At 44.0% G+C, this 144,179-nt stretch overlaps 1 long non-coding RNA gene across 1 annotated transcript; it reads right to left on the bottom strand.

The window, feature by feature from the left end:
• Positions 1-68,294: 68,294 nt before the first annotated feature.
• On the bottom strand, positions 68,295-135,950 carry LOC134935359 (uncharacterized). The gene is made up of 3 exons (XR_010180088.1): positions 135,815-135,950; positions 134,689-134,763; positions 68,295-70,310 (listed from the first exon to the last, which is right to left on the bottom strand). It is a non-coding gene; the product is annotated as an uncharacterized LOC134935359 (long non-coding RNA).
• Between the last annotated feature and the right edge of the window lie 8,229 nt (positions 135,951-144,179).

Genomic DNA, 144,179 nt, shown 5'->3' with positions numbered 1-144,179 from the left:
GAAATGCAGACTTGAAGTCAGCCAGCCATGGAAACTGTGTTTTTCACATGCATCCCTGATTAAAGCAATATAACAACCCTACCAGTGGGGCTCCTGTATATATATATATATATAAGTACAAAGAGTCCACGGCACTCACAATGTCCAAAGGTTGATATAACAATGAATAAGCCGGTGCCCTCCCTGGTAACAGCATGCGCTGTGTCCAATGTAAAAATGCAAAGTCGGGCGGCACTCACGGCGTGAAAAGAAAGACTGACAAGCAGGTCTGATATTCTATCAACGTTTCAATGTCATTACGGCATTTTCGTCAGGATAAAAAGTTACAGTGTTACTCACCAATTTATCTCCGTCTGATGATCCATGGCGCCTCCGGCCAGTCGCGTCCCGCTCCGTCCAAATGATGACGTCATAACGAGGCGCCGGCTGTGGCGTCACGGAGCACCCGGACCGGAGCACACAAAAAAATCCCAAGTGCAGTGTGATCTAACAAAACAAACAATAAACAATGAACAAACTTATCCACAAGATATAGCATAGGTCAAAATATAACACTAATTGGCAGACACTCTAAGTGTGTCAACTTTGAGCTGAAACAATGTAGTTGTCCATGAACAAATGGAAACAGTGTGACCCATGTTAATAACAAAGAATGTTGCATAGACTATACTGAATAATAGACATTTGATGCTGGTATTAAAATGCCAGATATTAAAACTAGTTTGATTCCTTAGAACCTGTTAACAAATAGAGCAGAAAGAGTAACTGGTCAGTTATAGAAATGCTGACAAGCCCGCCTGTTCATTTAGTCCCCTAGGGGACAGCGTATCAAGGGTATATATCCATTTGGCTTCTGCTCTAAGTAACCTTTGTGCTCGATCACCCCCACGTTTAAATGGGGGGATATGATCAATTATACGGTGTCGAAGGGCTGCCACTGAATGTTTAGCCTGCATGAAGTGCCTAGCAACAGGTTGGTCACTTCTACCTGCAGAGATTGCCGCTCTGATGGAGGCTCGATGTCCTGCCATCCGTTCTTTAAACATACAATCTGTTTTCCCCACGTAGTGAAGACCACAGGGGCAACTGAGTAAGTAGACGACAAATCTTGTGGTGCAAGTGACACGATGTTTTATCTTGAATTTTTTACCCGTGAAGGGGTGATGAAAAGAATCACCGGTTAGCATATGGCTGCACGTAGTGCAGCCTAAGCATTTGAAACAACCCGGACAGGAGGATTTAAGAAAAGTGGTGATGTTACTTTTTTTGGGAGTACTCTCAACGTTGGTTTTGACTAGAAAGTCACGAATATTCTTGCCTCTGCGATAAGCTGGCATAATTCGTGTATTGGGTTGAATGCCACTTTTTTTATCTGTTTGTATGATAGGCCAGAATTTCTTAGTTATTTTACTGATTTCGGGACTCTGGGTATTAAATTGATTAACCCATATTAGTCTGTCTGAGCTTGCGGTTTTTTTGATGGAATTTAATGTGCTACTTCTCGGTATCTTGAGTACTTTTTCTTTAATGGTTGTTAGATCTGATTGGCAGTAGCCCCTTTGGATAAATTTGGCTATCATAACATCACATTCTGCCTCTAATTGAGTTTCATCGCTGATGATACGCTTAAGGCGCAGCATCTGCGAATAAGGGAGACCCTTACGTAAGGAAATAGGGTGATGACTAGACGCTAATAAGATGTTGTTTCTGTCCGTGCTCTTAGTGAATAAAGCTGTATCAATTTTATCATCACGTAATGTAATCTGTACATCCAAAAAACTGATAGTTTTATCGTGTATAGTATACGTGAATTTTACAGGGGCATCAGATAAGTTGTGTGTATCAAGTAGAGATTCTAACAGGTAGCGTGGTCCTGTCCAAAATAATAACAAATCATCAATGAAGCGTAAATATAACAATACATAAGGTTTGGCTGCTTCATTGGACAGGAACAGCTCGTCCTCAATCCGCAGCATGAAGCTGTTAGCGAATGAGGGCGAGACGTTGCTTCCCATGGAGCAGCCCGACTGCTGTAAATAAAAATTGTTGTTAAATAAAAAATAATTTCTTTGTAAAGTTAGTTGAAGCAAACTTAAAAATAAGTCGATATTAGGTCCAAATTTTAGAATCTCTACTTGATACACACAACTTATCTGATTCCCCTGTAAAATTCACGTATACTATACACGATAAAACTATCCGTTTTTTGGATGTACAGATTACATTACGTGATGATAAAATTGATACAGCTTTATTCACTAAGAGCACGGACAGAAACAACATCTTATTAGCGTCTAGTCATCACCCTATTTCCTTACGTAAGGGTCTCCCTTATTCGCAGATGCTGCGCCTTAAGCGTATCATCAGCGATGAAACTCAATTAGAGGCAGAATGTGATGTTATGATAGCCAAATTTATCCAAAGGGGCTACTGCCAATCAGATCTAACAACCATTAAAGAAAAAGTACTCAAGATACCGAGAAGTAGCACATTAAATTCCATCAAAAAAACCGCAAGCTCAGACAGACTAATATGGGTTAATCAATTTAATACCCAGAGTCCCGAAATCAGTAAAATAACTAAGAAATTCTGGCCTATCATACAAACAGATAAAAAAAGTGGCATTCAACCCAATACACGAATTATGCCAGCTTATCGCAGAGGCAAGAATATTCGTGACTTTCTAGTCAAAACCAACGTTGAGAGTACTCCCAAAAAAAGTAACATCACCACTTTTCTTAAATCCTCCTGTCCGGGTTGTTTCAAATGCTTAGGCTGCACTACGTGCAGCCATATGCTAACCGGTGATTCTTTTCATCACCCCTTCACGGGTAAAAAATTCAAGATAAAACATCGTGTCACTTGCACCACAAGATTTGTCGTCTACTTACTCAGTTGCCCCTGTGGTCTTCACTACGTGGGGAAAACAGATTGTATGTTTAAAGAACGGATGGCAGGACATCGAGCCTCCATCAGATCGACAATCTCTGCAGGTAGAAGTGACCAACCTGTTGCTAGGCACTTCATGCAGGCTAAACATTCAGTGGCAGCCCTTCGACACCGTATAATTGATCATATCCCCCCATTTAAACGTGGGGGTGATCGAGCACAAAGGTTACTTAGAGCAGAAGCCAAATGGATATATACCCTTGATACGCTGTCCACTAGGGGACTAAATGAACAGGCGGGCTTGTCAGCATTTCTATAACTGACCAGTTACTCTTTCTGCTCTATTTGTTAACAGGTTCTAAGGAATCAAACTAGTTTTAATATCTGGCATTTTAATACCAGCATCAAATGTCTATTATTCAGTATAGTCTATGCAACATTCTTTGTTATTAACATGGGTCACACTGTTTCCATTTGTTCATGGATAACTACATTGTTTCAGCTCAAAGTTGACACACTTAGAGTGTCTGCCAATTAGTGTTATATTTTGACCTATGCTATATCTTGTGGATAAGTTTGTTCATTGTTTATTGTTTGTTTTGTTAGATCACACTGCACTTGGGATTTTTTTGTGTGCTCCGGTCCGGGTGCTCCGTGACGCCACAACCGGCGCCTCGTTATGACGTCATCATTTGGACGGAGCGGGACGCGACTGGCCGGAGGCGCCATGGATCATCAGACGGAGATAAATTGGTGAGTAACACTGTAACTTTTTATCCTGACGAAAATGCCGTAATGACATTGAAACGTTGATAGAATATCAGACCTGCTTGTCTGTCTTTCTTTTCACGCCGTGAGTGCCGCCCGACTTTGCATTTTTATATATATATATATATATAACACAGTCTGGTTAGTTACAAACCCCGACAGCCCCTGGACCAAATACCATCCCCTGAGGCCAGATTTATTCTCCAGCAATCAACTCAGCAACTGTATATCAGCTTATTAAATATGTTTGTCTATTTTCATTTGTGTTGGGGGCCTGTAAATTGTGTTCACTCTTGTATTTTTAATACACAGCACCGCAGCCCGGCCATTCAGCGTCAGGAGTTGTCATGACGACCAGACGCGACCTGATGACGTCATCAGCAGAGAGACGGAGGAGACGCCGGGACACGCGTGGCCGGGCGGGTGCTGGTAACACGGCGGGTTTTCTTTGGTATTTAAGGTATATAAACTGTCTTGCCATTTCACTGTTCACCTTGACAAAGGGGGCGTAAGCACCCCGAAACGTTGGTTCTATTTGTGTGGAATACATCTTTGATTTCAACAGTCTCTGAGTGCTGCTATTTCTTTCCTATATTATATATATATATATATATATATACACGTCCAAACACGGCATGGCACTCGCAGGGACTCATCTCCAACAGGTGTTTTATTTAAGGTGTATAAAGGTTTATACACCTTAAATAAAACACCTGTTGGAGACGAGTCCCTGTGAGTGCCGTGCCATGTTTTGACGTGTGTCTCTGACCAAGGAGTTTACTGCCACACCCGTTGGTAACCCTTTCGGGTTTTGCTGTTGCCCTTAGCAACAGCATTTCGGGTACTCTACGTATTAAAACACAACATCTTGCTTTTTCCATCTGAGCATTTCTAATACTAGGGAGACACCCAGTTTCTTAGCCTCTGGGCTTCTCTGTTCACTCTGTGTTGGTTTTGTTACCCTATCACCTTCTGTGTACGTTATGTCATATTTCCCAGTCTGTCTGTGAGTTCATTTGTTTTGCATCCCTCTCTGTTCAGACACCAGTACACTCCTGCAGGCACTGGTGTGTATAACAGTTCAAACACCAGTACATTCCTGCAGGCACTGGTGTGCATAACATATATACACAATACTCCAACATCCAACATCAGCCGGCACTCCACGCTTATGAACAGCTGGTCCCGGTGCCCAGTGCAATAACATACAGCATTGTGCAATAGCTGTAACTCTTTAATACAAAGCTTGTTTTGAAAGTCCTTGGAGTGCCGCCTGCTTTTCTTCCACCCGGTATTGTATCGGTCTTTGGGAAGGATTTCTTCGTTTGTATGCACCATTAGGAGGGCACCCGGGCACAATTACTTTATTCATCATCCAGAGTGCCGGATAAACACAATCCTATATATATATATATATATATATATATAAAAATAGCCACTCAGACAACAGGGATTTTAGCCATCATTAGGCCCTAGACACTGACCCCCTTTTTCCCTGTAACCATCTTTATTGGCAAAACCTATGTTGATAGTAGTCAGTGCTGTGTGATGAAGGTCAGTACACATGATGGATAACTTAACCAGGGATTGGTTTGTTAAATGGGTAGAACAGTAAGATGTAAGACAACACGGTCAATGCAACACAATGCAGGAAAATGCAAAGATCCAGACAGATCCAGCCAGAAACTGGTTTATGCAGACAGAGGTGTCACTTACCACAGTGACACCAAACATACAGCCAGAGGTGATGATCTTGCCCCCAACAAGCCCTGATCTCAAGATTATTGAGTCTGTCTGGGATTACATGAAGAGACAGAAGGATTTGAGCAAGCCTACATCCACAGAAGATCTGTGGTTAGTTCTCCAAGATGTTTAAAACAACCTCCCTGCCGAGTTCCTTCATTAACTGTGTGCAAGTATACATAGAAAAAGGTATGCTCTTTTAAAGGCAAAGGGTGATTTGATTTAGATATTGAAATATTGATTTCATTACAATATCACTTCTGTTCATTCACTTTGCATTTTGTTAAATGATAAAAAATAAACTATTAACACTGCTATTTTTGAATGCATTCTTTGCAGCATTTTTTCTATACCTGCCTAAAACTTTTGCACAGTACTGTATATATCTATTGTTTGTACTGGTTGGTGCGCTTTACTCTAGTGCACTATGGGGGTCATTCAGATCTGATCGCTGCGGTGCATTTTCGCACAGCGGGTGATCAGGTCATAACAGCGCAATGTGCATGCGTATTGGGCAACAACGGGTATCGCCGGTCAGTGACGGGATGGTGCGAAAAAAATCCATTTGCATGGGCGTTCACAAGGTAATTGACAGGAGGAAGCCATTTGTGGGTGGTAACTGACCGTTTACTGGCAGTGTTTGGAAAAATGCAGGCGTGCCCAAGCGTTTTCAGGGAGGGTGTCTGACGTCAGCTGCGGCCCCGAGCAGCCTGTTTCTATCGCACTGGAAGAGTAAGTCCTGGACTGTGCAGAGACTGCACACACAGAATTTTAGCAGCTCAACATACACATAGCATTGCACACTTGCATGGCGAAAATACACTCCCGCTGTAGGCGGGAACTATCTGATAACAGGACAGCAAAAAACGCAGCCCAGCGATCAGATCTGAATTACCTCCAATGTTCACGTGCATCTATAAGCCCTGTATCTATGCAGTTTGATCTATGCAGGCACTATTCCCACTTGTAGATGTCCATGACACCCATAGAGTGGGAATAGAACCTATGGCGAGCCCCTTGCCACTGGCATCCCTGCATCGGGATGCTGACCACCGGGATCCCGGCCGCCGGTAAAACAGCCACAAACCATATATATATATTTTTTGTACCGGTTGGTGCACTTTGTTCACTTGCATCTACTGTATAAGCCTTGTGATCCATGCAGTTTGAACCGAGTTGCAAGTTTAAAAAATATATATATAATGCTTCCAATGGCCAGCACTCTGTGTCCTTTGTGTTTATTCGCTCCGATGCACTCCCGTTTACCAAACTCAGGGCCTAATTCAGACCTGATTGCAGCAGCAAAATTGTTCTCTAATGGGCAAAACCATGTGCCGTGCAGGTGGGGTAGATATAACATGTGCAGAGAGAGTTAGATTTGGGTGGGGTGTGTTCAAACTGAAATTTCAATTGCAGTGTAAAAATAAAGCAGCCAGTATTTACCCTGCACAGAAACAAAATAACCCACCCATATCTAATTCTCTCTGCACATGTTATATCTGCCCCACCTGCAGTGCACATGGTTTTGCTCATTAGAGGAAAAATTATCTGTGGTGATCAGGTCTGAAATAGGCACTCAATCCAGAGAACGGAACCAATGTAGTGTATATTGGGTGGCACTCAAACGTCTTTTGAAATGAAGCAATAGAACCCAAGTTAGTACTCAATGTTTCAGAATTTTTACTTACACTCTTCATCAGGATTGAAACAGGGGGGCTTTGTTGCACTTGCCCCCCTGCTGGCATTCCACCACTCGGGATGCCGTTGTTGGTATACTGACCATCAGCATCCTGTGCGGTGGGATACCATACCGATTCTGGAGGGGGAATGTACCTTAGCCCAGTGCAGTGGAGAGTTTCTGTTTTGTGCAAGGTGCTCAAACCTTTTGAAGTAGCCACCTGTGAAGTGTGTTCTGACATGGCTAGTTTCAGTAAGGTAATTCTGCTAATTAGGCTAATGGAAAATTAGCTGGAGAAATTGAAGGAGGAGATCAAACAAAGCGAATAAGCAAAGTATCCCAGACTTGTAGATTAAGTCCTTTATTTGCTTTGCCAAGATCCATGGGTTGCTAATACCCTGAAATCTGTTCACTACATTTTAGCAACCATAGTTGATCATATGTTTAGGTCTTACACTGTGTATTTCTTTCTAACTGACTCAGATCTTAAGGGATGCAGAGAGCTACTGGTGAGCAAGTAGGCAGCTCAAATGATACATGGCACTATGATGTCTCTTCAGTTTCTTCAGCAACAACCAGAAAAAAACTCAGCTTTCCCAAAAGACCCAGTGGTGATGCAGATAAGGCAACACAACATTTTGACACCTAGTCAGGTCTAAACGAATTGCCAAACATTGGTGACACCTCTACCATAACTCCATTTGATACGATCACCATTCAAAGAATGGTGGCAAATTATTTTCATTACACCATACAATAGCCATGTCACAGAGTCCCTTCAAGTACTGGAAGGAAAAAAAGGAAATGTTGAGGACCTTGTACAAACTGAGTTTGCATTGATTAAGCTCACCACAATCCAGTGTGTATTTGGGCCCTCATTCCGAGTTGTTCGCTCGGTATTTTTCATCGCATCGCAGTGAAAATCCGCTTAGTACGCATGCGCAATGTTCGCACTGCGACTGCGCCAAGTAACTTTACTATGAAGAAAGTATTTTTACTCACGGCTTTTTCTTCGCTCCGGCGAACGTAATGTGATTGACAGGAAATGGGTGTTACTGGGCGGAAACACGGCGTTTCAGGGGCGTGTGGCTGAAAACGCTACCGTTTCCGGAAAAAACGCAGGAGTGGCCGGGGAAACGGTGGGAGTGCCTGGGCGAACGCTGGGTGTGTTTGTGACGTCAACCAGGAACGACAAGCACTGAACTGATCGCACAGGCAGAGTAAGTCTGGAGCTACTCTGAAACTGCTAAGTAGTTAGTAATCGCAATATTGCGAATACATCGGTCGCAATTTTAAGAAGCTAAGATTCACTCCCAGTAGGCGGCGGCTTAGCGTGTGTAACTCTGCTAAATTCGCCTTGCGACCGATCAACTCGGAATGAGGGCCTTGGAGAGAGTTTCAGCACAGCCGTGAACCTTGTGAGCAAACAGCATAGGAGGTGACTTCCTCAAAATGTGGAAAATATGATGTTCATCAAAATAAACTGAAATTTCCATGCAGAAGACCTTTTCTGGCAATTATGTCAAAGTACAGAGACTTCTGTAATGGTGGATTCCAGTGGGGATGAATTAATATTGTGTGAGGATGATGTACACACTGATGAGGATGGCAATGACAATGACATCTTGTCACTGTAGAGCTGTTACCTTTAGCTGATTGGTAGCTTGTTATGTGGGGGCCCAAACAAAGCAAGCATTTCAATCACAAAAGTGGCAGTCCCTGTCGCTGAACTGCTTGGTTTGTTAAAGTGTGCATGTCCTTTTTAATAACCAACATAAGGGTGAGTGGGAGGACCCAAGTGGGGCCTACCGAGGGTTTCCTCTGTACCACTGTGGGTCGGTCCAACCCTGGTGATCACCATACCCCTTACTGAATTGACAGCCAAAATGTTATGCTCATCAGAAGACCTGTTACCTGGCCTGTGAGCAGCCTTTAGCCAGTTAAAGACTACCTTGTCACTGGCTCCAGTTTTAGCTGGCCCTTACTTCACATGGCAGTTCAAAGTGCAAACTGATGCATTGAGGTTTTTTTTAAGCAGTGTTAAGCCAGATAGGGGAAATGTCAGTACCTCTCTTGTCAAGAGGAGTGGGATGCACTCCACCGTGCATAATCGTCACTGATTTCCCAACATCAGGACAACTGAACTCTGAACAGATTTAAGAAGGGAAAGTTATGTAGCAAGAGCAAAGTGCAGCACATCATAAACATAATGGTTAATCCCATTTGACATTCACTGTCATTGATGTGGTTGCATGTAGAGTACATATTGTGTAAGATATTTATATGGTATGTTTTAATGTTTTTATAATTCTTGAATGTCACCAAGTGGGTTCGCTGCAAGTGTGGCGGTATGGGGTGGTACTGCATACCGGTAAGAATTTCCCAGCCGGTACGCAGTACTGCCGGGTCACCACCTTGCAGACATCATATTGGAGAGAGGAGAGCACAGCATGCACCTCTCCTGCCTGCCCAGTCAGTCCAGACTCCAGTGACCGGCGGTCTCTCCTCCTCCGGAGTCCGGTGTCGACGTGTATTACACGCAAACACTGGTTTGTGAGCCAATCAGAGCTCGCGGACCAGCAGCCAATCAGGAGCTGCTGCCGCTGGATTGCAGGCTCTGATTGGCTCACGGACTAGTGCCAGATCTAAGATACAGGATGCCAATGCTGAAGGAGAGGAGACCAGACTGAGGGCAGGAGAGGGGCAAGAGAGGTGCATGCTGCGCTCTCCTCTCCCCGACAGTCACACTGCACAGCTGGCGCCAGACAGCAGCAGCAACAATTGTCAGTTGCACTGCTGGGGGCATATCTGGCACTGTGGGGGCATCTGTATTTGGCAATATGGGGGCATATCTGGCAACGTGAGGGCATATCTGGCACTGTGGCGGACATGTGTATCTGGTAACGTGGGGGCATATCTGGCACTGTGGGAGGCATGTGTATCTGGTACCATGGCAGCATATCTGGCACCGTGATGGCATATCTGGCAGCATATCTGGCACCATGGTGGTATATCTGACACCATGGGGGCATATGTGGCACTGTGGGGGCATATGTGGCACTGTGGTAGCATGTGTATCTGGCAACATGGGGGCATATATGGCACTGTGGGGGCATATCTGGCACCATAGTCACATATCTGGCACTGTGGGGGCATATGTGTATCTGGCACTGTGATGGCATATGTGTATCTGGCACTGTGGGGGCATATGTGTATCTGGCACTGTGCAGGCATATCTGGCACTATAGGGACATATGTGTATCTGGCACTGTGCAGACATATGGGTATCTGGCACTGTGGGGCATGTGTGTATCTGGCATTGTGCAAGCATATCTGGCACTGTGCAGACATATGTGTATCTAGCACTGTGGGGGCATATTTGTATTTGGCACTATTGAGGCATATTTGTATCTGGCACTATTGGAGGCATATGTGTATCTGACACTGCACTATTGGGGTCATATGTGTATCACGCCCCCATTTTCATTGGCCACGCCCCATGTGGCATGTGGTCACAACCATTTTTGGCATGTACGGCACACAGTAGCACTAAGATTTTTTTCCTACTTGCACCATGGCCATGCACTGATAGGTTGATTAGATTAAAATTCTCCATAAGCAATTACTGTGACTTGTGGCTACCAAGGAACCCAATCAACTGAATCTTTGAGGAACTTTAAGATCACCTACAGTATATTGTGCAGAAACTGCAATTTATCACACATAGTCTTATAAATTCTGACCAATTACAATGAACCATTTGTACAGCTACATAGAATTGTTTGTTGCTCAAAGACCCAGACTATCTTGAATCTGAAGTAATTAATTTAGCATGACTACCAAATAAAGAGACTCTTTATCCAGTTTGGCAACTGTTTTGTATACTGATTATTGAACTTGACAGAGCAAAAAAAATGTTGGGTAGTACTGTATTACCTATAACTGCATATCTGAGTGTTTCTAAATATTATTTCTAGTTTCCAGCATGAATCAATTAACCATTACACTTTTTTTCCTCATTCAGTCCCTATCTATCAAACCACTCATTCAGTATCTCTACCTCTGGAGTGTCCTCGCTCACTGTCTGTTGGTTACCTGCAAGGCTGTTTTCTCACCCCTCTTCTTTTATCATTGTACACCTCTTTTCCTCATGAACTAATATGCTTATTCTGAATTCATTACAACCTCTATGCTTATAACAATGAATAACACCTCTTCTTCTGAGATCTCCATTTATTTACTATATTGTATAACCAAGTCTCAGATATCTACACTTCAATTCCCAATACTATCTGTAGGCTGTGGGAAGCCACTGCCACTTGCTGGTGGCTGCCAGAGTCTGGTACATATACATATATACTGTACATATATTTTTTGTGACACAGTGCACATGATGTCATGACGTCACATTGTGTGCCACACAGATGGCAGATGGAAGCCATCATGTGAAGAGGACCAGAGGCAGCCAGAAGAGACACAAGGTAAGCGTCTGTGTGCTGAGGATGGATGGATGGATGTGGGGGATGGAGCTGGAGAGACACTTCAGGGCTGGAGACTGAAGGGGGTTGGCTTGGGAGACACTGTGGGGCCAGAGTCAGAAATGGGATAGCTGAAGAGACACTGGGGGGGGATGCTAGAAAGACAGAAGTTGGCTAGCTGTAGATACAGGAGAGGGCTGGCTGCAGAAACAGAAGAGAGCTGTCTGTTAAGCCAGAAGGTTGCTGGCTGAAGAGACAGAAGGGGCTGGAGAAACAGAAGTTGGCTGGCAGGAAAGACAGAAGAGGGTTGGCTGGAGCGACACTGGGGGGGCTGGAGCTGCAGAAGCACAGGGGAATAAGGCTTGCTTTGCTTCTGCACATGTGCTGTAGGGCACCTACATCTGTTTCACCTCCAGGCACCTGGTATGAACTTAAGCACCTGATAATGTGCATAAACCCCTGCTCATTCTAAGAATATCTTACTATCTCTTCAACTTCGAACAGAAGGGGTACAAGCAGATTTTCTAGAACTCTGGAAGATCCTTATGATCCATGTCATCTACTGTATAAAAGAAGTGTTGAAAATAAAAAGGTATCATTCTACTATTAATGTGCTAAAGGGATACAAATTCTTGAAAGCTGACATTTAAATAAAAAGGTAACCCCACAAGTTTCTGACTGGAGTTAAGTTTTTTCTTATTTTATATTTTGAAAGCTGTAAAATGTAGAAAATTGACATTTTTTCTTTTAATTTATGAAAATGGGTATTAAAGTTATTGAAAGTTACTTTATTATTTTTTAAATTATATGAATGGTGTATTTCATAGACTTTGTTTTTTTTAATTTGGAACACATGCATATTTTTTCGAGACACTTTATAAATGAAGCATATAAATTGTTATATTTATTTCATCATGAGAATGTTGTAATGAAAACATTTAGCCTAACACCAGTTTTGTGTGTTTACTATATATTATAGTAACAGCAAGAATTTTTATTTCTCTTGTAAACAGTATAATAATTTCTATACCTTCAGTGGGTTGACAAGCAAATATGCCCAATTTCAAATAATGACCCACTTACGAATAGCTTGTATGCATGGAGTACAATAAAGGTTACAAATCACAGTGATGATGTTATTTTCCTGGAATAACTGCAATTACCAGTATTCATAAGAGTTTCTTGAAAAGAGAAAAAGATTAAAGGCAGACATCTGGTGGACATAACATGGGCAATGAAGCCTGGCTTAAAAAAAAGCAAAAAACACTATATACAGATGACAGACTTAATCTACAGGCAGAATTTCAATACAGTTTGTACATTTGAATGATGAGGATGTACAGATGATGAACTTTGTGAATTAGATATTATTTTACACAACACACAGTTCAGCATTTAAAAGCAATAACAATAAAATGTAGTCCATCCTGACCAGCTACTTGTCATTTTTGTTTCGTTATCAACATGGATGTGGGACTGGAGGTATTGGAGGTTGAATAAGCTACCCAAACAGATTGTGGAAGGAGAGCATGTTTCAAAAAATAGAAAGGCCGGTAGTGAAGGAGGAAATAGGCCAACAGAGCGGAGGGTATGAGGGAGAAAAAATAATCAGTGGTGTCAAAACCAGCAGAGTGGTCCAGTAGGATTACTATAGAGAAGAACCCTTAGACTTTGCTGTAGGAAGACCTCTAGCTCTTTGCATGGACAGTTTCAGTGGAATGTTATACGTAGAAATCCACCTGAAGAGAATCAAGAAAGCAGTGAGAGAGGAAAAAATCAAACTAAGTGGCACTAATTTAACTTGGAAATTGTAAAAATAGAGATAGTTTAAGAAAGATGCAATAATGTATATAAATTCTTACAGTGCTGTTATAATTCACAGACTCATGGTTTCTTCATCTAAGTGTATCGTAATTGAACAATAAAAAACGAACATTGGGCAATAATATTCAAAAATAAAATGTAAATACCCTTAGTGTAAAAATAGAATGTGTATGATGAACTAGGGAGATGGATCTTGCCCTACACCCACTCTTATTATCAGGTTTCCGTTGTAGCACCTTTTCAATAAGGCTTTTGACAAAAACAAAACATAATTTTATCATACTCCTTAAAATAAAAAATGTCATAAAACACTTGAATTGCCCCAGTGGAAATGATATTATACATTTCACTTTGTTATAGTATATAATCACTAGTTTTCACTAATGTCTTGCATAATGGAATAGTAGCCTAGTAATTTCACCACTAATGACCCTGGGACCACAACTGTCATTGTTACACATGGATTGCTATTGTTTAAAGCAGCATCATTGCTACTATGAACTAATTATGGACGGGGTGGTGACAGCTGGGCTGGGCCCAGGTACTCGGAGGGGGGACGTGGCCAATGATGGAAGGATTTTTTTTTTAAGTCTCTGCGCTACACGGGGGAGGCACCAGGTGAGGAGCAGAGGGCAACAGGGTGGGTGCTGGGGAGGGGGGAGGTTGCAGGTGCTATCACCCACCCAACCTCCCATCATGTGGGGAGAGGGATGCCACTGCCTCTGCAGCTGCCTGTATCCCCAGCACAGCACACAGCAGTGTGTGTGCAGCAGTGTCCTGTCTTCCCCCCATTGCCTCTGTCTGCAATAGGGAAGGGTGGGGCAGCAGGGACCTGGGGGCTGGGAGCATCTCCCCAGGCACGTCCAACAGGCCCAGGCCCGGATAAAGAGTACCCACTCCCCCCCCCCCCCCCCCCCTGGTTCCACTGATTATGGAAAACAGATAATGATGACTTGACAACAATTGGTAACTCACCTTCGCTGCAGAGGGCAAGTAGGACTAGTCCCCTGCATATACATCTTGACTGCAGTGGAAGACTCCAACTTGTTCACAGCAAACTACTTACCCTCCCTACCAATAATGATTTTCAGTGTGGAGTCAAGGCCATCACAGGACACCATCCTGGGTGTAATCTTTTCAGAATGTCAGTATTGGGTTCATACATACTGTCCTTGATAATATAGTGTAATTGAATAAATTACGCAGCACAACATTGTCATAATGTAATATAAGAGAACAGCAGTTTATTGAAAAGCAATAATTTTTTTTAACAATGTATTACAGAATATATATATTCAGATAAAGATCATGAGGATATACTTTACTAATGTTTAGACTTCAGTGATCCCTAGCGGCCTCCTTCTCTCTGAAATAAACAACCCAGACTGAAGAAGTTGAACACTGGACACATTCATATCTATATCAGCTCCAGAGGCCAAGATGTGTCACACATCACTATTTATCCCCCAGGAGATTAGGGTTGGTGTTTCCCCAGGAATGTACACAAACTACAGTATATAACATCCATTCATTGATGCTTTATTTTATTAGAAGTAAGGGGCAGTATTGCTGTATTTATTATTATAAGTAACTAATAACACAAAAAACATATATTTACCTGTTCTCAAGGCCACATATTTGTTATGAGAACCACCTTTGTATGCAGTCAGCAATACTTAAACCCAATAACAACCCATCTGCACGTCAGTCTGAACAGAACCCATGGGAACAGGCAAAATGATCTCTTCACATCATACAACACACAAACATGCGGCTTTATAGTGACTATCAATGTGGGACAAGGGCCACATGAAAATTAACATTAAGCCAATTGGTTATACTGGGAGTGTGACATCTTTCCACATGCATCAGCAAATTAAAACAAATGTAATGTATGAAATGGGAGAGTAGGGGTCAGCATGAAATGTACTTATCTTACAACTGTGGCAGCTAGATATATGAGGGAACACTTGTTTGAAAGATGTGAATAGCCTCTTTCAAAATATGTGCCACAATAGAAAGTATTGTTTCGTGGTCGTGCTGATAACTAGGTCATAACTCCTATATTCGAGACAGGGGAGTCCCATCTTTCAACTGAAACAGCCCCTTAGTAGGTACAGTATTGTATTGTTTTTTTTTTAGAGATGTGTGTGCGTGGGGGTGGGTGGGGGGCGGGGGGAAACTATATATGCCCTATCATTTCCATTATGGCACCTACACACATGGGAGTACCTACACTGGAAAGAGGGAAGTATCCTATTTCAAATGATCATGTCCCCTAGCAGTTATTTTCTGGTGATCATCTGTGGTCATCAGAGAAAATCTCCCTGTGCTATGGAAATGAGTGTGGGGGGAGCAATGAATATTGGCCCTCATTCCGAGTTGTTCGCTCGGTAAAAATCTTCGCATCGCAGCGATTTTCCGCTTAATGCGCATGCGCAATGTCCGCACTGCGACTGCGCCAAGTAAATTTGCTATGCACTTAGTAATTTTACTCACGGCTTTTTCATCGGTCTGGCGATCGTAATGTGATTGACAGGAAATGGGTGTTACTGGGCGGAAACAGGCCGTTTTATGGGCGTGTGGGAAAAACCGCTACCGTTTCCGGAAAAAACGCAGGAGTGGCCGGAGAAACGGAGGAGTGTCTGGGCGAACGCTGGGTGTGTTTGTGACGTCAAACCAGGAACGACAAGCACTGAACTGATCGCAGATGCCGAGTAAGTCTGAAGCTACTCAGAAACTGCTACGAGGTGTGTAATATTCGCAATATTGCGATTACTTCGTTCGCAATTTTAAGATGCTAAGATTCACTCCCAGTAGGCGGCGGCTTAGCGTGAGCAACTCTGCTAAAATCGCCTTGCGAGCGAACAACTCGGAATGACCTCCATTATACACTGCTCAAAAAAATAAAGGGAACACTAAAATAACACATCCTAGATCTGAATGAATGAAATATTCTTATTAAATACTTTGTTCTTTACATAGTTGAATGTGCTGACAACAATATCACACAAAAATTATCAATGGAAATCAAATTTATTAACCCATGGAGGGTCTGGATTTGGAGTCACCCTCAAAATTAAAGTGGAAAAACACACTACAGGCTGATCTAACTTTGATGTAATGTCCTTAAAACAATTCAAAATGAGGCTCAGTAGTGTGTGTGGCCTCCACGTGCCTGTATGACCTCCCTACAACCCACACAAGTGGCTCAGGTAGTGCAGCTCATCCAGGATGGCACATCAATGCGAGCTGTGGCAAGAAAGTTTGCTGTGTCTGGACTAAAGCATCTGCAAAGTTTTTATAAACTACTGCACTATTCTGTCTCTTCTTTCATGCCTCTCCAACCCTTTCACACTGTTGAGTGAACAGGGAAAGAGAGGTTTATATCCTCACAGGTCTGCTCATGGTTCTACAGAGAATATTAGACGAAGTATGGATTTGAAGCTGTTTGCCTAATTGGATGATCAGCCATGCTTATCATTTTCTTACTATTGTAAGTTCAACTTTGCATTAAAATTGTCTAATTTTCAAGGACTACTGCACTATTTGTCTCTTGAATTTTGTGTCTCTCTGACCCTTAATTAATGTTGAGTTTGTGTGGCAAGAGAAACACTTGTCTTTTTCAGAAATAGCATACTGGATGCTGAAGAGGCATTTGGATCACCAGCTGTAAAGCTGCATGTAAAATTACCCAAGATCACCATTCGCCAGAGTGATTCTTTTAGGTTTTACCTGTTTGTGATCAAGTGGTATTATTGTTGCATGTGAACTTTGAGTGCGCTGAATCAATTTGTGCTATTCTTCTATTACTTATGCTATTTTCAGTGGTTGTGGATATTCACTCATACAGAGAGTGTAGCTGCGCACTATTTAAAGTATTTTTATCATTGAATGACTAAAACATTACATGAACTATCACATTTTCTACACATGGGTGTGATCAAATGTTCATGTCTCCTGCATCTTATGTAAAAAAAAAAGAGAGGCTCACGCCATTTAACATGGCAGGTTGTCACCGTCGGTAAGCGGCGGCTGCAGCGCTTACCTCTCCGCCGGGTTCAGTCTTTCTGGCGCAGTCCCCTCGGCAGGCTCCGGCGGCCGGCGTCTCTCCGTGGCATGGGCGCCGCCATTGTGCCTGATGTCCACATGAGTGGGACGAGCCAATGGCGATCCAGACTCCCCCCACCAATCGGTTGCAGGGCGGACAGTTCAAAAGGAGGCGCTGGGCAAAGCTCCAGCGCCTGAGTATTGTCTCTATACAGCTAACCCAGGATTATGCTGCTGCTTCAGTAAGGAGTGTTCTCAATCCCTCTGTGTTCCTAATCTCCAGCATTACAAGTGTGTTCCCAGTCTCTAGCATTGCAAGTGTGTTCCCAGTCTCCAGCATTGCAAGTGTGCTCCTAAACTCCAGTGTTACAAGTGTGTTCCCAGTCTCCAGGGTTACAAGTGTGTTCCCAGTCTCCAGCATTCAGAGTTCTTCAGCATCGCTCTCAAATCATCATTTCCTTTCTTCATTCAGAGGTCTTCAACATCGCTCTCAAATCATCATTTAATTTCTTCATTCACAGTTCTTCAACATCGCTCTCAAATCATTTCCTTTCTTCATTCAGAGTTCTTTAACATCGTTCACAAATCATCATTAGTTTCTTCATTCAGAGTTCTTCAGCATCGTTCACAAATCGTCATTTAGAGTATACTTGGCTGATTAAGCCTGGCTGATTGATCCAGGGTGTAGGACTCTAAGGGAGGAGGCTCAAAGGGAACAGATATATAATTTTAATTTCAAAGCCTGGACTTAGCCTGGACTTAATACAGTAGGCAAAGGACTGTGATCTCCTCCTAACATCTTATTCTCTCACCTACAGGTAATCAAAATAATTACTACAACTCTCAGCAGTTGCACAGTGATCTAGGATACTATACTCTACAGTGTCTGTTTGCTTAGGTAATCAAAATAATTACTACAACTCTCAGAAGTTGCACAGTGATCTAGGATACTATACTCTACAGTGTCTGTTTGCTTAGGTAATCAAAATAATTACTACACTTTCAGCAGTTGCACAGTGATCTAGGATACTATACTCTACAGTGTCTGTTTGCTTAGGTAATCAAAATAATTACTACAACTCTCAGCAGTTGTACAGTGATCTAGGATACTATACTCTACAGTGTCTGTTTGCTTAGGTAATCAAAATAATTACTACAACTCTCAGCAGTTGCACAGTGATCTAGGATACTATACTCTACAGTGTCTGTTTGCTTAGGTAATCTGGAGTTATTGTTTTGTGCAGAATTTAGCCTGTTTAATTGTTAGATATTTGGGGAATTTGGGATGTCCTCCTCCCATATCATTATTTGTTTGTTTTAGCTTTATTGCCCACCAGTGGTTGTTGGGCAATGGGTGGGGTTTTAATCAGTGAACCTATACCTTACGCATGTTAATGTTAGTTCATATTAGAGTATACTTGGCTGATTAAGCCTGGCTGATTGATCCAGGGTGTAGGACTCTAAGGGAGGAGGCTCAAAGGGAGCAGATATATAATTTTAATATCAAAGCCTGGACTTAGCCTGGACTTAAACTGGACGAAAAACTGAAAGAAAACATCAAACAACAACCGATGAACTACTTATCAATATCAGCTGCATATGCAAATTTATCACCCTCCAACTTTCACTCTGTGAACACTATGCAACCCATTTACAGAAAAGAACATATGTAAGATCTGGTTTCCATCCATAATCAGGATCACAAAGATCTTCTTTGGGACAATTGTGAGTTCATCTTCTCATCTACAAACACTTTAAAAATCTAACAGAATTACCATTGCTTCTTAACCCTCTCACAATCCTTTCATTTCTTACAGCCCAAATACATTTCTGCACCCACTTTATCTACGCTTTTGACTCATTTCATACTAAACCTACACCCATTGAGCCTACACTGATTTTCTCACCTGCATTTCTGCAATTCTTCTGCTCTGATTCCCTTACAGTCTCCTCTCCTACTTCCACTTTACCTCAACCTATTTACCTACTTAACACTATGTCAAGGCTTTCTTATACTCCCCACATCACTCAGTGTCTACCTAATAATGTATATTTATCCTTCCACCCTAGTCTCCTACACCTCCTCCTCTGTCTCCCCTCCATCCCTCTGTTTCCTTCCCCCTCCTTTCCTGTTACCCCACTTTCATTTACCTCTGCCCCATGGTCCTGCTACCCAACAATGCAGCCCTGCTCCCTTTCTCCATTCCCTGTCACCTCCCCATACCCCCATCCACATCACAACGACCTCCCTCCCTGCCCACCTCCTGCAGTTTCCCCTCCCAGCTCAGGCACCCGCACCATCACTACTCTCTCATCATCCCTGCCCTCAAAGTTAATCTCACCTCATCGCTACAGCAACCCTGATAATCTCATTCACATCTCTCCCACAAACTCATACCCCCTATCCTGTGCCCTCTGGAATGCCAGATCTGTTTGTAACAAACTGGTCCCCACTCATGACCTTTTCATTTCCAACTCCCTACACCTACTAGCCATTACTGAAACTTGGATTACGCCCTCTGACACTACTTCTCCTGCTGCTCTCTCTGCTGGGGGCCTCACATTCACACACACCCCCCGACCTGGGGGTCGCCATGGGGGTGGTGTTGGAGTCCTTTTACCTTCTAGTTACTCCTACCAACTCATACCACCAGAACCATCCCTTACATTCTCTACATTTGAGGCCCATGCCATACGCCTCTTCCAACCAGTCCATCTTAGAGTAGCTGTCATTTACCGCCCCCCTGGCACTGCTTCCAAATTCATCGACAACTTTGCTTCCTGGCTTCCTCACTTCCTCTCTTCTGACATTCCCTCCATTATCCTAGGTTGATTTCAACATCCCTATTGACATCCCCACACAATCCCCTGCCTCTAAACTCCTTAACCTCACCTCTTCACTTGGTCTCTCCCAGTGGACCTCCTCACCCTCCCATGTGAATGGGAACTCACTGGATCTGGTCTTCACTCACCGCTGTGATATTTCTGATTTTTCCAACTCCCCATTTCCCCTCTCTGACCACCACCTGCTCTCCTTTAACCTATCTCTCTCGACTTCCCCATCTCTACCTCCTAAGGCTACCATCACTAAGCGTAACATTGAAGCTATTGACACCACATTCCTTTCCTCCCTATTTGATTCACTTCTCTCTCCTATTCTCTCTCTCTCATGCCCTGAACAAGCCACTTCCACATACAATGCATCCCTTACTTCTGCTCTTGACTCTGTTGCTCCACCAACCACTATTCACCCTCGCAAATTAACACCTCAACCCTGGCACACCAAATGCACCAGATATCTGCAAAAATGCTCACGTACTGCTGAGCGACACTGGAGGAAATCACGCTCTAAGGCAGACTTCCTCCATTTCAAACTTATGCTCTCATCCTTCAGTGCTGCCCTTTCTCTTGCTAAACAGTCATACTTCAAGAACCTCATCTCCTCCCAGTCTTCCAACCCCCGGCACCTCTTTGCCACTCTCAATTCACTCCTCTGCCCACCTCCACCTCGTCTCCCTTCCTCACTCTCTGCTCTTGACTTTGCCACTTACTTCACATCCAAAATTGACTCCATACGTCAGGACATCACATCACACCAGAACATCAGTAACCAGCTTTCTCCCATCCCTTACCAACCCTCCCCATCCCTCGCACCTACTCTGACATCTTTCTCCCATGCATCTGGAGAGGAAGTCATGGCCCTCATTCGTTCCTGTCCCCTCACTACCTCCCCACTTGACCCTATCCCCTCCCGCCTCCTCCGCTACCTCTCTCCTTCTGCTTGTTCCTATCTTTCCCACCGTCTCAATCTCTCCCTCTCATCAGGCACTGTCCCCTCTGCCTTCCAGAATGCACTCATCTCTCCTATTCTTAAAAAACCTACACTTGATCCAAACACTCTCTCCAACTACCGACCCATCTCTCTCCTCCCTTTTGCCTCCAAACTCCTTGAGCGTATTGTCTACAACCGCCTTACTTCCTTTCTTTTCTCACACTCACTGCTTGACCCATTCCAGTCTGGCTTCCGTCCTCTCCACTCCACTGAAACTGCCCTTACAAAAGTATGCAATGACCTCCATGCTGCTAAATCTAAGGGACACTACTCTATACTTATTCTACTTGATCTCTCTGCTGCTTTTGACACTGTGGACCATCCTCTCCTACTGCAAATTCTTCACCCCATTGGTCTGCGTGACACTGCCCTCTCTTGGCTGTCCTCCTACCTTTCTGACCATTCTTTCTCTGTCTCCTCTCATGACTCCACCTTCCCCTCACTTCCACTAACTGTAGGGGTACCCCAAGGTTCTGTCCTTGGTCCTCTTCTCTTCTCTCTCTATACGTCCTCACTAGGTAAGCTCATTAGTTCTTTTGGTTTCCAATATCATCTCTATGCTGATGACACCCAAATCTATCTTTCCTCTCCAGACCTCTCCCCTGCTCTCCTCACTCGTATCTCCAACTGTCTCTCTGCTACCTCTTCCTGGATGTCCCAGCGCTTTCTTAAACTTAACATGTCTAAGACAGAGCTGATCATCTTTCCTCCCTCCCGCATAACCTCACCTCCTACAATCTCATTATCTATTGATGGCACTACTATCTCCTCTAGCCCCCAAGAGCGCTGTCTTGGAGTAATCCTTGACTCCTCCCTCTCCTTCAAACCACATATTCAGCACCTCTCACATACCTGCCATTTTCATCTAAAAAATATTTCCAGGATCAGACCCTTTCTGACCCACGATGCTACTAAGACTCTTATCCACTCACTGGTCATCTCCAGACTGGACTACTGTAATCTGCTCCTGACTGGCATTCCTGACAAATACCTCTCTCCACTCCAATCTATCCTCAATGCTGCTGCCCGGCTAATCTTCCTCACCAAACGCACTACGTCCACCTCTCCTCTCTTACTAGACCTTCACTGGCTCCCCTTCCCTTTCAGAATCCATTTCAAGGTTCTCACACTCGCTTACAAAGCCCTCACCCACTCCTCTCCCATTTACATCTCTGACCTTATCTCCCTTTACACTCCCACCCGTCCTCTTCGCTCTGCTAATGCATGCCGACTCTCCTGCCTACGGATAACTTCCTCCCACTCCTACCTCCAAGATTTTTCACGTGCTGCACCACTTCTTTGGAATTCCCTACCTCTCCCCCTCAGACTCTCCACCTCTCTACAAAACTTTAAACGATCTCTCAAGACCCACTTCTTCACCAAACCCAGCCAAATCTCATCCTAACCCTCTGTTCTACGCTCTCTATGTACCCCATCTGTGTCACCCCTGTCTGTCTACCCCTCCCCTTTAGAATGTAAGCTCTCACGAGCAGGGCCCTCTTCCCTCATGTGCTTATCCTTTCTTACTTTAATAATCTTCAACTGCACCACATCCAGCAGTCTTCTGCCACCTGATACTTATTCCAGTGTCATCTGCTGATGTAACTATGTTTATTTACCCTGTACTTGTCCTATACTGTCATCAACTGTAAGTTGCTGTTTTCCTGTTTGATTATTTGTTTATGTATTCTGTAATTGGGCACTGTGGAACCCTTGTGGCGCCATATAAATAAAGGATAATAATAATAATAATAATTTATTTCTTCATCTAGTGACCTTCAACATTGTCATTCATTATCACCCACTTCTTCCCGTGTCTTCTGGCATTGATCTCAAGCATCTATTAATAATAAAGCTGCATGAGGAGGACCTACATCCAGCTGTCTTTATTACGACCCAGCTCCGGTTCTTCTTACCGACAATCGGAAGAAACCCCGAAACCTCAACTCCCTCTTTCCAGGTGCGTGACACAGGTTTTCTAGCTTAAAAAAATGATAAAATGATAGACCTTGTTGGGCCGCCATATTATTCCTGCACATGGTCACCATTAAGGGGGTGCTAGGGGTACACTTGTCCTGGGCCCGGCCACTCTGCCAGAGAATGGAGGGCCCGGGCCACTCACACTGGCTGCTGCTGCTGCTATTCCCGGCGCAGCGGTACTGCCCGCGGCCGCCGCTGCTTCTAATTCTGGGCCGGCACCGGCGGTAGTGCCCGCCACCGCTGCTATTCCCATCCACAGTACCATCGGTAATGCCCTGTTAATATTCCCAGTACCACTGCCCTTCTCCTCTCACCGATGGGCCACGGGGCGCGGGCCGCTCAGCAGTTCGAATTTCCAAGAAATCTTCCAGCTAGCTGTACAATAAAGATTTTTGTACAGCGCGGCATGACGTCATAACGTCACGCCGTGCCAGTGAACAGTATAGGAGCCGCAGCGCCGGAGTCAGGACTGAGGAGCAGACATGACTGGGCATGTGGTATGAGGAGACGTACCGAAGCTGAGAAGGTATTTTCACAGCATGAAAAAAAGGATATATAGAAATATCACACGGGAGCGCTTAATGAATAAAACATTTGTCAAAGACAATTTAATATTATTGATAAAAAATGGCGACACAAATGTATAAAAACAAATATAATGCACTGATTATAAGCACCACACTATAACACACAATAATCAGCTGAAGGAGTCAATACGTATAGTCCACAATGAGTGCTTTTATAGTTCATATGAGACTGCACTTGGTAAAGCAGCATAAAAACGAGGATCCCAAGAATATTTTCCAAGCGTCTATAGATATTTAGACGGTTGTGGGTTTGGATGCTGTTGTGCTCGGCATAACCCGCAGAGCGTGCGCTATGCTTCCACCTCCCCAGCCGTCAAGAATGATATGCTCACCACTGGTTCCTAAAAGTGATGGAGAGACCGCAGGACCTTGGGGAAGCACCATTGCTGCCCCGGAGCACATGCATGTGACTTGTAGGGGGCCTGGACTGGTGGATGCTCTGGGGAGGCACCCTGTGACCTATGTAGCTGCCCACAGAGCCAGCAGCCCCACTCCCTAGGCATGGCATTATGACATCACAGGTTTAGGGTTGTAGTCAGCACAGGGTGTATTGCTGCCCTGTAACTAGGGTTACCACCTCATCCCTTTAATTATGGACACATATTAATTACACAGATTCTGTGGCTGATTAAAACCAGGTAAAATGGAGTCTTGAAGTTAGCCAGCCACAGAACCTGTGTAATTAATATGTGTCCAGAATTAAAGGGATGAGGTGGTAACCCTACCTGTTACAGTGCTGTAGATGTATTAATGTGATGAGCTCAAACATTGAAAAATGGGCTTAACACAGAGCAGAAATAACCTTCAACACCAAAGTGTTTAATCTTTCTAATTACTGAAAGAGTGGATGAAAGAATAGATAACATCATTTCCAACCTCTTCCCAGCTTTTCCCCATAGCCCTTGCAATGTCTACTCTAATGTTGTCTTTTTATCCTAATAGCATATTGCTTGCTTCCAACCATACTGTTATCTGTCAATGTTAGAGGCAGAACAATAATTAACCGCCAGTATTTTCCATGGAAATGGATAATGGTTGTGGGGGAAGGAGATTATTAATAGCATTCTGAATGGTTTCTTTAAGAAAAACAACAGAACACTTTCAGACTCAGTTGGATATTGATAATGTACCTTGAACTAATCAAAATGAATCCCAGAACTAAACTGTTTCCCCCCTTCTCTAGCTCATGGCTCAGTTTAGTGATTCTCCATATGGGATTGCTTTCTGTATAAAGTACTGATCGGCTACTCATAAAAACCCAAATATAATAGACATTCTTAAAGCTACATTAGATAGTTAGTGAATAGAAACATCAACTTTTGAAAGTTACTAATTAATAATAGGACACCCATCACTGCAATGGCTACTAGTGGAGAACAGTTATTTATACAATTTAACTTAATGGCGCTCACCTACTGTACAACTGTAATAGACAATACACCTGGACTAAGGTCTACATTATTAGACATAAAGTTCACGCTATATTAACAACAAAGAAATTCAGGAAATATTGCTGCTAATATTTGTTTTCTCACTTAGTTTTACTGTAAGAGTAGATATTATGACAGTACTTGTTTTGACCAACCATATGTCCCAAACTGTTTTTTGTTTCTGCTGTGCAGTTGCCAAAGTAAACACATTTGCACCAATGACCAATTCTATTTGCAGCTTACTGTGTTTGATCAGTCCTGTTAATAATTGCTATAAAACAGTGCAGCACAAATATTTCCATTATTTACAGTTATAGATTCAATAAAAGTGTACTACTGGTTGATATTTTTAAGCAACTTTCCATGATAATGCTAAAACTTGACAGGACTGTTCTATTTTTATTTTGCTGGTTAAAGAACAACTAAGTAAATCAAATAGGTTTGTAGATAAACAAGGCTATAAGTTGAAAATACAAAGTTGTAAACACATTGGTTCCAGATTACATAAAACATGTTTTTTTTAATGTTAATGTATATTTTAAAAAAAATGCATCACCTTTATTTGAATGTAGATCATTACACAATATCTATGTAATAATAATAATAATAATAATAAAAAATTCTTAAACAGAAATACATTTTTTAAGGATACAACTTTTGATAATTGTGCTCATGAAAATACATAGGGTCCATGAAAAGCAGCGGACCTATTTCATTTTGTGGCACTTATCACGGGAACAAAATAGTCATTTATTGGGGATATGGCTTTGTCTTCCTGAGGCAGGCGAAACCAATCCCCGATAAGTGCTGGCTATCTGGGCTAATAAGGGTAGCCCCCGGCGAACCAATTAGCAGCAGTAAATTACCATAACTACAGTAATTGGATACAACCCTTTTGTCTATCATGTAACTATCTATATATCTTAACTTCATATTTGTAGCTTTAATTGAAACTATCCATGAACAAGAGAGATAAGGCAAATCTAGGGTATTATTCAGTGTCAGTATGAAACTTGATCGTAATTTCAGATTTTTTTTTTTAAATTGCATCTCTGCGACCTATTAAAAGTCAGTTGTATCTGCATATCTCAAGCTACAAATACTTAAGGCCAGTACTCATTAGTGATGAGCGGGTTCGATTCCACTGAATCCGAACCCCCCCGAACTTCACCCTTTTTTGCACGGGTCCGAGCAGACTCAGATCCTCCCGCCTTGCTCGGTTAACCCGAGCGCGCCCGAACGTCATCATCCCGCGGTCGGATTCTCGCGAGATTCGTATTCTATATAAGGAGCCGCGTGTCGCCGCCATTTTTCACTCGTGCATTGGAGATGATCGTGAGAGGACGTGGCTGGCGTCCTCTCAGTTTCTATGTTCAGTGTGCTGCAAATATCTGTGCTCAGTGTGCTGCAAATATCTGTGCTCAGTGTGCTGCAAATATCTACGTTCTCTGCCTGAAAAACGCTCCATATCTGTGCTCAGTGTGCTGCAAATATCTGTGCTCAGTGTGCTAATTGCTTTATTGTGGGGACTGGGGACCAGCAGTATTATATAGTAGGAGGACAGTGCAGAGTTTTGCTGACCAGTGACCACCAGTATATGTTCTCTGTCTGAAAAACGCTCCATATCTGTGCTGCATTGTAGTATATAGTAGGAGGTCAGTGCAGAATTTTGCTGACCACCAGTATATATATAGTAGTACGGTACAGTAGTCCACTGCTCTACCTCTGTGTCGTCAAGTATACTATCCCATCCATACCTGTGGTGCATTTAAGTTTTGCATAGTATATATATAGTAGGAGGACAGTGCATAATTTTTCTGACCACCAGTATATAATATATAGCAGTACGGTACAGTAGGCCACTGCTCTACCTACCTCTGTGTCGTCAATTATACTATCCATCCATACCTGTGGTGCATTTCAGTTGTGCGCAGTATATATATAGTAGGAGGACAGTGCATAATTTTGCTGACCACCAGTATATAATATATAGCAGTACGGTACAGTAGGCCACTGCTCTACCTACCTCTGTGTCGTCAAGTTTACTATCCATCCATACCTGTGGTGCATTTCAGTTGTGCGCAGTATATATAGTAGTAGGCCATTGCTATTGATATATTAATGGAATATAATTCCACACATTAAAAAATGGAGAACAAAAATGTGGAGGGTAAAATAGGGAAAGATCAAGATCCACTTCCACCTCGTGCTGAAGCTGCTGCCACTAGTCATGGCCGAGATGATGAAATGCCATCAACGTCATCTGCAAAGGCCGATGCCCAATGTCATAGTAGAGAGCATGTAAAATCCAAAAAAATAAAGCTCAGTAAAATGACCCAAAAATCTAAATCAAAATTGTCTGAGGAGAAGCGTAAACTTGTCAATGTGCCATTTACGACACGGAGTGGCAAGGAACGGCTGAGGGCCTGGCCTATGTTCATGGCTAGTGGTTCAGCTTCACATGAGGATGGAAGCACTCATCCTCGTGCTAGAAAACTTAAAAGAGTTAAGATGGCAAAAGCACAGCAAAGAACTGTGTGTTCTTCTAAATCACAAATCCCCAAGGAGAGTCCAATTGTGTCGGTTGCGATGCCTGACCTTTCCAACACTGGACGGGTAGAGGTGGCGCCTTCCACCATTTGCACGCCCCCTGCAAGTGCTGGAAGGAGCACTCGCAGTCCAGTTCCTGATAGTCAAATTGAAAATGTCACCGTTGAAGTACACCAGGATGAGGATATGGGTGTTGCTGGCGCTGGGGAGGAAATTGACAAGGAGGATTCTGATGGTGAGGTGGTTTGTTTAAGTCAGGCACCCGGGGAGACACCTGTTGTCCGTGGGACGAATATGGCCATTGACATGCCTGGTCAAAATATAAAAAAAATCACCTCTTCGGTGTAGAATTATTTCAACAGAAATGCGGACAACTGGTGTCAAGCCGTGTGTTGCCTTTGTCAAGCTGTAATAAGTAGGGGTAAGGACGTTAACCACCTAGGAACATCCTCCCTTATACATCACCTGGAGCACATTCATCAGAAGTCATTGACAAGTTCAAAAACTTTGGGTGACAGCAGAAGCAGTCCACTGCCAACTAAATCCCTTCCTCTTGTAACCAAGCTCCTGCAAACCACACCACCAACTCCCTCAGTGTCAATTTCCTCCTTAGACAGGAAAGCCAATAGTCCTGCAGGCCATGTCACTGTCAAGTCTGACGAGTCCTCTCCTTCCTGGGATTCCTCCGATGCATCCTTGAGTGTAACGCCTACTGCTGCTGGCGCTGCTGTTGTTGCTGCTGGGAGTCGATCATCATCCCAGAGGGGAAGTCGGAAGACCACTTGTACTACTTCCAGTAAGCAATTGACTGTCCAACAGTCCTTTGCGAGGAAGATGAAAAATCACAGCAGTCATCCTGCTGCAAAGCGGATATCTCAGGCCTTGGCAGCCTGGGTGGTGAGAAACGTGTTTCCGGTATCCACCATTAATTCACAGGGAACTAGAGAATGAATTGAGGTACTGTGTCCCCGGTACCAAATACCATCTAGGTTCCATTTCTCTAGGCAGGCGATACCGAAAATGCACACAGACATCAGAAAAAGAGTCACCAGTGTCCTAAAAAATGCAGTTGTACCCAATGTCCACTTATCCACGGACATGTGGACAAGTGGACCAGGGCAGACTCAGGACTATATGACTGTGACAGCCCACTGGGTAGATGTATTGCCTCCCGCAGCAAGAACAGCAGCGGCGGCACCAGTAGCAGCATCTCGCAAACGCCAACTTGTTCCTAGGCAGGCTACGCTTTGTATCACCGCTTTCCATAAGAGGCACACAGCTGACTCTTACGGAAACTGAGGAACATCATCGCAGAATGGCTTACCCCAATTGGACTCGCCTGGGGATTTGTGACATCGGACAACGCCACCAATATTGTGCGTGCATTACATCTGGGCAAATTCCAGCACGTCCCATATTTTGCACATACCTTGAATTTGGTGGTGCAGAATTATTTAAAAAACGACAGGGGCATGCAAGAGATGCTGTCGGTGGCCCGAAGAATTGCGGGCCACTTTCGGCATTCAGCCACCGCGTGCCGAAGACTGGAGCACCAGCAAACACTCCTGAACCTGCCCTGCCATCATCTGAAGCAAGAGGTGGTAACGAGGTGGAATTCAACCCTCTATATGCTTCAGAGGATTGAGGAGCAGCAAAAGGCCATTCAAGCCTATACAGCTACCTACGATATAGGCAAAGGAGGGGGAATGCACCTGACTCAAGCGCAGTGGAGAATGATTTCAACGTTGTGCAAGGTTCTGCAACCCTTTGAACTTGCCACACGTGAAGTCAGTTCAGACATTGCCAGCCTGAGTCAGGTCATTCCCCTCATCAGGCTTTTGCAGAAGAAGCAGGAGAGATTGAAGGAGGAGCTAAAACAGGGCGATTCCGCTAGGCATGTGGGACTTGTGGATGGAGCCCTTAATTCGCTTAACCAGGATTCACGGGTGGTCAATCTGTTGAAATCAGAGCACTACATTTTGGCCACCGTGCTCGATCCTAGATTTAAAACCTACGTTGTATCTCTCTTTCCGTCAGACACAAGTCTGCAGAAGTTCAAAGACCTGCTGGTGAGAAAATTGTCAAGTCAAGTGGAACGTGACCCGTCAACAGCTCCTCCTTCACATTCTCCCGCAACTGGAGCTGCGAGGAAAAGGCTAAGAATTCCGAGCCCACCCGCTGGCGGTGATGCAGGGCAGTCTGGAGCGAGTGCTGACATCTGGTCCAGACTGAAGGACCTGCCAACGATTACTGACATGTCATCTACTGTCACTGCATATGATTCTGTCACCATTGAAAGAATGGTGGAGGATTATATGAGTGACCGCATCCAAGTAGGCACGTCAGACAGTCCTTATGTATACTGTCAGGAAAAATAGGCAATTTGGAGGCCCTTGCACAAACTGGCTTTATTTTACCTAAGTTTCCCCCCCCTCCAGTGTGTACTCCGAAAGAGTGTTTAGTGCAGCCGCTCACCTTGTCAGCAATCGGCGTACAAGGTTACTTCCACAAAATGTGGAGAAGATGATGTTCATCAAAATTAATTATAATCAATTCCTCCGTGGAGACATTCACCAGCAATTACCTCCAGAAAGTACACAGGGACCTGAGATGGTGGATTCTAGTGGGGACGAATTAATAATCTGTGAGGAGGGGGATGTACACAGTGAAAGGGGTGAGGAATCGGACGATGAGGAGGAGGTGGACATCTTTCTTCTGTAGAGCCAGTTTGTGCAAGAAGAGATTGATTGCTTCTTTTTTGGTGGGGGCCCAAACCAACCAGTCATTTCAGTCACAGTTGTGTGGCAGACCCTGTTGCTGAAATGATGGGTTTGTTAAAGTGTGCATGTCCTGTTTATACAACATAAGGGTGGGTGGGAGGGCCCAAGGACAATTACATCTTGCATCTCTTTTTTCTTTCATTTTTCTTTGCATCATGTGCTGTCTGGGGACAATTTTTTGAAGTGCCATCCTGCCTGACACTGCAGTGCCACTCCTAGATGGGCCAGGTGTTTGTGTCGGCCACTTGGGTCGCTTAGCTTAGTCACACAGCTACCTCATTGCGCCTCTTTTTTTCTTTGCATCATGTGCTGTTTGGGGACTATTTTTTTTAAGTGCCATCCTGTCTGACACTGCAGTGCCACTCCTAGATGGGCCAGGTGTTTGTGTCGGCCACTTGGGTCGCTTAGCTTAGTCACACAGCTACCTCATTGCGCCTCTTTTTTTCTTTGCATCATGTGCTGTTTAGGGACTATTTTTTTTAAGTGCCATCCTGTCTGACACTGCAGTGCCACTCCTAGATGGGCCAGGTGTTTGTGTCGGCCACTTGGGTCGCTTAGCTTAGTCACACAGCTACCTCATTGCGCCTCTTTTTTTCTTTGCATCATGTGCTGTTAGGGGACTATTTTTTTGAAGTGCCATCCTGTCTGACACTGCAGTGCCACTCCTAGATGGGCCAGGTGTTTGTGTCGGCCACTTGGGTCGCTTAGCTTAGTCACACAGCTACCTCATTGTGCCTCTTTTTTTCTTTGCATCATGTGCTGTTTGGGGACTATTTTTTTGAAGTGTCATCCTGTCTGACACTGCAGTGCCACTCCTAGATGGGACAGGTGTTTGTGTCGGCCACTTGGGTCACTTAGCTTAGTCACACAGCTACCTCATTGCGCCTCTTTTTTTCTTTGCATCATGTGCTGTTGGGGACTATTTTTTTGAAGTGCCATCCTGTCTGACACTGCAGTGCCACTCCTAGATGGGCCAGGTGTTTGTGTCGGCCACTTGGGTCGCTTAGCTTAGTCATCCAGCGACCTCGGTGCAAATTTTAGGCCTAAAAATAATATTGTGAGGTGTTCAGAATAGACTGGAAATGAGTGTAAATTATGGTTAATGAGGTTAATAATACTATGGAATCAAAATGACCCCCAAATTCTATGATTTAAGCTGTTTTTGAGGGTTTTTTGTAAAAAAAAAAAAACACCTGAATCCGACAAAAAAATTTCAGGGAGGTTTTTTCCAAAACGTGTCCGAATCCAAAACACGGCCGCGGAACCGAATCCAAAACCAAAACCCGAAAAATTTCCAATGCATATCACTAGTACTCACTGGCGCGCTGTGTGCTGAGCGTGCGGGGAAAGCGGGGGGGGGGCACTCATTTCACCCCCTCATTTCATTTCATGCAGGCCAATCTAACACCGGTGATAGCGATGCACGGAGAGATCACTGCTTAAAATCTAAGCAATCTAGTCAGATTGCTTAGATTTTAAGCAGCGATCGCTCCGTGAGTACCCCCCTTTACTCCCTATTGCAACACCCTATCCTTGTCATACCTGTCTGAGATGAGGCTGGATTGCAACTGAAAGCATGACTTCAGCAACAGTACAGAATATGGTAATCACAGCATTTATGGAAATACATTGAAGTTAATTGGCAGAATGTGCAGCTAATAAGTACCCAAGTGTCTTGGACCATCCGAATTGCTCTGCAAAACAGTTGCAAATATTTAAAAAATAATAATAACTAACATCACTCATAAACACACGTGCAGACTTTCCTTCCCCCAATTGTGTATGAAGCATTCTTTAGTTCTTTAAAACACCAACATACAGTCACATTTCAGCGTTTAAAGTGTGTGCATTCACAATATCGACAGCAGAAGGTCAACATGCTTAAAATGTTGACATCATTAATGCGGACACCTGCAGATTGCCAACATTGACAGAATGTTGACATCACAAATTATATTGTCATAGGGTTTGCATTAGGGTTGATGTTAGGGTTAGGGACACAATGAGAATAAAACCATTTTCTGAATTATTATACTACACCATTTTGGGGACATCATTAGTAATAAATATAATTAAAATATTTATTTTCCACTGTATAAACATGGCAAATGTTTGCTTGTACAAAATTGAACATAAAACATATTGCTACATTATTACTACATCCTACTTCACTGTACAATAACATTACACATTACAATGATACATCAATAGGTTTAGAAATCAGACCACTCAGCTGTCCCTTGGTAGCTGAATTGAATGTTAAATTGTAATCCTACTAATCCATCAAGATCAGAAGCTAAAATAGAAATCAAATGAGGAGCATGCAGAACACACTCCCCCCCGCCCACTTCTCACTCACATGTTTTATGTTAAGATGTTTCATGTTACATTTAACAGAAATCCCCAAGCTTTCCCATCGGGGAATTCATAGTACTATACTGTCATATTTATCCCTGCAAATATATTATTCAAAGAATGTTCCAGTATAGCATAGCCATACAATATAAGAAAATACATAATACTAATATTAAGATTTTACTACCTTGTAAATAATAATATATGTCATACTTGCCTACCTGACCCTCTCCATGAGGGAGAAAATGCTCTGTTCCTGGACTTTCCTGGTAATGTATGATTGCCATCACCTGTGGTGAGCTAGTTATTTGATAAGAAAGGTGTTTCACCACAGGCGATGGCAATCATACATTACCAGGAAAGTCCAGGAACAGAGCATTTTCTCCCTCATGGAGAGGGTCAGGTAGGCAAGTATGACATATGTATATGTTTCATAAAAGAGCATGTGACACACAAAATGGTTCATTTGCTGTACACTTAATTGTAAAAATGAGCAGCATAAATTGTATTTGTTTATGTTACAAATGATAATCTATATATGTACAAATGCATGTAAATGGGAGGAGCTGTTCGATTGAGGGCATATTTAATATACATGAGGTTTGTGTTGTAGTAGTAATATTTGATGCATTCTGGGACAAATGCTTGAGAACCACAGTGTTCACGAACTCTATTGCAATTAAGATCTACAATGAGTCTGTCACTGGCACCCTGCCTTACCACTAGCACATGTTGCTGCCTCTCTTCTACAGTCACCAACAGGTTGCAGCCCCAGGCTAATAACTCTAGACCAGTGGTTCTCAACATCTGTCCTCAGGTACCCCCAACAGTTCATGTTTTCCGGGTCACCTAGCTGGTGCACGGGTGTATTCATTACTCACTGACACATTTTAAAAGACCCACAGGTGGAGCAAAGTGCAACATCCAGTAGGCCAGTGGTTCTCAAACTCGATCCTCAGGACCCCACACAGTGCATGTTTTGCAGGTAACCAAGCAGGTGCACAGGTGTATTAATTAATCACTGACACATTTTAAAAGGTCCACAGGTGGAGTTAATTATGTCACTTGTGATTCTGTGAGGAGACCTGCAAAACATGCACCGTGTGGGGTCCTGAGGACCGAGTTTGAGAATCTGTGCAGTAGGCAATAATACAAGATACAGAGAGCCTGATTCATAGGTAGATGCAAGAGCAATGTTCTCACAATTTTCTGGTGTTTGGAAAACTGCAGGTGCAAGATACTGTGCATGTGCTGTTCGTGTTCTGCATCCTTGCAGACATCAAGGGGTATATTTACTAAAAGTCATTTTTGGTTGATGTTGATCTATTTTTGGTCAATGTTGAATTGATTTTTGATCGATTTTGTGTTTCAGTGTCTAAAAAAATGTCAAAAATAATCTGTTAGTAAATGTGTGATTTAGGGGTATATATACTAAAAAAAAATCGACCTGGGTCGAGTTTCGATCGATGTTTGGTTGAATTTGTATTTCAGGGTCTAAATTCTATATTTACTAACAAATTATTTTTGAAAAATTTTTCTAAACAATGTCAAAAATTATCCATTGGTAAATGTGTGATTCAGACCCTTAAACACAAAATTTATCAAAAATCAGCCAAAATTCAAGCAAAATCGACTTTTAGTAAATATACCCTCAAGTAAGTAATAGCCATTTGGGGGTGGGGAGGGGGTGGTGATGGGCTCTGTTATGGGAGTGCAGAGACCAGAGAGGCAGACTTCCTGGTCCTAGCAGAGGAGTTGCATAGGTCAGTCCAAGTAATCTGAAGGTTACTCAGATGACCGATGTTCACGCAGAGTTATTCAATGCTGTTGCGGATCATAGAACTGCTGCATTAGCATAATTTAGCACTAGTTGGGTATAATTTGTTGCGGCATCCTGATTGCTAGACTCTGGAGATCCGATTCGAATGCTATTCAGCATTCCAAATAGTGTCATGATTCCGGCGTCAGTATTCTGATTGCCGGGATCCTGACTGGATCCGTTTAGCACGGGTGGCACTTGATATGCCGGCTGTCGGAATCCCGGCGCTCAGCATACCGGCACCGGAATCCCGACAGCTGGCATACCGACAACTATTTTTACCTCTTGGGGTGTCCACGACACATCTGGCGGGAGAATAAATAGCATGGGGAGCAAAGCGAGCCCACAAGGGGCTCTTTTGCACTCGCCCCACTGCCGGGATCCCGGGGCCGGTATGGTGGGCGCCAAGGTCCCAAGTGTCGGCATATCATAGTAGACCCGTTTAGCACAGTAGCTGCATATAGACGCAGCTACTGTGTCCATCCATGAAGTCAGTCCCATAGACAAGCCAACAGTCAATACAGGCAGCACAGTTTTGCCTATGGAATACAGGCAAAAGATTGAGGTATTAGTTAGAGCACGTTGGTAGCAGGAAACAGCCAGGAAAGGATAGCCAGTCAGTAATCTGTCATAGGACATGGAAAAGACACATCATTAAAGGCTGTTCAGATGTGCTTTAATAAAGTATTAGAGAAATTGCAAAGATACCTTATGTTTACATACTTTGAAATCCAGTTCTTGCTGATGTACCTGGTGTGAACGCAATGCGCAGGCTTATATCACAGCTGCAAACTATCATAATCAGGAAGCAGAGATTGTGTGTCACATAGATTGTAAAAAGAAGTTGTATGACATTATCATATAGATTTTATCTATATATTATTCACCCTTAACAGTATCACATCAATTTTCCTATTAAATACTGTAGTACGTAAATACATAAATTGGCCAGACACTTTTTTTTTTACAGTGTGAGTATCAGCAACAAGTTAACATGGGGATGGGGCCTAATTCATGTTTATACACTATAGCCAATAATCACGCAATGGAGCGATTATCGCCAGACTATGTATATTCAGTGATCGCAATGCGTATGCGCCAAGGTTATGCTGCGATCACGCTTGCAATGAGGATTTCATGGATTGGTTTTCAGTCTCCATACAGATTTATGGGGACTGCATAAACCAACACTAAATAAGTTAAGGTAGGCGAAATCTCCACTTTGTCCTGCATTAATTCTTTAATAAATTGTTTGTTGACCTGTCTCTTGAGAAAACATTTCTCAGATTATGTTATGGCTGATTACACTGTCATTAAAAAGCCCCAAAATCATAAAATAATCTGAAAACATACCCCATCTTCTGGCTGTACTTGACACATTTACTAACAGATGTTTTTAGACATACTTTAAAAAAAAAATTCAAAAATAATCTGTACAGTATTTAGGGGTATATTTACTAAAAATCGATTTGGTCCAATTTTTTTTGTCAGTTTAATCGATGTTTGGTCGATTTTGTATTTCAGGGTCTAAATTACACATTTGCTAATAGATGATTTTTTATTTTTTTTTAATGATGTCAAAAATCATCTGTTACTAAATATGTGATCTAGACCCTTAAACACAAAATCGACCAAACATTGACCAAATTCGACTTTTAATAAATATACTGTACCCCTAGATTTTATTTTCAGTTAGATAATCTCTTCTTACATTTCTTTGTTTTTTTTCTGTTTTAATCCCAAGGGAATTCAGTTGTTTTGGGAGCACCAAAACATAATGGGTGCCCATCAGAGCAATGCAATTGTTGCCCCCATACAGTGCAAATGCTGCATGTGTGTGTCCAGCAGAACCAGTATTAGCTGCGTAAAGTGGCTAATCCCATTTTAAGTACTGCTTTGGGCAACCAAACGAAGCAACAGTTGTATTGCTTTGTCATGTGCCCAATAGAAATACTGTAGCCATGGGCGCAAACTAGGGAGGCCAATCCTGGTATCGGGATCGGCAGGATCCCGGGATTCTGGACCAAAAATGTTGGGATTTGAATCCCGGAATTGGAGCCTCAAATCCCAGGATTCACAAGATTAGATTTGTGCATTAGATTGCGAGGTAGGGTGGGTGTAAGTAATACTTACTATTACTATTAGGCAGGCGTCAGCCATGGACACACACTGAATGTGGCGGTGGCATCTGAAATGTAGCGCCGGCCACCAGACAATTAGAGCTGGTGGACCGGCAAGCTAATCAGGGAAGCGGTGGCTGCCGGACTGCCCGTTCTGACTGGCTGGCGGAGAGCGCTACAATTTGAAAGGCAGCCAGCACATTCAGTGTGTGTCCATGGCTGCCGCCCGCCTAATGATAAGTTGTATTACTAACACCCACCTTACCTCACTGCAGTGCTCCCTACAGCCTCCCTCGCACGCCGCTACCTACACCCACCCTCCAGCACTGCTCCCTACAGCTTCTCTCCTGCACCGCTTCCTACTCTACACCCACCCTCCCAGAGCCGGCCCTAACCAATATGATGCCCTAGGCAAGATTTTGGCTGGTGCCCCCTAGCACCACCGCTGGTTCCGCCTCTGACCTTGCACTTCTTTCCCAGCACCATCACCCCTCATCCATAGCAGTCCTTATTTTGGTGTTTGTACCCCCTATATTTTAAAAAGGAACAGTTCGCACATTTGGCGCCCAGCCCAAAAAGGGGTGTATTTTTGCTGGCAAGGGGCATGGCCACACAATAGTAACCCCAATTCCAATTACGCCACACAGTACTGCACTTTATTCACATTTGATCATGCGATAGTTTTGATAAAGCTAAATATTTATCTTATATAATACCCTTTATGAAGTCTAAGAACACTGTACGCTATCTACGTATGAAGTACCGTAAGGGTACGCTCGTTGCGTAACAATCGCTTAGCCGTAGTCGAGACGCTCAAGCGTCACGTTCGCTCACGGCCAAGAGATCACAGGCAGGCACGCTATTGGCTGCTGACTAACGTAATGATTCGCTATAGCGTAGCGGACGCTCGGGACCACGAGGGGATCACCAGCGGCGCTGACGCTAACAATGTTAAACCTTTAAATCTAAACCATAAACAATGCAGTATGCTGTAAAACCTCAGTGTAGAGATAGAGTGTAAATGCAACACAGTGTAACCTTATTAACTCAAAAGCTGTATGAGCGTCACCGACGCTCTGAGAATACTTAACACTATAAGAAATACACAGATACCTGGGCTTAGGGTCCAACGCCTAATATATATATATTATGAATGATATACTTGCAAAAGAATTAATACAAATACAAATCATACACTACAATATAACATAGACTACCTAACCAGATAACTACACAGGAAATATAATACAATTACTATTTAAGAGAAAATAAGAGAGAAAGAGGAGAAGAGAGAGAGAGAGAGAGAGAGATTGGCCCACAATAACAAGAAGATCAATATAGTTGCGGAGAAACACTTACGCACAAGGGGAAACGATCGCCTGCGCCTCGATATCCAGCTCCCGATTATCAGCAATGAGAACCGTTGAAGAGAGTGAACTGGATATGGTCGGCCTGCCTATTTATGCCCCACACACAATACAATCCAATGGTCCCTACAATCTCATTGTTCATTGGACACAGGAATTCGGCTTCGCATTATAACAAAAGGTCATAGGTTGATTCATACAGGTGGGCTGTGACTGCTTCCAACTGTTCAGGTGGGTGGGATACTGGGTTTCCCGCCGCATGACTAAATAAGAACAAATAATAGTAAATGGACATAAACTTCTTATGTCCATAACTATTCGCACGAGCGATTAATCCGCTCCAAACCAACACCGGAATATTGCTATTTAAATACTCTTCCGATGGGTACCAAACACCACTGTATGACCCCTGTTAGACCCTTCGTACAATACAAAGAGGGATCTCTCTGTTCAGGAACATGCTATGTTAACTAAACTTTCAGAATCTATCAAAGGGACCATGATCTACAAAATACATTATATAGTGAAAATATGTAACGATTGAGTCGCACGCTACGATCACATAAACTCTACCGTAAATACGCATACCGTGCGCCTGCGGGTGCCCGCGACTGTGAGTATGCGCACGTACGGGAGAGCGTACGCATGCGCAGCACGGACCTGTGTGAGGTGCAAATATGGTAGTGTGCATAGAGATATTTTTCTGACTTTGACAGTCCACCCTTTGGCAGTCAACAATAACTGCCACCTTCTAAAACATTTCAAAAGGAGAAAAAATATATGTCAGGGGTTAATACATTTACATGGTTGGGTAGGGGAGGAGAGGAGAAGGTAGGAAAAGGGTATGACCTAGTGAGATAGCAGAAGCATGTGTGTATGAATCCGTGCTTGGGGGTCATGTATCATCGTGCCGTACGTGTTTTAAATCAAGCTTCGAGGTATTGCGAAGTATACATTTGAATTCCTTCTTATCCCGTGGTACGGGTCTGTGGATGGGCTGTCAAACTTTACCGAGCTCTTTTCGGCTTTGGTTGTAACAAAATGGGGGAGCACATTTTAGTTGATGATACATGAATGGGGGAGATATGCGATTGCTGATATCTGTGCCTATATTCCCTATCGACTATGTGTGTCATTACCTGAGGGTTGTAGAAATGAAGAAAAGACATAATTATGGTAAATGCGGTGGTATTCTATGTCAGGTAAATGTACATTCGTTGATTGAGGTCTTGTTTGGTGTCTGTTGAATGCAGTCTTCTTTGTGCTTTTGCCCATAAGGTGCGAGCAAAAGCTGTCAATGTCCATAGATTTACAAAAGTGTTGGGCTAGCGTAATTTTAAAATTTCTAGGGAAACTGGGGATCCATGGCATAGTTCATCAAAAATCTGTGTATCAGGTTGTCAAAACTTCTTCTTTAATCCCTCTGTTGTCTGTATATCGGCTCATCAAATTCCTCGTCCAAGTGGGTCTTTTTACCTTGGAGGAAACGGAAAAACAGGTGAAAGAAACGGACCGTAGAAATCGCATTTTCATCACATCATTGTTTCTACATTTGGGTCATAAATCAAGTCCATTGGAATTACAGTTTCCTCACTCCTTAAACTCATTACCCTAGTACGACGATTGCACCTCATTAAAGCCTGACCGCATCTAAATATCAAACCAATCGTTATGATAACACCTAAGATACATAGGAGAAACTTCCCAACATCCATTATGACTCCTTGAGCCCAGTCTCCTAAACCAGAGAACCAATTTCGCGGGTTCAACCATGACACCCAACCAGTCAGCTCATTACCTACAGCAGCAAGACTGAGATTGTGTCTCCTGCGAAATTCCCACTTCAGTTGGAGAATATCGTCCATCTTTTGGTCTATGACCTCGACCGGATCCTCGGTGCTATTCGTAATATATGTGCAACATTTCACGCCATATTGTGTTGCCAGTGTGACACAATATCCGCCTGTCACTGCTGTGAGGTAATTAAGAACCATTCTATGCTGTACCAGTTCTGTTTTATAAGCCTGAAGTTCTCTTCCAGTATACCTAAACGTGTCATCATACATTTCAGTGATATTATCTAACAAATTGGCGAGCGCAGATATGTATTTATAATTCAACACTCCTCTGGCGGTGCGAGTGATGTCTAACGCGATTAGAAACTGAATCCCGGTGGATTCATGGATCATGTCAGAGGCCGGATGCTCTGTTCTTTCTATCAGGTGCCGTTTAACTACGTGCTCGTAATGGGTGTGAGTATAAGGAGTTTGGGCAACACGGTGTATGTCTTTCATTTTGTCATGTGATACAGTCATTACTTCAGGCAGTACTTTTCCAATATAACACAATCCTTCAGAGTTTGGGGCAAGCCACTTATACGCCTTTCTCCCGCATATGAAATATGCATCATCGGGGAGAACATATGGGACGGAGTAGGACATAACCATATTACACACCTTCCATGTGAAATCTCCTAACCCTAATTCTTCCATCTGCTTAGTACACGTATCAGGTTGTACGATATGTGCACAGTATCCTGGTGATACCTCTCCAACTCTCGTAATCCTATTTCCTAAGGTATACCTATACCGGAAAGATTTTCCTCTACTGGCTATGTGGCGTATAAGCTCTGTATCTGTAGGCATTCTATCTGCTCTATGCGAAAAGGTCATGGTTTGATTACTCCATGACACTTCCCAATTTCCCGGCTTTCGGGGATTGGAGATGTTAAAACATAATAGGGACCTATCCACATGGTATTGGTGGAGCTTCACACTAGGAGGGCTGGAGATATTAAACCTCCTGTCCACCGGTCTCCCACCACTTAACTCAAGTACCTCCCCTAACGTTAAAGGAAATGGTACTAGCCCTGATTTGCTATGACCTTGAGGTACTTGAGAGCATACCCAACAATCTGTTTTATTTAACACACTACCCACTAAGGAGTGATAGTCACTCAATGGATGCCGGTCCATATGGATATTAAAACTGGATTGGCATTTCTTTATGCACCCATCCTCAATGACATTGCTACAGAGCCGACAGATACAGTTTTCTTCAGCTAACAATCCTTCACAATTCCTTCTATGGTCAATGCTATCGGATCGTTTTCTGATACTCGCCTTTGCTTGTTGATTATGTTGTTCTTGGAAAACTACGCCTCCATCTCTGTCATCAGAACCCATTCCAGAACCTCTCTCGACCTCCATGGTACTCTCGCCGGAACAGACTGCTCTGGTCAACATCATGGTCAACAGGAAAATCCGGATCACAGTCTCTTGGGGCAAGTCCATCTTGTAGGAGGAAACGGAGAAGAATGAGAAGGGGGAAAAAAAATAATTTGGGGGAGAGGGGATGGGAAGTTGGAGAAAAACAATAAAAGGGAACAGGGGATCGACAACTGCTTTTGGTCTTGTGATTTTCAATGCTCAGGCGCCGCCTCAATCCACCTGGAACAGACACTCCAGTGATACAACCTCTACTGTCTGTTCCTTATCACGGGGCCTCTCTGGATCAGCAACCTTTTTACAGTGGGACGAATGAACCCAAGTCTCTCTCTCAGCAACCTTCAATGCTGTAGTGCTAGTTAATAAGACCTGGTATGGTCCTTCCCATCTGTCAATAAGGCAACCTGAGCGTAGAAAATTCCGTATCATTACATAATCCCCAGGTTCAATGTCATGACAATTACTATCTGGTAAATCAGGAATCACTAACTTCAGATTATCATTTTGATTCCTCAACTGTTTACTCATGTTAATCAAGTATTTTACAGTCACTTCATTGTTACACTTCAAATCATCCTGAGGGTTAATCATAACATGCGGTTGTCGACCAAACAAGATTTCAAAGGGAGACAGATTAAGAGGGGACCTGGGAGTGGTTCTGATGCTGTACAGTACAATGGGTAAAGCTTCTGGCCATGTCAATCCTGTCTCTGCCATCACTTTACTCAGTTTATTTTTAATAGTGCTGTTCACTCTTTCCACTTTCGCACTCGCCTGTGGACGGTATGGAGTGTGCAGCTTGCTATCAATTCCCATCAATTTACACATTCCTTGAAAGATATCACCTGTAAAATGGGTACCCCTATCACTTTCGATAATTCTAGGGATACCATATCTACATACAAATTCCTGCACAATTTTCTTAGCAGTAAATATAGCGGTATTTGTGGCCGCTGGAAATGCTTCGACCCAATTTGAGAAAACATCTATACAAACAAGTACATATTTCAAATTTCGACAAGGGGGTAATTGAATGAAGTCAATCTGTATTACCTGGAAAGGGCCGCCGGCAGGTGGGATATGAGATGGTTCTGTAGGTATTGCCTTTCCGATGTTCTTTCTCAGACAGGTAAGGCATGACATTGCCCTTTTACTCGCATGAGATGAAAATCCTGGGGCACACCAATATGCTCTCACCAACTTGCACATCCCTTCCTTGCCCAGATGAGTCAGCCCGTGAGCTGCCTCAGCTAAACATGGAAGGTATGCTCTGGGGGCCACTGGTTTACCGTGTCCATCCGTCCAGAGTCCTGAGGACTCCTGGCCATATCCTTTTGCCTTCCAGACTGCCTTTTCCTGTGTGGAACACAAATTTTGCATCTCACACAACTTCTGTGTGTTGATGGTATTAAATACCATCAGTTGTGTGGTGTCTGTCTGTCTGGGGGTAGCAGCTGCTAATTTAGCAGCTTCGTCTGCTCGGCTGTTACCAAGTGATACTGGGTCTTGGCTATATGTGTGTGCTTTACATTTGATAACAGCCACTCTGTCGGGTTCCTGTATCGCTGTTAGAAGCCTTTTTATGTGAGCTGCATGCGCTACCGGTGTACCAGCTGCCGTCATGAAATTTCTGAGGCGCCATAGGGCTCCGAAATCATGGACTACCCCGAATGCGTATCTAGAATCGGTGTAGATATTGGCTGATTTGCCCTTAGCCAATTCACATGCTCTGGTTAGGGCGACCAGTTCAGCAACCTGGGCTGAGTGAGGTGGGCCTAGCGGTTCCGCTTCTATGGTGCCTTGGTCATCTACGACTGCGTATCCAGTACACAAGTCTCCCGAGTCTGACTGTCTATGACAACTACCGTCCGTGTAGAACGTAAGTTCTACATCTTCCAGTGGGTTGTCACGGATGTCAGGCCTTGCGGTAAAATTTTGGGTCAAATATTCCATACAATCATGTGTGTCTTCCTTTGTATTAAATTCTCCTTCCCCACCACTCTCATCCTCCACCCTTTGTGCCTGTCCAGGCACACCTGGGAGATATGTTGCAGGATTTAATGCACTGCATCTCCTTATGGTGATGTTTACGGGGCCATTAGTGCCAATTCCCATCTTGTAAACCGCGCTGATGAGACGTGTCTGGTTTGGGCAGAATTTAACAAGGCTGACACTGCATGTGGTGTATGAATTGTGAGGTTGTGACCTAGCACGACGTCTTCGCTTTTCGTTACTAGCAATGCTATCGCGGCAACGCTTCGCAAGCATGTGGGGAGGGATCGCGCTACCGTATCTAGCTGAGCGCTGTAATATGCTACCGGCCTGCTGGCATCACCGTGCTTTTGGGTTAGTACGCCTGCCGCGCAACCAGCACTTTCTGTTCCGTATAGTTCAAAGGGTTTCCCATAGTCTGGCATACCTAATGCTGGTGCCTGCGTTAGGCACTGTTTAAGTCTCTCGAATGCTGTCTCAGACTCGTCTGTATGCGAAATCCGATCAGGTTTGTTTGAGGAGACCATCTCCTGCAAGGGTAACGCTAGAATGGAAAACCCTGGGATCCAGTTACGGCAATACCCACACATTCCTAAAAATGTTCTGATCTGTTGCTGGGTTTGTGGCAGAGTCATGTCTCTAATTGCTTGAATTCTATCAGCGGTCAGGTGTCTCAGTCCTTGTGTTAGACAGTGTCCCAAATATTTTACCTTAGTTTGGCATAATTGCAACTTGTCTTTGGAAACCTTGTGTCCTGTGTCTGAAAGATGAAACAGGAGCTGTTTCGTATCCTTCAGGGATGCTTCCAATGAATCAGAACACAGTAGTAGATCATCCACGTACTGTATTAATACTGATCCACTCACTGGTTGGAAAGACTGTAAACAATCATGCAAAGCCTGAGAAAATATACTTGGGCTATCTATGAATCCTTGTGGTAATCGAGTCCATGTGTATTGGACTCCTCTGTATGTAAATGCAAACAAATATTGACTGTCAGGGTGCAGAGGTACCGAAAAGAAAGCGGAGCAGAGGTCAATAACAGTGAAAAATTTCGCAGTGGGAGGGATTTGCATTAGGATGACAGCTGGATTTGGCACTACGGGGAACTGACTCTCAACTATTTTGTTAATCCCCCTTAGATCCTGCACTAGCCGGTAACCCCTCCCCCCACTCTTTTTAACAGGGAAGATGGGACTATTGGCAGTGCTGGACGTTCTTACCAGAATGCCCTGTTGTAGCAAGCGCTCTATTACGGGATACACTCCTAACTCCACCTCTGGCTTCAGAGGGTACTGTGGGATTTTTGGAGCTATCCTACCATCTTTTACTTGTACAACTACCGGAGCTACGTTTGCCATTAATCCAGTGTCCTGTCCATCTTTAGTCCAAAGTGACTCTGGTATCTGAGATGTCATTTCTTCTACTTGGGAGGGAGTCCTATTTGTCATAATGGTATGTGACATTAATTTTGACGGGGAGTCTAACATGTCTCGCACTTCCTGAGCGTGATTCTCAGGTATGTCCAAGAATACACCTTCAGGAGTACAATAAATGACGCACCCCATTTTACACAGTAAGTCTCTTCCCAGGAGATTAGTCGGTGCCGATGCAGCCAGCAAAAAGGAATGCTTGGTATGTAAAGGCCCTACTGTAATCTCGGCTGGTTTGCTAACAGGGTAGTGCTGGACTACTCCCGTTACCCCTATGGCTGGAATTGTCTTACCAGTGGTTCTCATGCCCACTGTCGAATTTATCACTGATTTGGCCGCCCCTGTGTCTACAAGAAAGTTTAATGATTTACCAGCTACATTGATTGCAATTTCTGGTTCACTTCCAAGGCTTGCAATCAATTTTACTGGCTGCAGATTACAGGTATGGCCACACCCCTATTGGGTATGGTGACCTCCCTGAATCCCGCTGGCAGCAACTACTTGTGATGGAGTTAATTGGGAGCTACCAGAGGCTTGCCAGTCTCTGTTCGGGGGATATCTTTTTGTTTCCCCTGCATGTGGCTCATAACTCCGTTTCTGCGGACCCTGATCCCAATGTCGTGTGTCGTGTCGTTGTCTAGGGGGTTGGTATGAGTTTCGTGAATTCTTCACTCTACAATCTCGTGCCATGTGTCCCTGTTTATGACAAGAATAACAAGTAACCACATTTGACTTACCCACAGGGTTTGGTGATATAAACAAAGGCTGCCTTGTGGTCAGGGCCTGTATACTTACTGCCATTAACTTATCACCTTGTTGTTCCCTGTGTCTGGTGATGTTCCTATCGTGATCAATAGCAGCCTCTCTCAAAGTAGCCACAGACAGACCTCGCCAACATGGTTGTGTGGTCTGTACCCTAGTCTTTAATGACTCTTTTAAACCATCCATCAGTACCGATACTGCTACTTCTCGATGGTTTATGTTTGTTTTAATGTCCTCTATGCCTGTGTATTTTGCCATTTCTGATAATGCTCTGTGAAAATACTCTGCAGCTGTTTCTGACTCCTTCTGTTTAATGGAGAATATTTTGTTCCATTTAACTACGGCTGGGAAATACTCCTTTAACTGTAAACTTATTCTTTTTACATTGTCTTTGTTGTATACTTCTGTAAGAGGTACATCCTGATCTAATCCACAGTCAGCTAAAAATTGAGCTGCGTCGACATTGGAGGGTAAACATGCTCTCAGCAATATCTGCCAGTCTTTATTGTTGGGCTCTACAGTGTTACCTAGGTCTCTGATGTATTTTTGGCTGGCAACTAAGTCTTTTCTAGGGTCAGGGAATTCCGACACTATGGTCCTTAATTCCATTCGGGAAAATGGGCTGTACATGGCAATGTTCCTAACAGGAGTGACTCCTGAAGTGTCTGTTTTCCCATTTGGAACTACTATTACCTTAACAGGATTAACTCTAACAACCTCATTCTGTGTAGATTCTACAGGCTGTGGTGAAATAGTTTCAGCATAGTGTATGGTGCCGTACTTACCCGTTGATACGACCTCACCTATCCCTCCGCTAGGGGCCTTTGTTACTAATCTCGGGGGTGGAGCTGTGCCTACTGTGGTCTCTGCTATGGTGGCTGCTAGAGAGAGCGCTGAAATTGTTGCCGATTCGTCCTCTTGATCACACTCCTGAGGAAAGTTCAAAACAGGGTACAACTTGCACGGGTTAATACTTGCATTGGTTAATTGGTTAACATTATCTTTAACATTTACACAGTTGCTAAGTGTTTGTTTGTTACACCTTAATGCGTCATTCTCCGCAACCAATTTTTCTCCCGATATATATGGTGGCGGTGGGGCCGTGGCTATCAGTTTTCTGATCGAGCCAGATCCCGCCGCCTGAGCCAATCCTCTCTGTATGTCACCCTCCTGTTGCCACAACTGTAAATAATCATAATGCTTGATTCGTCTCTTGGCTGATTTAATGAGACATATCCTTCTCCTTAAATTCGTTAACACTTCTGTGCTGAAGCTACCTACTCTTGGGAATTTCTCCCCGTCATGTACCGTCATTCTCTCCCATTCATCACATAAAGCTTCTGTGTGACTTCCGTATTTCTCACACATTACGTACCTTGCCGACCCAACTGGTCGGTTCACTGAATCAACCCGAACCGAGGTTGATCGCCCCCTACCTGAACAAGTGGCCCCCATAGTTCGAAGGTGTTGCTTTATTCAGCCAACCCTTACGCAAACCAAAAATGTTCAAAATAGGCTGACGGTGGCGGTTTACCGAGTACCCCACTCACTCGCCCACGCCGACCAATACGACCTGATCACACCGATATGGTGCTGGCGTACTCGACCCAGGGCCCCTGCGACCTGAACCTCTATTTACTGGAACCTGCGAGGGTGATCCGAAGAACACTTACTCTTTCCAGTAACTATTGGTTGTTGGATAGTTCCTGAGTGAGCAGCGAACCTCCCTTAAAATAAAAAAATTACACAAATCACGTTAGAATGAACAAATAGCGTTTATGACCTTCGTACACAAATAGTACCGGTCAGGTTTACTAATGCACACAATTACGTGCGGTACAATCGTTCAGCACATAAGCAACTAATCTTATGTACGGAGCGACCAGTGGAATCGAAAATTACGGCTGCGAATTCCTTCAGCCAGAGCTTGTATGGCCTATATGGGTGTTGCACCAACCCTTTCTTGGTGTTGTGCCTGTGGACTGTATAGCAGACTTCCTTGTCTGCTGTACCTAAACCTGCTGGTCTGCTATGACCTCCTGGTCTGTTACAGTATGACCTCCTGGTCTGCTACACTCTAATGCTCAAATTGTATGTTTTAACCAGGGATGCCTCCCTAGCCACCATGAACGTCACTTACACGCATGTACCTCACGAGAACTCGACTTTTCTTGTGGTTCAACCTCAAAAATTGTAAAAACAAACACTCACTCACCACATATACACTTTTGTTTCTATTTCTATTTCTGCGCAGAAATTTTCTCTTTAGACCAGATGTGTTACAAATTAGGAGAAGGATCTGTTAATTTAAATTTCGAATGTTAAAATAGATTTGCGCGATTTATCGCCTTGCGTTATTTACCGCGTTGCGCTATTTATCGCGATGAAAAAAAAAATTAACACTTGTGATTTGAGTTACGTGGGCGTACCCGTACGCTCCGTTGCGTAATATACGCTGCGTGCGTCAGCCCTTGGGTTGCGTACGCAAGTCTCAGTCCTTTGTTAGAGACACGTGTACGCAAAGCAAAGATCCACCGTAACACAATTTATACGTTTATCAATGTAGATGATCCTTTATCATCTACCGCGCACCACACTGACTTCGCCTTGTCTCTCAGGCACAGCTGTGTGTTTGTCTATACTTTAACTATATTACCTTTTTACTCTTAAACTATAAAATAGTAGCAAATCTCTCTTAGCACGTTTATCAACTATAAAACTGGCAAACAGGAGAGTGATATACGAAAATACACAAATGAAAAAAAAAGAAATGCAGATATATATGTGTGCGTGCGTGTGTACGCAAGACAGAAAAATAAACAGTTTTAAAAGAGACTAGCGTGTTGTTCTTACCTCCGGTTCCCGGATTCCTTCAGCACCCTTTACTAAGAGAAGCAGACGCTTATCCAAACAGCACTACGAGGAATATGATCTCCCGCCCTTTGCTGCTGGATAATGTCTGCTGAAATTACCTAGTGCAGATATGTGAAGGACAGGACGAGCCCGCAATTGATAAAGCTAAATATTTATCTTATATAATACCCTTTATGAAGTCTAAGAACACTGTACGCTATCTACGTATGAAGTACCGTAAGGGTACGCTCGTTGCGTAACAATCGCTTAGCCGTAGTCGAGACGCTCAAGCGTCACGTTCGCTCACGGCCAAGAGATCACAGGCAGGCACGCTATTGGCTGCTGACTAACGTAATGATTCGCTATAGCGTAGCGGACGCTCGGGACCACGAGGGGATCACCAGCGGCGCTGACGCTAACAATGTTAAACCTTTAAATCTAAACCATAAACAATGCAGTATGCTGTAAAACCTCAGTGTAGAGATAGAGTGTAAATGCAACACAGTGTAACCTTATTAACTCAAAAGCTGTATGAGCGTCACCGACGCTCTGAGAATACTTAACACTATAAGAAATACACAGATACCTGGGCTTAGGGTCCAACGCCTAATATATATATATTATGAATGATATACTTGCAAAAGAATTAATACAAATACAAATCATACACTACAATATAACATAGACTACCTAACCAGATAACTACACAGGAAATATAATACAATTACTATTTAAGAGAAAATAAGAGAGAAAGAGGAGAAGAGAGAGAGAGAGAGAGATTGGCCCACAATAACAAGAAGATCAATATAGTTGCGGAGAAACACTTACGCACAAGGGGAAACGATCGCCTGCGCCTCGATATCCAGCTCCCGATTATCAGCAATGAGAACCGTTGAAGAGAGTGAACTGGATATGGTCGGCCTGCCTATTTATGCCCCACACACAATACAATCCAATGGTCCCTACAATCTCATTGTTCATTGGACACAGGAATTCGGCTTCGCATTATAACAAAAGGTCATAGGTTGATTCATACAGGTGGGCTGTGACTGCTTCCAACTGTTCAGGTGGGTGGGATACTGGGTTTCCCGCCGCATGACTAAATAAGAACAAATAATAGTAAATGGACATAAACTTCTTATGTCCATAACTATTCGCACGAGCGATTAATCCGCTCCAAACCAACACCGGAATATTGCTATTTAAATACTCTTCCGATGGGTACCAAACACCACTGTATGACCCCTGTTAGACCCTTCGTACAATACAAAGAGGGATCTCTCTGTTCAGGAACATGCTATGTTAACTAAACTTTCAGAATCTATCAAAGGGACCATGATCTACAAAATACATTATATAGTGAAAATATGTAACGATTGAGTCGCACGCTACGATCACATAAACTCTACCGTAAATACGCATACCGTGCGCCTGCGGGTGCCCGCGACTGTGAGTATGCGCACGTACGGGAGAGCGTACGCATGCGCAGCACGGACCTGTGTGAGGTGCAAATATGGTAGTGTGCATAGAGATATTTTTCTGACTTTGACAGTTTCCATAATTCATATTACATCTCACAGTAGTATCACTTTACCTTATTAACGTTACTTCTCACAGTAGAGCCCCTTATTCACATTACATCACACTGAATTGCTCCTTATTCACATTACACCACACCCTATTGCTCTTTATTCACATTAGACGACACAGTAGTGCCCTTTCTATACGCAACGCCACATAGTAGAGCACCTTAAACACATAATGCCACACAGTAATGCCCCTAACACTTATGAGACACATTATTAATGTCCTTATAAACATAATGCGCCTTACACATTATGCCAACATTTATTAATGCCCTTTTACACGTAATGTCCCTTACACATATGCCACACATTATTAATGTCCTTATAAACATAATGACACACATAGTGCCCCCTACACATTTGCTGCACATTATTAGTGCCCCTATACACATAATGACACATACAGTAGTACCCTGTTACACATATGCCGCACATTATTAATGCCCTTATACACATAATGACACACATAGTGCCCCCTACACATTTGCTGCACGTTATTAGTGCCCCTATACACATAATGACACACATACAATAGTACCCTGTTACACATATGCCGCACATTATTAATGCCCTTATACACATAATGACACACATAGTGCCCCTTGCACATATGTTACACATTATTAATTAATTTTTACATGACACACATAATGCTCCTTACACATATTCTGAACACTACTACACAACCAACCCACTCACATCCACACAGTACTAACACTTCCACTAACACTGTGACCTCTGCCTCTGCTTGGATACAGATGTGTCCTCATAAATCTTGCCTCAATTTGAACGTCAGGCACATTTTTTTTATGAAAATGCATCTTATTTGCATTGCTATGTGGCTAGGATGCACAAGCAGCTTCTGCTGATTAAACTGATATGCAGCATGCCTATATACTGTGTGAGAGTGTGTCTGTATCTGCATATGAAATGCTACACACAGAATATAGGCATGCCGCATATCATTTTAATCAGCAGAAGCTGCTGATGCCCCTAGGCATATCAAATGCCCTACGCAATTGCCTAGTTTGCCTATACCTATGGCCGGCTCTGCACCCTCCATCGCTGCTCCCTACAGCCTCTCTGCTCCCTACACCCTTCTCCACTGCCCTCCACTGATCCTTACTGCAATCCCAGGATCCCGGGCATCCCGGGATTGAGCATTTTTCAATCCCGAATCCCGGGATTGAAAAAATGGCCCCAGATTGGCCACCCTAGCGCAAACAATTGAATCACCCCATTGTGCTTTATTTTTTATTTTATATACATTTACTTTTAGTAATTTAGTAATTTAGTAATTTAATAATTTCAGTATGAATATAGACACTATATTATCTCAGGCTGAATATAAAATGTAATCAATTTTGTCTTTCAGTTCTGACCAGTAACATGGATCTGCAATTAAAATGAAAGTCTTGTCCATTCTGAAATGACTATAGTGTCATCCAAGGGTATAAGGACCATGGATTGGTAACACCAGCTGTTGTTTGATCATCCCTAACTTGGAGGTCTTTATACTGTTCAGTAGTCCTCTCATGATCAGTAAAAGGCCATTCCGCCTACAGAGTAGTCATACTCTCAAATGACTTGTGGAGACCTATGGAGGTCACCTCAGATATTTCATCGTAGCTTTCTAACTTCCTGTATATATGGATCCTTCCTCTGTTCATCTTCTAGCTTGCGGTGGCTTATTTTTTTGAGATTTCCCATCTCTAATCTTGATAACACCTATAGGCTAATGGAAGTGCCTTGTCTGTGGCTCCTAGCATTTCTATAAAGTTATTTGTAAATTGTTAAACTGAAGTTTGCTGGCACAACCCTCTTATATCAGATGCTGGCACATCTACCATTCTTCTTCTTGAGACACACCAGGTTCCCCTTTCAGCCTAGACAAGGCAGTCACGTCGATATTGCTAGTACTTGGTCTATATTTTAAGTAGAAATTATATAAGGACAGGGATGCAAACCACCTTTGCCCAGTAGCATCTAACTTAGCCATGGTCTAAACATAAGTGAGAGGATTATTGTCAGTGTGGACCTTGAAGACCACCCCATACAGAAAATTGTGCAGTTTACCTACCACTGCCCATTTTAAAGTCAAGAATTCCAATTTACGAGTGGTGGTAATTCCATTCACTAGGTGATAATCCTTGACTGATATAAGAAACTGGATGCCGAAGGGTATCATGTTCCTGTTACAGAACTCCCCCAAGTCCTTCAAGGGATGCAGCTACAGTATATGCAGTATGTAAAGTTGGGATGGATCTGCGAAGGCTAGAAAAGTAAGACTTTCCTTGAAAAAATTCTTGGAAGGCTTGTTTGCACTGTTGTGTCCATCATTTGCCAAACTCTTTGTTAAACTGGTAGAAGGGACATAGCTCGCTTCTATTATTTCCGGATGAGAATTTTTTCAGAGGGGGATATCCCTTACTGAGGTTGGTCAGAGGCCTTGCTATTTTAGAAAATTGTAGCACAAATCATCTATAGTATCTGCAAAATCCTAGAGAGGGTTGTAACTCTTTTGGTTTGGTTGGTCTAGGCCATTCTATCACTGCTTCCACTTTAGAAAGATGGGTAGCTATTCCCTCTCTGCTAACAGTATGACGTATGTACCTCACAGTTTTCTGACAAAATTATATATTTTTTAATGATAGCTTAAATCCATGTGCGATGAGATGGTCTAACATTTTCAAAAGCCATACACCACCACCTCTCGGAGATTCATATCTTCAACTGTCCTTTCTATACCCCTCTGAAAAGTAGTGATGAGAGCTCCGTTTGTCCCTTGGGGCATTCGCAAAAAAAAAAAAAAACAGTGGGTAAATGAACATCATTTTCTCTGCATCCTTGGGCTCCATCAAGATTTTATAAAATCCACTTTTTAGGTCTAACACAGAAACCCACTGGCTACTTTGCAGGCAATTCAGGGCCTCATCAACCCATGGTACTGTATACTGGTCTCGAACTGTTCATTAGTTAAGTGTGCGATTGTCAATGCACAAGTGTATCTTCCTGTTCTTCTTCCTGGCAAATACTATAGGTGAGGCAAAGGGGCTCTCGGATTCTTGAAGAAATTGGCTATCCAATCATTTTTTTAAGTAATGCCTTACATCTCCTAGGTCAGCTTATGCTAATCTATGGGATCTTTTCCTGAATGTGGTTCCATCAGTTAGGGATATATTGGTGTCGAGTCATAGATCCAACTCATAGCATAAAAATGCATCATCTCACTGTATTAGGTGCATTGCCAACATTGTCTTGTCATCACTGGGGATATCTCTACCTGAAAAACAATCATTAAGGCCATTTGAAAACCTATCACCTTTGTTGTTCTTCTGCACTTCTCCCACAATTTTCTAACACAACATCGGGCAGGATGGATGTATATGTAGAGAGTTTACATAGGTCGTTCCTCCCACCTCATGACACCATTGCGCTAAAGTTCTGAACAAATTTATACTGGTTCCAATAATGATGGGAGACTCTTTCCTCTTCATCTGATTCTGGGCAAATTAAAACAATGGTGTTTATTTCCCCATTCACTCACGCTAAATAAGCCACTGAACCCACTGTGTGTTGAGCACAGCAAGCCCACAAGGGGCTTTGTTGCACTCACCACCCCCCAGCCATCTAAAAGCCGGAATACCACCATCGGTATTGGGACCAGTGGTCTCCCAGCCGCCGGTCACACTAATCCAATCCGAAGTGTTAACTACTTGCAACTCTTCTACTTTTATCATATTTTCAATAGAAGATTGAGCTGCTTTCTCATCAAATTTAGGCACTACTACTTTGACCTCCTTCACAGTTCTTTCTTTTGTATCAACCAATTCTTCTTCTGGTTTAGCTTCACAAATTAGTTGCATAAAGGATTGGGATGTATATCTCAACCATTAAGGTATTGGATAAGGATAGATGCCTGGCTGAACAACAGCCAGCTGAACAGGGCTTTATTATAAGGGCTTATTTAAAAGGGTTATGAAAATATTACAATATAGACTTACCCAGGACTTCTACATAGTGACTGTATGTTTGCCATATACTGAAGGGCTGTGCCGGACTAATATGACAATTGCTCTCCTTTCTCTGCAGGTAATCTACACTCCTTGCATTTTGGATCTGCTCAGAATATATATGCATCAGGGATAGTGTTATTATAACTAGGTAATCTACACTCATTTGCATTTTGGATCTGCTCAGAATATATATGCATCAGGGATAGTGTTATTATAACTAGGTAATCTACACTCATTTGCATTTTGGATCTGCTCAGAATATATATGCATCAGGGATAGTGTTATTATAACTAGGTAATCTACACTCATTTGCATTTTGGATCTGCTCAGAATATATATGCATCAGTGATAGTGTTATTATAACTAGGTAATCTACACTGTCAATGTGTATATTATAAGCTATATTGTATTCTAGGATGAAACTTTATTGCAGCTTTGAAATAGTTGGTAACTGCTATCTTAGTGTTTGTTTTTAGTTGAGTTTTATGGCATGCTCTGTAAACGGGGGTGGGATGTTAGGCCTTGATTGCAATTACTAGAGACACATGGATACTTACCATTCATAAGGATAGATGCCTGGCTGAACAACAGCCAGCTGAACAGGGCTTTATTAGAAGGGCTTATTTAAAAGGGTTATGAAAATATTACAATATAGACTTACCCAGGACTGACCAGGACGAAAACAGACGAAAACAACCCACCAACAAAACAGAAAACATTGTCCATTCTTTTCATTCCCAATCATCTGTGTATTTCAGCGTATGTAAATATTTTACCAACTAAAATCCTCATAACCTCTAAGAACAAAATGCAACCAATTTGGTAGACAACTATATACATTGTGATTTACATGCGATTGTACATACCTGTTTGTCACTTTGCTCTATAATGCACAGTTAACATACAGCAGAACAACACCAGTAAATAGGCACCTGAACTTTTAACTTGAACAGGTAAAACCTTACACTCTCAGCCTAGAAAACACTGGTTTCAGCTCAAACTAACTATGTTCCACAAATTGATTTTCTGCATTGCTCTTCATGGAGTATTCATAAAGGCCATTGCATCATTCAGTCTCCCAGCAACTCACCCCTCTGTACATATTGCCCCCTCAATTCTACACTCCCCTCTTATTAGCACTCATTAGCTTTTTACTTCCCTATACTCATTGACAATAACATCTACAACCTCTTACCATAAAAAACTTTCACAAACCTCTGACACCCACATTTATCTCTCTCTTCTGCTTCAGATAGCTGCTGACATTTCACCAAATCCAGGACCCAGCCACTTGCATCACTCACATTCACCTGATTCACAGCAACATAGAAATCCAGCTAACCTCATAAACATCACATGTCTTCCATCACCCTCCAGATCACTAAAATGTGCCTTATGGAATGCACGCTCTGTTTGTAACAAATTAACATCTATCCATGACCTCTTCATATCTAACAACATCAATCTGCTGGCTATAACAGAAACCTGGCTCACACAATCTGACACAGCCTCCCCTGCAGCACTGGCACATGGTGGTCTCCACTTTACACACACCTCCAGACCCGATAACCATAAAGGAGGAGGAGTTGGACTTTTACTTTCCCAATCTTTTGCATATACTGTTCTACCACAGGTTCCATCACTCACATTTACATCATTTGAAGTACATTCCATTAGGGTTTACTCTCCTTTCTCTCTGCGTGTTGCAGCTATCTACCGCCCACCTGGGCATCCAAAACAATTTTTGGAAGATTTTTCTGCCTGGCTCCCTCACTTTCTATCCTCTGACATCTCCACCATTATCATGGGTGATTTCAATATTGCTATTGATTGTCCAAAATCTGCTGCGCATGCCTCCATACTACTCTCTCTAACCTCCTCTCTTGGCCTCTCCCAATGGACTGACTCCTCTACTCATCAGGCGGGCCACTTCCTTGATCTAGTATTCACCAAACTATGCTCCATCTCTGAACTCACTAACACTCCTTTCCCCCTATCAGATCACAACCTTATCACCTGCATGCTTTCCTCTGTTAATTCAAACCCTGTGTTGCGGAAGTTCTCCAATCTTCCTCAAACTCGCAGAAATATTAACACAATTAATCTTCAAGAACTTTCCACTTCACTCCAACAACTGCTTTCACCTATTTCTGCATTCACCTCTCCTGAGATGGCTGTATCACACCTTAATAAGACTCTAGAACTAGCCCTTGATGACGTGGCTCCAGCTACCCATCACACTCCACGTAGGCCTAGATGTCAACCATGGCACTCCAAATCAACAAGACAACTACAAAAACTCACACGAAAACTTGAACGTCAGTGGCGTAAATCTCGTATTTCAAGTGACTTCCTCACATATAAGACAGTCTACCATTCTTATAAAAATGCCCTGGACACTGCCAAACAAACATATTTCCAAACTCTTATCTCTGCTCAAGCCTCTAACCCCAAACGACTCTTTAATACATTTAAATCACTTCTGAATCCTCCCGCACCTACCCCACCAGCCACTATCAAGGCACAGGATCTTGCTTCCTACTTCAAGGAGAAGATTGATAAGATCCGAGATGAAATGGTATGCTCTTCGGCAGCCAGTGACCTGCTCCGTTCTGTACCTGAACCCTCTGGCACTCTTTCTTCATTTGATCCCACAAATGAAGATGAAGTATCATCACTCTTCTCATCCTGCTTCACTACTACCTCTCCTCTTGATCCTTTACCCTCACAAATAAGTAAAGCTCTGTCTCTGGTGCTCATCCCTACCTTAACTAACATCTGTAATCTCTCTCTCTCTACTGGTATTTTTCCTTCACTTTTCAAGCATGCAGTGATTACTCCCATTTTAAAAAAACAAAATTCTGACCCTAATGCTCTCTCAAACTACCGCCCTATCTCTCAGCTCCCTTGTCTCTCTAAGCTACTTGAGAGACTTGCCTACACTCGACTCACACACTTTCTTAACTCATACACTTTGTTGGACCCACTTCAGTCAGGCTTCCGTTCCCAACATTCCACAGAGACGGCACTGACTAAAGTGGTTAATGATTTGGTCACTACGAAGTCTAAAGGCCACTACTCACTACTTATTCTTCTAGATCTATCTGCTGCATTTGACACTGTAGACCACTCTCTTCTCATACAGACACTACAATCCCTAGGTCTTAAAGACACAGCCCTTTCTTGGTTCCTATCGTACCTATCTAATCGCTCCTTCAGTGTTCGCTTCTCTGAATCTACCTCCTCTTCGCTACCTCTTTCAGTTGGAGTACCGCAAGGCTCAGTCTTGGGTCCTCTGCTTTTCTCTATCTATACCTCATCTCTTGGTAAACTAATCAGCTCTTTTGGTTTTCAGTATCATCTGTACGCAGATGATACTCAAATCTACCTATCCTCCCCTGACTTGTCCCTATCTGTACTGGACCGTGTCACTGAATGCCTTTCTGCCATCTCATCCTGGATGACATCTCGCCACCTCAAACTTAATATTTCAAAGACAGAGTTAATTATATTTCCACCGGTTAATAGTAGGTACCAACCTGATATCTCTATCACTGTTGAAAACTCGACTATCTACCCTACCCCACAAGCTCGCTGCCTAGGTGTCATCCTTGACTCTGATCTGTCCTTTGTTCCCCACATTCAATCTGTCTCAAGATCATGTTACATGCATCTAAAAAACATATCCAAAATACGACCATACCTTACACAAGACACTGCTAAAACTCTAATCCACGCTCTCATTATCTCCCGCATTGATTATTGCAATAGTCTCCTAACTGGTCTTCCCAAAACAAGACTCTCACCACTACAATCCATTCTGAATACATCGTCTGCAGATCCACTCTGTCAGTCCCTCCATTGGTTACCTGTACTCTACCGCATTCAATATAAAATACTTTTACTCACACACAAGGCCATTAACCAAACTACACCAACGTACATCACTTCGCTTATTACAAAATATCTCCCAACCCGACCTCTTCGCTCTTCACAAGATCTGTGTCTCTCATCCACACTCATTATTCGCTCCCACTCACGACTGCAGGACTTTCATCGGGCTGCACCCACCCTGTGGAATGTCCTACCACGCACAATAAGACTCCCCTCTAGTCTCCAAACCTTCAAGCGTTCCCTCAAAACTCACCTCTTTAGGCAAGCGTATCAAATTCCTGAACCGCCCACATAACTTTCATAAACCTTCCTATCAAATTACATCCACTCTTTACAGTCCACACATATACTCACATGTCTTCTCATTCTATGCAATAGATAGCACCTTTCCTTGTGTACATATGCCTATTTCCCTATAGATTGTAAGCTTGCGAGCAGGGCCTTCCTACCTCTATGACTGTTATCACCCAGTTTGTTATTGTTATTTCAAATTGTAAAGCGCAACGGAATTTGCTGCGCTATATAAGAAACTGTTAATAAATAATAATAATAATCTGTGCTAAGAGCTCCTTTTATTAGTTGTTGCATTATTTTCTCGTTCACTTCTTCTGTTGTCATTCCACCTTTTTTTACTATTTGATGAATTAATTTATCAATGCAGTATAGGTGCACTTTCAACTTCTCCCCCACATCTTGTCAAGTATTTCACAACCGATACTTAAGACCATCCACATTCTACATCATCCCAAATTCTAAAGCTGCAAGATAGTCTCAGAAGCTTACAGTATGGTCATCTCTGTGAGTGGCATTTATTACTTCCATTGCTCTTAGACTTTCCACTATCCATAATTTCTTTACTGTATTGGACATAGCCATTCTTTCGACAACTGATATGCTGTGTCTTTCCAGACCTCATAGCTACTGTATATTCCCCCACTGGTATAGGCCAAAATCTAGATGAACTCCTCAAACTCCTATACCCCCTTTCATAGTGAATACTACAAATGTATCTACTATACTATTTCACAATAGTTACCATAACATCATTCTGACTTGGACCTGCATTAGATCCTTGATCAATGCTAATGATAATATTCTCCATATTTTGAGAGTTTTCTCCATCAAGTTGTGTGAAACATTTATGGACTGGCTCTCCTGCAGCTTCCACATCACTCCTTGACTTCTCTACTGGCCAAATAACATTCCCTTCCTGCTTCTTACCATTCTAACCATCAGGAGTGGGAATCATAGATGGAATCATATCCTTCTCTAATGGTTCTTTGGTAAATGCTAACACTGCACACACTACTCCTAACTCCTTTTCCCAACTGTCTACTGCTTGTGGTTCTTTGACTCCATATAATTTATCAATAGCCTATACTATCTGAGTACTCTGAATGTAACTCAAATGTCCATGTAGTGCTAAATAGTTTAGTAAATAGTCACCTTTCTTTTCACACCACCCTAAGACATCTTCCCCTCTTAGCTGTTTTCCCTTTGTTAAACAGGAGATAACCTGAAATGTTTTCTGAATCCCAGCGGTGCCTCCACTTGTAACTTTTGTTTTACCTAGACCATGGGTTAATAGTTAATAGTTCTATAGTTCTTCCACTCAAGCTATTTGCTATAACTATTTTTTTTATCAGACTAGGCTAGCTTGGGAAAGCCTAACAATATGTTATTACTAGCGTGTTATGATGACATTTACAGCAACATACAATAAATGCTTGGTGCATACACAGTTTACACAGCACCTGTCTTTTTCTTTTCCAGTGCCTCACTTCTTTGTGCGAAATATTACAGATCACCTGGTAGGTTGTACAAGTTGAGTATACTTACTGAATTTTAATATCACATAAAGTATCCCATCTGTAGTACTAGTATTAGGTTTTCAATTTGTCATAACAATATCAACATCACACTGATGTACTATTTAATTTATCTACTGCACTAAGACCAAAAAAAAATTGGTTTACAGAGATAAATGCATGCAATACAAAAACAGCTTGCATTACAAATATGTGTTAACCACAGTAACAATGGCTTAGTTAAGGTTACTGCAGTACCTTTTTGTTTGTGCACAGTGGGGCCCTTTAAGAATTTTGTTTATTGATCCTGCAATTCGCAGATCTTACAAATCCAATAAGTCTAACAAGCAGTTCCTGCAGCTAATATAATGTGACAATGTAAATTAATAAACATTTATCTGCATTTACATCTCCTGGCTCTCAGCAGTTTTAAATGTGGTTTTCTTTCTGATGTAGCAGGCTTACTTTCAGCAGTGTCTCACTATACTCCTGTGTTGGCTTCTTAAGTTGTATTTTTTTGTTATCAGATTACGATTTAGGCAGATATAGTGCTGACTCTCTGCACTTTATTTTTCTCAGTAGTTAATACATGCCTTTCTTGCATTAAGTAATGCTATATAATTCATACAGTTACTTATATGAATAACTAGGTGACTGTATGTTAAAGGATCAAAACTCTAGTTTCTAAATAAAGCTGGTAGTAGCAGAATGTCCTGGTAGGTGACAGTTAACTGCATATGAGGGTGAAATTAACTTTCCTGTCACAGTGGCAACACTGCAGAGTGTAGGTGCATATCACACTCACAACACTATGAGCAGACCCAGACTCTCAGTTTATTGGTATGGTGCACCCCCCACTCCTCCTCCTGTCAGTGACTGCCTAGACCTTCTGCTCACCACCACTGCAGACAGTGACTGTGTCTCCGCTATACAGGAAGGAGCTCTGTATTGGCTTCCCTTTTCACTGGAGAGCTGTTTCTTAGAGACATATCATCACTTGGAGCTGTCTTGTCCACTGCACTACAGGATGGCACTCTACATGTACCAGTACCAACAGTCTCTCTCGCTGAGCTTTCGCTGTCTTGATCTGGCCTCCCCTGGCTAACTGCTCATAACTGCTACTCTCCTGCTAATTACTCCCCCAGCTTGTCCCTCTGTACAAAAGTCCCAGTACGAAAATTCATCAACCTCTAAACACTTAACAGTCTGAATAGATATTATTTATAATCTCTTTATATTAAATATAAATTGATATATATATTTATATTGAACATATTTACCATAGTTAACCATGAGTAACCATAGTCTCAAGGTGGGGTTACACACTACCAACCTGATGGTTCTCACAACCTGCACTAGAGACCCCAGTCAAAGACCCCACTACTTACTCTCCGGGAGCTGCTGTGTCTTCTATGAAGGGAGCCGGGTATTCATTGTACACTTCTGCTGCTTCAATTGCAAGGTGGGGATGCAGGTGGCTCCAGCAACTCCTATGCTGTAATTCCCTCTGGCTCCAATCTATGGGTGCCCATATTTGCCCAGGTCAGCTGACTGCTGCACCACCAGTGTGGGTCCAGTCTATGATCCCCTCATGCCTTGAGTCAATCCACAACCAGCCTATAAAGGGACTTCCTGAAGCACTGGCTGGTAGCCAGTGCAATGTTGCTCACAGCCTCCAGCATGAGCTAATACTAAATGCTGCTCAGTGTCTTACCACTGAATCTACTGCAGGTTCCAGTTCCAGGTTGTTGTTCAGTGCTACTAGTACCAGCCCGGTATACAGTTTATCCAATTCCAGAGCCACTGGTTCCAGTCTTGTGTTCTTTACCACTGGTATCAGCCCAGTGTTCACTGTTCCAGTGTCTTGTGTCACCAGTCCCAGTCTACTGTTCAGTGCCACTGGTACCAGCACGGTGTTCAGTATTCCAATGTTCTGTGACATCAGTCCCAGTCTGGTGATCAGAGTCACCAGTACCAGCCGGTGTTCAGTGTTCCAGTGTCCAGTGCCACCAGTCCCAGTCTGGTGTTCAGTACTACTAATACCAGCTTGGATCCATTTTGATCTTAGTCCAGTTCCCAGTATCACTGACTCCAGTTTAGCTTCTAAGTAAAAATCTATCACAATATCAGGGTCACAAATTCTACTAGTACCAAGTCAAGGATATATCCAAGTGTTTCATTCTACCGGACTCCAACCATCTCCAGAGTCAAGTCTTGCCAGTCCTTACCTGCTTCTACATTGAACTTCACCAGTTGTAGCCCAGATCAGTCATTCTAAGTTACACAGCTCTCCCGAGTCTACAGTCACTTGCTCCTTCTGCTCTTCCCAGAACTTCCACAGTATCTGTTGAGTTCCATTCCATGCACGGGTAACATTAGCAAACCATATAACTCCTTGCATATAACTTCTCCTCTTACGCTAGACTCCAGTCTGGGAACACAAACTAACCTAGAACTGACACTGGCATCTTAAGCTCAGCTGCTGCTTCATAAAAGCACAGTGCATCCGTAAAGTATTCACAGTGCTTCACTATTTCCACATTTTGTTATGTTACAGCCTTATTCCAAAATGGAATAAATTCATTTTTTCCCCTCAAAATTCTACACACAATGGGGGTCATTCCGAGTTGATTGCTAGCTGAAAATGTTCGCTGCGCAGCGATGAAGCAAAAAAATGTCACTTCTGCGCATGCGTACGTGGTGAAATGCGCACAATGACGTACTTTCACAATGGCCGATGTAGTTTCACACAAGGTCTAGCGAAGCTTTTCTGTCGCACTGCTGGCCACAGAGTGATTGACAGGAAGAGGGCATTTCTGTGTGTCAACTGACCGTTTTCAGGGAGTGTTCGAAAAAACGCAGGCATGCCAGGAAAAATGCAGGCGTGGCTGGGTGAACGCAGGGCGTGTTCATGACGTCAAAACAGGAATTGAACAGTCTGAAGTGATCACAAGCGCTGAGTAGATCTGGAGCTGCTCTAAACCTGCACAATTTTTTTTTGTAGCAGCTCTGCGATCCTTTCGTTCGCACTTCTGCTAAGCTAAAATACACTCCCAGAGGGCGGCGGCTTAGCATTTGCACGGCTGCTAAAAACTGCTAGCGAGCGATCAACTCGGAATGACCCCCAATACCCCATAATGACAACATGAAAAAAGTTATTTTGAGATTTTGGTATATACAGTGGGTAAAATAAATATTGAACACATCAACATTTTTCTTAGTAAATATAGTTGTAATGGGGGGGTGCAGTATGGTTTGCCGGCGGTCGGGGTCCCGATGACGGCGCCGGGATCCCGACCGCCAGCATACCGACAGCAGGGCAAGCGCAAATAAGCCCCTTGTGGGCTCCCTGCACTCGCCATGCTGCAAGAACGGTGGCGCGCTACGGGCGCCATGCTATTTATTCTCCCTCCAGGGGGGTCACGGACCCCCAAGAGGGAGAAAAGATGTCAGTATGCCGGCGGTTGGGATTCCGGTGCTGGTATGGTGGTCACCGGGAGCCCGCCCGCCGGCAACCTGAAGACCACCCGTAATGGGGCTATTGTAATGACATTTTCACCAAATGTCAGCAACATCCCATGCTATCCACACATGCAAATAACTCAAACCATAGATGTCCATAAATGAAGTTATGTGTAATAATATGAAATGACACAGGGAAAAAGTATTGAACACATGAAGAAAGGGAGGAGCAAAAAGGCATTTGAAAGCCAAGACACAATCTGAAATCTATCAGTAATTGAAAAGCAATCCTGCCTCTTGTCAGTGCAAATTATTATAAGCTGGCTATAAAAAGGTGTCTCATTACCAAGATGTCACACAAACATTTGATGATGGGTAAATGCATTTCATGATGGGTAAAAGCAAAGAGCTCTCTCAAGACCTTCACAACTTTATTGTTGCAAAACCTAATGATATCATTGGTTACAGAAGGATTTCTAAACTTCTGAATGTTCCAGTGAGCACCATTGGGGCCATAATCCGTAAGTGGAAGAATTTCTGACAGGGGAGTGAAAAGAATTTTCAGGAGAGTTGTCTAAGAGCCAAGGACCACTTGTGGAAAGCTTCAGAGAGCCCTGGAATTATCAGGTACAATTGTTTCAAAGAAAACAATAAGTAATGCATTCAACCGCCATGGCCTGTATGCATGCTCACCATGCAAGACTCAATTGCTGAAGAAAAAGCATGCTGAAGTTTGTTTAAAGTTTGCTACACAACATTTTAACAAGCCTGTGAAATACTGGGAGAATGTCTGGTCAGATGAGACCAAAACTGAACTCTTTGGATGCCGTGAAACACACCATGTTTGGAGGAAAATGGCACAGCACATCACCCCAAAAACACCATACCAACAGTGAAGTTTGGAGGTGGGAACATCATGGTGTGGGGCTTTTTTCAGCATTCAGTACTTGCATACCTCATGTGGTTGAAGAAAGGATGAATGCAAAAATGTACCAAGACATTCCTGGTAAAAATCTGCTGCCATCTACCAGGATGTTGAAGATGAAACGAAGGTGGACATTTTATTAAGACTATGATCCCAAACACACAGCCAAGGACACTCTCAATTGGTTTCAGAGAAAGAAAATAAAGCTGCTAGAATGGTCCAGCCAATCACCTGACTGCAATCCAATTGAAAATCTATGGAAAGAACTAAAGACCAGAGTTCATAAAAGAGACCCACGGAACCTTAACGATTTGATGACTGTGTGGAAGAATGGGCCAAAATCACACCTGAGCAATGCATGCAGATTGCATGGGTTGTTGCTGACATTTGGTGAAAATTTAATTACAATAGCCCCATTACAAATAGATTTACTGAGAAAAATGTTGATGTGTTCAATACTTATTTTACGCGCTGTATATTATTCACTTCCTGAGCAACTAATAAATGCTCTAGGCTCTTAAACGAGCTCCATCAATAATCAATAGCAAATAGAGTATGTTCTATGAAGAAATAGACCCTTTTCCCCTAAGGATTCCTGACATTACATTATAAGCACCCCCATTTTATCAATAAATATCTCACAAACTTTATAACAATCAGTAATGGCTGTCACATTACAACACTATCCCCCTCCAGCTCCTTACATTACAGTATTACCTCTCAACCTCTCCAAATTAAACTAATGCCATAATCATCCCTTAGCACCTCTGCAGTATACCAATACTAACATCACCCCTCAGTCTTTCTGTTGACATTACTCAAATAACACTCCCAACTGTCAGCCTATCCACATTACAACAATGCCACCTGTAAATGTATGCTGTAAGTGGATGGGCAGAAGTTACAGCATTGCCATCCACTTTGTCATACAGGAAGTACATGAAATGCATTTGCTGCCATTGTTCAGCATGAATGCAGATAGTAAAGACACACCTCGGCAGCTTTAGAGTCCTGTGGTGATTTGCACAAATATCACTTTGGGATGCGGTCAACATCCCGCTGGACGGGATCCCGGCAGTCGAAATACCGACGCCGGAATCCCGACCGCCACAATCCCGACGTATTCTCCCTCCGTGGGTGTCCACGACACCCATAGAGGGAGAATATAATAGTGTGCCGAGCGTGGCGAGCGAAGCGAGCCCGCAAGGGGCTGCGTTCCGCTCGCCACCCCTGTGGGATTGTGTGGTCGGGATTCCGGCATCGGTATTTCGACCGCCGGGATCCCGTCCAGCGGGATTACGTTCCGATCCCATCACTTTAGTCACCCCCAAACCTCCACTCCAGACATTACACGTACTGTATGTCACCCTCACCATACAATACACACTTACCACATGACTTAATCTATACTTCCCAGCTTTCATGATGTGAAGATAGGAACCTTTGCGTGCATCGTAAAGGGGGCATAACCTTCCAAAAAGGGGCATGGCCTCACAGGAAATGGCCTACCCATGAGCCATACCACAGGTGACCAGGGTTTTTCCAACAGTCCACCCCCATGGCAGGAAAAATGACAAAATCAGGATGGTTGGGAGGTATGCTTAGCCATCCTGCAGTGTGCCTACCAGAGGAGGATTTACCACAAGGCAACCAAGGCGGCTGCTTAGGGCCCTGTGGGTCCCAGGAGGGCCCGCTAATATGGTTGTATGGAGGGCATTTTCGGTTGACCAAGACCTCCGCTGACTGATGATATATCAATATGGCATTATAGTCTATTTTCAGTATTACTGTGTATTGATGATGTGGGCCTGCCTGCTACAATCAGTGGGGCACTGATATATAATTAATACAGTCACACTGACTGAAGAGGGTAATAATGGGTATTATAAAATGCAGTCATTGAGTGGACGTGGTGCACTCAGTGAAGGGGGAAAGTAATATGGGATGCAGTCAATTTACCTACAATCAAGATCCCAACGGTTAAAATCACAACCATTGACCGATGGTCAAAATCCTGACATGGTCAAAATACCGACATTTAAAATATCAACAAGGTCAAAATACCGATATTTAAAATGTCGACTGGTCAAAAAATCGACATGAGTTATTCATGATTTCTTTCATTGAAACTGACTTGTTCATACTTTACCATCCCAGTGGATCTGGAGGGGGAATATAATAGTGTGCTGAGCGCAGCGAGGCACCGTGCCCAAAGCATGGCGATGCAGCGAGTAATGCGAGGGGACGCGGTACACTTTTACAGTGTCCATATCAACCTATGTCGACATACAAACAAAAAAAATGAAATACTTGTTTGATTTTTTGACCTGTTGACATTTTAAATGTCAGTATTTTGACCTTGTCTGTATTTTAAATGTCGGTATTTTGACCTTGTTGGGATTTTGACCTTGTTGGGATTTTGACTGTCGGTCAATTGTTGTCAGAATTTGGGCCGTCGGGATTTTGATTGTAGGTATTTCATACTGATCCCTACAGAGTTGTGTACAAATAATTGGTAGGCACCAGATGTACTCTGTACTTCCTGTCAGGGCAGTAGAGAGCCTGGCCGGGCCGAGGTACCTTTCAGGGGGCCTGGCCTAATCAAAGGAGGCGTGGTCATGCACCCTTAGAAAAAAATACAGAAAAAGATGGTATTTTAAGTGCCTCCATGGCAGCCTGTGCTGGGCTGAGGATAAGTGCTGCTGCTGCTGCCATGTAAGGTGGAGGGGGCCCCGGGCCCTTACTGGGCCCCTCCTTCAGACCTGGACCCAGGTAATTTGTATCCTCTCCCCCCTCTCTCGACACTACTGTTTCCTGTTGTGAGAAGTAGGGAACATCAGCATTTCCTTACCCTCTGTAAAAGGTTCCATGCACTGTTTATATAGTCACACAGCAGGAAGTGAATGCCTACTGACATATAGCAAAAGAAGGACTGAGCCTGTCCTCTCAAGAGCAGGGTACAAATGATACCCCTTTTCCACTAGCTCTTTTAAACACGGGTAAATGCGCGGGGGCGCGCATTTACCCGTGTTTTTCCCTAGTGGAAACGGGTCCCCCGGCAAATTCCCGGATCAAGTGATCCGGGAATCCTACCCTGGTAGCTAGCCGGGTTGAACACGTGTTCAACCCGGCTAGCTATCTAGTGTGAACGAGAGCCGTGTCGAGGCGACACGGCTCCCATTCACAGTGCATAGGGAGGGCGGCGCTGGGAGATCATGTGATCTCCCAGCGCCGCCCCTGCCGCGTCACTAGCGCGTCACCAACACGGCAATTGCCGGGTTGGTGAGCGCTGTCTGCAGGGGGCTGTAGCACGGGTCGCAGCCGTGTCAGACGACACGGCTGCAACCCGTGCTACGCTAGTGGAAAAGGGGTATGTGCAGGGACAGTTTCCTTGCAAAGTGGATGTAAACATAATGAGAGTGGCTGAGCAGGAACCTCTGCCAGCTTATTGGGCAACAGGGCACAACTCTATAGTTTGGCTGCAGGCAGCTAGCCAGATGACTTCCAAACAGTAAAGTTTAACCAGCCTTGAGGACAGATGCCACACTGCCCCACCACTCTGCCTGCTCCTGATAGAAGTGGTGAATACCCTTATGGGCCACATCTGGAACTGTCTCTGTCCACAGCACAACTAGAAGTTCACACTTATCAAGTTAATAACTTGTCTTTATATCCTGTTTTCCACAAATGCATATTTTATATCTACTGTAAGTTGTATTAAAATAATTGCTTGACATTGATCAAAAACCATGCAAAAGCAAAGAAAATTATACTTTCAGAGTGTAATGCATTTTACGTTTTACCACTTTGTCTGTAAATAAACTGATTACATGTTCTCACAGCTCCACCATGTGACAAATATTGGAATTACAAAAATTCATCTGATTATCTTTAAAAATTTGGAAAATATATGTGTGGTTAGTTTAAAAAAGGCTCCTAATCTATTATTTTTGAATGATTGTGTCAATACTGCACGTCCATTAATTATTTATTAGAACATATAGAGCAAAGAAGGTGGAAGTGCAAAAGCATTTACAAACTGTCTTTTGTAAGTACTAATTACAAGAACAATTCCATGCAGTAACCTTTTAAAATTCAAAATTATTTTTTTTTTCCTTTTAAATGATTGGCGCTTTAAAACAAAAGTGTAAATAAATGTGTTATATTTTAATGTAGATTATCTTTTGTGAATCTCTTTGATTCATAGTACAGGCCTAGTCATTACATCCTGCATTTTTATTGTGGGATGAATCTCATAAAATTAATATTTTCACTGGTATGTAGCAGTGTTCTCTTGCTAGGACATGGAGGGTCATTCCGACCCGATGGCACGCTGCAGTTTTTTGCAGCGGTGCGATCAGGTCTGAACTACGCCTTCCCCTGCGACCGCAATGCGCAGGTGCGTCGCTGCCTGGTAACGGGAAATGCCGGGTAGCATGGGACCTTACAAAGAAAGCGATCGCAGCGGCGATTGCAAGGTGATTGACAGCAAGAAGGCGTTTCTGGGTGGCAACTGACCGTTTTCTGGGAGTGCCGTGGTAAATGCAGGCGTGTCTAGGCGTTTGCAGGGTGGGTGTCTGACGTCAATTCCGGGACCTGACAGGCTGAAGTGATCGCAGTGGCTGAGTAAGTTCAGAGCTACCCAGAGACTGCACAAAAACTTTTTGCACAGCTCCCCTGCACAAGCGATAACACACTTGCTATGCTTAAATACAGTCCCCCATAGGCGGCGACTATCTGATCGCAAGGGTACAAAAAACTGCTACCGTGCGATCAACTCGGAATGACCCCCATGGGCTCCCATAAAAGCCTGTCCCGACGAGGAGCTTGAAGCAGTGGGATCACTTAGGTTATCACTCTGCTTCTGAGTTTGGAGGCGGCCAGTCTAATGTACATGTGCGGCAGATGGGTAAAAATTGCTTAACACTAGCCCATAGGTTAATAGCTACTGGGACCACGCTTGGTATGTCTTGCAATATAATTGCCTGCATTAACACCTAAAGGGGCTGTATTTCACCTGAAAATGAGTGTTTTCAGGGGATATTAGACTCATTTCTTGTGATAAATAGGCCTCTTCATAACAAAAAATGAAGCTAGGTTAGATACCACATTTAAGTGTATACCATGCACATTTAACTGTGTATGTATAGTGTATATAAAATATTTTATCGTTTTTGCCTAAAAAATTTGCTAAAATAGCAAAAAACTGCTAGAGATATTGGTGGTCATTCCGAGTTGTTTGCTAGCTGCATTCGTTTGCTGTGCAGCGATGAAGCAAAAAAACAGCACTTCTGCGCATGCGGCGCAATGCGCACGCGCGACGTACTATTACAACGAACGATGTAGTTTCACACAGGATCTAGCGATGCTTTTCAGTCGCACTGATTGCCTCATAGTGATTGACATGAAATGGGCATTTTTGGGTGTCAACTGACCGTTTTCAGGGAGTGTTCGGAAAAACGCAGGCGTGCCAGGAAAAATGCAGGCGTGGCTGGGCGAACGCAGGGCGTGTTTGTGACGTCAAATCCGGAACTGAATGGTCTGAAGTGATCGCAAGCGCTGAGTAGGTCTGAAGCTACTCTGAAACTGCACAAAATTATTTTGTAGCCGCTCTGCGTTACATTCGTTCGCACTTCCGCTAAGCTACACTCCCACTGGGCGGCGGCATAGTGTTTGCACGGCTGCTAAAAACTGCTAGCGAGCGATCAACTTGGAATGACCACCATAATCGCATTCTGGGGACCGCCCAGCACAGCACACGACCGTACAGCATGTGTAGCGCCACAAAGCAATGCAATTGCAATTCCATTGCAATCACATTACAGAAACCTCAAAATAGTGGTAGACATGCAGCCAGGCTGAGGTGTCGATGTACATCCTCCATATTAATTTCCACTGTTGTCTGCAGCAGAACCAAAGTCATTCATTTCTTCATCATCGGAACATGATGGCAGGGTGGTAAACACTGGCACAGGAACATCTTCCCCATGCAGTATAGCATTTCTGGTTGATTCCAAATTTTTCAAGAATATAGGTACCACATAAGTAGCAGAATATGTCTGGGACGTTCAAACAGCGTCTACGGGAAAAATTAATTTTTTTCTGAAAAAACAAAACAAAGTTATATTGACATTAGTTATGTTTGACCAAAGTGTAGTAAGCTGCAAAACATGTTATATTAAAAGAAACATTAATTGAAAAAGGCAACCCAAAAATTATCAATATCCACCTATGGATATCAGCAGCAATGCAAATGTTGCGGAAAAAGAGCTTAGCTTCTAGAATAGTACCTCACATATCTTGAGAACCGTATTGCGAAAAACGGAATACATTTCTGAAATCAGCACTACTAATATACCCCAAATTCATTTAAAGTTCCTGGGCAGCAGAAAAAAAGTTACATTTTGTTGAGCAGTGTAATCAATAAAATGCTGTTATAAAATGCAGTAAGTGAGTGAGGGGGTATAATAATGATTATTATACGGGCAATGGGGCTTGCTACAATCAGTAAGCCTGGGTCAATCAAATTAAATGCAGTCAGTGAATGAGGGGGTAATAATGTGGTATGGGGACCTGCTACTTTCAGTGAGGGGAGCATTGATCTAAAATGCAGTTACTGAGTGGTGTAATAATGGAAGTTAGAGGTAGGGATGGCCATCGACCATCAATTATTCCAAATAATCGATGGTCTGTAACCGATGTTGAAACCTTTTACCATCGATGACAGAGAACCAGATGGTTTTCTGCCATCGATGGTGGGTGTGGAGCCGAAGGTGATTTTTTTTATTGTATCGGGAGTTGGGAGTGGATGGATGGCCGGGCGGACCTCACCAGTCACAACACTCACCAGTGTTGCCGACACTGCTGGGGTGCTGACAGTCTCCTTAAGATGAGTGCACATGGCAGGAGGCGGAGAAGAGCCAGTGGCAATGAGCAGAGCAAACATGCTCAGCTGTCAGTCAACAGTAAGCAGTCCCTCCTCCTCGCCCACCGTATCTATCTTCATAGCAAAGAAACACCAGTCACCAATTTCCGCTGCAGTAGGTGGGCCCACTGAGCCAATGTCCTTCCCATGACTGTCAGGGGAGCTAAACCGTGCATGCGCAGAGGAAATTTTTTGCTTGCTGACAATTGCGCATGCATGGCTATTCGATAGCAAGAATCATCGATGGTAAATGGTAGCATAGTTTGCAACCATCGATGGTTCTGGCTGAAACACCCATTGATGGTAACCATCGATGGGGTAGGCACTGATGGCCATCCCTGAGGGGACATGGTGCAATCAGTGAAGGGGGAAAGTAATATAACGTAATAGAATATAAGGGGGAAAAACAACAAATAATGTAAGAGGCATAAATCAGCATAGGCGTGCGCAGGGGGGGTGCCTGGTGCGCACAGGCACCCCCTAATGTCTGGCACCCGATTTCATATGCCTGATGCAGCGATCGCCGAGCAGGCTGATTACTGTCCCCTCTATGCTGCATCCTGTCAGGACTGCATTACTGACTGGACGCCTGGGTTAATCAAGGGTGCCACTGCCACCGGCTTTCAAACTCCCGGCTCCACCTCCATGTACAAAAACAGCGTGATGTGACGTGATTACGTCATGCTGCTCGCATGCCCACCTCTTTCCTTCTATGCTATGCCAACGCCAGCCACTGATGAGGAGCAGCATGCAGCCAGCGTTCCTCTTAGGAAGACAAATTCAATACTGGCAGACGGCCGGCAGCAGAATTGACACGTCACTCGTTTTTCCTACAGCAGCAGTACTAGTCTGTGACTGTCAGTGTCAGTGAGTGACTGACTTGTAAGTAAGCTGCTGCAGCTTGCAGGGGAAAGAGGGGGAGCCAGACCAGGCTGAGGAGGAGCAGTGTAATTGCAGTGAGTGTCATCAGGGGTGTTTGTTTGGTGCACACCACAACATCTGATAATGCATCTGCATTATTAGGATTGGTACAAGGGTGGATATTATATATTGCGTTGACAGTCAATAGATGGTGCTAGACACGCCCAAAAGGCGGTGCTAGACACACCCCTCCGATGGTGCACCCCCTAATAAAATGTGCTGCGCACGCCAGTGCAAATCAGGAATATAAATATAGTGCTAAGGACCGTTTGAGTGATGGGGGCCCTAAAGTGGTAACTTGTTTAGGGCCCCATGAGGTCTAAATTGGGTGTACATGGTAATACTTGCTGATGATCAGATGCTGAGTGCAGCAGAGCAATTGAAGGAAATCAGACACTTGCAGTGATACCTCTGTAAGACGGGCACTGTTACAGTGTACTTACAGGTGGTCAGGCACTTAGTGTAACAGAGTGGTGCAGACAGGCCCAGTGAATCCCCCATTATATGTATAAAGGGTACTCCGGTGCCGGGCCCCGATGTTCAGAGGGGCCCAGAGTCAGAGGGGCCCTGATGCCAGCCACCTGAATTTGAACTGTAGATTGCGCCTACTGGCGCAATACCAAGCACAAGCAATCGCTGCCTCAGTGCATTACTTGTGATGCTGCACCACTCCAGCCAGCCTTTCTTGTCCCAGTGCCAACACAGAGGTTGGCCTGCAGCTTAACAGAAAGCACAATCATCTACTGCAGTGCAAATGCCCTTCCCACCACAGAGACAGCAGCAACATGCACAACAGCTCTGCGGACATGGACTACAAGAAGTACACACTAACTGTTGCTAGCATTCATCTTTATCAGTGAATATAATTAGTGTGGTAAGTGTATTTTTTAGCGTAATTGCCATTCTAAACCAGGGCAATCTCTCCACCCCCTTCCTCTCACTCTCTCTCTGTCTCTCTGTCTCTGCCACCCCTCTCTCCCATCCCTTTCCTCTCTCTCCACCCCTCTCTCCCCCTTACTTCATCTCTCTCTACCCCCTCCCTTTCATCTCTGTCACTCCGTCTCTCCCCCATCTCCCCTCCCTTTCCTCTCTTACTACCCCTCTCCCTCTCTCTCTCTCCTCTGTCTCCCCCTCTCTCCACTCCCTGTACACTCTCTCTCTCCCTCCCCTCTCTCTCCCTCTCACCTACTCTCTCCTGCTTTCCTCTCTCTCACTCCCACTGTATCTCTCCACCCTCTCCCCCCGCACCTTCTCTCAATTTCCCTCCCTTTCTTTTCCCTCTCACTCCCTCTCTCCCTCCCCCTCTCTGTTTTCTCCCCTCACTTTCCTCTCTCTCACTTTCTCTCTATCTCTCCCTCCCCACTCTCCCCTCTCTCTTCTCTCTCTACCCCCCTCTTTCTCTACCCTCCCTCTCCCCTCTCTCTCTCTCTCTCTCTCTCTACTCTCCCCCCTCTTTCTTCCCTATCTCAATCACTTATTCCCTCTCTCCCCCCTCTTTTTCTACCCTCTGTTTCTCTACTTTCCCCCTCTCTTCCCTCTCTCTAACAGTCCCTCTCTCCCCCCTCGCCATTCTCCCTTTATTTATCCATAAGGCAGAGAAGGCTGCTGCTTTGTATTCAGTGATACAGCCTAAGGGATATGTTAAATAGAGGGTCAGACTCTTTTAGCAATGGGACTTAATGCGGCAGTTCTGCTGTGAGCTATTCAGTTACTGGAGCGACCCTGTGCAGCAAGTCACAGGGTAATTCCATAGCTCTGGGGACTTAAACCAGGAGCTATGAGTCAACATGCATTAGCTGTGGGCTTACAGCACGTGGAAATTGGCAAGTAATTCAACAGCTTCAAGTATTATACCCGGGAGCTGCAGCCATGCTACACCCATGGCGTATTGAATCTGCCCCAAAGTGTAAGTGAATGCCTCATGTCTCGTGAATTTGCCCGTTATTTGTCCTACTCCTACTCAGTTTGTTGTATAATATTAAAATTTTCTCCTTAGGTGTTACATCTATTGGTACACACAGGGAAAGGATGTGTGGGTGTGGGGGTTAAGGGTAGTGGGCTTGAGGGTGCTGTAGGAGAGGGGACGCAAAAGAAATCAGTGTACCACCTCAAAGATTTCCAGCTTTAGGTGCAGGACATACATATATAGATTAGGAGCAACTGGAACCTGGAGCCTGAGTGTGAGTGCAACTCTAGATCTGATTAGGCTGGAGTGCTCATCTGACTGGAATCCAATATGGCCACACCCATGCAGCCAGACAGTTTGTGAACAATAGATAGGCAGCACTTCAGAAATGCCGTGGATGGTCTGGAGAAGTGTGAGCAACCACAATGTGATAGGCGCTGGACAGGATTAGTGGGGCTAAGGCCCTGATGTGTGACACTTAGCAGCTGTGAATATACTGAATGTTAAGGGAGAAATAGCCTATACACTGTTTAATTGTTTTGCATGGATGTACTTTCCTGCTGTATTTATTTTATGTTAGCAATTTTCTATTGAATTTTATAATTTCTTTTTTAGAACTACTGTGGTGCAAAATGTATTTTTTTAACCACTTCCCTGGCATGGTCGCATCAGATGCGACCATGCCTGCAAGTGCTTTATCTGATCTGGTCGCACAGGATACGACCAGTGAGGTAAACAGTGTCAGCAGCGGCAGGGAAGGGAAACTTCCCTTCACTGCTGCTATCAGAGGGACCGGAAGGTCCCTCTACCTCCCTGCACCCTCCCCTACTGATTGCCGTGCTCAGAGCCGGCCCTAGGCATAGGCAAACTAGGCAAATGCCTAGGGGCACAAGCAGGTTCTGCTGATTAAAATGATATGTGGCATGGGTATATTTTGTTGACTGTTGCTGTATCTGCATATGAAATACTACGTTACAGTGTATTTCTGGAAATCACTGTAACATAGCATTTCATATGCAGATACAGTCACAGTCGCACATAAAATATAGGCATGCCGCATATCATTTTAATAAACAGAAGCTGCTTGTGCATCCTAGACACGTAGTAGTGCAAATAAGATGCATTTCCATCAAAACAAGGTGCCAGATGTTAGCAGAGCTGGCCTAGAGCTACCAGCTGACTCATACCAAGCATCTTCTACTGCATGGCATATTGCTGCAAGATGTATGAGGACACATCTGTATCCAAGCAGAGGCAGAGGTCACAGTGTTAGCAGCTATGTGAGTGCTGTGTGCAGGTGGGTTGGTTGTGCGATAGTGTTCGGCATATGTGTAAGGGGCATTATGTGTGTCATGTGTATAAATACATTAAGAATGTGGGGCATATGTAAAAGGGACATTATGTGTGTCATTATGTGTATAAGGGTATTAATAATGTGCGGCATATGTGTAAGGGACATTATGTGTATATGGGCATTAATAAAGTTTGGCATAATGTGTAAGGCGCATTATGTTTATAAGGACATTAATAATGTGTGTCATATGTGTAAGGGGCATTACTGTATGGTATTATGTGTATAAATGCATTACTAATGTGTCACGTGTATAAGGTGCTCTACTGTGTGGTGTAACGTATAGAAAGGGAACAACTGTGTGGTCTAATCTGAAAAAAGAGTAATATGGTGTGGTGCAATGTGCATAAGGAGCAATTCAATGTGATGTAATGTGAATACGGGGCACTACTGTAAGGAATAATGTATGTAAGGTAAAGTGGTACTACTGTGTGATGTAATGTGAATAAGGGACACTATCACATGATAAAATGTGACTAAAGTTGCACTACTGTGTGGTGTAATTTGAATTGTGGGTACTGTTGTGTGGCGATGCCCCTTCCCAGCAAGAACACACCCCTTTTTGGACTGTGCGCCAAATGTGCGCACTGTTCCTAATTAAAATGTAAGTGGTAGGAACACCAAAATGAAGACTGCTATGGGTGCAGGATGATGGTGCTGGGAAAGGGGTGCAGGGTCAGAGGCTGAACTAGTGGCAGTGCCAGGGGGCACCAGCCAAAATCTTGCCTAGGGCATCATATTGGTTAGGGCCCGCTCGGGCCGTGATGCCGATCACTGCTGATCGGTCAGCATGGCAGGACCCCCCTCTCCAGCGACTGCAGACAATAGCAGCCGCTGGGGAGTGTAAATTAACCCTCCCAAGACCCCCTATGTACCTGGAGGCTGTGCTGGCTTTCAAAATGAAAGCCGCGATGGTTGCTATGTTTCCGATGGTCACAATGTTCCCTATTGATGTTTCAATGTTTTGGTGTTATTTTTTTAAGAAAAAGTTAAAAATATATATATATATTTTTTTTACTTAAATAATTTTGGATAGGGTTAAATTCATGTTCTTCACCTAATTCACTCATTTAAAAAAAAAAACAATTTCGGAGTGGTTTTTGGGGAAAAAAAATCATCAGTTAAGTGGTTAAAGGACTTAATTTTCATTGTGAAGACATTTTGGATGGGTAATAAGATTACCTGCACAAGAGGGGTCTGGAAGCCCGTGGCAAAAAAGAGAGCTGTCACAGTGTTCAAAGGTAGCAGAGGGGTGGCTACTCGGAAAGAGACAGTAGAATATAGGTGGTCATTCTGAGTTGTTCGCTCGCTGCCGTTTTTAGCAGAATAGCGATCAGGCTAAAAATGGGCAATTCTGCGCATGCGTATTTTCACACAAAACTATGCAATTTTACACAGGTCCGAGCGACGCTTTTCAGTCGCTCTGCTGATCGGTGAGTGATTGACAGGAAGTTTGTGTTTCTGGGCGGAAACTGACCGTTTTCCGGGAGTGTGCTAAAAAACGCAGGCGTGTCAGGCTAAAACGCAGGAGTGGCTGGAGAAACGGGGGAGTGGCTGGCCGAACGCAGGGCGTGTTTGTGACGTCAAACCAGGAACTTAACGGACTGAGGTGATCGCAATCTAGGAGTAGGTCTGGAGCTACTCAGAAACTGCAGGTAAATATTTAATAGCAGTTCTGCTAATCTTTCGTTTGCAAGTCTGCTAAGCTAAGATACACTCCCAGAGGGCGGCATCCTAGCGTGTGCAGCTAGTGAGCGATCAACTCGGAATGAGGGCCATAAGTTACTAAACATACATTTTCATTGATTTTGTGATCTTTATTACTGACTTTGACTGATTTTTGCACGATTTTGCAAATCCAACAAAAAAATTATATTTATTATTGCTTTTGTGATTTTGCCTGATTTTTGGATGATTTTGCAAATCCAACAAAACAAAAAGAGGCTAAACCAGCCAAAAATAAAATCTACTAATCATCAGCAAAAAATTTTTTTTAAAGAAATAGACACCCAGCCAAAACAGATCATTGGAAAAGCTTTTTCTACTTCTAAAACATAGGCCCTCATTCCGAGTTGTTCGCTCGCAAGCTGCTTTTAGCAGCTTTGCACACGCTAAGTCGCCGCCTACTGGGAGTGAATCTTAGCTTATCAAAATTGTGAACGAAAGATTCGCAATATTGCGAAAACACTTCTCTGTGCAGTTTCTGAGTAGCTTGAGACTTACTCTTCCAGTGCGATCAGTTCAGTGCTTGTCGTTCCTGGTTTGACGTCACAAACACACCCAGCGTTCGCCCAGACACTCCTCCGTTTCTCCAGCCACTCCCGCGTTTTTCCCAGAAACTGTAGCGTTTTTTCACACACTCCCATAAAACGGCCAGTTTCCGCCCAGAAAAACCCACTTCCTGTCAATCACATTACGATCACCAGAACGAAGAAAAAACCTTGTAATGCCGTGAGTAAAATTCCTAACTGCATAGCAAATTTACTAACCCCTATGCACGCGCCGAAGGTGTGCGCGCTCCAGGAAAAGTGGGTGTGGCCTCTGGAAAACTGGGTGTGGCCTCGTAACTTCATATTATCAGACTATAAATATATTTTAACATCCCCTCTACGCACACAATTAGCAGCCTTACACATAACAGCCACAGTAATGTTCCTTACACACAATGTCTCCAGTATAGTGTCAGATTCACATAATGTCTCCAGTATAGTGCCAGATACACATAATGTGCAGTGTCAGATAGATATGATATGTCCCCCAGCAGTGCCAGCTACACATGACATGCCCCACAGCAGTGCCAGCTACACATGACATGCCCCGCAGCCGTGCCAGCTACACATGACATGCCCCCCAGCAGTGCCAGCTACACACAATTATGCCCCCCAGCAGGTGATAGTGTTCACTTTTTAGGGCAGATGGCTGATCACAGGGAGGGCACATTTTTAAGTTAGGAGGGCAAAATGATGTACATACTGTAATGCTTGGTGCTCACCTACCCACATGCTAAAGCATGGACAGTGCGCGCCGAAGGCGCGCAGCAAAAATGTAGGGGCGTTGTTTCGTGGGGAAGGTGCGTGGCCACATAATAGTGCCAATTCGCATTAACACCACACATACCCCCCAGCAGTACCAGCAACACGTGACATGCCCCCCTGCAGTGCCAGCAACACATGACATGCCCCCCCAGCAATGCCAGATACATAAATGGCCACACAGTGCCAGATATGTCCCCACAGTTCCAGATACATATATGCCCCTACAGTGCCAGATACATAAATGCCCCCACAGTGCCAGATATGCCCCCACAGTGCCAGATACATAAATGCCCCCACAGTGCCAGATAAAAATGCCCCAGTGCCAGATACATAAATGCCCCCACAGTGCCAGATACATAAATGCCCCCACAGTGCAGATATGCCCCCACAGTGCCAGATACATAAATGCCCCCACAGTGCAGATGACCCCACAGTGCCAGAATGACCCCACAGTGCAAATATGACCCCACAGTGACAGATCCATAAATGCCTCCCACAATACCTGCTGCGGCGCTGGGAGGGGGAGTGCTGCTAACTGAAGGCGCGGTACTGGAGGACTCTTCCAAAACAGTTGTGTGCTCTATGCGCACTGTGCGGCGCCAGCCTCTGATGCCGGCACTGCACACACAGTTGCACAGGGCCAGCTCCAGGTCCGAATATGGTGGCACCAGCGCGCAGCGCCCATTAAGGGTGGTGCCCCGCGCGGCCGCTCTATTCGAACATGTCTGGAGCCGGCCCTGTTCAGGTTACTCATATTGGTCCTCGCAAGTCTGTAGCAGAGTTGCAGAGGACGTCACTCCAAGAAAATGGAGTTGATGCCCTCATTTTTAGAAATGCTAGCTAGTTCCACCCACTCTCCAAAATCAAATGTCCGCAGCCTGTCAATCAAGCATGCAGTAATGCTCACATCAGTGAGGGTGAGCAGCAGAGGGAGGGAGGGACGGGGATCGGTGGCCCGTCGGTGTGGGTACGGCGTACCCACGGTTAATTCTTAAGGGTACACACACTTGCACTGCTATTAGGGGTGCTGTCCCAGCTGTCACTGGTGTTACTGCCAGGTGCTGCAGCTGTACATGTGTGTTGCTGTCCTGGCTGTCACTGTGTTGTACAGGGGCAGGGGCACTGTGAAATATAGGGGTGCTGATGTCTTAATAACATTACACTGGTCCTGTCTGCTATAAAAGTTTGGGTGCAGTTAAAAATTAAAAGCACACTGCTCCTGTATGCTGTGAAATATAGGGGTGCTGATGTCTTAATAACATTACACTGGTCCTGTCTGCTATAAGAGTTTGGGTGCAGTTAAAAATTAAAAGCACACTGCTCCTGTATGCTGTGAAATATAGGGGTGCTGATGTCTTAATAACATTAAACTGGTCCTGTCTGCTATAAAAGTTTGGGTGCAGTTAAAAATTAAAAGCACACTGCTCCTGTATGCTGTGAAATACAGGGGTGCTGATGTCTTAATAACATTACACTGGTCCTGTCTGCTATAAAAGTTTGGGTGCAGTTAAAAATTAAAAGCACACTGCTCCTGTATGCTGTGAAATATAGGGGTGCTGATGTCTTAATAACATTAGACTGACCCTGTATGTTGTATATATTCAGGGGTGCTGTTGCTGTTCAAATAATATTACACTGGTCATGTATGCTGTAAGAATAAAGGGGCACTGTGAAAATAAAGGGGCACTGTTCTGTACGCTGTAATGATAAAGGGGTGCTGTCCTGTGAAATGGAGAACAATAATTTGGAGGAAAAAATTGTGGAAGATCAGGAACCACTTCCAGTTCCTAGTACTAGTGCTGAAGCTGCTATGTGCCACCAGTTGACGATGCAATTCCATCAACGTCATCTGCTAAGGCCGATGCCCAATGTCATAGAGGGTGTGTAAAATCCAAGAAGCAAAAATTAATAATCAGAAAAAAAAAGAAATTATCTGCCATTCACTGCACGAAGTGGCAAGGAAAGGCTAAGGCCTTGGTCTATGTTCATGACTGGTGGCTCAGCTTCTCATGCTTAGCTTAGCCATTCAGCAACCTTGTTGCACCTCTTTTTCTCTTTGCAGCGTGTGCTGATTTGGGCCTAGTTTTTAAATCTGCCATCCTGTCTGCCACTGCAGTGCCTCTCCTAGATGGGCCAGGTGTTTGTGCCGCACACCTCTGTCGCTTAGCAAAGTCATCCAGCTACCTCATTGCACCTCTTTTTCTTCTTTGCATGATGTGCTGTTTGGGGCCTATTTTTAAATCTGCCAGCCATCCTATCTGACACTGCAGTGCCACTCCTAGATGGGCCAGGTGTTTGTGCCGCACACTTGTGTCGCTTAGCTTAGCCATCCAGCTACCTCATTGCACCTCTTTTTCTTCTTGGCATGATGTGCTGTTTGGGGCCTATTTTTTAAATCTGCCATCCTGTCTGCCACTGCAGTGCCAGTCCTAGACAGGCCAGGTTTTTGTGCTGCACACTTATGTCACTTAGCAAAGTCATTCAGCTATCTCATTGCCAGAGGCAGAACTCTGGGAGGCAATGGAGTCACCTGCCGCCGGGCTCCTGCTCTTAAGGGGGGCACCTATCCTCCCATTCTGTGACACCATTGAATTAAGTTAATTGATAGCTGTCGCTGTCTTTTCAGTGGCCGACTTTCTCACTGGTCCCTGCACCTTACAAATCACACCCTCTTTATTATACTGAATATACACATTTTACAAGTATCACACCTAGGATTAGAAACCACAACCTATTACACTGGAAGCAGACACCTTACTGATGAAGCTGTTTGCTCCTGTATAGGAAATATGTGAATTTTAACTTTATGAAGTTACTTCTCTGACAATTACATGTAACTTCATATAGTTAGAATTCTTATGCTTCCTCTACAGGAGCAAATAACTCCATCAGTAAAGTGTCTGCTGTTAGTCTAACATGTTATGGGTTCTAATCCTGGGTATGACTGCTAAGAAATGTGTGATTTAAAATAAAAGACAATTAAATGTATAAATACAGTATATAATTTTTTTCCACAACACTCCATACACACACACACACACACACACACACACACACACACGCACACATACAAACATATATTTATCTTAATATAGGAAATAGGGGGGAACCAATATTTATCTTGCCTCCGGGCAACTGTGACAAACTTACGCCACTGCTCATTGCACCTCTTTTTCTTCTTGGCATGATGTGCTGTTTGGGGCCTAGTTTTTAAAAGTGGCATCCTGATTGACACTGCAGTGCCACTCCGAGATGGGCCAGGTGTTTGTGCTGCACACTAGTGTTGTTTAGCAAAGTCATCTAACTATCTCGGTGCAACCTTTTTGCCTAAAAACAATATTGTGAGGTGTGAGGTGTTCAGAATAGACTGGAAATTAGTGGAAATGAATGTTATTGAGGTTAATAATACCATAGGATCAAAATTACCCCTAAATTCTGTGATTTTAGCTGTTTTTATATTTTTTCAAAAATCATCCAGATCCAAAACCAAAACCCGAAAGGGTGGTTTTGGGAAAACCAATCCAGATCCAAAACACGAGCGAGGATCCAGATCCAAAACCAAAACACAAAACATGAAAATTGCCCGCCGCACATCTATTGAAAACCATTTCTGAATTAAGGGCTATGACAATTCAAGGCTATGCTGGCCATTTTCCTGTGGTATGGAAATCATCCCCTGACTGAGGTGACCCAGGAGGCAGAATTAGAGGAATTATAGCAGCTTCTAGTATGTGGTATATTTTGCCCAATAGAAAACCAGTAGGAAGTGGTAGTTGATTTGTGGTCGATATTTTATTATCTATCTTTCTTTCTTTTTTTTTTTTTTTTCAGTATACAGTAGTTTGAATGGAAATGATAAAAACTACAGATTATACTAAAAATCAGCCATCATCAACAGAGATTTTAAAATCAACAGTTAGCAAATATGCAATTTATACTCACACAACATCAATTTAGATCAATTTAAAGTCAATTTAAATATCGATCATTACTAAATATACCCCAGTGACTTTAAATTAGGGGTGTGCACCTGGCCATTTTTGGGGGTTTTGGGTTTTGGCTTTGGACCTGTATTTCCTTCATGTTTTGGATCTGTATTGGTTTTGCCAAAAACTGCCCTTGCTGTTTCTGGTTTTGGTTTTGGATCTGTATTTTTTTAAAGAATTCAGAAAATCAACTAAAATAACAGAATTTGGGGGTGTTATTCTTCCTGCAGTATTATTAACCTCAATAACATTCATTTCCACTAATTTCCAGTACATTTTGAACACCTCACAGCTCACAATATTGTTTTCATCCAGTTTAGGCCAAAAGGTTGCACTGAGGTAGCTAGATGACTAAGCTAAGTTACAGAAATGGGTGGCCCATCTAGGAGTGGCACTGCAGTGGCAGACAGGATATCAGTTTTATAAACTATGACAAAAAAAATTGCCAAAGAGCACATAATGCAAAGAAAAGAGGTGTAAGATGGAATTATCCTTGGTACCTCCCACCCACCTTTATGTTGTATATTAAACAGGACATGCAAAGTTTAACAAACCAATCATTTCAGTGACAGGGACTGTCACTTGTGGCTGAAATGATTGGTTTGTTTGGACCCCCACAAAACAAGCTGGCAATGATTGAGGAGGAAATTGATGATGAGGGTGTTGGTGGTGGGGATTGCAGGGGCTTGGATCCAACAGAGAAAATGGAGCTAGGTGTTGCTGGACTGGTTACGTTCTTAGCTGAAGTTTCTGAATGTGTCAGCAACTTGTGATGTATGCGCTGCAAGTGGGGTAACAGGGAAAAGGTTCCTAGGTGGTTATGGTCCCAGCTTTACAAAGACTACAGATGGCTAGACAGTAATTGTCAGTGGTGCAAGTAGAAAAAATGTCTTACAGGTACTGTGTGCGCGCTGAAGGCGCGCGCACCCAAAAAATGGGTGTGACCAAATGCCATATGGGGCGTGGCCAATGAAAATGTGGGCGTGATACACATATGGGGGAGGGGCAGATACACATATGACCCCCACAGTGCCAGATACACGTTGCCCCACAGTGCCAGATACACGTTACCCAACAGTGCCAGATACACGAATGCCCCACAGTGCCAGATACACGAATGCCCCACAGTGCCAGAGACATGAATGCCCCCCACAGTGCCAGATACACGAATGCCCCACACAGTTCCAGATACACGAATGCCCCCCACAGTGCTAGATATACATTGCCCCCCACAGTGCCAGATATACATTGCCCCTCACAGTGCCAGATATACATTGCCCCTCACAGTGCCAGGTATACATTGCCCACAACAGTGCCAGATATACATTGCCCACAACAGTGCCAGATATACATTGCCCGCCACAGTGCCAGATATACATTGCCCGCCACAGTGCCAGGTATACATTGCCCCCCACAGTGCCAGGTATACATTGCCCCCCACAGTGCCAGGTATACATTGCCCCCCACAGTGCCAGGTATACATTGCCCCCCACAGTGCCAGGTATACATTGCCCCCCACAGTGCCAGATATACATTGCCCCCCCCAGTGCTGCCTCCGCGAGCTCTGATTGGCTCACGGGCGGCGCTGATTTGAACAATGACACTGAGGGAAGGAGAGGCGCAGGCTGCGCTCTCCTCCCCTCACATCAGCGGTAGCAAGCGGCGGCCCATCGGTGTGGGTACGGCGTACCCACGGCGAAATTCTTAAGGGTACGCCGTACCCACCCGTACCCGCATACTTGCACCGCTGGTAATTGTCCAGGTGTAGGGAGAAATAATTCCACACAGAAGAGGTGGATTTTTTGTCTTTTGCCCAGGCATGAAAATGGGCTTTTTTATACCATGGGCAACAACTGTCTCCACTGGAGCCTGTCACCGAGCGTAAGTTGGGGTTCCGACAACCGAGTTTTGGCTGAAGGGACAGCTACCTGTGAGGAGAGTAAATGAGGTGGCTGAATGTAATTCCTCCTCATGGGGTGGAAGCCTAACTAAGTGTTAACGTTGGCCGGAGGGCATAAAGAAAAGGATGACTTCGTAGGAAGATAACTGTAGTTTTAATGAATAATCAGGCTGTACACGAATATTGGAGCAATTGAAGAAACTGGAAGAATTAGAGTCTATGGTTAAATGACTTGAAGAGTGCAGCTGAAGAACTCCGGCAAAAAAGAACTGAAGACTGTGTTTAATGATTAAAAGACGAACCTGAAGAGTTTGGACTTTGAAGAAGTGAAGACTGTGGTTTGTAATTGAAAGACGAGGCTGAAGAACTTGGACTTTGAAGAAATGACGACTGTGGTTTGTGATTGAAAGATGAGGCTGAAGAACTTGGAATTTGAAGAAATGAAGACGTCTGCGGAAACCGGCGTTAGCACCTGTAGCTCCTCTACGACCTGGGACCACGTGAGCGCTTCCAGGACTTAGACAGCAGGACTGCAGCAGCGTTTCGATAACAGATGGATGAGAGCAACCAGGACCAGGGAACCAGAAGTAACCTGGGAGCACAGAGCTGGAGAACCTTTCAGAAGGAGGCAACATGAAGCACTGGCACTCTCCCTCTGAGCCAGACCCCTTTTGTAAGGGGAGAACATGCAGGATTGGCTGGACACAGATTGGGAACTTAATTGGTAATACTCTGGTCTCCAACATGGCTGCCCCCAGCATAGGAGACATACTTAGCTGTTGCACACAGCTTTAGCCAGCTTCTGTCTCTGACACACTATACTGTTTCACCACTAGAGGACCTTACCACAGCGATCCCCGCCGCAGCACCCAGCTCTCCAGACCCTCGGCCCCCGGCCCTTGGCAGCCACACATCCATCCAGAAGGACCCTCCACCAGTTTTTTCCTGAGTTCTTGTGCAACTAAGGTTTTTCCCGGTGGCGGAAACGGAGTAGTATGAGTTGCAGCAAAGGAGGCAGGATCTAGGATGAATTGTCTGTCTGGAAGATCTGTGGACTCATCTGAATTCAATGAACGAGAGAGCGCATCTGCTTTCCGATTAAGAGACCCTGGACGATAACTGAGCTTGAAAAAAAAACGTGAGAAGAACAGTGCCCACCTGGCTTGCCGTGGGTTTAAACATCGGGTGGTCTGAAGATATAAAAGATTTTTGTGATCTATGTTTACTGAGATTGGGTGCTGAGCTCCTTCCAGTAAGTACCTCCACTCTTCAAAAGCAAGTTTTATGGCAAGCAATTCTTGTTCTCCAATGATGTAGTTTTGTTCTGCCGGAGAAAATCTTTGGGAAAAATAAGCACAAGGATGAGCTTTCTGATCCTCGAAGTACTGGGATAAGACGGCCCCCATTCCTACTGAAGAAGCATCCACCTCCACCTGAAAAGGACAACTGAGATCAGGTTGCCGAAGGATGGGAGCAGACATGAAGGCCTCTTTTAGAAACGAAAAGGCTTTTAGTGCCTCAGGTGGCCAAGCTGCCGAATTAGACCCTTTTCTTGTCAGTGCTGTAATCGGGGCAATGATAGAGGAATAATCTTTAATAACTTCCTATAGAAATTGGCGAAGCCTAAAAAACACTGGATTCCCTTCAGAGTGGTAGGAAGGGTCCAATCTCTGATTGCTTGGACTTTGGCAGGATCCATCTGTAATTCCCTCCCAGAAACGATGTAACCTAAAAAAGGGATGGAAAGAACCTCAAACGTGCACTTCTCTAGTTTACAAAAGAGTTGATTTTCCCTTAGACGTCTCAAGATTTCTCTGACTTGTTCCCGATGGACTTTCAGATCTTTGGAAAATATTAGCATATCGTCCAGATACACAACCAGGCACTTATAGAGGAGATCTCGGAATAACTTGTTGACATAATTCTGGGAGACTGCTGGAGCATTGCATAAGCCAAAAGGCATCACCAGGTATTCGTAATGCCCGTCGCGAGTATTGAACGCAGTCTTCCACTCGTCTCCTGCGCGAATGCGTATAAGGTTATAAGCTCCCCGCAGGTCCAATTTGGTGAAAATGGTAGCCCCCTTTACACGGTCAAATAGTTTGGGAATCAAGGGCAAGGGGTATCTGTTCTTAACTGTCATTTAGTTGAGGCCCCAGTAGTCGATGCAAGGCCGTAGGCCCCCGTCCTTCTTCTTAAAAAAAAACCCTGCCCCGGCTGGAGAAGAGGAAGGGCGAAGGAACCCTTTGGCCAAATTCTCCTATATGTACTCAGACATCACTTGGGTTTCTGGGAGAGATAAAGGGTACGTTCAGCCTCTGGGAGGTGTTTTACCAGGCAGTAAATCGACAGGGCAGTCCCAACTTCGGTGGGGAGGTAAGGTATCTGCCCCTTGCTTACTGAACACGTCCAGAAAGGGCTGATAGGCATCTGGGAGATCAGTGGAGTTTAGAGTAAAGAGTGGCTTGACAGTGGATAAACAGCTTTGAGAACACGACTCCCCCCACGCGAGTACATCCATAGTTTGCCAGTCCAAGCGGGGGTTGTGCTCCTGCAACCGCGGGAATCCTAGGATTATTTTTTGAGAGGCTTTGGGAATTACCAGGAAAGAGAGAACTTCAGAATGGAGAATACCAACTTTCAGGGTGATGATCCCTTCAGGGATATAACTTCCGTCAACCGCGGTGATAGAGATAGCTGGCTTCAAATGAGTGGTTGGTATTTCAGACTGTCGGACTGAGGTGGAAGTAATGAACTCTCTGCAGCTTCAGAATCCAAAAGTGCTGTAACAAGAAAGGAGGTAGAGGGAAGTTCCAGACATACAGTCAACAGTGATTCCTTCCTGGTAAATTGGTTGGGGAATGCTACTAGCTTAACCTCTCCTGCGTAAGCTAGGAGCGGGAGTTTCCCGGTCGTTGAATATAAGACTTAACAAAGTGGTCGGCCGCCCCACAATACATGCAGAGGTTTCCCTGTCTGCGTCTTTGACGTTCCTCTTCAGTAGACAGTGAGGATGGTCTAAGAGTGGGACAAGCCCGAGATTTGGGTCACTCAAACCTGGTTTTCTCAAGACAGCGCTCTTTGTTTCTTAGATCCATCTTGTTACATAAAGAAATAAGATGATCGAGCTTAACTGGCACAGCCTGAGTGACCAGGTCATCTTTAATTTTGTCAGAGAGACCGTTCCAAAAGGCGGCAGTGAGAGCCTCTTCATTCCAGCCCACTTCGGAAGACAGAGGACAGAATTGCATCACGTACTGGGCGAAGGAACGGGTTCCCTGACACAGACGCAGAATCTCCAAAGAGGCAGAGGTGGTCCGGCCTGGCTCGTCAAAGATTTTATGAAAAGTTGCCACGAATTCCAGGTAATTCGAGAGTATGGGATCAGTTCTCTCCCATAAGGGTGAAGCCTAATCCAGAGCTGGTCCGGTCAGAAGTGAAATGATGTATGCTAGTTTGGTCCGATCAGACGGAAAGTTAGCTGACTGAAGCTCAAACTGGATCTCGCATTGATTGAGGAACCCTCGGCATTGCTTTGGACTACCGTCAAATTTACTGGGTGGTTGTAGTTGTAAACGAGGAACTGGAATCGACACTAGAGGATTAGGTGCTGGTGGATTGGAAGCTGGAACTGGAGTCCGAGAAATGGCTGTGTGAAGAGAATCCAAATGAGTGGACATATTCTGCATGAACTGTACAATCTGTGCCTGCATGGCCTCCTTTTTAATTTAGACGAGACAGAATATCCACAGAGGCATCGCCCCCGGTAGCCTGCTCACTTGCCAGATCCATTGGGCCAGTGCTTACTGTCACGCTCGGTGTAAGTTGGTGTTCCGACAACCGAGTTTTGGCTAAAGGGACAGCTACCTGTGAGGAGAGTAAACGAGGTGGCTGAATGTAATTCCTCCTCATGGAGTGGAAGCCTAACTAAGTGTTAACGTTGGCCAGAGGGCATAAAGAAAAGGAGGACTTCGTAGGAAGATAACTGTAGTTTTAATGAATAACCAGGCTGTACACGAATATTGGAGCAATTGAAGAAACTGGAGGAATTAGAGTCTATGGTTAAATGACTTGAAGAGTGAAGCTAAAGAACTCCGGTAAAAAAGAACTGAAGACTGTGTTTAATGATTAAAAGACGAGGCTGAAGAGCTTGGACTTTGAAGAAATGAAGACTGTGGATGGTAATTGAAAGACGAGGCTGAAGAACTTGGACTTTGAAGAAATGAGGACTGTGGTTTGTGATTGAAAGACGAGGTTGAAGAACTTGGACTTTGAAGAAATGAAGACGTCTGCAGAAACCGGCATTAGCACCTAGAGCTCCTCTACGACCTGGGACCCCGTGAGCGCTTCCAGGAGTGGCAATGGACTTAGACAGCAGGACTGCAGCAACGTTTAGGTAACAGATGGATGAGAGCAACCAGGACCAGGGAACCAGAAGTAACCTGGGAGCACAGAGCTGGAGAACCTTTCACAAGGAGGTAACATGAAGCACTGGCACTCTCCCTCTGAGCCAGACCCCTTTTGAAAGGGGAGAACACGCAGGATTGGCTGGACACAGATTGAGAACTTAATTGGTAATACTCTGGTCTCCAACATGGCTGCCCCCAGCACAGGAGACATACTTAGCTGTTAGCACACAGCTTTAGCCAGCTTCAGTCTCTGACACACTATACTGTGTCACCACTAGAGGACCTTACCACAGCGATCCCCGCCGCAGCGCCCGGTTCTCCAGACCCTCGGCCACCGGCCCTTGGCAGCTGCACATCCGTCCAGAAGGATCCTCCACCAGCAGCTCCCTGCTGCCGCAGCCACGCCAACCAGCGGGATGGTAACCCGCAGGAGCACCCGACGGAGGTAAGGCTCCGGAGCCTGACAGAGCCTTATTTAAACAAACCACATCCCCATCATCAAAATCCTCATTGTCAACATTCTCATTAGCGCCAGCTACACCAATATCCTCCTCATCCTGGTGTACTTCTGCAGTGACATCCTCAATCTCAATGTCAGCACGTTGACTGTCATTGCTCCTCCCAACACTTGCAGAGGGCATGCAAATTGTGGAAGGAGCTTCCTTTTTCTGTACAATATTGAATAGGTCAGGCTTATACATTGCAACCGCGGACACACTTGGACTTTTTATTTTTTATTTGTCACCATAAAAAATATTGCTTGTTTGATATATATATATTGTGACAAGAACACTGGAATAGTGTTTGAGGGCAGGTATGTTTGTCCCAGGTTCTTGTCTTACCTATATTAGGAAAAATGTTTTGTTTTGTCAGAACCTTTTGAGTTTATTGGAAAAGCTGGATAAGGGCCCTGAAAGAGAGATAGGGCAAGTTCCAGACATTGGGCCCAGTTCGGGCCTTTGGTCTCACAGAGGGCTAATCAGGGTTTCAGCTGTATAAGTGGGTTATAGGGCTGCTAGCCTGATTAGTGTGTGTAGACTGCCTGGGAAGACTGCAGGATCTCTGTGAGAGAAATACGCTTCCTTATACATGTGAGCCATACAGTGTTGACTGGAAAACTCTGTGTTTTTTTGTTTAGAGACAGTTAGGAACGTCTTGTGTTTAGTTAGTGCCGGACAGGCAAGGTATTTTCTTTTGATGTTTGTTTTGTATTCTGCTTAATAAAACTGGTTGTGGCCAGTTGCACCACACACTGGACTTGTGTGATTCCTTAGCTGCTGCTTGCTAACATTTACCCCACGAAACGGCACCTTGTTCCCGTACAGTGTTACAACTTGGTGGAGAATGCGAGCATTCCGTTCTGCGCATAAGTGAAAGCAGCAGCTTTATGAGGCCTGCAGAAAACGGTGGTCTATGCAGATACAGCCCAGTGTGAAGTTGCTGAGACTCACCCCGGAGGGTTTGATATATGTCCTGGGTGAAAGCAGCTACAAAGCCGCCTGAAAAATCTGTCAACATGGAGGAACTGCTTAAAGCCTTGCTGCAAGCTACAGTGGCTCAGCAGGAGGCCAACAGACAGCAGCAGGTGGCAATGGAGGAAAATAGGAGACAGCAGCAGGTGGCAATGGAGGAAAATAGGAGACAGCAGCAGGTGGCAATGGAGGAAAATTAAAGACTACAGCAGGAGGCCAACAGACAGACAGCAGCAGGTGGTAATGGAGGAAAATAGGAGACAGCAGCTGGTGGCTATTGACGAATTTTACAGGCAACAGCGTCAGGATAGAGAGGCCTTAACAGAAGTGGTGCAGAGCCTTGTAGCCCGGATTGGAGATGTGGCCGTCAGTGCTCCGACCAGCTCTAGTTCTATATGGGCCAGTCACTTCCTGCAGAAAATAACAGAGGCTGATGATGTGGAGGCCTACCTGACCACGTTTGAAAGGACTGCCGACCGTGAGAACTGGCCGAAAGCACAGTGGGCCAGTCTGCTGGCACCTTTTCTGTCAGGTGAGCCCCAAAAAGCGTACTTTGATTTAAGCCCTGCTGAGGTTAGGGACTATGATAAACTAAAGACTGAGATCCTGACCCGCCTGGGAGTCACGCTGTCAGTACGAGCACAACGGGTGCACCGTTGGGTGTACGCCATGGAGAAGCCTCCTCGCTCCCAGATGCATGACCTTATTCAACATACATACACTAACAAAAAAGTGGTTACAGCCAGAGGCAGGTGGTTGAAAGAGTCGTCATGGACCGCTTTCTGAGATCTTTGCCAATGGTCCTGCGCAAGTGGGTGAGCCATGGAAACCCGGGTACTGCTGACCAATTAGTGGACATGGTAGAGAGGTATTTGGCAGCAGAGTAACTACTGATGACCACCCAGCAACCCATAGATCCTCGACAACGCCCTTCAGTAAAGACTGGTAAGACTGTTCCGTGGGAAAACGTTGCTGGGCGGTTAAGAGAACGCAAGGCTGGAGAGACTGTAAACACTGGCCCTGGAGACAGGCCAATGGGGCTAGAACGGTCTATGCAGCCCAAACGGGTTGATAATCGTGTGGTTAAATGTTTTAGGTGTGGTATGCCAGGTCATGTTATTGCTAATTGCCCAGTCACGCAAGAACCCATGATGCTGCCTTTGAATGTCGCAGAATGTCTTTCTTTGCTAGGTTAGCCTGTACTGTGGTACCTTCACCTGAGCTGGAAAAACAAATGTGTGATGTGTTCTTAGAGGGTAACTGGGTAGAGGCCTTGCTAGATTCAGGAAGTTTAGTTACCCTCGTGAAAGCTGGGTTAGTGAACCTCTTAAAGGTCCAGCAAATACCTATTGGGGTAACTTGCATACATGGGGATACCCAACATTATGTCACTGCTGAAGTGAATATAGAAACTTGTTGTGGGTCAGCAATAGTTAAAGTAGGACTGGTCCCCACCTTGGTGCATGAGGCCATAATAGGGAGGGATTTTCCTCGTTTTTGGAAACTGTGGGAATCACGTTTATCAACAGATGTGAGAAGTAAAGAGCCAGTTGATTATACCAGTGATTTCATGGATGTACGTGTGTCTTCGGAACTTTCTGACCCTTTGCCTTTTGCTAGTTTGGCTGGGGAAGTGACAGATGGGGAGTCCAGTGAGGACCCTCTTGCTGGGAACAGAGACATAGTAGTTAGAACTGAAAGTGTGCCTGACCTGGAGGTAAAGAAGGATCTGTTTGCGTCTGAACAGTTAAAGGATCCTACCTTGATAAAGGCTAGAGAGAATGTTAAGATTGTTAATGGGGAACCTGTGGTACCAGGTGACAGGGTTACGCATCCCCACATGGCCATCTGTAATGAGCTCTTGTACCACATTGTCAAAAAGGGTGAGGATGTGGTGGAACAGCTGGTAGTTCCCCAGCCTTATCGGAGAACGATACTAGATTTAGCTCATAGTCACGTTACAGCAGGACATTTAGGGGAAGAAAAAAACACTGGATGTACTGGGGTTCAGCACAAACTATAAATGTCTTTTTTTTTAACACTTGGGCAGCACCCCTGGATGGACGGACAGAGCACCCCACAATAGCTGGATCAGCCCCTTGATGTACCAACAGCAGCAGACTCTGGATGTACTGGGGTTCAGCACAAAATATAAATGTCCTTTTTTTAACACTTGAGCCCCTGGATGGACGTACGCAGAAGCCCCTTGATGGACAGATGCAGCAGCAGCCTTTGCATGTATACTAGGGGATAGGCACAAAATACAATTTTTCTTATTTTTTTTTAACACTGGGACGGAGCCCCTGGATGGATGGACAGGGCACCCCTTAATGGACGGAGCAGCCCCTTGATGGACGGACACAGCAGCAGCCTCTGGATGTATACTGGGGTACAGCACAAAATGTAAATATAAGTATATATATATATATATATATTTATTTTTTTTTAATTATTAATTTCAACATTGGGACAGAGCCCTTAGATGGACGGAGCAGCCCCATGATGGATCAACAGCAGCAGCCTCTGGATGTATACTGGGGTATAGCACAACATACAAATGTATATATATTTTTAACACTGGGGCAGAGCCCTTTGATGGACGGACACAGCAGCAGCCTCTGTATGTAAACTGCAGTACAGCACAAAATAGAATTAAATAAATAAATATATATATATATATATATATATATATATATATACTGGGGCAGAGACCCTTGATGGATGGAGAGAGCACCCCTTAATGGATGGAGCGACCCCTTGATGGACGGACACAGCAGCAGCCTCTGGATGTATACTGGGGTACAGCACAAAATAGAATTACATTTTTTTTATTTTACTTTTTAACATTGGGGCAAAGCCCCTGGATGGACGGACAGAGAGCACCCCCTTCACAGACGGTGCAGCCCCTGGAGGACACAGCAGCCCCTAAATGTGAGCCCACAGCAGCCTCTTAGCTGTCACAGCAGCCCCTTAGATAGCTGTCACAGCAGCCCCTTAGATAGATGTCACAGCAGCCCCTGTACAACATCCAAAGCCGGAGTGAAGATGGCACCGATCACCAGGACTTATAAAGAATAGAAACCCTGCAAGAATCCGACAGCAGGATGATGAAATTTTGCTTCGATTTGGATCCAGAAAATGGCGCGAAGGGTGGATCCAGGATGTAAACTCCTCAGATCGGGTAAATATGAGTGGTTCGGTTTCCAAGAAACTGAACCCGCTCATCTCTACTTAAAAGCTAACCACTAACCCTTACCCTGATATGTTTATGTCACCTGATACTACTGGAAAAGATTCCTTAAACATATACCTTGGGATGTATTACCAGATCAAAAGCATCAACAGATACTCTTAGAATTAATTTGTCAAAGTAACCTGTATAAGCATATGAAAGTGTGTGTTTTGTAAGGTACATTTAAATATGTTGATTTAACTATTTAACATTACTACTTTTTTTTTTTTTAAATAAAAAACTTGTTGAATTGCTTTATCTCGACTCCATTATAAATATTTGCTTGGTAAATGTAATAGAGATGTATGTGTACAGTAATATTGCCCCCTTCAAGCGCCCACCAACCCTCTCCTGCATAAATAATATGCAGAAACACTCAACTGCATAGTAGAGGGAGAAGTAAGAGGTAACATTCTGCTGTGATAAGCTGAGCAAACGTCTCAGTGAGAATTTTATATGCTCACTTTGCGCTACTTGTATAGGCAAGTTTCTATTAATGAATTGAGGTGAAATATTTTTACACATACATTTTTGAATGTGCTCAAACCTGTTCTTGCTCAAATCTACTGAAATCTTTTAGTCTAATTAAGTACTGTATAAATATCTAGGATTTTCAAATCTTAAGGCTGATTCAACAAACCAGTTCTAGAATACTTAAAAAAAAAAAAAACATCTCTAGTGTCCTCCGAAATTAACTGTTACCATCATCTTCCCTTAATACCCTTCTGAGCTCCCTGTCTGATCTTGATAATCAAAATGCACATTACGGAATATATGTAATAGTGTCCGTGCAGTAGGAGGAGGCCCATGTGCAGGTTCTGTCAGGGCCCCCTCCTCTCTAGACGGTGGCAGCACTGTGGTTCTGGGCACTAGAGTCCCTAGTGCTGTCCCAGATACTAGAGCGCATGTGCAGATCTCAAAATTCTCCCAGTGCTTTTACTACTGTGCATGTGCAAAACTCCCAGGAAAATGGCAACGCTACATTTTCTCAGTGATTTCTGCAGCACGGCTGCTTCGCCTTGGGACTCCGAGGGTAAGTTAAGTATTACAAATAATGGGTGCAGGGTGTGCGGTGTGGGCCCCCCTGGACCCCGGGGGGCCCGTGTGCTCCTCACACACTGCACTCATTATAAATTCGCCAGTGGGTCCGTGGATACAAATCTGGCATGTTTCCAGCATAGAGCAGGTGAGTTTTACGTTGCCATATGTCTTAGAATGAGAATATGGCAAACTTACTAGAGACGACTGACTGGAATTCTCAGCATGACCAGACTTAACGTTCTGATTTTTGCTATGCTAATCATAGACTCAATGGAGGTAATAGGTAGTAACTTTTAAACTTGCCAAAAACTCCCTAATGATCTTTAAAATAATTTAAAAGGAAAAATGCAGTGGGTCCCCCCACTAAGCATAACCAGCACTAGTGATTTTGCCTTGTCTGGTACAGGAAAAATTGGGGGAACAAAGAGCATGAGGACCTCCATGTTTTCCATTGCTAGACCTAGGTTTGAAAGCCAGAGCTAGTTCAACCATAGACGGGAGGCTCGCAGTGTCAGGGACGTAACCCACCATGATTCCACGTGCCAAAGACCAGCTAGTACCATGGCTAATTTTCCCATGGAAAAAAATGAGTGGGCCCCCCACCTTAGTACAACCAACCTAAGTGCCAATAGCACTAGGGTTCTGTTCTGTACCCCAGGGCAGGGCCGGATTAACAATGGGGCAGATGGAGCTGCAGCTCCAGGCCTCCCTATGAAAATAGGCCCAAGGAGACTGACAGTGGTGACAGGAAAAAAAACTTTTCCTGTCACAAGCTGCCAGCGACTGCCGGCGACTGACTCAGGGTAAGGGGGCACCCAGGTACGTGTCGTGGCCCCTGCCATTTATGAGTTTTTTTCTTTTGCAGGCAGATGCACAGCACGCACCAGCATGAGGCTCCTCCCCCATGCATCAAGGGTAAGTGTAGCCAAGTCCCACCTCCAGCTTTCTGCTCAGGCTAGGCATCGCAGTGGCTGAATGGACTGGGGGGAGGGGAGAGGTTAGGTTCCAAATATGTCACAGATCCATGGCCATCCGCAGCCACATTGTGCATGGCTGGCTGCGGACGGGAGGCACTCGTACCCTTTGTGGCACCCTGTCCCCTACCAAATTATCCCCTACCAGACCTGTGCCCGCACCCTCTCCCTGTCCCCGACCAGACCTACCACCTACCAGACCTGTCCGCACCCTCTCCCTGGCCCTGACCAGACCTGTCCAAGCACCCTCACCCTATCCCCTACCAGACCTGTCCCAGCACCCTCATCCTATCCCCTACCAGACCTGTCCAAGCACCCTCACCCTATCCCCTACCAGACCTGTCTTAACCTGTCCCCTCCCAGACCTATCCCCTACCAGACCTGTGCATACACCCTCTCCCTGTCCCCGACCAGACCTGTCCCAGCAACCTCACTCTGTCCCCTACCAGACCTGTCCCAGCACACTCATCCTGTCCCCTACCAGACCTGTACCCTCACACTGTCCCCTACCAGACCTATCATTTTCCAGACCTGTCCCCGCACCCTCTATCTGTTCCCGACCAGACCTGTCCCAGCACTCTCACTCTATCCCCTACCAGACCTGTCCCGCACCCTCACCCTATCCCCCACCAGACCTGTACTCTCACACTGTTGATAATGTCGATATTATCTTAGACCGTAAAGCTATACCTTTAGATACACTATTACCGTGGAGCCGCTATGGCCGCTAGACTGAATACACGTGCTACGCACTTTGTACGCTATTTGCGTACAGAGTCCCGCACGTGGTACTTACTTGGCGTACACACGCCGCGCTGAGTGTACAGAGTACACACAGCGCACGCACACACAATTGATAACCTTTAAACCGTGTTAATGATACAATGCAATGATATGATTACACTTTAAAACCTTTAGCAGCAAAGTACTGCAACGATGTTATACCTTAAACCTTAAGTAGCGCTGACGGTATAAAGTACCCGCAGTGCGTACACCTTATCAATACTTATACACCTTATACAGATAAATACACTTTAAAACCCTTGCAGGAAAGTGAAGACACAACACCGATTTGTAGTTGAAACCATAGGGTTCTAAGGCCACCATGGATTATTCCAAAAGGTAAAACAGTTCAAATCATACACTACAGGCTAACAAGATAAATCTAAACAAAATAATGGCTACAGAGACTGTACATACGTGAGAATGTTCGCAAGCGCAACCCGGCCGGTCCTCCGCTAGTCAGATAGAAAGCGTTCAGAGTCTTCTGACCGGCCAGGCAACAATGGGCTTTTTATACACAACATACATACACAATACAATGGACACTGTAATCTCATTGTCCATTGGACACAGAGATGTGTCTTTTCATTACAGAAGAGGTCATAGGTTGATTTGAATAGATGGGCGATGTCTTTCCCCAACTGCTCTTGTGGGTGGTATCCTCTGGATTCCCGCCGCATACATAATATACAGTAAATACAGTTAATATCTATATTCTACTTCTGCACATAACTATACGCTGGAACATGCGATCTTTCTCTAACCAACACCGGAATGTTACCCTCAAAATACCCTACAGCTGGATACTAGACATCACCTTCCAATCTTTATCTGACCCTTCCTATCATGCAAAGGCGAATCTCTTAGTCCTGGAACTGTTTAAACTATTGATACTCGCTGATGTGGTGCAGGGGAACTATGGGTACAAAATGCACTATTTGGGTTAAATATGTAATGTTCTAATAACCCTCTACGCGCTCACAAACTCCGCCGTAAATACCCATATCACGCGCATGATCGCCGGAGCGATCCTACGCAAATTGCGGATATGTGCACGCACGGCGGACTGAGTGCACGAGCAGCGGGCATGTGCATGGGGTTAGTACAAGGCATATGCATTACAATATTTTTCGACTTTGACAGTCCACCATTTGGCAGTCAACAATAACTGCCACTATCTAAACATTAAACAGAAAAATATACAATACAATATCTACAGATGGTTGGATAAAAATATACAATACATTATCCATAAAATAATTGGATGGTAGGAGGAGAGGTGTAGGCGGGAAATGTATGACCTAGTGGGATAGTAAAAGCATGTATGTATTAAATCCATGTCTGAGGGGCATGTATCATCGTGCCGTATATGTTCTAGATAAGCTTCGAGGTATTGCGAAGTATACATTAAATCCTTCTCATCCCGTATTAAGGGTCTGTAAGTGGGCCAACAAACACTACCGAGCTCTTTTCGGCTTCTTGTTCCAACAAATGGGGTGCACATTTAGTTGATGATACATGGAGGGGGAACACATGTGAATGCTAATATATGGATATCACCTGTCGACTATGTGTGTCACTACCTGAAGGTTGTAGAGATGAGGATAAGACACATATGTACAATACATTCACATAACATTTTCGTAATCATTCTTGGGTGTTGATTGAAGTCTTCTCCGGATGGGTGTATTTTTGCTGAGGGAAAACAAAGGAGAAATGGGTGAAAGAAACGGACCGTGGAATCACGTCTTATCACAACATTGTCTCTATTGATGGGTCATAAATTAAATCAGTTGCTGTACCAATGCACCCGCTACTCAAACTCATCACTTTGGTACCGCGCTTGCGCCTCGTTAAAATTCGAACACATCTAAATATCAAACCAATCATTATAACAACTCCCAGGATACAAAAGAGAAACTTTCCTACATTCACGATAACATTTTGAGCCCATTCTCCTAAACCTGAGAACCAATTGCGTGGGTTCAACCATGAGACTCAGCCGGTCAGTTCATTACTCACAGCAGTAAGGGTAAGGTTGTGTCTCCTCCGGAACTCCCACTTCAATTGCAAGATATCGTCCATCTTTTGATCTATGACCTCGGTTGGGTCATCAGTGCTGTTTGTAATGTACGTGCAGCACTTCATACCATACTGAGTTGCCAAGGTGACACAGTACCTGCCTGTCACCGCTGTGATATAATTGAGGACCATACTGTGCTGGATCAGTTCCGTTTTGTAAGCTTGCAACTCCCTGTATACCTGAAGGTGTCATCATACATCTCGGTGATATTATCTATCAGATTCGCTAGCGCATGAATATACCTATAATTTATAATTCCTCTGGCGGTACGGGTGATATCTAACGCGAGTAGGAATTGAATCCCGGTGGATTCGTGGATCAAATCAGAGGCTGCGTGCTCTGTCCTATCTATAAGGTGTCTCTTAATGATGTGTTCATAGTGAGTGTGAGTGTAAGGAGCTTGAGCATTGCGGTGAACGTCTTTCATCTTATTATGGGTTATGGTCATTACTTCTGGCAACACTCTTCCAATGTAACACAATCCCTCTGAGTTTGGGGCAAGCCACTTATACGCCTTCCTCCCGCATATGAAATATGCATCATCGGGGAGAACATATGGGACAGAATATGACATTACCATATTGCAAACCTTCCAAGTGAAAAATCCTATCCCTAACTCTCTCATTTGTTCAGTACATGTATCAGGCTGTATGATATGCGCACAGTACCCTGGTGATACTTCTCCAACCCGCATGGTCCCACTTCCTAGAGTATACCTGTACCGAAAATACCTTCCACCGTCGGCTATTTGGCGTATAAGTTCTGAGTCTACGGGCATTCTGTCGGCTCTGTGTGAAAATGCCATGGTTTGGTTATTCCATGTCACTTCCCAATTTCCCGGCTTTCGGGAATTGGAAATGTTGAAACATACTAAGGATCTATCCACGTGGTATTGGTGGAGCTTCAAACTAGGGGGCCTAGAAATATTAAATTTCTTGTCCACCAGTCTCCCACCCCGTAATTCAAGTACCTCATCTATTGTTAAAGGATACGGTACTAGTCCTGACTTGCTCTGACCTTGAGGTACTTGTGAGCACACCCAGCATTCTGTTTGGTTTAAAACCTTACCCACTAATGAGTGATAATCACTCAATGGATGACGGTCCATGTTGATATTAAGGCTGGACTGACATCTCTGGATGCACCCGTCCTTAACTATGTTTTCACAGTTTCTACAAATACAATTTTCTTCAGCCAATAACCCTTCACAGTGCCTCCTAGTTTCTTGACTACCAGATCGTTTTCTGATACTCGCCTTTGCTCGGTAGATGTGTTGCTCTTGGAATTCTACAAATCCGTCCTTGCCATCAGAACCCATTCCAGATCCTTTCTCGACCTCTCTGGTACTCTCACCGAAATAGACTGCTCTGGTCAACAACAGGGTCTACAGGAAAACCCGGAATGCAGTCTCTTGGGGTAAGTCCATCTTGTTAAGGGGAGAGAAAAAGGAGCAAGGAAGGGGGAAAAGGGGGTAAGGGGAGATGGAGAAAATAATAAAAAGGAAAAAGAAATTTGGTGCGACAACCGCCTCTGGTCTTGTAGTTCTCCGTGCTCAGGTGCCGTGACAACAGTCCTGCCTCTCAACCTTCCTGGAACAGACACTCCAGTGATACGATTTCCTCTACACTCTGCTCTTTGTCACGGGCTCTCTCTGGATCAGCGACCTTCTTACAGTGGGACGAGTGGACCCAAGTCTCTCTCTCGGCAACCTTTAATGCTGTCGTGCTGGTCAGTAAGACTTGGTACGGTCCTTCCCACCTGTCAATGAGGCAACCTGAGCGTAGAAAATTTCGAATCATTAAATAATCCCCAGGTTCAATGTCATGACAATTACTGTTTGGTAGGTCAGGAATCACCAGCTTTAGATTTCTGTTTTGATTCCTCAACTGCTGGCTCATCTTAACCATATTTTTTACAGTCACCTCATTATTGCATTTCAAATCATCCTGGGGGTCAATCATTACATGGGGATGTCGACCAAAAAGAATCTCAAAGGGTGATAGGTTAAGGGGGGACCTGGGAGTGGTTCTGATGCTGTACAATACAAGTGGCAAAGCTTCTGGCCATAACAATCCAGTTTCAGCCATCACTTTGCTCAGCTTGTTTTTAATTGTGCTGTTTACTCTTTCCACTTTCGCACTCGCCTGTGGGCAGTACGGAGTATGCAGCTTACTATTAATTCCCATCAGTTTGCACATAACCTGAAAGACATCACCTGTAAAATGGGTACCCCTATTACTTTCAATTATCCTAGGGATACCATATCTGCACACAAATTCCTGCACAATTTTCATTGCAGTGAACGTAGCAGTATTTGTGGCAGCGGGGAACGCTTCTACCCAATTTGAAAACACGTCAATACAAACTAACACATATTTTAAATTTCTGCAGGGTGGTAACTGTATGAAATCAATTTGTATTACCTGAAAAGGGCCGTCTGTCGGCGGGATATGGGATGGTTCTGTTGGTATTGACTTTCCAATATTCTTCCTCAAGCAGATAAGACATGTCATTGCTCTCTTACCCGCATGAGAAGAGAATCCTGGCGCACACCAGTAGGCTCTCACCAGCTTACACATACCCTCTTTGCCCAGATGAGTCAGACCGTGTGCCGCCTCAGCTAAGCTTGGAAGATATGCTCTGGGGGCTACTGGCTTACCCTGTCCATCTGTCCAGAGTCCTGAGGACTCCTGGCCATATCCTTTTGACCTCCAGACTGCCTTTTCCTGTGGAGAACACAAATTTTGCATTTCACTTAATTTTTGTGTGTTGACGGTATTGAATACCATCAGTTGTGTGATATCTGTCTGTATGGGGGTGCTGGCTGCTGATTTAGCAGCTTCGTCTGCCCGGCTGTTACCAAGTGACACTGGGTCTTGACTGTAAGTGTGGGCTTTACACTTGATAACAGCCACTCTGTCAGGTTCCTGTATCGCTGTTAGAAGCCTTTTTATATGGGATGCATGCGCTACAGGTGTACCAGCTGCCGTCATGAAATTTCTGAGGCGCCATAGGGCCCCGAAATCACGCACTACTCCAAAGGCATACCTAGAATCTGTATATATATTGGCTGACTTACCCTTAGCCAATTCACACGCTCTGGTTAGGGCGACCAGCTCAGCAAGTTGTGCTGAGTGCGGTGGGCCCAGGGGTTCAGCTTCTATGATACCTCTGTCATCTACGACTGCGTATCCAGTACACACGTCTCCCGAGTCCGTCTGTCTGTGGCAACTACCGTCAGTGTAAAAAGTAAAATCTACGCCTTTCAGTGGGTTGTCACTAATGTCGGGTCTTGCAGTGAAAGTTTGGTTCAGATATTCCATACAATCATGTGTGCCAGTGTCTGTACTAAATCCTTCTTCACCATCATTCTCATCCTCCACCCTTTGTGCCTGTCCAGGCACACCTGGGAGATAAGTTGCAGGATTTAGTGCGCTGCATCTCTTTATGGTGATGTTTACAGGGGCCATTAGTGCTAATTCCCACCTTGTAAACCGTGCTGATGAGACATGTCTGGTTTGGGCAGAGTTCAGTAAGGCTGATACTGCATGAGGTGTATGGATGGTCAGGTTGTGTCCTAACACTACATCTTCACTTTTACTCACTAGCAAGGCTATCGCTGCAAAACTTCGCAAGCATGTGGGGAGAGACCGTGCTACGGTGTCCAACTGTGCACTGTAGTAAGCTACCGGCCTGCTGGCATCACCATGTCTCTGGGTTAGGACACCTGCCGCACACCCAGCACTTTCCGTACCGTACAATTCAAAAGGTTTCCCATAATCTGGCATGCCTAATGCAGGTGCCTGTGATAGGCATTGTTTAAGTCTCTCAAATGCAAGTTCGGACTCATCTGTGTGAGAGATCCGATCTGGTTTGTTCGAGGAGACCATTTCCTGCAAAGGTAAAGCCAGTATGGAGAACCCTGGGATCCAGTTTCGACAGTACCCACACATTCCAAGGAAAGTGCGGATCTGTTGCTGGGTTTGTGGCAGAGTCATGTCGCGAATCGCCTGTATTCTATCAGCGGTGAGGTGTCTCAGTCCTTGTGTCAAACAATGTCCCAAATATTTTACCTTGGTCTGGCACAACTTTAACTTATCCTTTGAAACCTTGTGTCCCGTATTAGAAAGGTGAAACAAAAGCTGTTTTGTGTCTTTCAAGGATGACTCGAGTGAATCTGAACACAGCAGTAAGTCATCTACATACTGTATTAATACTGATCCGCTCTCAGGTTGAAAGGATTGTAAACAGTCATGCAAAGCCTGGGAGAAAATACTTGGGCTGTCAATGAAACCTTGGGGTAGGCAAGTCCAGGTGTACTGTACTCCCCTGTATATAAATGCAAACAAATATTGGCTGTCAGGGTGCAGAGGGACCGAAAAGAAAGCAGAACAGAGGTCAATGACAGTGAAAAATTTCGCAGTAGGGGGAATTTGCATGAGGATTACAGCTGGATTTGGCACTACGGGGAATTGGCTCTCAACTATCTTGTTTATCCCCCTTAGATCCTGCACTAGCCTGTAACCCCTCCCCCCACTCTTTTTCACAGGGAAGATGGGACTATTGGCAGTGCTGGACGTCCTAACTAGGATGCCTTGTTGTAGCAAGCGCTCTATGACTGGGTACACTCCTAATTCCACCTCTGGCTTCAGAGGATACTGTGGGATTTTTGGAGCTATCCTACCATCTTTTACTTGCACAACTACAGGAGCTACATTTGCCATCAATCCAGTGTCTTGTCCATCTTTGGTCCAGAGGGATTCCGGTATCTGGGAGATCATTTCCTCTACCTTGGATGGACACCTGTCTATAACAGCAGAGTGTGACATTAACCTTTGTGGGGTGTCTAACATATCCTGCACTTCCTGAACGTGATTCTCTGGTATATCTAAGAAGACACCCTCAGGAGTACAATATATGACACACCTCATCTTACAAATAAATCTCTCCCAAGTAGATTAGTCGGAGCCGATGCAGCTAGCAAAAAGGAATGCTTGGTTTGCAAAGGCCCTATCATAATCTCCGCTGGTCTACTCAAAGGGTAGTGTTGCACTACTCCTGTTACCCCCATTGCTGAAATTGTTTTACCCGTGGTTTTCATACCTACCATTGAATTTAACACTGACCTGGCCGCCCCTGTATCTACAAGGAAAGGTAGTGATCTACCAGCTACATCAACTGTAACCTCGGGTTCATTTCCAAGGCTAGCAATCAACTTCACTGGCTGCAAACTACAGGTGTGGCCTAACCCCTATTGTATGTTGTGACCCTCCCGCAGCGCGCTGGCAGCTACAATATGTGAGGGGGGTAGCTGAGAATTTCCAGAGGTCTGCCAGTCCCTCCTAGGTGGGTACCTCCGTGTTTCCCCTGCATGTAGCTCATAATTCCTCCTATGCGATCCCTGATCCCAATTACGTGTGTTATGCTGTGAGTCATGTTCTGGTCTAGGGGGTCGATATACGTTGCTTTTATAATTACAGTTCCGTGCGTATTGTCCTTCCCTCTGGCAATTATAACATTTTACTACATACGAATTACCATCAGGGGTCTGGGGTTTAGGCTGATGTGGCTTCGTTGTCAGGGCTTTGATACTTACGGTCATCAGCTTATCCCCCTGTGACTCCCTGTGCTTAATGATGTTCCGATCGTGCTCGATAGCGGACTCTCTTAATGCAGCCACCGAAATACCTCTCCAGTTAGGTTGAGAGGTTTTTACCCTTGTTCTCAACGTTTCTTTCAAGCCGTCCATTAATACGGACACAGCTACCTCTCTATGATGTACATTTTCCTTAATGTCCTCGACCCCAGTGTATCTAGCCATTTCCTGCAGTGCTTGATGGAAATATTCAGAAGCAGTTTCACCTTCTTTTTGCCTTATGGAAAAGATTTTATTCCACTTGACAACAGTAGGGAAATATACTTTTAACTGCAGATTGATCTGTCGTACATTCTCCTGAGTGTATTCATCAGTGAGAGGTACTTCTGCGTCTAATTTACAATCAGCAATGAATTTCACAGGGTCAATATTGGAGGGCAAACATGCCCGTTGCACTGTCCACCAATCTTTGTTTGTGGGTTCGGAGGCGTTACCTAGTTCTCTAATAAACCTCTGACATGCGGCTAGATCCTTTCTGGGATCGGGAAATTCAGACATAATTGTCCTCAATTCTGTCCGGGACCAAGGACAATGCATAGCAATGTTCCTGACGGGAGTGATTCCCTGAGCGTCAGTCTTCCCATTGGGGACTGCGATCACCCTGACAGGATTTAGTTCAATTACATCATTCTGGGTTGCTTCTACAATGTGAGGTGCAATTGTCTCTGCATAATGTACTGTACCGTACTTACCTGTGGACACGACCTCACCTGTCCCTCCGCTAGGGGCCTTTGCTACTGTTCTTACTGGTTGGGCCGTGCCCACTTGTGTGTCTTGCATGGTGGCTGCTAGAGAGAGTGCCGATACCGTGCTGGGTTCATCTTCTTGGTCGCAGTCCTGAGGGAAGTTTAAGATGGGATACAACTTGCACGGGTTAGCATTAATACATTTATCAAGTTCACTCTTATCATATATTAGTATGCCATTGTCTGTAGCCACTTTCTCCCCTGTAATATACGGTGGTGGTGGTGCAGTTGCAATCAGTTTCCTGCTAGGGTTGGAACCGGCTGCGTGAGCTAGTTCCCTTTGCATATCACTCTCTCGTTGCCATAAATGTAAACAGTTTGAGTGTCTGATCCTTTCTTTTCGGGATTTTAACAGACATATCCTAATCCTTAAATTCTGCAACACCTCTGGATTAAAGCTGCCTTCCTTAGGGAATGGTTCCCTATCTTCCGCAGTCATACGTTCCCATTCATTGCATAAAACCTCTGCGTGTGATCCATATTTCTCACACATTATGTACCTCGCCGACCCCTTGGGCCACGGAATATCAACCTGAACCCTGGTTGATCGTCCCTTACTTGAGCAACTGGCCCCCATCTTTTGCAGGTATTGCCTTCTCAGCTAATTCCTACAAAAAAACAAAATACTCAATTATAAGGCAACGGTGAAAGTTCAACGAGTGCTCTCACCCACTCACGCCCACGTTGGCCAATACACCTAAACACTGTCGTCAGCGCCGGTACGTACCCAACCTAGGGCCCCTGTGTAACCTCTATTTACTGGAAATGTGTGGGAGTGACTTACCCTTCCCAGTAAATATTGGTCGTTGGAGATTTCCTGAGTGACCAGAGAATCTCCCTTAAAACAAAAAAATTGTTACACAAATCACGTTGCGTGTGCTACACCTAGCGCTTATGATCCCGCGATTTTACGCAAAAGTCATAAAAGGGTATCACGTTGAGCTAAGTTTTGCACCCACTAACGCGCGGTCCAATCGCCCAGCGTATAGGTAACTGTTACTTATCCGCCGTGCGACCAATGGAATCGTTTTTTCAGGCTGCGAAAACTCAGCCGGAGCGTATCTGAATGGGCCTATATGGGTTCTACGCCAACCACCTGGGCTGCGCTCTCTACACAAAAACCTCGCTGACCTTTTAGGCCGCGGTATTCAGAGCTTCGCTTGACTTTGTCAGCGGTTTTCTGACTTCGCTGACCTCTTGGTCTGCTGTTCTCTACTACTTTGCTCCTTTGTACCTTAATCAATGTTAACGTGAGCAAGCCACTCTCACGCCACCAAGTGTCCACTTACCTGGTGTGGTCTCCTACGGGATCCCGAATTCCCTGGGTCCACAAAACCTTTATTGTTTGCACACTCACGCTCGTTCACTCATATACACTTTGGTTTTTCTGTACAGAAAATTAACTTTCATTCAGATAAAACAGCTTTAGTTCCAGAGGTAATAGAGTAAAAAAGGTTTTTAAACTAAATATTGGAAACTGATCAATTTGTGCTATTATCGCGTGGTTACCGTCTCGCGCCTAAACTAAAACAATGCTATTGTGTGGTTTGTATTTAGCGGGCGTACTTTTACGCACATTGCGTGAACACGCCACGTGTGTATGCCTTACGTTGCGTACGCAGTCCCGTACTCTGTCCGAGACACGTATACAAAGGCCGTACGTCCGCAGTACTACAAATCCCACACTTCTATAAATGTAAGCGATATTTAACTATAATCACTTACTTAACACAACACACAGTTTCTACTGTATAAACTTTTACAACTAGGCCAGGCTGCGTGTGCGTCTTACACTTACTTCCTTAACTATTAACTATATTTTAACTAAATAGCAACAAATTTTCTCAGTACAGGTCAAAATTAATCTAGTAATCAATGCTTACGGCAATAATGCGAGCAGATATGCAAAGTACAAAATACAGGTGTATGCGTGTGTTGTGTGCGCATTTGGCGCCAAACAGAAATTTGCAGATTTTAAAAATAGCTTTTGCGTTCTTACCTTACGGATCCCTCCAGCATCCCTTCAAACCATGCAGGGCAGACGCTTATCTAATCAGCACTAGTATATCCACCAACCAAGAGAAGGTTTACGGAGGATACCTTTCCGCCCTTTGCTGATAGATAAAGTCTGCGAAAACCTGCTAGGCTGCGGGTATGAGGAAGAACCGGATGAGCTCCCAATTGATAATGTCGATATTATCTTAGACCGTAAAGCTATACCTCTAGATACACTATTACCGTGGAGCTGCTATGGCCGCTAGACTGAATACACGTGCTACGCACTTTGTACGCTATTTGCGTACAGAGTCCCGCACGTGGTACGTACTTGGCGTACACATGCCGCGCTGAGTGTACAGAGTACACACAGCGCACACGCACACACAATTGCTAACTTTTAAACCTTGTTAATGATACAATGCAATGATATGATTACACTTTAAAACCTTTAGCAGCAAAGTACTGCAATGATGTTATACCTTAAACCTTAAGTAGCGCTGACGGTATAATGTACCCGCAGTGCGTACACCTTATCAATACTTATACACCTTATACAGATAAAAACACTTTAAAACCCTTGCAGGAAAGTGAAGACAAAACACCGATTTGTAGTTGAAACCATAGGGTTCTAAGGCCATCGTGGATTATTCCAAAAGGTAAAACAGTACAAATCATACACTACAGGCTAACAAGATAAATCTAAACAGAATAATGGCTACAGAGAATGTACATACGTGAGAATGTTCGCAAGCGCAACCCGGCCGGTCCTCCGCTAGTCAGATAGAAAGCGTTCAGAGTCTTCTGACCGGCCAGGCAACAATGGGCTTTTTATACACAACATACATACACAATACAATGGTCACTGTAATCTCATTGTCCATTGGACACAGAGATGTGTCTTTTCATTACAGAAGAGGTCATAGGTTGATTTGAATAGATGGGTGATGTCTTTCCCCAACTGCTCTTGTGGGTGGTATCCTCTGGATTCCCGCCGCATACATAATATACAGTAAATACAGTTAATATCTATATTCTACTTCTGCACATAACTATACGCTGGAACATGCAATCTTTCTCTAACCAACACCGGAATGTTACCCTCAAAATACCCTACAGCTGGATACTAGACATCACCTTCCAACCTTTATCTGACCCTTCCTATCATGCAAAGGCGAATCTCTTGGTCCTGGAACTGTTTAAACTATTGATACTCGCTGATGTGGTGCAGGGGAACTATGGGTACAAAATGCACTATTTGGGTAAAATATGTAATGTTCTAATAACCCTCTACGCGCTCACAAACTCCGCCGTAAATACCCATATCACGCGCATGATCTCCAGAGCGATCCTACGCAAATTGCGGATATGTGCATGCATGGCGGACTGAGTGCACGAGCAGCGGGCATGTGCATGGGGTTAGTACAAGGCATATGCATTACAATATTTTTCGACTTTGACACTGTCCTCTCACCCTGTCCCCTACCAGACCTGTGCCCGCACCCTCTCCCTGTCTCTGACCAGACCTGTCCCAGCACCCCCACCCTATCTCCCACCAGAGCTGTCCCCGCACCCTCACCCTGTCCCCTACCAGACCTGTCCTCTCACCCTGTCCCCTACCAGACCTGTCCACTAACTCTGACCCCCTACCAGACCTGTCCCCTACCAGAGCTGTCCCTGCACCCTCACCCTGTCACCTACCAGACCTGTCTCTCACCCTGTCCCCTCACTCTGTCACCCACTCGACCTGTCCCCGCATACTCACCCTGTCATCCACCAGACCTGTCCCCACACTCAACCTTTCTCCACGACACCTGTCCACAAACTCTCAACCTGTCTCTACCAGACCTGCCCTCTAAAACTTACCCTGTCCCCAACCAGACGTGTCCCCGCACACTCATTCTGTCACCCACCAGACCTGTCTCCAAAGACTCTCTCACCCTGCCAAACATTAGACCTATGCCATCCATGGCTTCTGCTGCTGTCATGTCAGTGTCTGATGGGGTGGGGGTATTTTTTCTCTGTGTGGTCCAATGTGTGTGTAGGGCCAATTTTTTTTCCTGTGTTAGCAAATGTGTTTTAATTTCTTCTTGCTGGGAACAATGTATTTGTTTATTCCCTGTGGGAGACATTTTTTTTTACCCTGTAGGGCTAATGTGTTTTATTTTAACCTCTGGTGGCGAATGTGTTTGTGTTTCCTATCAAGCCCAGTGTGTTTGTTTTTCCTGTGGGGTGCAATGTGTTTGTTTCTGTTTCCTATTAGGGACAATTTGTTTGTTTTTCCTGTGAGGGGCAATGTGTTTATTTTTCTTTCCAATGAAAGACATTGTGTGTGTTTATTTTTATACTATAAATATGCTGTGGGAATGGCATAACGACATTCCCAGTGAGGCCACACCCCTCCCCTCACACTATCCTTTAAGTCCAGGCTCCTCTCTTAGATCTGTCCCATCTCCCTAGCGCTATATAAAATCATCTCAGGGTAATATTATGAGATGATCCCACCATAGACCATCACCAGTCCGCGGCCACATTGTGGCCCACAAACCATTGAAGATGCCCACTCAAAAAAAATCACACACACGCCCGCAGCATTGGCCACACCACCTGCAGCGGCATACATTAGGCCCTTCATGAATTTCAGCTCCAGGCCCATGTGTACCATGTGTAAGCTGGCACTGCCCCAGGTGCTTTGTGTAAGGAGGTATCAATAAATGTTAGTATAAATAATATTGTTCCTAACACTTGTCCAAGTAAAGCTGCAGTGCATAATGGCACTTGGATAACCATACGTACCAATATGGCTGGCCATCTCAAGGGAAGTTTTTTAAAGGGGCAGTCACTTCCGAGGCATGGTTTAGCCCCTTTAAAAAAAAGTCTGAGTACGGCCGGAATCCCGCACGTTGGTCGGACTTGGGCAGGATTATATTTGCGTCCGTGGTGTCAAATATACATTTATATGAAACAAAACTCATACCTCAAATGTATTTCAAATAGCATAGTCTTTGTGACTTCTAGCTGATCATATAATAATGCTTTTATTCTACACTTTGCTTTTATGATAGTAATCTGGACAAAAATGTGATACATCAAAGTCATTGCATAATTATTCTTCAAAGGACTCAAAAAATATAAGAGATTATACTTCTTATAGTCTTAGTTGTATATAAACCATGCCAACGTAAGTGATGATTTGTAATAAATATTATGTGTTCTTGATTCTATATTTGTAACATGGTTTAACATTCTTTCCAGGATAATTAACTATTAAGTCTTTTTCTCCCAGCAGGCATCTTTTATTAACATGTTCTATCTTGCTTGGAAGAGAAACTGAAGGTACTGTGACATTTGATAATATAACATATGTACTGTACTATTACAGTAATGAGAAGGGAAAAACTATATGAATGCAAAAGTTATATTTTTATGTAACATGAAATTTTTAAGCTTTAAGTATGTATAAATGCAGCACATTCCTCGTTACCATACTTATGTATACACTAAGTCATACCAATGTGCAGAAGATGTGTAAAGGTTTCAGTGGACCATGAAAATAGATGGTATATTGGGGGTCATTCTGAGTTGATCGCATGCTGCAACTTTTTGCAGCCCGTGCGATCAACTAGACGCCGCCTATGGGGGAGTGTATTTTTGCATAGCAAGGCTGCGATCGCTTATGCAGCCCTGCTATGCAACAATAGTTTTGTGTATAACAAGACCTGGGTAAGAGTTACTTACCCTGTGTGAACAATCCAGCGTTGCAGATCCCGGAATTGATGTCAGACATCCGCCCTCCAAATGCCTGGATATGCCTGCGTTCCCCGCACCACTCCCAGAAAACGGTCAGTTAACGCCCCGGAACGCCTTCCTCCTGTCAATCTTCTTGCGATTGCGGCAGCGATCGCTTTCTTCATTCTTCTTGTCTTTGCCCAGCGATGGCCATCGCTAGGCAATGATGCGCCTGCGCATTGCAGCCACCGCGCATGCGCAGAACTGACCCGTTCAGACCGCTGCGAAAAACAGCAGCGTGCGAACGGGTCGGAATTACCCCCATAGACTTCATCAGATCCATGTATGGCAAACAGGCACTAAGTATAGTCTGTTTTTCTTGCACCACTCCATGCCAATCCATGTTCCTATTTATATGTAAAGTAGAGGTGAGGATTAAGGGCCACATGGGCCTGGAACTGAAAATTATTAAGGTTCTATACTGAAATGGGGAAAATCTGTGACCAGTGATATGTTGGTGTGGCCAGAGCTACGTGGGTATGTAGACCGTCTATATCAGGGCTGGCTAAACTGTGGCTCTCCAACTGTTGTGAAACTGCAAGTCCCAGTATGCCCTGCCACAGTTTTAACATTCCCTAATAGCAAAACTGAGACAGGGCATGCTGGGACTTGTTTGTTCACAACATCTGAAGTGCAACAGGTTGGCCAAGGCTGACAAATACAGGGGGCGATTTAGAGATGGACACAACCATGCATCTGTATGCAGCAGCCATGTCCATCTGGTCTGCGCATGCTCACTGGTAATAGTGCACATGCATGACCGTCTCCATGTGATATCATCGTATCCCAGAAGGATGGGATCACATAGTGATTGACAGCCACAAGGCATCAGGGGGGCGGCGCCGCTGTGTTTTGCTGGGCGTAATCTGGATAACGCAGGTATGCCCGGACCATTTCGGACGCAGCCTACGCTGGCAGGGGTCAACCTCAAGTCGATGAGGTGGCACCACACACATGCTGGGTGGCCTTGCCATGTGCTGACCGGCACCCAGCATGTGAGTAGATGGACGTAGATCTTGCTGACGGAAGCAAGACCTGCGTCCATCGCTGAATAACCCCCACAATCAGCTCCACTGTCACCCAAAATATATCAAAATAAAGAGTTTGCATAATTTTATGAGAAAACTAGAACTACAATTGTAATACTTACAAGGGTGAGGCTATTTATATGTAGTAGGCCTGGAGTTGTAGCTCCATAAGGCTTATTGTTAATGTGGCCCTGGAAGAGGTGAGAGAGGTAAATACTCATAAATGTTTCTGGGGTTCTTCCAAAGAATCAAACCCATGCATCCATAAATTAAACAATTTAATGTCAGTCATGGAGATTAATTATTTGGAGAATTTGTGAATGTGCCTGAAATAATCAAAACGTGTATATTAATAATAGCAGGGCCAAATCAATCATTCTTGTGAATGCAGTCACTTTTACACTGAGCATATGTGCTGTTTTCCAGTTTAATATGTCATATAAACTGGATTTCATATCTTCACATTGTTGCTAATCCTTAAATAACTATATTGTCAGTCAGGGAAACTATTCAAGACATCATCACTCAACATTATCATACACCTATTGTAATACACTATCCTAGAGCCAGATTGCAGGTGGGGCCACTACAGTATGGCTCTAGACCTGATCTCATACACAAAAGGGCACCCAACAAACTAACTACCATCTTGTCTAACACCTTTCTGGAAGTGTTGCAGTGAGTGTGCTGCTTCCAGGTGGCTATGTATGCTTACTGCCCAGAGTTATGCTTGGCATACATGGGCAAATAAAATACCTGTCAGACCTACAGGCATTTTATCTGCTACTGCTAATATCCGGGACATACACACTGAGATCTCTCACAATGTATGCCACATGAAACTGGCATTCTGCCCCGGGAAGGAGACATATTCCCATTCCTTACCAGGGGAAAAGGGGACTATCTGTCGGATGGCCGTAGCAGGGCATACAGTACACTGGTCAATGCGGCTGACTGGATGCTTAGAAAATATTGAATCGGGTGGATATGCTGAATGATATGGCATGCCCAACTGATCGATATTTTCAGATTGGTTGGCAACATACATGCTGCAATTATCTGGCCGATCTGCTGATCTGTGTTTCTCAGAGGCAGTGTATATTATTGTACTTAGTGGTGGTAGATGTGTGACCATGAACTGCACCCTAAAAATATATAATGTAAAAAAAAAAAAGCACATTTCTTGCTGGAGTTAAAAAATAATTTCAAGTCTTTTATAAACATTCAATTTAATCCTATTTTTTTTAAATGTGTGTTTTATAGAGGCAGCGTATATTATTGTACTTAGTGTGTGTGGAAGTGTACCCACCGACTGCACCCAAAAAATAAACATTGTCATAAAAAATACATTTTCTTGCTGGTGTCAACAAAAATATCCAGCCTTGTAATAAAGACTAAGGGGTCTAATTACTAACCTTGGATGGAGATAAAGTGCATGGAGATAAAGTACCAGCCAATCAGCAACTACCTGGCATGTCACAGGCTGCATGTGAAAAATGACAGGAGCAGGATGGCTGTGACTTTATCTCTGTGCACTTAATCTCCATCCAAGACTTAGTAAATAGACCCCTAATTTCCTTATCTCATTTTATGTTTACTTGGTGTGGGCAGGCTTGGACTGGCCCACAGGGGTACAGGGGAAACCACCGGTGGGCCCTACTGCCTTGGGGCCCACCTCCTGCTCTAAGGATCAGGTTCCAGACTGTGCACTTGAATTATACATCACACATACAGTATGTTACCTTATAGTGAACTATGGTGTATTTTCTACAGTGCATTGCTGTTATTAATCTGGTACACTATCAGGCATGCAGCAGCTGAATTTACTGTATATATTTATGAAGGGGCCCAGATGTTGCTCTCTCTAATGGTTAGTCAATCCAATGAGGTGGCAGGCCACACCCCCTCTGCAGAGTGCCCACACCCCTGACACAGATCCCTACCACTACATTCCCCCGGTGGGCCCTACATGCCCCAGTCCGACACTGGGTGTGGGGCAGTTAAATTCAACCACAGTAGTTTTACTCCTGTCCTGGTGTAAAACTAAAATCAATCATGAATCAGTCATTAGAAGAGCAGGAGCAAGCTAGTACTAGTGCTGGCAGTCATAGTATTTTTCAACCATTTGCTAAATGAGGTCAAGGGGAAAGAAGATGTAAATGGCACCTCATATCTAAACAGTATTTCACAATCTTAAAGAAAACACAACCTCTAACTATGAAGATAAAAGTTATTACAAACATGCCATTCAATACATGGAGTGGCAAGAAAAGGCTCAAAGCAGGGCCTTTATTTGCAAGTGGTGGTCCTGCTACTGCTCTTTCATGCACTAAAAAGCCTTTTGTGAAAGCCAGGGCCAAACACAGTCAGACATCTTCTGTAAACTTATAAGCACCGCCTTCTCGCTCTAGATTTGCCTTCTTTAAAACAGGCAAATTAGTGAACAAAAATAAGAACACAAGAACAAGGTTGAAAAACAAACTTCTGCTGTATACCTGAGGATATTCTAAGGATGTCCACATGCTCTATATGTGAGCCTAACATTTCTGATTCTGACACTGTAATCATAGGAAGTTACTAGAAATCAAAAATTCTTTGTGAGGCACTCATATCAATTACATAATCTAGTATATTAAAATATAACTTTTATTAATGTGTACCTTAAAATATTGGTTCAACATGTGTATAAAATTGTATTAAATCAAAATTTTGATGTTGTACTCATCTTGAGATATTCATCCTTATATATGTTGCAGAATTATCAGAGAATAATAATTTTACCCTCTATCTTTAAATATTGTACAGTTATTGGATGATCTCAGAGGGTCTGACTTCCTTTAAAAAGTGGCAGAAACTATTAAGGTACTGTAGTCTACTAAAAATTAAATTAAACCATAGTAAGCAACCCTACATACACCATAAGCATTCAGGGCCTAATTCAGATCTGATCGCAGCAGCAAATTTGTTAGCTAATGAGCAAAACCATGGGGGTAATTCTGAGTTGATGGCAGCAGCAAATTTGTTAGCAGTTGGGCAAAACCATGGGCCTAATTCAGACCTGATCGCAGCAGCAAATTTGTTAGCAAATGGGCAAAACCATGGGGGTCATTCCAACTTGATCGCTCGTTGCCGATTTTCGCAACGGAGCGATTAAGGCAAAAATGTGCATGCGCATGGTACGTCCGAACGAAGAATTTTCATCGTTGAAGTGATCGGAGTGTGATTGACAGGAAGTGGGTGTTTCTGGGCGGAAACTGACCGTTTTCTGGGAGTGTGTGGAAAAACGCAGGCGTGCCAGCATAAAACGCAGGAGTGTCTGGAGAAACGGGGGAGTAGCTGGCCGAACACAGGGCGTGTTTGTGACGTCAAACCAGGAACGAAACTGACTGAGCTGGTCGCAATGGCTGAGTAAGTCTCGAGCTACTCAGAAACTGCTAAGAATTTTCTATTCGCAATTCTGCTAATCTTTCGTTCGCAATTCTGCTAAGCTAAGATACACTCCCAGAGGGCGGCGGCCTGGCATGTGCAATGCAGCTTAAATTTGCTAGCGAGCGAACAACTCGGAATGACCCCCTATGTGCACTGCAGGGGGGCAGCTATAACGTGTAGAGAGAGTTAGATTTGAATGGGGTGTGTTCAAACTGAAATCTAAATTGCAGCCATTATTTACTCTACACACAAACAAAATAACCCACCCAAATCTAACGGTCTCTGCACATGTTATACCTGCCCCACATGCAGTGCACATGGTTTTGCCCATTAGAGAAAGATTTTGCTGCTGTTATCAGGTCTGAATTAGGCCCTAAGATTGTAGTCAGCATGAGTATTAAGAGATAGATAGCCTTAGGTGTGACCTGTGCTGTCAATTCTATTGTTGGATGTCATACATAATGCACAGGACATCCAGTGTTGGTTTCAGCTATTGTATTATGTGGTTCAGTATGGTATGCCGGCGGTCGGGCTCCCGGCGACCAGCATACCGGCGCCGGGAGCCTGACAGCTGGCTTACCGACAGTGTGGTGAGCGCAAATGAGCCCCTTGCGGGCTCGCTGCGCTCGCCACGCTACGGGCACAGTGGCGCGCTACGCGTGCCACGCTATTTTATTCTTCCTCCAGGGGGGTCGTGGACCCCCACGAGGGAGAATAAGTGTCAGTATGCCGGCTGTTGGGATTCCGGCGCCGGTATACTGTGCGCCGGGATCCCGTCAGTCGGCATACTGAAGACCACCCGTATTATGATATACCAGCATCCCGTGACGACAGGATGCAGTTAAGATACCATCTGTCAGTATCCTGGCAGTCAGAATCCCAACAGAGTTAGAAGACCAACGCTGGAATCCCAACAGACAGCATCACGACCATAAGTATAGCAGATGGTTAGGATTAGAGCTGTGGTGGAAGGTTAGGTTTAGGTGCCACCTGGGGGTTTAGGCTGTGGGGGAGGAAGGTTAGGGTTAGGCTGCGGGGAGGGGGGTTAGGGTTAAGCACCACTGGTGGGAAGTTAGGTTTAGGCACTAAGGGAGAGGGTTAGGTTGCGTGTGGGGGGAAGTTAGATTTACTGTAGGCACCACTGGGGGGAAGTTAGGGTTAGGCACTAAGGGGGATGTTACGGTTAGGCTGCATGAAGGGAAGGTTAGGGGGTAGGAAAAAGGGGATAGCATACTTATCTCATCCCTTGGATTTTAAAGATTGGGATGCTGGTATCGGTATTGTGACCACTGGCATCCCATCCACCAGTCATACCAAACCCATGTGGATGCTATACCTTAACTACATAGATTGTAATCATAGAGTAGCCTCCTTCCACCATTTTGTGAATTCTGTGCAAATGTGAGGATGAGTAAGTAAACGTAATGATACTGATGGTTTAGACATAGAAATTGAGCATGCTACTTTGTATGTGCAACATTGGGAGGGGGATAATTATGTACTGTATCTGATGCTACTGTGTCTGGTTTTAGACAACTATTTGAGGTCATCTGTCTATGCTACCAAATTCCATTTTGGCAGAACAGCAATTCCTAATCTGTACTGGATGTTAAAAAGAAGTTAATCTTTGTGTACAAAATGACATGGTACCAACTTTCCCCTTAACTACAGATATGTGGATGAGTGGTATTGGTCAAAAAAAAGATGACATGACTGTGACAGGTGGGAGTATAAACTACAGTGGCAGTATCTAATATACAACACTCAATTATTCACAGGCTGGCTACTCTCTGTATCATTGGCCTCACTAAGAGGACCACCAGTGTCAATTCACTGGGAAAACTCAGGAATGTGATAGCAAAATTGTTTACCCTCTCTCCTCAGGATTTGTGGCCCATAAAATTTCTGGGCATTTTCAGCACTCAACCACCTGTAGAAGATTGCATCAGCTGCAAGAAAAGTTAAATTTTTCCATTCCATTAACTGACGTAACCAGGTGTTGCCTTAGTCAAGCACACCGGAAAATACTGAAAGCAACTGAAACCATTTTGAAATTTTATCCAATGAAGTGATTCAGACACTGCCAAACTGAGTCCGGTGATTCCCTTAACCACTTGCCTGGCATGGTCGCATCAGATGTGACCATACCAGCAAGTGTTTTATCTGACCTGGTCAGATGAACAGTGTGTACAGCTGCAGGGAAGGGAACCGTCCATCTGCTGCTGCTGTCAGAGGGACTAAAATAATTTTGGATAAGGTTAAATTCATGTTCTTCACCTAATTCACTCATAAAAAAAACCCAGACAATTTCTCAGTGTTTTTTTGGGGGGAAAATTGTCAGTTAAGTGGTTAATTAAACTATTGGAAAAGCAACTAGAGAAGCTGAAGGAGGAGATGTAAGTAAGCGATTTCACCATGTTGAACTTATAGATCAGGTTAATTAGTTGCTTTGCCAAGAGTTTGTCATATCTTGCAATTGGATCAGTATATTTTGACCTTGACCTTAGGCAGTGGCATAACTAGAAATTTTTCTCCCCCAAGCAAAAACAGTTTCTGGTGCCCCCCCATTTGAAAAGCCTCACTGCAAGGGGCATGGCCTCACAGCAATGGGTGTGTCATTGCAGGAAAAGACTATCTTATACCAAAGATTTGCAACCTGCACGCCCAGACATTGGTCACCAGAGGGAAAAAAAATCCTGATTCATGCCCCTTACAATATTTGCCACACACTGTTATGCCCCTTACACATTGTGCCACACACCATAATGCCCATTACACAATATTCCACACACCATAATGCCCCTAACACATTATGCCACACATCATAATGCCTATGCCACATTATGCCACACACCGCAATGCCATTATACATTATGCTACACCCCATAATGCCCGTGATACATTATACCACAAACCACAATGCCCCTGACACATTATACAACACACCGCAATGCCTGTGATACAGTACACCACACATCATAATGCCTGTGATACATTATGCCACACATCACAGTGCCTGTTATAGATTATGCCACACACCGCAATGCCAATGAGCATGGCCATAACTGGGGGGGATTTGATGGGGCATAATTTAACTTGCCATCTGCCCTCAATGAAGGCAAGTTGGGCCACTATGCTCTGGAGCACAACAACAAACCACACACACTGCTGACTGCTGTCTGTACATGGCACATAGTAGCACACTGAAGTACCATGAGACCACATACTTGGAAGTCTCATAGCTGCAGAAAGAATACCTATGCCCAGCTCCTCTTGATGTGTCTGCTGCCCTGGTGGCCGGCTCCTCCCAATGTGCTCGCTGCCCAGGTGACCAGCTCCTTCCGCTGTCATGAGGGGCTCCACAAGCAGTGCCCACTACCCAGGTCGCCGTCTCCTCCCACTGGTACCTGCTACACATGCACAAATGCCACTCTACCTACTGAGGGGTGGATGATCATGCCAGGTTCAAGATTAGAATGGACTATGGGGGTCATTCCAACCCATTCGCACACATCGGTTCTTCGCTGCGGTGCGAACGGGTCAGAAATTCGCATGTGCGGTGGATGCATTGCACACGCACATCATTGCCTGGCGATGATCGTCGCTGGGCAATACCGCCGCCAGCGACAAATGTGATCGCAGCGGTGATTGCAAGAAGACGGACAGGCGGGAGGCGTTCCGGGGCAGATGCTCACCGTTTTCCAGGCGTGGTGAGTCCAACGCAGGCATGTCGAGGCGTTTGGAGGGCGGATGTCTGACATCAGGACCGGGACCTTCATCGCTGGATCCGTCGCACTGGGTGAGTAACTGCAGGCCTGGTCTTGTTTACCGTAAAACTTTTTTTAGCATAGCAGGGCTGCACAAGCGTTCACAGCCCTGCTATGCTAAAATACACTCCCCCATAGGCGGCATCAGGTTGATCGCACGAGCAGCAAAAAGTTGCTACGTGCGATCAACTCGGAATGACCCCCTGTGTGTGTGGGGCTGAGCTTCACTAAGTGTCCAGGACTTACTTGCATTACCACCCACTGCACACGTTCCAACGATTTCTGGTAGGCTGGGACTCACCCCTCAGTTTAATTTGTATTATACTGTATACCTGTGCATTTTTTTCTATTTTTATTTAGTGTAATAAACCTACACTAATTTATTGCTTAATCCCTTGAAGCTATATTGATTATTTGGGTAAAGATAATAGTTATTATCTCACTATTTATTATCATGCTTATTGTGATTTTCTGTTTCTAATTGCGCAAAAAGGTTCCTTTCAACCATTAGTGCCGTAATTGGCTCCCAGGCAACATTTTACCAGTCAGCCCCTGTACACCAGAGCAATCTTTATTACAGTTTGTGTGTTTGCCTTTTTTTCAGCTAGCGCAAAGTGCACCTAAAAACACCCTTTTCCACTAAAGTGCATCTGAGGAAGGGAGGGGGTAAGGGTATGCCAAATTACTACCTTGCCCGGGTGACAAAAAAAACTAGTTTCAGCCATGCCCCTGACACATTATGTCACACACCACAATGCCCCTGACACATTATGCCACACACTGCAATGCCTATGATACAGTATGTCACACACCATAATGCCTGTGACACATTATGCACACACTGCAATGCCCATGATATATTATGCCACACCGTAATGCCTTTGACACATTCTGACACACACCGCAATGCCCATTATACATTCATTATGCCACACACAGCAGTGTCCGAAATACATTATGCCACATACTACAATTACCATTACACTTTATGCCCCACATTAAGGCTTCTAATTACTTTTAAGTTACCTGCTCATTGCCATGGGTTTCAGCCCCAAATTTCATGCTCGTTACCAGGAGTTTCATGCTCGGGGTTCCATGCTCGTTGCCAGGGGTTTCATGTTCTGTGTGTCATGCTCATTGCCAGGGGTGTGTAATGCTCATTGCCAGGGGTGTATTGCTCATTGGTGGCGAGTGCCAGTGCTAAGCGCTCCCAGCACTTCCCGGCTCCCTGTCTGATGCTAGAGGTCAAGTATGACCTCTAGCATCTGTCTCCTCCAAGGCAGCGGCCATTTTAGGAGGGACATTTAGCAGATTCCCATGCGGGTTCCCATCTAGTGATCCCAGATATGCTGGTAACCTGCCAGCGTAACATCCCTCTATGCTGTCAGCTAGAGGATAAGTCCTGTGCTTCCCAGTGTTCTGATATTGGGATACTTTCAGAGAACCTGCAATCCGGTGTCCAACTGAAATCCCACTGCTGACAGTGTCCAGAACCAAAGGTACCAGCCCAGTGTCCACCCATAAACCCATTACTGATATAGCATCCAGAACCACCGGTGTCCAGCTATAAACCCACTGCTGACAGTGTCCAGAACCAGCGGTATCAGCCCAATATACAGCCGTAAACCCGCTGCTGACACAATGTCCAGAACCACTGGTCCCTGTCTGGGGTCCAGTCTAATATCTAGTTGCAGATTTACTGCTATCAAAGTGCTCAGAACCATTGGTACCAGTTCACTTTTCAGCCACTGCCACACAGCTTCCACAATGACAAGCTCCAGTCCAATCTCCATTCCCTAAGTAATCTCTGCTAACTTTTCAAAACCACCCACAAGTGTTTTAATTCGGATTTGGTTTTGGATTTTTTGAAAATTGATACAGCTTCAGTCATGAAATTTTTGGTCTTATCATGTTATTTACATCAGTAACATTCATTTACAGTCAATACTGACAGCACTGTTCTATGTGAAATCTGACCTGAAATCATGAGGGAGGGATTTATAAGCAATCCAAATTCCAAGATTAAGATCTTAAATCCCAGTTGAGACACAAGGGATGTTCCAAAGCAGGACTTGGCTCAAATCGGATCCTCTAAAGCATAGGTTCTCAAACTCGATCCTCGGGACCCCACACAGTGCATGTTTTGCAGGTCACCCAGCAGGTGAACAGGTGTATTAATTACTCACTGACACATTTTAAAAGGTCCACAGGTGGAGCTAATTATTTCACTTGTGATTCTGTGAGGAGAGCTGCAAAACATGCACTGTGTGGGGTCCTGAGGACCGAGTTTGAGAACCTGTGCTCTAAAGCAAAACCAAAAAACCACAGGCGCCTTTATTACACAGAAGAAATTGCTGCTTTCCCAGGGGTAATTGGTTTATAAACCCCTAAAATCAATAGAACAAGAAAAACAATAGGAAAGCGCTAATTTAATCTGTAGTAGATTTTATTATTAAATGGTTAATTATGAAAACTAAAAATTAGTACCGGCCAGTATCAATAAAATTGACTCACATTTTAGTAAAACACATATACGTTACACCCATCCATATAGACAGTGACCTGCAAAAACTGTATTATAAATGCAAACCAAGTCTCTGTTTAAAAGTCCTTGAATGATACTTTCTATTATGGCTACAAGTTTACTGTTCAGTCCACATATCCAATGTAGCAATAAACACATGCACTTGAAAGCTCCTTTCTTTGCAGTTGATAAATGCCTGTTACTTTAATGATGCAATTAATCGCTTTTTGTTAGTTTTAACTGCCAGATTAGTTTGATAGAAAGCAGTCATGCATGGCCATGCAAAAAATAGTCTATGCTAAATCCAGAGCTGTTGAAAGTAGATAAAATATCTCAGCATATTTTAGCATATTTTTTATGGATCAGTCAGCAAACCTATTTCACCGCAGTTGGATGATTACCCTCCTGGCTGCAGCTCTCTCATTCAGCCTTATCTGGAGTCCGTAGATCACCTCTATAGCAGCGATGTTCCTCCCGGCTGCTTGCTCACCATCAGCTTTCTCGGGAGTATATGGTCACTTCCCCACCTTGTGCCCCTCTTTGCACTGGGGTATATTATTAACCAGCCGGCTGGTAAATGTATCTCCGCTATACCGTGTATGTGGGAGACGAAACAGACGCGTTTCCCCGCCTTTAAACCTCGGCGGCTTCCTCTAAAGGTATCTGAGCCGGGACTCGGTTTGATCCCCAAAATTCAGGTGAGTTCGGATTTTTTTAAACTGAACATCATATCTATTTAATAGATTTCATGGTTGATAAAGCAATGTTTTTAAACATACAGTAGTACTGCTGCCTCATTACACCCCAACATATACAGTATAGAATGTGGATATGGAAACCCTTTCAACACACTGTCTTTCTGTTCTTCAATACCTCGGCACTCTTCTGCTTCACTCTGGATCTGATCATTTTCTGATAACACTAAACCAAATTTTAACATAGTCCTGGTATTCTTCCAAAACCCATAGAAATTTCTACAGTATGAGTACCCAATTTTTGCATTAACTTTTTAGGTCACAAAGCACCAATTATCTGATGAAGGAAATAGATAAACAAATGATTTTAAAAAGTAATTAAAAATGTGCATTGGGACTGGGGTTCTACGTTTGAATGAAAAGCTGACTGATACTTGAGCTTAAACCTTGTTTTTAATTATTGGTTTTGTTAATGATTTAGTTTGTTTCCTAAAATGCAGTTGACCCTGAAAAGGCACAGTGCAAAAAATACTCTGTAACTACCAGAATATAGTAAGCTAGTCTTCCTATCTAATTCAGAAGGACCCAAACGGCTTTACAAAACTAATGAACACAGGACCTTATTCAGTAAGGATTGCAAAATTTGCAAATAACAATCCGGTCGATTAGTATTCACATAAAAATGACAACAGAGATTGCATACACATCGTGATCGCAATGCAGCCACTGTTTGACTGACAGGAAGCCAGCGTTTCTGGGTGGAAACGTGACGTTTTCTGGGTGTGTCTGAAAAAACTCAGGCATGCCCAGATGTTTTTAAGGAGGGCCTCTGACATCAGCAATGACCACTTCCAGCCTCTTGTGTTGCAAGAATTGTGGATGACCTTGCCTGTCTTAGATAGGAAAAATCTTTGATGTTCCGGTAATCGCATATGGCTTTGCGATCAGCCCAAATATTGCGATGCATTCGCAATTTCTGAAATGGCTGTTTCTTCTTTATTTTGGCTGTGGCCAGGCCGTGCATTCAGCTTTAGACAATAAGTCCAACTTGAGCTGCATGCATGGCCGACAGCAAGGGTCATTAACAACCTCTGGGAGCACACATCGGCCGTGGTGCACACCATGCACACTGTGTTTATTTTAGTCAATATCACTCAGAAGGGGGAAAACAAGCGATATTGACTAAAATATTGTACAGTGTGTATGTACCTTAAGTTCTATCTGACATGACTAAACTTAAAGTTTGAGGATGCAGGTCTTTAAGATTATGCATTTTTGTACAAGATACCAGGGGATAAGTTCGATTTTGATTATCTAGGGATTTGGCATTCGATTTCCACTCAATTTCCATTCGATTTTGATTGAAGAGATATACTAAAGGCAAAATCGAATGTTAAATCAATTCTAAAGCCGAATTCAACTCAAAACCCACTCAAATACGAATTTCTGAAAAACACTGATGTTATCCCATAGTCCAATATAGAATCCCTTCACTTACTAAAATTTAATTTTCATATCAATTTGAAATCGAATTCAAAATCGAACTTCAAATCCCCAAATGAATAGATTTATGTTAAACATTCGATTTGAGCTTCTAAACACCATTCTATTGGTATGAAATTGATTGTGATGACTTTGAAAGTACCCAAGAGCATCTGGAGCATTGTGGCTATAGGAAAAATGGCTGTCCAAGGTTATGGCATGTTGTGAACCTTCCTTTAAATCACTACCTCACTGAGAAAACCCAGGAGCATGAATCAGAGCAACATCACCAGCTTTATGAGTTGAATACTACAAGCTTGGCACACCTATCTTTAGCCAGTTTCAACCATTCCTCTCTGCAGCACCTCTCAATCTTCATCAGGTTGGATGGGAAGCATTAGTGCACAGACATTTTCAGATCTCTCCAGAGATGTTCAATCGGATTCAAGTCTGGGATCTGGCTGGGCTACTCACGGACGTTCAAAGAGTAGTCCTGAAGCCATTCTTTTGATATCTTTGTGTGCTTAGGATCGTTGTCCTGTTGAAAAGTGAACCGTCACGGCAGTCTGAGGTCAAGAGCGCTCTGGAGCAGGTTTTTATACAGGATGTCTCTGTACATTGTTGCATTCATCTTTCCCTCTATACAGACTAGTCTCCCAGTTCCTGCAACTGAAAAACATCCCCACAGCATGATGCTGCAACCACCATGCTTCACTGTAGGGATTGTATTGGCCTGATGATGAGTGGTGCCTGGTTTCCTCCAAACATGACACCTGAGTTCAATCTTTGTCTCATCAGACCAGAGAATTTTGTTTTGCATGTTTGAGAGTCCTTCAGGTGCATTTTGGCAAACTCCAGGTGGGCTGCCATGTGCATTTTACTAAGGAGTGGCTTCCATCTGGCCACTCTACCATACAGGCCTGATTGGTTGATTGCAGCAAAAATGGTTGTCCTTCTGGAAGGTTCTCCTCTCTCCACAGAGAAATGCTGTAGCTCTGACAGAGTGACCATCGGGTTCTTGGTCACCTCCCTAAGTAGGGTCCTTCTCCCCCAATTGCTCAGTTTAGACGGCCGGCCAGCTCTAGGAAGAGTCCTGGTGGTTCCGAACTTCTTCCATTTATGGATGATGGAGACCACTGTACTCATTGGGACCTTCAAAGCAGCAGATATTTTTCTGTATCCTTCCCCAGATTTGTGCCTTGAGACAATCCTGTCTACAGAGGTCTACAGACAATTCCTTTGACTTCATGCTTGGTTTGTGCTCAGACATGCACTATCAAGTGTGGGACCTTATATAGACAGGTGTGTGCCTTTCCAAATCATGTCCAATCAACTGAATTTACCACAGGTGGACTCCAATTACACTGTAGGAATATCTCAAGGATGATCAGCGGAAACAGGATGCACCTGAGCTCAATTTTGAGCTTTATGGCAAAGGCTGTGAATACTTATGTACATGTGATTACTTAGTTTTTTATTTTTTTAACAAATTAGCAAAAATCTCGAAAAAAAACTTTTTTCACGTTATTATGGAGTATTGTGTATAGAATTTTGAGGACAAAAATTAGTTTATTCCATTTTGGAATAAGGCTGTAACACAACAAAATGTGGAAAAAGTGAAGCGCTGTGAATACTTTCTGGATATATGTTAAATGAAGCAGCTAACAGTACTTGTTACTATATTGTTATAATCCCCCCCAACCACACACACACACACACACACACACACACACACACCAGGTGATTTAGGCTGTGGCTGTTGCTCCTGGCATCTGACTCCATTGACAAATCATCAAACTCCTGCTGAGCATAAGTAGAAAGAGGCACATGTAGCCACCCAAACCATGACAGAATTTACCTTTGGTCTATTAAAAACAGATAAATTGGAAGGCATATTATTATATAATTTGACAAAAGTGTCTGATATTGTGCTCTGCTGCCATCTATTGCATAATCACACATCAAATAAACCACCCCCTAGATTATGCAATAAACAGGGAGCAGACAGAGGATTTGTTACCAACAACTGACCATGGGGGTGATTCAGACCTGCTAAAATGATTGTCCTGCGATCAGATAATCGCCGCCCAAGGGAGTGTATATTTGCTGTGCAAGTGTGTGATCGCACACAATTGCACAGCAAACACCATGCAAGCGAACGTCGATGTCAGCGAACACCAAGCAGCTAAAAATACCTCAGTCAGCAGACAGCTGCAAATCCGTTCACACCTCAGTCACCAGTGAATGTTTTTTACCAGTGTGTGCAGTCTGTGTGCAGTCCAGGACTTACTCCTACAGTGTGATCAGAATGGGCTGATCGGGTCCGATGCTGATGTCACACACCTTCCCTGAAAATGCTTGGGCATGCCTGAATTTTTCTCTGACATTCCCAGAAAATGGTCAGTTACTACCCACAGATGGCCTCTTCCTGTCAATCAACATGCAAGTGGCTGTGTGATTAGAATTTTTGCACCAGCCTGTTGTTGTTTGCCGATGCAGTGCATATGCTTGCGCAGGTAATCGCTAATCACCTGGTGAGCAAAACCGCACAACAGTGACAGTAGCGGATCTTGCCACGGGCAAGCAGGACTTTTGCCCGGGGCACCGCATTCCGGAGGGTGCCGGCGCCATCCAGAGGGCGCCACACCATGGCAAGATCTGCTACTGCTGTTCCCCCCTGCTGCCCGCTGTGTCCCCCGCCGCCCCGGTGGTTCCCCGCTGTGAAAAGAACTAGATGCTACGCGTCTAGTTTCCCTTCGTGGAGAGGACCTTTGCTGTGCAGTGCGCGATGACGTCATCGCGCACCGCACAGCATTGTTGGACTGACACAGACGCTAGGGGACATAATTGACCTCTAATGTCTGTCTATGCCAGATCCGAGGAGAGGAGCGGCGCTAGCGGAGGTCTGCAGCGGTCGGGAGCGGGGATAGTAAGTATTAATTTTTATTTTTTTTTCCTTTTTCAGTGTCGCTACTCTACTGTACAGGGGGCGTAACTGACCACTCCCACTGTATGAAGCCATGCCCATATTTCCCGCCCGGGTCGCCAAAAGGGCAAGAATCGGCCCTGAGCAGTGATTAGGTCTGAATCACCCCCTATATGAGCACAGAAAGTGGAGGGCAGGCAGGAAGCCAGATCAGGCTTATTACTAACAATTTCAGCTATAAGTATTTAAAAAAAATACACTAAATTTCAATCATCAGTTTCATGTATAAAACAGTGTAAAGAGAGCTTCCCCTTTAATTAGTGTGCATGTGATACATTTGGACCAATAGGAAGGAATGAGGAAGTTCTATTCGATTCTGGGGATTTTAATGGGGATTTGAGGTTTGATTTTGGAAGGGATTTTAAAATCTCAATAGAAAATCTTTTTTTTTCTTAGCAGCTGCTGCAATTTTAGCTAGTAGCAATTTCTCGCCTTTGGATAGAGCAGAACGTGTGGGTGTTGTGTAAATATCCCATAGTGCCCATTCAGAAGTAACCTTAAAGTTAAGCTTGAGCGAGTCATTTATAAAGGATTGAACCAGAGACCAGAACGATTGAACCTCTTTGCAGGCCCACATACAGTACATTATATCTGCACCTGACAGTGTACATTTAAAACAATCAGAGTTCGAAGATGCTCCCAATAAAAGGCGTATTTTTGGTGTAATATATGCACGGTGTAACAATTTGCAGTGCATTTCTGCGTAGGAAGTTGAAAGAAGACATTTGTTTAATTTGACAAAGGAAGACAAGATGTCTTATATGGATACATTAGGAAATACCCCTCTCCATTTAGCCTGGCCAGAGTTCAGCGTTCCTAAATTCAGCTGACTTTTCACCAGGGAATATATGAATGAGGTCGAATAAATCAATAGGGAGCCCCGCTTGACTATATTATCTATATTGCATGACTTGTCCTTATCTGATAGGGCCGATAGAACTTTCTTTATAAAACTGCGAATTTGAAAATAAACAAAGAGGGGTATAGGGATTTCCGGGTACAATTGTTGAAGATGTTCAAGTGTACGCAACTGTAAGGTGTCTAAATCTAAAAATTGATAAATTAATTGCAGACCTTTCCTAGACCAAGAGGCGGGGAAATTGGACGACAAACCCCTGGCGAATCCGATGTTATGGGTTATTGGGAGAAAAATTGTATGGGAGGCTGAGACCCCATCTTCTTACGTACCAGCCTCCAGGCAGTACAAGTGGTAGTCAGTAATAAGTTTTTGGAAATATGAGCCGGGAAAGCGGAAGGTCGTATATGCAATAGACTAGACAATTATATCTGATCTGAGAGCACAATGCTTGTTCTAAGCTCGTATTGGCATAATTTTCGGTGTCTTCCAACCAATCCAGAGCATAGCTATAATTCGCCGCTAGAGCATAGGTGCGAAAACAAGGCAGGTTAACCCCCCCCCCACCACCACCACCACCCCCAGTGTGGGAGGTTGACTTAATTTAAATAAGGAGATATGTGTTTTTTTATTCGCCCAAATGAATTTACTAACCGCTGTATTTAAAACTAAGATCCGTATCTGAGATCAGTAGAGGCAACATCTGCAGTGGGTACAGTATTTTCGGGAAAGAAATAATTTTTATGAGATGACATCTGCCTAAAGAAGATAGGGGCAAATGTTTCCAACTAGCAAAGTCAGACTGTATACGATTAATTATGCCCGGGAAATTCGCCCTATACAAATTGAATGGGTTGGCTGGGACATTTAGTCCTAAATATTTCAAAGAGGAGGTGGCCCACTTAAATTGGAACTTGTCGTCCCAATGTAATTTGGCGGCGTTATGTAATGCTAAGGCTTCAGTATTTATTTATTAATGGGAAATCCCGATATCTTATGAAAGTCCTCCAGCAATGTAAGTAAACTGGGAAGAGCCGTTTGAGGATTCACAAAAAACAACAAGAGATCATCCGCATAGGCAGTCACCTTCAACTCGTGATGTCCTATATGTACTCCTCTCCAATCCGAGCAATCATAAAAGTTGCGTATAAGCGGGTCCACAAAATCTCTTTTAAACATAAATCAAATTTAATTTGAAATTCGAATACAGAATTGATTATTAGTAAATGAGAGATTTTTGAAGGGATTTAGAAAAACAAATAGAATCAATTTCAGTTGAAAATGATCTCAAAATCGAACTTTTGTAAGTATACCCCAAGGTCAACTGGTACAGGTGGTTGGAGGGTTTGAGCAATTTGTTCAGCAAACTAAATAAGAAATGGAAATGTTGATCGCAGCCAGCAACTTTTTGCTGCTGGTGCCATCAACTAATCTCCGCCTATGGGGGAGTGTATTTTAGCTTAGCAGGGCTGCAAACGCTAAAAAAGTTTTGTGTAAAACAAGACCAGCCCTGGACATACTTACCCTGTGCGACAATCTCAGCGTTTATGGGGCCGGCTTTGATGTCACCCTCTGGACACGCCTGCGTTTTACTTACCACTCCCCGAAAACGGCAGGAAACGGTAAGGTGACGCCCAGGAACGTCCTCTTGCTGCTGTCCATCTTCTTGCGGTTGCCGCTGCGACCGCTTTCTTCATTGTAAGCATCGTTGCCCGCAACGACTCGCGTGCGCAATGCGCATGCCGCGCATGAACATTCCAGACCCATTCTCACCACAGCGAAGAACTACTGCGAGCGAATGGGTCGGAATGACCCCCTTAGTATACTTGTATAGTTCAACCAGTGCTATCCTGAACTCTTGCTCAAGCATTCATACTCTTCCTGCATATTTCAAGGGTAATTACCAAGTGATTCTTCTTTACAGATGTGTCCTCATACATCATTGCTGCAGTTGCATCATACAGCTCCTATCAGCTCGTCAGGTCCTGTGAGACTCTGCTAGGGCATTTTATATTTTTAAATTGTTTGCTGCAAATGGGTCTTAGGGGTAAATTTACTAAGATGGGAGTTCTATTTAAGATGGGATGTTACCCATAGCAACCAATCAGATTCCAGAAGGTGCGAGATAAATGAGAAGTAGAATCTTATTGGTTCCTATGGGCAAAATCCCATCTTAAACAGAACTCCCATCTTAATAAATTTACCCCACAGTCTCAATGTAATTGCATTCTAAGGCTAGATGTATGAGGACACATCTGTATTTATAGTCTCCTGTAGACCTGCATTTTCCTAGTGACTGTTTTGTACTTGTATGTATACGCTGCAGCCTGCAATGTCTTAGCTTAAACCTGCATTTACGTGTGCTTGTGTTTTGTGCTCTAGGAACTGGTTCTGGTACAGAATTTAATGCACAATGTGAAATTATAACAAAATGACCAGCAAAAGTAAAATGGAGACTTCTTCAGAGCACTTTGTTTCTGCTTCATGTCAGTCACGCAACAGTGGAATTTTCAGGCCTGCCCTTTTAAATTTGAAAGTGCCTTCATTGCAGGTCCTGCAGTGGGAGATGCTGTTGTTGCTGTGCTCACAGTTAGTACAATAGCTTAGTCCAGAGGTTCTCAAACTCAGTCCTTAGAACCCCAAACAGCTGAAGTTTTACAGGTCACCTAGAAGGTGCACAGGTGTAGTCATTATTCGCTAGAGATGTGCGCTGGCCCCGAAGATTTGGATTTGGATTCATTGTGGCATTTGGATTTGCCAAACAGCCGTGACGGGATTTGGATTTTTTTCCCAAATTTACAAAAAATGCCCAAATCATATAATTTTTGTGGGTTTTTTGGGCCCTAGAGTATTATTAACGACAATAACATTAATTTCCAGTCATTTGCAGACAATTTTGACCACCTTAATGCTCACAATGTTGTTTTCAGTCACTTTAGGTCAAAGTCTGTAGCCAGCTGGCTGGTTACTTACTACCAGGTGACAGAGCTGCGGCACAAACAGACGGCAGTTTGTGGCATATCTATGAAACACTGTCACACAGCAGTGGGATAAATAAACGGTGGTGCAAGATGAATTTGTCCTTGTGCCCTACCACCCACCTTTATGTTGGATATTAAACAGGATAAACAGGACATGCACATTTTAACAAACCAATCATTTCAGGGACAAGGACTGCCACACTTGAGGCTGAAATGATTGGTTTGTTTGGGCCCCCAAAAAATAAGCTACCAATTGCCTTAAAGCAACAGCTCTACAGTGTCTACAAGATGTCATCACCACTGCCATCCACACCGTATGTACATCCTCCAACTCCTCATCATACAATATTAATTCCTCCCCACTGGAATCCCCCATTACAGATGTCTGTATTTTGATGTAATTGCTGGGACAGGTCTTCCGAGTGGAATTTCCAGTTCATTTTGATGAACATCATCTTTTCCACATTTTGAGGAAGTAGCCTCCTACGCCGTTCACTCACAAGGTTCCCAGCTGTGCTGAAAACTCTCTCCGAGTACACACTGGAGGGTGGGCAGCTTAAGTAATACAAAACCAGTTTGTACAAGGGCCTCCATATTGACGTTTTTTCCTTCCAGCACACCAAGGGACTCTGTGACATGCCTACATTTACGGTGCATTGAAAGTAATCCTCCACCATTCTTTGGATGGTGACCATATCAGATGGAGTTACGGTAGAGGTGTCACTACTGGGAAATTCATTTAGACCTGACCAGATGTCAAAATGGTCTTTGGACTGCTCTGCATCCCCACTAGGTCTTTTGGAAAAACATATTTTTTTTCCTGGCTGTTTTGAAAAAAATTGGAGGAGGAGACATCACTTGAGCTGCCAACTTGCTCACCAGGAGCTCTTTACTTGTCTTAACATCTGTGTCATTTGGAAAGAAAGACAATGCATACGACTTGAACCTAGGATCAAGCACGGTTGCCAAAATGTAGTGATCCAATTTCAAGATATTGTCAACCCTTGTATCCTCGCTTAGCAAAAAAAGGGCTTGATCTACAAGTCTGGCATATTTTGCAGATTTGCCTTGTTTTATCTCCTCCTTCAATTTCTCCAGTTGTTTTCCAAAAGCCTAATTAGGGGAACCACCTGGCTTAAGCTAGCAGTGTTGGAACTGACTTCACAGGTGGCTACTTCGAAGGGTTTGAGCACCTTGCACAAGCCATAAAGTAATTTCCAGTGTGCTGGGCTGAGGTACATAACACCCCCTCCTCTCCCAAAGTCATGGCTTGTTGCATAGCTATGAATGGCTTTCTGTTGCTCCTCCATCCGCTTAAGCATATGAAGAGTGACGTTCCACCTTGTCACCATCTCTTGATTCAGTTGATGGAAGGGCAGATTCAACTTTTCTTTCAGCTGCTGCAATCTCCTGCATGCTGTTGCGGAATGCCGAAAATGCCCTGAAATCTTTCAGGCCACAGACAGCATCTCTTGCATTTTTTTAAAAACGGGAAACAAGCGTAAACCTGAACCACCAGGTTTATCGTGTGAGCAAAACAGGGGATGTGTTGGAATTCACCCAGCTGTAATGCTTTCACGATATTATTGGCATTATCCAAAATTACAAATCCTGAGGAGAGTACAAGTGGGTTAAGCCATTTCGCTATCACCTCCCTTAGTTTCTCTAAGAGGTTGTCAGAGGTATGCCTCTTAGTAAAGCCAGTGATACACAGAGTAGCGTGCCTTTGAATGAGCTGGCAATGTTTGCTAGATAGTACTGCTACTGCTAAAGTTGATTCAACTACCCGGTGGGCTGCCACACTCATATAATCTTTAGATTGCCCACTCCCACTTGTCCACATATCTGTGGTTAGGTGGACATTGGCTACAATGGCATTTTTTAGGCCGTGCATGAGGTTTTTCTTAACGTCCTGGTACAGCCGAGGAATGGCCTTTGTGGTGAAATGGAACCGAGATGGAATTTGGTACCGTGGACACGCGGCCTCCATTAACTGTGTAAAGCCCACTGAATTGATGGCAGATATTGGACGCAGATCTGTTACTATCCAAGCAGTCATGGCGTCAGTGATATGCTGTGCGACTGGGTGAGAACTGACATATTTGTTTCTCCATGCCAAGCATTGCTGAACAGTCAAGTGTTTTTGGGAAATACTACTAGTATTAGCAGTTTTCTTGGTTTACTTCTGGGATGATGAACCACCCCCAGCAACAGCAGCAGCAGAACCAGCATCAGCAGGCCTTGCGCTTAAGGATTCTTCTGTGGAATCTTGGAAAGGGGAGGATTCACCTTGTATTAACAAATTGGTTTCATGACCACCTCTGGTCAAAACTGAGGTTATTGAGGTTGAGGATGAAGGTGTTGGTGGTGGAGATCGCAGGTGCTGGGTTCTAGTAGAGAGAAGGGAGACATTTGCTGCTGGACTGCTTGTTGTTATTTTCTGTTGCTGTATCTATTTTCTATTTCTATTTTCTATTGTTCTATTCCTGTTCTATTTTCAGTTTCTGACACCCTACACCTGTCATGAGCTCACTGCAGATGACGAAAGTTGTTTGTTTTATTTTTTGGGGTGAAGCAGATTGTGCCACACTGCGTTGAGTCAGACCACTTTAACACATGGTACTAAATACAAGTAATTATGGTGTACTAGTGTGCATTTATTTTGCACACAACAATGTAAAAAAGAAAAAGGAAAAGATTTTTGTTTTATTTTTGGGGGGAACGCACTGACACAGCCCTGATTGACCTTGACAGACCCTGATGGCCACTGTTGACAGCACTGTGATGGACGTCTGACACAGCCCTGATTGACCCCAACACACCCTGATAGCAATGTGATGGACGCACTGACACAACCTGATTAACCCTGATGGCCACTGACAGCATTGTGATTGACGTTCCACTTCTGACACAGCCCTGATTGACCCTGACAGACCCTGATGGCCAGTGACAGCAGAGACTCTGACAGACTGCCCTTAAAAGGACAGACTGACAGCACCCCACAGCAGAGCTCCTCGCAGCGTGGAAGTGTGCAGGAAAATGTTGTTGAGCCGCGTGACGTCGAGCCTTTATAGACTTAGAGTCTCGCAAGAAATCCGACACGGGATGATGACGTTCGGCCTCTTCCGTGCTCCCAAGCTTGTAGTGATGTTCGCAGAATCAGAACCGGTCATCTCTATTACTCACTGACACATTTAAAAAGATCCACTGGTGGAGTTAATTTTTTTGCTGTTTATTCTGTGAGGAGACCTGGAAAACATGCACTTTTTGGGCTCCTGATGAACGAGTTTGAGTACCTATGGCTTAGTCTCATGCCCGATCCATACTTCCCAACTCTCCAGGAATGAAGAGGAGGCTCCCAAAAATTGGGTGGCACACCCGGACACCCAGAGAAGAAGGCAAGTCTCCGTGAACTGGCCAGTCACCTGCACTGCCAGACCACCTGCCCAGCCCCCTCTCTTTCTGCAGGTGTCATCATAGGCACCCCCCCTTTACAGTGTCATAATATGGGCAATATATGGTGGGTGCGATGACACGATTATGCCTCCATGTCCCCACACCGCCCACCTGTACCAATGCCCCTCCTCCTGTTGAGTTGACCTAGCTGCCTCCTCATGGAGGAAGCAGCCAGAAAGTCAACAAGCATGGCATGATCTGCTTAAATACCTAGTACCTCTTACCTCTGCAAAAAACACCTGGTATGCTGCATGCACCACAACTGAATCATTTTTCTCTGGAGGTTGCTAAGTAGCAGATGATTGCAAGTCTTCATGGCTATGGTCCCCTGTAAATAAACTTCTGTCGGCTTACCAGTTTTCCTCTTAATTTTGCTGAAAGGACTGAGCATTCTGGTAGTCACAGATCTAGACCTGCCAGTAGACTATGTTCTCAATTGTCAGAGGAGGAGCGCAGTTGCAGAAGAAATTACTAGCTGTGCTTGTACTGTGCTAGAGCAGAGCACTGTCTCCTGCAATTCCCATTACACTGGACAATTAAACTTTTAGAGCTGCATCTTGCTTCCAGGATTTAGGGTCCTGCATTCCCTGCCTGTTCTGAGCCTTCCATGCTACTGTCTGCCAGTACCATTTATGAACTCCTGCCCACTAGTTCTGCCTAAGGAGTGGGTTCAGTCTGCCATCCCAGGACGGGCTTCTGAGTCTGCTGGTCCCATTTGGGGACCTCCTTCTGATGGTCTCATTGGGGACTTCTGTCTACCAGTTGAGTGATGGTTACCCAGCTTTAAAGTCTAGCTATGGTTGCCCAGCTTCAAAGTCTGATGACAGTTGCCCAGCTTCAAATCCAAGTCCATCAACTGCTGCCCCAGGAGGGGTTCTGAGTCTGCCGCCCAAGGAGGAGGGGTCACTAGTAGCACAGCCACAGGGGGACACCTATCTGCTAGCTCCAGTGGGGGACTCATGTCTGCTAACCCCAGGGGTAAACTTCTATCTGCCAATCCCGGGGGGGGGTCTCCTGTCTACCAGTCCCAGATGGAAACTCCAGCCTTGCTGTCCTACTGAGGGACTCCTACCTGCCAGTTCCTGGGAGGGTGCCATCCATCCAGAGGTGTCATCTGCTTTGCCTTAGTGTCTGTCTGCTGTTCAGCCTGTTTAATTTGAAGGGAATATCAATCAGCTATCAGATATATCCGATCATAACATTATCAAGGGCACAAGGGACATAAAGGGGGGTACTCACATAGCGATCGCTGCTTAAAATCAAAGCAATCTGACTAGATTGCTTAGATTTTAAGCAGCGATCACTCCGTGTGTACCCCTCACAGCGATAGCGATGCGCAGCCCCGCACATCGCTATCGCTGGTGCTAGATTGGTCTGCATGCAGGCCAATCTAGCAGGTCGCTCACTTCACCTGCTGTGTGAAATGAGCGGGCCCCCTGTATCCCCCTGCATGCTCAGCACACATCGCGCTGTGCTGAGCGGGGGGAGAGATGTGTGCTGAGCGGTTCGCACAGCACACATCTCTCCCCAAATCAGCCCATGAATACGGCCCTTAACTTTCTATATATTTATATCTCATAGGAAATGCTGCTATTGTGATCCACACCCCTGCTTTCCATCACATGGGGCCTTTCAAACCCCTCCCCCACCACCAGGTGGAATGGTTGTACAGTGTCTGCAAACAGGCTGTACCGCCAAAATCTGGAATTTGGGAGGTATGGTACAGTACCCCTGGGACCCTCCCTCTAATGAAGGGGGATCATGGTCAGTGTTAAGGTGTTAAGTAACTATTCCTAGGTCACCTAGAAAACTTGCACTGGAGCCGACTTTCTATTTCTGTTCTGGTAACACATCTGGGTATGGTGTTACCAGAACAGGGAGTGCCACTTTGGTGGCGGAAAAATAGATACTGTCAATGGAGTTACTTTAAGGATAGACTATAACTCATGGGCCACTGCTTTGAAAAATGCCCCCCCCAGGCTAGAATTTTCCAACCACCCCATGCTCTGAATTCATTGCCCGCCCAGCCTAACAAGTGTTCCACTCCTAAAAAGAACACTGTATTTCTACAATTGCACATAGACTCGAATTCAGATGTTGACTGTAATATTGTTTATGACAATATTTTTTCACTTCCATTGGTTAGAACAAGACAATCTCATAAAAAGAAGGAGAAGCATTTGAGGCCTTGAACTTACCTTTTCCTAGTGATTTTATACAAAGACTTTAAGTTCCCCTCAGATGTTTGTGTGTCTGGAGTCCTCCCTGAGGGGGCTACTGTTATGAACCACTGTGGCTCATCTTTACAGTAGATCCCAGCAGCTAAGAAGCTAAGGATTGTGGTCCTGGCTGTTGCTAGGTAGCCAGTACTCCAATCAGCCATGGCAGTTCCTTGTCCAGGCTGTTGCTTAGCAGCCGAGAAGCTACATGTGTATGTGCAGCTTACAGCTGCATTCTATTTTGTCATTAAGAGGGCTGGTCTGCCTGGCTCTCTGCCATTGGTTCCTGCTCCTCGTAAAAGGAAGCCAGCCCTACACAGCCTTGCCAATGATAGTTTCTGTGTTCCAGTTTCTAGTGCCTAGTTTCTAGTTCTTGTTAGAGCTTTGTCGTGCGGTCCCTTTCCCTGAACAGTTACTGTATTCCTAGCTGTATTCCTCTCAAACTAATCTGATTGGGGGGAAGGGGGGGGTGGAATTAGGGTCAGGCTGCAAAAAAGGAGGATTAGGGTGGTAAAGGAGGAGGGTTAGAACATTTACCAACAAGGTGTCAGGATTCCAAAACAGTCCCCTGATAATTTCCTGGCTAATTAACATTGGATTTTTGTGCAAGCTCAGTATCTCCCTTAGTCTTGCCCTACAACTGTGATTTATGGTTCATACTTTATTTACACTGCTGCTCTGATAACAAGTGACTGTGCATATTTCCATTGCTGTGGATATTTACTGTGGACTGCAGATGCCATTGTGTTAAATCATTGTTACTGAATTCTAAGGCTTGCACATGTACTGATGTCCAGTGACTACCAATGGTACATCTGAGAGAATAAAGATTCCTTATTTGCAGCTAATTGTGGCGATAAGGAATCTCTATTTTTGAGTGCAGGCTGTAAAATATAATAAATAGAGTCCTGGGGAGGGGTTTAATCAAAGCTCGGAAAGAGAGAAAATTGTGAGAGATAAAGTTCCAGCCAATCAGCTTCTGCCTTACATTTTACAGGCTGTGTTTGAAAAATGACAGAAGCAGATTGGTTGGTACTTTATCTCTCACAATTGTATCTCTCTCCAAGCTTAGATAAATAACCCCCTCCCTTAAAAAGTTTTATTATAATAATTAGTGCATTTTCTTAAAATCAACTTCTGTTCACCTTTATTTTTTCATATTAGACACAGCAGCAGAGCTGTAGCTTCTTGTACACATTTTGATCTGTTATCAGACACATTCCAGACTCCTCAGTTGAAGGGGCCTTCAAGTGGGGTTTCTGAGCTTGGACAGCTGCCCCAAATCACTATGAAATGAGTTGAGAAATATCTTTTCTAGTTCAGCAGCCCCTTTGTCATCCTTTCTTGGCACTCCTCTGATAGCTGGAGCCCGGTGGCAAATGCCTCTATTGTCTCCGGGAGTTACACCACTGCTCCTCCCATTCTTTTGATTTGTGGTCTCTTAAGTGCCTCCATTCAAGATTTAAAGGAAATGGACAAAGTAGCAGCTGACTTGGGTCAATCCATACACTACTTTGAACACGCAAATAGCATTTTTCTCACATATAAATGGAGATAAAGTAATAGTGACACATCAATAAATGAAACAAAATTGAATTTATTTATTGTATAAGATCTCAGCAGTGATGTAATTTACAGTATAAAACCTGTAAAACATAACCAATAACATACAATGTCTGCATAGTTTCCCAACTACATATACTTCTATTTCCTGAATAAAATACACATAAATTCCCAGAATGTCCCTTAGATACATCTCCCAGATGCAATTGTTACCTAAGCTTAAATGTTTGCTGTATGATTCCAATACCAGAGATCCCTCTCTTACGCTGGTACAGGGGGATTCGGGAGGGGGGGGGGGGGGGGCTGTGTATGGGGCTCAGAATGAAATAGACACTAACAGTCAAACCTAACACAGGGATAGGGCAGATAAGTGTATGGGGCTCAGATGAAATAGACACTAACAGTCAAACCTAACACAGGGATAGGGCAGATAAGTGTATGGGGCTCAGATGAAATAGACACTAACAGTCAAACCTAACACAGGGATAGGGCAGATAAGGGAAAGGTTTGGGAGAGTGAAATCAAGGAGAAAAGGAAGAAAGCGGGAAATGCAGGCGTAGAATGTGAAAGCCTAGGGAGAGTGGAGACACAGGGAATAATATCTATGAAACAGTTCTAACACAAAGAGAACAATGCTTGGTACTTATCTGCTCCTGTTTCCGGAGGAAAGATTCCTTAAAAGAAAAAGCACATTCCTGAACATTGCCTTTTGTTCTTCCCAAGCCGTCACCTCCCAGATCTCCTCCTCCTTGAACCTCCTTTCTCTAGTGACTAATTTTTAACCCTGCACTGTCTGGGCCATGCCCTCTCTATTCCCTGCTCCTGCAGTAACACCTGTCCTTGCTGTTATACAGGCTGTTCCACAGACTGACCCAAGCTTATACCGCCAATACTACATTGCTTATCTGCATCGCTCCCAGATATACATCAGGCCCTCCTTCTGCATAGCTTGCAGCACAGTAGTTCCTTATGAAAGTAATACTTTTTCCACAATATGCTACAACTAAACTTCACCTTTTCCCCACACAAACACACAATTCATACACCATCAGCATTACAATACTTTTGTCATATTCACAGGGTTAGTACCAGTACAATTCAACTTCTAATTCCACTCATACTTATAAACCTAAAATTTCCTTTGTAAGAATGTGGTCTGCTTAGTAAAGATACGCTGTGGCTTCTAGAAGTGATGAAAAACGGGGGTTAGGTCATGAGGCCACACCCCCTTCCTGCAAAGCCACTCCCCTTCCCATGAAACAATGCCCCTTTTTAAGGAGCATGCATGGAGACTACAAACCTAACAGGGTGTCACCAAGGTGAGTGACGTCCCTGACTATACCATACATGCCCACCCTCCCAGAACTGCTGGGAAACTTACAATTTCTTACAATTTTGGTTTGAGAAAGGTGGGCAATTCTCCTGCACCCTGCTTCTCCTATGATGTGAGCGGAACAAGGTGCAGTGATTATGTGCTTATCTGGGAATCCAGAAAATGTGGAAAATCAACATCCAAATTTAATATCCAGAAAATGTTAAAGGGGGTGGGGCTGAAATTATGCAATTCGCAGCTCCCTGCCACCATCCCGCCCACCTGGGCCATCCTCTCCAAGGAACATCCTCGCCAAGGAACATACTTGCCAAAGTTGGCAAGTATGAACATATAACTCAGACAAACTGGCCCTACTGCTGCATCTAGTGGATTGCTGTGATCGCTGGCACTGTATACAGTGGAGTACATTTACTAAGGTGGGAGTTTTTTAGAACTGGTGATGTTGCCCATAACAACCAATAAGATTCTATCTATTATCTTCTAGAAGCAGCTAGATAAAAGTTGAGTAGAATCTGATTGGTTGCTATGAGCAACATCACCATTTCTAAAAAAAACAAAAAACTCCCACCTTAGTAAATTTACCCCAGTATGTCTGATATATTACATGCACTGTATTTTCTATGAGGCAGACTATAGCTTGTAAAGTGCTTTTATGCCTCCTTCATGGACTGTCCTCTCTCACTCTATAAACAAGCACTTGGAAAATCCCTGGGCAAACCCTGCATTTGCCCCTGTAAGTAAGGCATAGTGGTAAAGCCTCAAGATTGCTAAACACTGGCTTGTGGAGTACTCACGTCATACTTGCCTACCGGGAAATCAGGTGCCACTCCAGGCTCCCTGGAAAGTTGGGCAAGGCTCCCGCAGCACCGCAGCCCCCCCCCCCTCCCTCGGCTGCCCACTTACAGAGCACAAGTGGGTGGTTCGAGGCCCTCTCCACCCCCTGCTGTCCTCAGAGAGGGCAGCCAGCCAGAAAGTAGGTATTTCTGACTCATGGTATAATGAAATTCTCTACACCTCTAGAATTGAAACAGTTAAGCGTGCATTGTTATTTTAATATGATTCCCCACGCTGCCACTGTGCCTCCTTTGTGTGACTTTCCCACTAACAAGTAAAAGCTTCAGGAGTTTACATTTTAGTGGTTAAAATGTAAAATATTTAACTGTAGTTTGTTTGTATGTTACATGTTTAACCTAAATAAACTGTGTTTCGCCAAAACATTAATAAATGTTTTCTTACTGGATGATGTGTATGTATGCAGTATTGTAGATACAATAAACATCTTTAACCTCTGCACTTTTAGCTGACTTTGCTTTCCTTTACTATAAAGGATTTAACAGTCGATTCATCACATTACTTTCAGCTTTAGGATCAAGTCTAATCCTCTTGTGACATCACCCTCAATACTAGCAATGTATAAATTGGGCATTGTGAGTCTTAGAAGCTGATTTTAGAAGTCAGAATTTCTTCATAATATGATATCCCTAATTATATTCATCCTGAAGCAAATGGTTTTTTGTTACTTTTTAACACTTTTTTGGTGTTCTGTTTGTAATATAAATTCCAGATTTTTTAATTATCCATACTTTTTTAGATTTACAAAATAAAATTTTCATTATTTAGTCATAAACATTTGACTAATTTACAAAAGCGTTCTCTAAAGGTATGAGAATTGTGGTAAAGCATGTCTACTGACTGTGCCTGAGACATAGAAATGTGGGCAGGGATATAATGGTGGCCAAGTTTGAAGAAATTAGCAACTTTTATGGATACAGTCGCAAGAGTCGGACATTTTGCAAAGTGTGCCAATGTATTAGTGGCCGAGTACATGAAAACTAGGGCGTTTTCTGCTCTAAACTAGAGCATCCGAGACAACGTCAGATCCAGATGTGTTGCCCATGTTAAGCACACAACTCGGCCGATAATGGATCCAGAGTTTGACAAAAAAAACGGTCTATTTACTGTATGTCCGACTTTGTAGAGCTGTTTTATGTCTAACTTTCAATGTTGAATATCAATTACAAACACACAGTTATAGCACATTTACAACAAATAAACATTTGTAAAATAATGTCTAACTTTAAAAAAAAAAAACAACAACTTTAATCTCTCAAAATAGTTTGTGTACATGCCTATGGGGGTCATTCCGAGTTGATCGCTCGCTGCCGATTTTCGCAGCGCAGCCATCAGGTGAAAAAAACTGCATTTCTGCGCATGCGTATGGGCCACAATACGCAAGTGCGTCGTACGGGTACAAAGCCCATTGAGGTTGTGCACAGGTTGTAGCGAAGTTTTCCTTCACACTGACGGCCGCAAGAAGATTGACAGGAAGGGGGCGTTTCTGGGTGTCAACTGACCGTTTTCAGGGAGTGTTTGCAAAAACACAGGCATGTCTGAAAAAACGCAGGTGTGGCTGGGTGGGTGTATGACATCAAACCCCGACACGAATAGGCTGAAGTTATCGCAAGCGCTGAGTAGGTTCAGAGCTACTCTGAAACTGCACAAACTTTTTTTTGCAGAGCTCGGCTGCACATGCCTTCGCACTTCTGCTAAGCTAAAATACACTCCCCAGCGGGCGGCGGCATAGCATTTGCACGGCTGCTAAAACTAGCTAGTGAGCGATCAACTCGGAATGACCCCCTATATTCTGTGCAGGTGCGTAAGTTCATGCCAGGCGTCTGGAGGCAAAATAGGTGGTGCCTCCCCCCCCTCCCCCCTTCCCAAGTGGTTCCACCTTGCACATATACCAACGTCCAAGCAACTTGCAAATGGTACATCTGGGAGAATAAAGATTCCTTATTGCAGCTAGTTGTTGTGATAAGGAATCTTTATTTTCGAGCGCTGTCTGCAAATGATAATAAATAGAGCCCTGAGGAGGGGTTTAATCAAAGCCCAGAGAGAGGTAAAATTGTGAGAGATAAAGTACCAGCCAATATGCTTTTGCCTTACATTTTACAGGCTGTGTTTGAAAAATGACAGGATTGGATGATACAATTTTTTCTCTCTCCAAACTTTGATAAACAGCCCTCTTAAAAGTTTTATTATAATAATTAGTGCATTTTCTGAAAACTAACTTCTGCTTTCCTCTCTTTCCTCATATAAAACATAACAGCAGAGCTGTAGATTACTTCAGCTGAAGGGATCTACAAGGGGGTTTTCGGAACTTGGACAGCAGTGAGCAGTGATTGCAGCAAATCACTATGAAATGAGTGGAGAGAGATCTTTTCTAGTTCAGAAGACTTTTTCTAGTTCAGCAGTCTTTCTTTCTCTGCGGCCCTCTGACAGCTGGAGCCTGGCAGCAAATGTCTCTATTGTCTCTTGGAGTTATGCCACTGATTCTGTGTGTAATAGAAACTGTATCTGTATACAGAATGATATGTTACAGTGTTTTCCAGCTAAACACTGTAACATAATTAGTTAAGCTGGTACAGCCGCAATTACACACAGAATATAGCCATAACGTATATCATTTAAATCAGCAGGAGCTGCTTGTGCATCATAGAGGACAGCGGTTTATTTAGGGTGTGTGTTGCTTTAATCATGGGACTTTTGGGTGCCAATGGGTGACGTTCTATCATTGTGCAACTGTTATACTAATAGATGCTTTCTGGTTGGTCTGAAAAAATTGGACGTTTCCTGGTCTAAATAGTCAGAAGTCGGATTTGATTTGCATTGTGGACAAAAAAGACACAAGCCATTACATTGGCCAAGTTCCGGGAGAAAGACGCACGCAGAGTTATGGCAGAGTTATAGGAAAAACTTACACATTATAATGTAGGTCATTTAGAAGTGTATAATGTGCATTTAATATAACTGTTCCAGCACAGATTTTAAGTGTGTTATAATATATTTGTCATTAAACTAATACTACTTACCACATTATGGAGTGTGGTTGGAAATAATCCAACGAAGCTGAAAAACCCCCCACAGATATTAAAATGTAAATATATTTATGTGTTAAGATATTAATTGCGGAGGTAATTACTGTAAAATTATAGGTACACATAGTAGGATTACCCAAGCAAGCCTTAGATAGAAATAGTGCTTAGGTGGCAGGGTCGTAACTAGGTGTGTGCGGAGTGTGCTCCACACATAGCGCTGCAGGGTTGGGAGCTCTGTTGGCAGCACTTATCAATTATGAATCATCTAATTACTTTCACTTGCAGCTTCCACCCTTTTTGAAGCCCAGCATCCCATGACCACCCCTGTCTCCTACCCCCACCCCTTTTGTCTCTAATACCTATACAGCATTTATGGACTTGACTTGATAGCTCTTTGTTGTTCAGTTGCACTGTTCTTTATTACATTTTGGGTTGCTGATGTGCCTGAGATCGGACACTCTACTTATTGAACTATCTGCCCTTGCATAGAAAGCTAGAGAATTCCAAGCTGAAGAGTTTTATCTATTTGAAGCTTTCCTTGTACTTTGTTAAGGGGTGATCAGCATTGTGGCTGGGCAGATCTATGTAGTGCGTGGCTGCAAGGGATTAGATGTGCGGCTGCACACTACATGGATCTGCTCGATTATAGTGCTGTTTTTTTTTTTGTTTTTTTTTGCAGGGTACAGGTAGCTTCATATAGCTAGAAATCTCATAGTTTTTATGTGGTGTCAAGTGGCTCGGTGGGTGAGGTGTTTCCCTGGGATGCAGCAGGTTGTGGGTTTGAGTCCTGTATGTGGCAGTATATTGAAATATGTTATTTAATGAGGGGTATTGCGGCTGAATGGTGGCAAGCTCTAGAGTTGAGCGCATAAATGTGGCATAAAGAGGATTTGTGTCCAAATCCATTTTCTTGCAGTATTCTATAAATGTGTGTGTACAAGATAGATAGATAGATAGATAGATAGATAGATAGATAGATAGATAGATAGATAGATAGATAGATAGATAGATAGAGATGTGCACCGGCTTTTTTTCGAGTTTTGTGTTTTGGTTTTGGATTCGGTTCCGCGGCCGTGTTTTGGAATTGGACGTATTTTGGCAAAACCTCCCTTAAGAATTTTTGTCAGATTTGAGTGTGTTTTGGATTCGGGTGTATTTTTTTCAAAAACCCCTCTAAAACAGCTTAAATCATAGAATTTGGGGGTAATTTTGATCCTATAGTAATATTAACCTCAATAACCACAATTTCCACTCATTTCCAGTCTATTCTGAACACCTCACACCTCACAATATTATTTTTAGTCCTAAAAATTGCACTGAGGTCGCTGGATGACTAAGCTAAGCGAACCAAGTGGGCGGCACAAACACCTGTCCCATCTAGGAGTGGTACTGCAGTGTCAGACAGGATGGCACTTAAAAAAATTGGCCCCAAACATCACATGATGCAAAGATAAATAAAAAAAAAGGCGCAAGATGGAATTGTCCTTGGGCCCACCCACCCTTATGTTATATAAACAGGACACTGTTAAACACTTTAACAAATCCATCATTTCAGCGACAGGGTCTGCCA

This window comes from Pseudophryne corroboree, chromosome 6, assembly GCF_028390025.1.
Source record: "Pseudophryne corroboree isolate aPseCor3 chromosome 6, aPseCor3.hap2, whole genome shotgun sequence".
NCBI classification, from domain to species: Eukaryota; Metazoa; Chordata; class Amphibia; order Anura; family Myobatrachidae; genus Pseudophryne; species Pseudophryne corroboree.
This window is presented reverse-complemented; position numbering and strand designations above follow the sequence as displayed.